This window comes from Populus alba, chromosome 4, assembly GCF_005239225.2.
Source record: "Populus alba chromosome 4, ASM523922v2, whole genome shotgun sequence".
Classification (NCBI taxonomy): Eukaryota; Viridiplantae; Streptophyta; class Magnoliopsida; order Malpighiales; family Salicaceae; genus Populus; species Populus alba.
Window position 1 is genome coordinate 16,246,285 of NC_133287.1, and position 123,698 is coordinate 16,369,982.

Genomic DNA, 123,698 nt, shown 5'->3' on the forward strand with positions numbered 1-123,698 from the left:
ATAGTATCCCATGAAAATGGTCTTACATCACTTGGATTTTGTTTTTATAAATATGCCAGATGATATTGAAAAAACTTAAAAAAAGAAAGAAAGAAAAAGAAGCTAATACTAGCTAAATACAGTAGGTGGTGAGGTTTATGATATTATAGGTTTATTTTCTTGGGATGCCAATAACTGGTATGGATGACTTTTCTCTACTTCTTGATTACTTCACAAATTGTAGTACTCAAGTGTCATGATATACACTTATAAATATTTCATTAATTTTTTTAGGACTTTTTATGGGTCATTAATTCTTTAGATAACTTCTATCTCTAACCTCACACTTTTTTCTCACTACACATCATCTTTTTCTTAGTTAGTGTATTCTCCACACATATTTGAAATATATCTATTTTGGATAATAACAAACAATCCTTATCCTTCTATATTTACACTTTTTTCCTACAACAACATCCTTTCTTGTTGCTTTTACTCCCAAACCTCTCTATATCACATTACAAAAAAATAAAACATGTAGAAAAAGCAATATATATATATATATATATATATATATACCTTAATTTACTATGAATTATAATAATGAGTTGATGGTTTTGCTCTTGACAAAAAAAGAATCAATTAAAATGGTCTTAGGATAAAATGATCTTTTCACACTATTCATTTGTCATTCTATATTTGTTAAGGGACATCTCGGTCTTTTCCTAATTATTTTGCATAGTACAATTACTAGCAAACCCTTAAACACAAAAACTCTTGCTAATGGCCTAGGGGCAATTTTAGTTTTTTACTTTTTAAGTAGTGTAATAACTAAATTGCCCTTATAATAAAAATTTTCAAGGCATGGTTTCAGGGGCTTTTGTGTAATTTTATAAAGGTTTTTTCATAGTAATTATTTGGTCTTAGGAGAAATGTGGTAATTTGATAAATAAAATAATAAAAAAAAAACACAAAAAAGCTACTAACGACTGTGTTACGCACGTCAGTCACTTTGCCACCTTCAAGCAGCATATACGACTGACTTTCTTAGTGAAAAACCTCTTTCCACTATATCTATTATTACCTATTCTAGGGGCCTACATAAAAAAAAGGGCATGACAAGATGATGACTCCATTAAGGACCCTTGGACTAGGTTTTGTTTTGTTTTGTTTGTTTATGTTATGTAAAGATTGATGTTTGTTTATTTTTTTAGCTAAGAATGGTTTAAAAGCTCTATCATGCATCACTTTTTTGTTATTGTAAGGGAACATATTGTGAAACTTCAGGTTAGGCGAGGGACTAGCAGTTTATCTTATGACTTTTAGTCAAGGTTTAAGGTTGTATAAATCTCAACTCTTCGCTAAATGCTTAGATTGATAATGATTGATAAACATGTCATCTTTTTGCTTACTAAGCTCTCATATTATCTTCATAAGGGTGATCATTAAGACAACAAAAGACCCTTTTAGAGACCAAATAATGACCCTACCTCATGTCTCACATAAGAGAATTAGAACCTACCTTTATGTTGTATGCTCCCTATATATATTTTGCATCAAGGCAAACCCTTCATGTAGCATCTTGAGTTTAGGACTTATGGGTGACACAATGGCCATCATTCATGAAATTTTTATTATAGCGTTTGGGTAAGAATCAAGATTCCTATTCATCATGCAAGAGTTATAACTGTATGTCCCCATTTAAAGGGCAAGTTCATCATATGAACAAACGTTCATATATTTAACATGCATGTTCACAAGTTGAAATATAGGTCCCTCGAATATGGTTTTCTTCTGAAGAATCAAGAGTTGTTAAAGTCTGACAGTATTAAGGATTTCAATCTAGAAGGATCATTGTGGTTTTTTTTAATCCAACAACAAAAACCTCTGTTTTACCATAGACTCATTTCATCACCTATGCCCGAATATCATTTATGATATTTTAACGCATTCATCAATGGAGACTATGGGGAAATGTAGGTGTTTTTCAAGGAGTGTAACAAGTTCACTTATGGGTTCATTTCACAAAGCTACACAGCTAAAGAACCAACATTGTCTTTGGTTTCTTTATTCAAAACATGATTAGGAGTGAATATCATGTTTTCTTTGTTTTAATTAACATTCAGAAGCCCCAATATGAAATATCCTTTGATTTTCTACTTGATCATATGAAGTTGTAGCATCAACAAATCGAGTGTTACTCTATCATACATATAATGGACCATGATATTATGTGTGTAAAACTACTATTAAACAATGGTAAAAGATCATGAATCCAAATACATAGTATGATACTATGGAATTTTACACTATAAGATCGTGAGACTCTTGAAGCCCAAGTTTTTTTTGCATGATAAAGAATTGTGTATGTTCCACTATATTAAAACTGAGTTATGTGACTTAAAGAATTAGGATTGGAAGCTATTGGATGAAGTGAAGTTGCTACAAGAGGAGTCCCTTCATCATATGTCAAAAGTATTCGTGAATGGTTCACTTCATTGGCTTACTTGGAAGAGAAATATATTTGTTTTTATATGTGAAAAGGGAGAGCTATTGCTTGTTTCCACTTCCCCTACCAGTCTTTGAGGGCAATGATAACAAATTAACAATGATATCCTACTAAGAATGGACACCTTTTTCTATGAGTCACCCTCACACTCGATGACTCTGTATTGAAAAATGGTGTCTATGCTTGAACTGCATCATCATAGTCGGCACCTAGGTGAAGCTAGCTAAAGGTGCCTTCATCAGGAAAACACATACTCTTAAGCTATTAGTATACAAGTAATTACACATTCTTATCTAAGGTGAAGTTGGCTTTAAGCTTTGCGACCCGTGGCCCATCAGAAACAAACTTCATAATCTTACGATAACAAAACAAATGTATATCCATTCTAGTTTTTATGTTGTCATTTATCTTTCTTTTCACGTGCATCATGTCGCACCCGACATCTCGGCGGCCCTAAAAATAATTCTCTTGAATTATGGAAAAAGAATAGAATTTTGGTATCTTGTTCTTTTAGGGGAAAAGGTCTTGTTTGAGGAGTCGCCACCTAGTATTATGGTCACTAGGAACCCTAACTGGTCAACAGAGATTCTATGGCTCGGGATTGGTTACATAAAAGAGAAGATATTATCACCCCTTAAACGTTCTGCATAAGGCAGACTGCATTGTTGGTTTTGTATTAAATTGCTAAATATTTATTAATTTACGCTATGATGATTTGTTTATAATATTCTTGACTCTGGCATCAGTGAATATTCGAGCTCGAATAATTCCAACTCTGGCGTTGATAAAAATTCGTAGCTAAAAAAACAATTAGATCAATATTCTTTATTTCCTACTCTAGCACCAGTGAACAAATAAAAATAAATTTATTTTTATGCATGCATATTTTTTTTATTTTTCTAGCTAAATAAAATAAAATACAACGAATAAAAATAATATAAATTTAAACCGATATTTTTATTCCTGACTCTGGCGTCAGTGAATAAACCAATAAATTTACATTATTTTTATTCATGATACACATTTTTTATTTTTTTTCTACCTTTTTTATTTTTCTGTTTTTTTTTATTTTTTTATTTTTTGGGAGGCTGGACCCAGCCCAGCCTGGTCACTGGCCCAAACCAGTGACCCGGCTGGGCAAAAAAACAAAGGAAAGCATGCATGAACAGATAGAGGAATTAAGGGAAATGAATTAAAATCCAAAGTAAACAGTAATCGGTGAATTAAAATGAAAAGCGGGAAGGAGAAGCTTACTTACCTGGTAGCTCCGAAAACAACAAAGGCAACAGTAACAATGGTTCTGGTCACAGTGGCTTTCTTTGGCTTATGTTCTTCCCTTCTGCATGTATCCTCTTTTCCTTTTATGCTTCTTCGTTCTGCTGCCTCTGGTTCTGGAGGCTAGTTGCTGAGGACTGTGAAGACGACGGTCAACGCCGGTTCTCGTCCCTGCGCTTTCGTTCGATGGGCTGAGTTTGCGTCTCCTTTGCTCCTGGTTTTAGATTCTGTCACCTTCAGTTCTAAGATGAAGGGAAAAAGGCGATGGCGGGGCTACTCCTCATCTCTGTGTCGTTCCTCTGCTTTTCTCTCCCCTCAGTTTTTCGTTCCCAGTCTCCTGCGTCTTCTGCCTCCTTCTTTCTCCCCAGTTTTTTAGTTTCTTTTCTCTGGTTCTATGATCCCCATGTTCGTGTTCCAGTGTCTTCGTTCTCCTGTTTCTGGGTTTCTTGGTCTGCTGCCTCTGGGTATTTGTTTCAGTTTTCTTCTCGGTTCATTGTTCCAACCCCTCTCTGTCTGTTCTTTTTCTCTGGCTTTTATAAAGCACATAACGTGGTAATCATTTTGGGGGTGAGCCACGTTCATCCATGCGTCCCACGATCTGCAGTTACTCCTGCTGAAACGGTCTTGAGCGACGAAGAAGGTGGAGCGTTTGATTTCAGAAACGGCGCCGTTCACAACTGGAAATGCAACTTTCATTTTGGACTTTGAATTTTGGAAAGTTTTGTAATTAAACCCCTAGTTAAATTGTAATTGGACCCCTATATTTAGGCGCTTTTTACAAATTAATCCTTGGACTTTAATCTTTGCAATTTGGACCCCAATTAAACTCCAAACTTTGATATTTCTTCAATTAAGTCCTTGATTTCATTAATTTAATTAAATCCAAAGTCCAATTAAGTCTAAAACTTATCAATTCTTCATTTAAGCCCCTGATTGGATGAATTAAATTAATTTCAAGCTTAATTAAGTCTCAAAACTTATCAATTCTCCAATTAAACCTTTAATTGGATTAATTAAATTAATTCCAAAGTTTAATTAACCCCAAAACTTCCAATCATATTGCCCTTAACCCAAATTTTAATTCATTCTTCATTTATTTCATTTTACTTGTTTTTCCATCATTATTATTTTGTTTCATCATCATTTTTTTTTTATCCTTTTCAGTAAATAAAATAATAATAATAATTAAAATAAAATGGTCAAAAATTGGGTTATGACAACTGTGTTAAAAATATGTTGAAACACGTTTGTTTTTATATGCATGACATCCAAATTATAGTGGAGAAGATTAGTCTTTCAATAAAAAAGCTCCCCAAAAATACTTTACTTTACCCAATTATAGGTCATATCAAAACCAAGAAATTTCTGCTTACTGGATTGAAAACCAAACACAATGCCCTTATGTTGTAAGACCACGTCATACAATTCTTCATCTAATTGTACTGGCGGTGCAACATCCCTTTCAACTTTACCTATAAAGAAGTCATTTATGTTCTTTCTGTACTTATGATCGGTTGGCATGAACCTCTGATGACAATAAAAAAAATGATTTACCACCATTTGTTAAGGTGAAGGCTTTGTTATTTTTTATACAGTATGGACATGCTAATTTTCTATGAGTGCTGTAACAAAAAATCATCCTATATGTAGAAAAATCATTGATAATCCACATCATACTTTCTTCATCTAAAGATTTTGTTTTTTTATACTTTATATATCAAAGCCCTAAATAACCACAACTGACTCAACTTATCAATCAAAGGTCGAAAACAAACATTTATATTTCGACATAGACTATTAGGACTGAGTATGACCATAGATAAGAACATAAACTTCAATCCCATGTAAATTTTTAATGCCAAGTTGTAAATTATGAGTATCACCAACCAATAAGAATAAGGTGCAACAAATAACCTGAATGGATTGAATCCATCTGTACATAACACAACATGTATATTATGTGGTTATATTAAAAACTAAGGATGCACCCTATTAAACTACTTCTAGGCTTCATCATCAAAAGGGTGAATGATGCCATATTATATGCTTTATAATTTTTGAAGACATGAATAACTTTTGTAGTCTAAGAGTGATTGGAAAGCATCTTAGTTTTCTATGTGCGACAAGAGTCTTTCTCTTACCAGTTTTGGATTTATACTAAGCATGCCCACGAGTTATACACATGATAAGTTTTATATTTTCATGGTGGTACAACATGTAAAAGTTTGGATATATGTCAATTTTTTGGCATCTTAGGTCGAGGGGTTTCATCATGAATTTAACAGCATAAAAGTTTTCTCTTAATCTATTCTCTTGAGGTAAAATTCTTGTCTCTCATTTGACAATTCTATCATAACTAATCTCACACAACCCATTATCTGACTTGATAGTGAACACCTATACAATAATCGATAATTTACTCTGATTTGTGCACCCATCCCATAATGGTTTGTTGGAATATTTTAAAAGTTAAAAATAAAAAAAAAACATAGTTGCATATGTATTTAATTCTTCATCTATAATTAAACATTCACCTGTACAATCTTGATTTATTCTCATTGCATCCATCACCATACTCCTATAATGATCATTATTATTATCTATAAATCCATGCATGTTGCTAGAACTAGAAGTTGAACCAACCATCCTATTTATCATGTTGTCGTAAGAAACATAAGGTTCTCCATGTGTAAACCAACACAAGTATTTTTCCATAAACCTTTTTTTTAGAAGATACATTGTAACAACTTCTGGATCGAGAAACTTTTTATTTTTGTTCCTCTTACATGGACATTTAATACTATCACCATTAATATTCTTAGGATAAGATACTACATAATTAATAAAACCCTTAACTTCATTATAATAATCCATCTTGCGCAACACTTTAAGTGAAAATCAATACATCAAAGAACAATCATCATTTCTTATATGAAACCTATATAAAATATTGATAACAACATGTATTAATTAATAATGTGAACTAAACAAATTATCAGTACACAACTAATTAGCTATCATCGGTTGAATTTAAACTTATTCATATATTTTAATAGTACCCTTTAAACATTATCAATTTTCTCTAAGAAATTTAAACTCTTTCAAATTTACCAAAAAAATTCAACTTAACAATAAAATTGACAAAATATAAAACAAACCCATTGAATAACTCATTATTTATATCATTATATAGAACACCTAATGAAGTTACAAATAAAACTCAATTTCATCAAATAACAAACAAATAAAATTTTTTAAAATATCAAACAAACCCTATCATGTACAAATCATGCATTCATACAATAAATTTGTATAGAAAAAAACTATAAAAACAAGTAAAGACACAAACAACTATATATACTACATAAAAATGCTTTACAATAAAAATGGATAGGTTTGCCTACTTGATGTGGTGAATCTTAAAAAAATTGAACAAGAACAAGGATATTGACAGACTGGGTGTTGGGGTGGTTGGATTTGTGATTATAGAAGCTTGATTTGTGACAAAATAAAAGGGGGAAGGGTGTCGTTTTCTGTATAAAGAAAAAGGAAGAAGAAGAAATGGAGGAGAGGGAGAGAGGGTGTCGTTTTCTGTATAAAGAAAAAGGAAGAAGAAGAAATGGAGGAGAGGGAGAGAGGGTGTCGTTTGGCAAGTTATAACTTAAATATTACTAATTGACATGCTAGATTTGTCGTTTGAAATAATGAGGGAATGCTTGCCCAATGATTTTTATTTCCTTAAATTTCACCTGTAATTCCCTTGGTATTTACTGACACCGATGGAAATAGCGACGTCATGTTTCATCACTAAATGTCACTGTAATTGACCAACGATATTTTTTCCATTGGTATTTCCATTTCTATTTGATAATTTTCTTATAGTGTTTGAACACAAGATGCCTATTCTCTGTAGTTTTTATTACCAAAGGCAACAAGCCAACAAATATTAGATATATTATGTTTGACGCTATTAGGAAATTGTATGGTAGTTAGAGTCATATAGTTCATATACTATTTTGATTAAAATCCACTAGTATATTGCCTCACGCTCCGTCGCAAGTCAAATCAACTTTTTAAAAAAATATTAAAAGCACGAAGATTTTTTTAACTATGTTATTAAATATGATCAAATAGGTTAATTTTAAGACCTCCCGACTCAGCTTTTTACCTAACTCAAGTTTTTAATTAAACTGTGTGGGAGCTAGCTTGACTTAAATCAATCGATTTCATAATCAAAATGCAACCTTGATAATCAATAAAAACATGACTTTGCTTTTAAAAAAAACTTCAAGAAGACTATTTTTAAAAAATATTAAGACAATGACAGATTGGATTGACCTTGGTCTCCCCATGACTCGAGTCATAAACTCTATTGAGTTTAATAACTTTTTTTATTTAATTATATGATAAAATAGATGTTCATAAAATTGAACACCGACCTAAAAATAGACGCTTATTTGAAACAATTATCCCTATAGAAAAAAAAAATCCATAATGCAGTTTATTCCCAACAAATCCAATATTAAAGGATGAAATAAAAAAAGAATAAATTAAAAATAATTCAAAGACAAAGAAAAAAGCATATCCTATCGGTGGGTAAACTCATCAAACCTGTAAACTGTGTTATGGACTCAATTGGGATTATAATTTTTTTTTAGAACTATTTTTTATTTAACTATATGATAACAAAAATAGACAATTGCGAAATCAAACACCAACTCAATATCAAGATGTTTTTTTTAGATCATGATAACCTCATAAAAGGCGAAACAAAACCAATTATAAAACTAAATTCCCAATCAACCCAGTATCTAATGATAAAATAAAATAAAAACTAATTGAAAAAAGTTAACCTTGTCAGACCAGCGAACCAAATCAACTAGCCAATCATGTGAATAGGTCCATGGATTTTATAAAGTTTAATAGCATAATTTTTCTCTGAAACTATTTTTTTAACTATATGAAAAAATAAATGATAAAAAAAGTCAAGTTCAATTAAAAAAAAAAAAAACGCCCTACCAAACTTGTAAATAGGACAACATAGGTTACCTTAACAAACTCGCAAACCATGTTAATTTTCTAGAAAGGTAAAATAAAAATAAACAAATTATGAAGCCAAATTCTCAACTATCCCAATAATAAAAAATGAAATTGATAAAAGTTTTTTTTAAAATCATAAAAAAAAATTAAAAACAAAAACAAAAAATAAAGAGAAAGCAAAACATTGTGGATTACTATTGCCATTCACAATATTAATGCGTATGGGTGATTAGTAGTGGTTTTCTCACCCTTTAATTTTTGTTACTTTGTAAAATTTAATAACATGATTTTTCTCTAAAACTATTTTTTTTAACTATATGAGAACAAATAAACTATAAAAAAGTCAAGTTCAATTAAAAAAAAAGACAAACCACCAAATTTGTAAACCGAGACAACCTGGATTACCTTGGTAAAATCATAAACCACGCTAACATCATATAAAAACTAAATAAAAAGAAGCAAATTACGAAGTTAAATTCTCAACAATCTCAATTTTAAAAGATAAAATTAAAAAAGAATAGATTTGAAAAAAAAATCCTAACAAAAATTCAAAAAGAAAACAAAACATTATGGATTACTATAGTAATCCACAGTGAAATGGGTGTTGGGTGAACATTGTTTCCTCACATTCTTTAATTTTTGTTACTTTATAAAGTTTAATAACATGATTTGTTTTCTAAAACTATTTTTTTTAATTATATGAGAAAAAAAAATTTATAAAAAAGTCAAATTCAATTAAAAAACTAGAGGAAAAAAGAAACCATACCAAACCCATAAACTAGGCAACTTAAAATATATTAACAAACCCGCAAATCATGCTGAACTCATAAAAAGATAAAATAAAAGGAAATTTTTTTGACAAAAACAGTTTTGAATAAAAAAAAAAACATGTATTCAAGAAAAAAAAAAATAACACTGTAAAGAATTAATTGCTACAATGCTTTCATTTAGTTTATGTTAATATTCTAGGATTTTCTAATCATTGCATATATAAATATTCATTTGTTATTCATAAGCGAGCGAGACACATTTTCAGCGGTGCAAAACAAAATCCCCCAAGAGAAGATTAGATTATTACATTTTCTACAGAGAACACCTTTGATTAATCTGCGTATAAATCTTGAAGGTACAGTAACGCACCTAATCCATTCATTTGACTAGTAAGTGATGAATCTTGGCATGCAGCTATATGTTGACTTTATAATTAGAAATGAGTGATTTACAAGCAATGATATTTGATTCTTCAACCTGACGAAAGCAAACGAAATATTCAAATTTCATGTGGACCTCCGTATTCCCCTTGGTTTTTCTTGTTTTCTTAACCACTCCCCCTGGGTTTGCTTGTCGCGGTTGCCCCTTTCCTCTCCTTCAAGAATTACCAGTAATTACAGTGCGGAGAGAGACGTGAAGTTACTTCCATATGCATCACATTATCTTCTTGGCGATCTTTTGCCATCGGCTCGCCTACGAGAGCTGACAAGATTAATCGCACGTCTTCATTTTTCATTTTGCAAAACTAAGATGTTCGTCGGCAACAGTACTGTTGTTCAAAAGTAGCTCAGTGCTGTCCCTCCAAACTCGTTAGTTTTCTATATATGCTAGCAATGAATTCTTAATTAGTTTTCTTTTTAAAGACAAGAGTTGTGTCCCTTGAAATCACAAGTCTGTCTCAAGTTTCCTGCTTAAATTTGTAATTGATCAAGAATATTCAAGATCATATATTATAACAATAATTTGCTGGAGGTGCTCAAGAAACCCTTTGCGCTTTTTCGATACAAACGCATAAACATGGCATTTGCAAAGTTATACTGGTAATATTTACAAGTCACAGTCCTTCCAAAGTACAAAACATCTCCTGTAATTAAACTAAACAAAACAACTAATGGAAGTTCATTTTGAGTATTTCTGCTGTGGTTGTCTAATCGCATGCCACTGTCTCCATCTAAAAACCTGCCAATAATAGACTTCATAGTCGGAGCTATAACATCAACAAAATATTTTGACAAAGAGGGGAACTTTTTTACTTAACACATGAAGACATCGAACCGAAAGCATGGCTGGCATGCACCATCAATTTATCCGTTGTCGGCCTTTTCACTTATTTTCAACACCATATATATCCATGCCTTGAAGCCCGAGCGTCTAGGCAATTTGGCCTCCAAAATCATGTGATCCATGGATCCCATAGCGTCACTGTACCCCGCTTTCCATGGCGTTTATAGCAGGGTCCCCCGCTGCGCGTGACTCACGTACCATTCAACTCGTGTCATGAAGACACTCTACCCGTGATGTTGTCTTTTGTTTTGGGTATGTGAAGAGAAGCCCAACCTAGGTGATGGATACTCCCTACACTTTGGCGCGTTCTCTGTCACGCGCCAAACCTTAACAGACTTGTCTAAACTCCCACTATACACTATCCACCGCTGATCTCCTTCGTCAGATTCTTGATCTCCTTTAACGGCTAGGCATTTCACTGGCCCACCATGACCAGTCAAAACTGCCAAGCAAGTATGGAAGCCGCCACCTTCCCTACGCCACACACAAATACTTTTATCAGCGGACCCACTAAACACCAGATTACCAGCTGACGCCAAGCAAAGGACGGCCAATTTGTGGCCCCTGAGGACCCCGCCATGTGACAAGAACTTTTCACGTTCCCAAAAATTTACCAACCCATCGGATGAACCACAGTAAATTACAGCTGATTCTTGATTTACCGAGAGCGCAGTCACGGCGTTTTCATGTTTTAACAGTGTTTGAACCAAAAAATGCCGAGTTCCTCCCCCTTGAAGCTCCCTTCTCCATGCTTTCACTGTTCCATCAGCTGAGCCGGTAAACACCAAAGAATCGAACCCGGTGACAACTGAATTTATAGCATCGTCGTGGGCGTTGATTGATTCAAGGCATTTATAGTCTGAAACTCGCCAAACTTTTAGGGTTTTGTCCCAGGATCCTGAGTATAATAAACCCTGATCTTGATTCAGGCTTAGGCAAGAAACTGCGTCGAAATGCTTGATACGTAAAACATTGCGATGTCTACGAACTTCTACGTAGTTCTTGGGATTCAAAGAGCCTTTGACGCAATCTTTAAGAGTTGGCAAGGTCCCAACTCGTCTGTAAACACTAGGGTTTCTGGTAGATATCGTCCAGACTCTGATCTTGCCATCTTGATGACAAGTGAAAATCTTTTCACCGCATACAACAATGGCCTTAACCAATCCACTGTTGGATTTAAACCCTGAAAAATCCTTCAAATTCTTCCATACACGTACGTTCTTGCTATCGGAGCCAGTGTATAGAAAATCACCAGAGGCAGCTATAGAATAAACATGACCTTCTTCACGTGAAATTGATCCAATAAGGCCATTTTTAGAGAGCTTATGGCTGATTGGAGATGGTATTATCCAAGGAGATTTAGTGTATGGAGACATTTGGCTCCATGGGGAGAGGTAAGGAGAGAGCTCACCACTTGGTGGGGTGAAACTGCTGTAATATCTAGGACTCATATTGGTTGAAGTTGGGCTGTTTTTGTTGCTTGATTCATCATCATCTTGATTAAAAGTTGCAGGATCGGAATGCAAGAGAGCACCGAAAGTTGGTCGGTGTATTGAGAGTTCTGCAACCATGGTGCTGCCTCTTTCGTGTTTCATGGAAAGCAAATCAGTAGCAGAGGGTTCTATAACAATTCAGGAATCAGGAGTTTTAGCTAGAAAGAAGCTTGAGAGGTTCTTGAAAAAAAGTTTGGGAAGCAGAAGGCTGGAACGGTTTGAGAAGGGCTAAGGTTTCTATATATATTAATGGAGGATTCAGCAGTGGTTAATTGGTGATCTAATGGTGTCATAGGTAGACACGTGGAGATTAACGGCAGCAATCATTACTAACCGGGAAACTGGCTGTGCCGGTAATAAGGAAACTATGAATCTATAGAAAATTTTGCAGTATGAATGAATAAACGGCCGTTTTTATTTTGTTTGTAAAGGCGTTTAGTATTTACAAGCTAGTGTTTGTCTTTATATATTATATTTTGGGAAAATATTTTTAGATTTTCTTTCTAGAACATGGACTCACGGGTAATCAAGAAAGAATCATTACGTGCAAACTGCGTTCATACGGTTAAAAGTGTGATTGTAGTTTTAAATAATTTTTTATGTTAAAATATATGTTAATGATAGTATTTTTAAAAAAATTATTTTTGATATTAGTATATTAAAATAATTTGAAAATACTAAAAATATATTAATTTAAAATTAATAAAAAAAATAAAAAAAATTAAATTTTTTTAAAAATATTTTTAAAATAAAAAAAAAAGTCTTGACATGGCTAGGACTTCGTCAGGATGTTCTGTTTTTATACTAGACCAGCATACGGAATGTCCTTTTTTACATGTTAACGCCATTATGGTTTTGGAAGCGAGGATATTGTTTAATTGTAGCTTAATTCTCAAGACAAATAAGCCAGCTGTTATTTGTTTTATTATTCATATCATGCTTCTCATCAACCTTTACATTATCGGCAAACAAGAAATCATGCGATGAGTTGCGACAACAACGTTAAAGAATGCTGCTCAAGATTATATTTAATAATTTATTTTTGTATGTTAAAAATATTTTTGAAAAAAATTAAAAAAATTTTATTAATTTTAAATTAATATATTTTTAGTGTTTTCAAATCATTTTAATGTGATGATATTAAAATTATTTTTTAAAAAATAAAAAAATATCATTAATATATATTTTAACACGAAAAATTATTTAAAAAACAACCATAACCACCCTAAAAAAAAAAAAAGGTTAATGCATTGTTAACTAGCCATGCTTTCAAATCATTTTGCTTTCTAAATGCTTTTGGGACAGTCTCTCGCCGTTCCAATCCATTCATGTATTGTATTATTAATCACTCTAGCCATGCTAGTTAACTACTTACACGGGATTCTCCCTCTTCCAAAACACTATTATTTCTCTCAACCATTTTAAAGATTAATGAAAACTAATAACAAATTGTAACAAAATCATGACCATTGGATCATGATTCTAAACACTATTATAGCATATCTGTTTTTAAAGTTTGTAATTGTTTTTTTAATATCTGTCAAAAATATTTTTTTACTACGACACAAAAAATTATTACAATATAGACTTGGATAGTAAAATCATAAAATTATAAGTAATTGTTTAAAATAATTATATATTGACAATTCTAGCAAAGAAATTAAATTACATTAAAATCTAATAAAGTGAGTCAACAATATTATAATCAATGAATGATTTAAATAAAACTAGAGAAATAAATAATAAGAATCAATAAATTAATGACATGAAAAAATAAAAAATCTTAGATCAAAACTTGTCAATACAGGGAAATCACTAAATGATAAGAAGTAAACATGAACCTAATAGTTTCCTTTCGGGTTAAAAGCTAATCGGCTTAAAGTAGTAATTAACTAACATAAATTCAATAATGAAATAAAACTCCTAAACAATGTTTAATATGTTAGAAACAATTCAAATTAAAAATAATTAATTAAAATTAATTAATTAAATAAAATATAATAATAAAAAAAGTCTTCATGTTAAAATTCCTTCATGTAACTCGAATCTTCAAATTTTTTATATTCTTGATAGATTTGAATACTGATTTCAAATATATCATTCTCTTTCATCTGGATGAATTACTTAGCTTATAATATATGGTTGAAAAGCTTCAGATGTCTAGTTTCCACCTTAACTTTAGTCTCAGAAAACTTCCATCGGTAGCTTTAGATATGTTCTAAACAGTACACGAAGGTCTAGTTTGACATATTTAAAAAGATTCATCTACTGACTTTTCACCTCTGAAATATTATGTTCCTGAACTCTATTTGACATAACAATTCACCACAATATATTTTCATGTGTTTAATATTTTCTTGTAAAATTTCAGCTCTATCCAATATACAGTTTAAAAGATATATTAAATCTCGTAAAACTGGTCAGCAGATATTTTAATGTTAAATTTGAACTTAACTTGGTTTATATCACAAATTTAGTAAACTCGTAAAATCGGATCAAATTTATCAATTTTACACTATTTAAATCTGATTTTATTAATTTTAAATTCTTAATCTAATTTTATACATTAAATATATATTGACACATAAAATCATATGAGTTAAGTCTTGACTTTAACAGCAATGATTATAGCTAGCTAGCTATATTAATAATTTGTCAACTAAAGTTGCTTCTTTTCCCTCCAATCATCACTTTTATTTCTTTTCTTATTTCTTTTTTTTATTGGAATGTCTCCTATTATCGCATGGGAGAAATAAATAACATTACAGTATAATATTTTCACGTAAGTCATAGGTTGGTGAACCACACGCTATTAAATTCCTCTTCCAAAACTCCTTGTCGACCCGTAGCCGCTTTTGGCTAATTTCATGCCTTTGGGCGCGCACCAAATGTCAAACCCTTCTTTCTTTTTATGGCTGACACCTGCATCTCTCAAATTGGTAAAGGACAGAGACCTCCGTTAAGCCCCTCGCCGTCACAAAGCTAACGCCTAACGCCCACGTAACGGTTTCCCTGGCAACACAGCTTTATCTGCTTTATAGCCACGAAACCTAAGAGTGATTTCTACCACCAGTTATGAACCAACACGTGTGCACTTAGGTCATACTACGTTAGCATGACTGCATGGCCCCGTTGGGTGTCTGTAGTTGCTGGTGGAGGGAGTCCGGTCATTTCTAACTTGCGGCAAAAAGTTGTTTTAAAATATTTTTTTCATTAAAAATATATTAAAAAATTGTTTTTTTTAATATTAAAATATTAAGAAAATATTAATTTAAATTTTTTAAAAAAATATTAAAAACATGTTTGAATTGCAATTATAATCAATGCCTTATTTAGTCAAAAGATCAATAGGATTTGTATTTGTATTTTAATTTGATTGACATTCGGCAATTTTGAGAACGTGATCAATTTTCCTTGCTAGTTTATAAGACAAAATCAATACTTTTTTTCAAAATTGATAAGACAAAAAAAGAAGAAGAAGAAAGATGAGACAGATAATAATGAAATTATATACAGTGTAATCCGTTATTATATACACACACACACATGTTGCTGATTATTTTGGCACGGTTAAACTATGTTCTTGGTTTTAATAATAGTTAATTAATTAATATCTTTTTCAATTCATAAAAAAAATGATATTCGATATCAACAAATCATAGCTTATTTATGTTTTTGCTAGAAATAAATTTGTATGGTTTAAATTTTAGTTTGATTATTTGTATTTATGTTGAGTCCACGTAAGAATGAGGATGGGGTATTTTTTTGTATTCATTTCATAAATTACCAATTTACTGCTAAAAGATAGGAGGAGACCTTTAAATTTAAAGTAGGAGATAAGATATACTTGAAAGTCTCATAATAGAAGTATATGCTATGAAAAAGAAACTAGCACCGAGATACATGGGAGCCCTTAGTAGTTGTTAAGAGAATTGATCAACCTATAACATATCAGTTGACTTTGCCCCTGTATATACATATATGGCTAAGTTCCATGATATATTTCATGTCTTATTGCTATGCAAGGCCAAGATAGATCCTTAATTAGTGTTTTTGCAAGTCCATATAGAAATTGAAGAGGACTTGACCTTGAAAGTAATACTTATAAGAGTGTTGGATCTCGACAAGAAAGAGGTAAGGAATAATAAGATCCATATAATTAAAGTTTTATAGAGAAGTTCTCAAGTGAACAAGGAAACTTGGGAACGAGAGTCAGGAATAAGAACAAAATATTGTGAAGAAAACTTAAGAAAACTCATCATAAAAACACAAAAGAGAGGTAGATTAAGAAATAAAAGTGTGTTAGGGGGAGAATTGAACATGAAATTGGTAGATCCAAGGCCCAAAATCTTAAAAAAAAATATATGGTTAAGGATTTTTGGAGGGAAGAAAGAAGAGTGAAGGAAGAAAGAGGGTATTTTCAAGCTTTCGACCTTTGAGTTTCCAGGTAACAAAACTTTCCAAAAACAATTGATTTAAATGGTTTTTGTGTGTAATGTTTAATGAGAAGTATTAGGGTATAGGGATTCTTGAAATTGAATGTTAGAGTGTTAGATGATGTGTTTTGATTATTAATTAATGTTTAATTATGTGAAAAATAATTGGGTAACAACTAAATTTGAAAGAATTGAAGAGAATTTATTCCTCTTTTTAGGCAAAGCTTTCAGCCACATAAAAAAAAAAAATAATCAGTGTTTGGATTATTTAATGCAAATGATAGATTTATTGCGTAGAATTGTGTGTTTGAATGAAAAATGTAGGGTGAAGTGATTGAAAAAAAAAAAGCCTATGAAGGAGACAATTTCAGCTAAGACAAAATTAATTACGATGATTAATTTACTATGGAGTGTGATTATTAACATGTAAATTAAACTATTGATGGATGAATTAGAGATTTATATTAAGAAAAATTAAAATGGAATATTATTCCATATTTATGCATAATTTTCGGATAGGAAAAGGAAAACAAGAAATTTACGACTTTGATTTTTTTTTTTTTTCAAATTGAAAAATTTGTTGATGATGTTTAAATGAGAATTTGGATTATGTATGGATAAAGATTTGAAATTTATAAAATATATGTATTGGTACATGTGAAATTTTTGGTATTATTACACAACATGAGCGACTAACATAACTCAAATTCTAAGGTTAATGTTAAAAACCATGACTTTTTATTATTTATTTAAAGTTAAGCATGATTTTGAAGTTCCATTTAAGTTATAACTTATAGCATCTTGTATTATGTCGAGTTAATTATCTTGTAATAGAAACTAACACCTAGTTTAAGTATGTCGAGCTAGTTATACTGGAATAGAAACTAACGCTTAGTTTGGGTATTTCAAGCTAGTTATTTAGTAATAGAAACTAATACTTCGTTTAAGTATGTCGAGCTAATTATACTGGAATAGAAACTAACGCCTAATTTGGGTATTTGGAGCTAGTTATCTCGGAATAAGAATTAATGTCTAGTTTGGGCATGTTTGGTTAGTTATTCTAGAATTTGAAATTCATGTTTGAATTTTAAAAATGCGAATAAGTATTTTTGGGATAAGGGTCTATGTATGATCTTAAAAAGAAATCATTATGAAAATGAAATGTTTTACAATAAGATACCAAAATTATTAATGATTTAGATTGTTAATTTTATAAATGATTGACCTATTTAAGTTGAATTAAGGAATATTTAATTTTGTATATATTTTATCTCATGTTATATTTAAGTGTGAATAACTTCATATGAAATAAATTTTCAGGTATATAATAACAACACATTGATCCATAATTTATTTGTAGAAATTCTACTTCTGTGTTAAAAACTCCAATGGAACAAGTTGTTAAATCATTTTGTATGTAAAAAGTCCAAAGATAATATTTTTGGATTGTTTTGAAATGTTAGAAATTATGATGTATGATGTAATTTTAATTGGTTTGAAATGTGAATGATTTAAATTAGGTTTTTATTTTAATTTTACTTTAAATTCTTAGATAAAATATTGTCATAATTCATGCTTAAATTATATATATAGTGATAGTAACCATAACAAGTATCAACAATACACACACTCACCATTTTTCTTTTTCTTTTTCTTCTTTTTCTTCTTCGTTCTCTCCTTAAATTTTGCTAGTAAAATTTAATAACAGCCCTTTATTTTTTTTTTCTTTATATTTGGTCCATATTTTTTTTATTAATATTTATTTATTTTAGAATAAGCTATAAAATTATAAATGCCTTTTAATTTCACTCTCTACTATTTTTAAATCTACATATAATTTATAAAATTATAAATGTTTTTTTTAATCTCACCACCTATAATTTTCAAATATATAAATAATCTATCAAATTATAAATGTTTTTAATTTCACCGCACTATGATTTTTTTAATCTTTCAAATTTTATTATTTTAATTGTTATTTATTTTATTATGGATCATTTTTTTTCTTATTTTTAAATTTTATCATTCTTGAGTTTTTTTTTTCTATCAAATGTTTTTCTTATTCTTTTTGTTGTTATTTTTTTGGCTTTTACTAGTTTTTTTATTAATATTTTTTTTCACAAATTTCATTCTTAAAAATTAAATTGGTTGAAAATTAAGTTTCTTGATTGAATTCATATCCAAGATTTCATGGGTTGTGAATTTTAGAAATTAGATCAAGCTAATAAGTCTTAATCGAAGATGTTTTGTTTTTGTTTTTTTTAATAAGTCTTAACCGAATGTGTTTTGTTTTTGTTTTTTTTTTAAGGTAATGTTTTCTTCTTCTTTTTTTTTTTTGTTGGGTTTTGCTTAGTTAGTTTTTGAGGTTTGCCTTTTATTGGGTTGCCCCTATAATTATTTCCAATTTAACATCTCTACTATTTTTTATTTTTAAGGTGATGTTTTCATATGTTTCATCCTTTTTAGGTTTTGTTTCTATATTCTTTTTTTTTTTTAATTTCACCTCTATTATTTAATCTATAAATAATATATGAGATTATAGATGTTTTTTAATTTCACCCTTATGATTTTTACTCTTTCAAATTTAATTTTTATTTTTTTAATTGCTATTTATTTTATTTGAAATCATTTCTTAAATTGTCTTTATTTTTTTTTCGAATCTCATCATCCATGGGTTTTTTTTTTTGCTATCAAATTTCTTCAAAACTAAACTTGTTGAGAGTTAAGCTTATGGATTAAATCCGAGTCTAGAATTTCATGAGTTGTATGTTTTAGAAATTATAATAGGTTCAGAAGGTTAGCCAAGGTTTTCTTGGGTTTTGTTTTAGATGATGTTTTCTTATATTTTATCCTCTCTTTTTTTAGATTTTGTTTTGTATTTTATTAGGTTATTCTATAATTTTTTTTTAATTTTACTCATATTATTTTTTAATGTATAAATAATCTATAAAATTATAAATATTTTTTAATTTACCTCTGGAGATTGTTTTAATGAGTCCACAAATGTAGTGATCTATGAAATGAAGATGGGGCAACACTTACTATTTTTTTTTTATTAAAAAACTGCAAAAGGTGGATAAACATTTTATTTTCCCAAATGAAAATACATTGCCGGGTTTGAAAAGCAATTTGAGCAGCACTAATGTCAAAATTTGAAAATGGGACTCTGGTTTTTTTTGGTAAATCACGACTTAAAGCTCTAAATTAGATATATGGAGGTAGCATCGATCCAATGAGATCATGATACAGAATAGAATACAAACTCATGAATAGATCATTAATAACACAGTCCTGCCTCACATATGAATTTCTCGTTAAACCGAAATTCACTAGCAAATCTCTTCAGCTGCATTTGCCACTAATGTTGAAATTTGTTAATATTTACCCATGAAATTGGATAACAATATTTTGTTAATCATATTAAAACCATCAAATTGTTAGAAAATAATATAAATTATATCATGAGATCTTATCTAACAACTTAAATATTAGTTAAAATAGTTCTTTGATATGATATTATAACCTAGATGATTAAGTGGTCACGAATTTAAATTTCACAATTCTTATTTATTTGATAAAAATTAAACACAAGTAATATAAACTTTGTGTAAATTTCAAGTTTAAAAGACCTAATAGTTTATCTAATAGTTATAACTTAAGGAAATATGTTAGAGAATAATATAAATCATATGTTATAATTTTATCTAATAATTTAAATTATTAAATTAAAATAATTATTTGATAAAAAAAGTGCTGATACAAGCAAAACATACTTGCTGAGACAGTAACGACTTTTCATCATATTTTGGCGAATGCATGATAGCTGGTGGGACACAGGAAAACAGCCGTTCATTTGTATTCTTGTTGAATTTACAACATGTACAATGTATATATAAATTTGTCGCCGGAGGGTAAGAAATACAGAGTTTTTTTTTATTATTATCTTCTCTTTTGAATTTGGAGGCATGTACAAACAACATTGTCAAAAACTGTTGACTTCATCGATTACAAATACAAACTTCATTCATGGATTAGGTGCTCCTTTTCAAGGGACTCAAATGGGTTAACCTAATTTCAATTGTTTTTTAAATTGGAAGGGAAAATGAAGAAGAAGGGGATCATGTACAAGATCATGATCCTCTTATTTTAATGTATTTCTCATTATGATATTTTGAATTTGCCAAATATCATTATCAATCAAGACACCACCTTAACTAGATTTGTTTGTCCTTGTTTGAAATTGAAACCTCTTATTTTTACTTTCTACCTATTTTGGATAGTGGCTATCAATTTATTAAAAACAATTAGCATGTTTTTCTTTTTTAAAATATTGATGAAATATAACAATTTAAAAAATAATTAATAAAATAACATAGTTTATTCATGTTATGATCGAAGAAATACGGTATTCACTCTTATTTTATTAATTTTTTAAAAACTATATTATTTAATCAATATGTTTTTTTTATATTAAAATGCTAATAAGCAAAGAATAACCCATTATAAGCTAGAAAGTATTCCATCGACACTTGTCTCTAATGCAAAAGTATTGACTACCTCCACAAGCAGCAGCAACTTAAAGTTTGACAAAGGGGAGCAGAATCAAGGCATGTGTCGATGAAGCTCATAATATTAAAATTACGATGATGAATTCTGATATCTTTATGGCATGTTTGTTAACCATCAAACACTCTCATTGCCACTCCACCGGACATGATTTGCGTCTACCATACTTTATTAATCAATCACTCAAACAAGCAAGAAGACTTTTAAATAAACCATCTAGTCTAATGATAAAAATTTAGGATTAAAAAATTTATTTTTTTGTAATCTCAAATTCAAACTCTATGGTTGTTAATATGATGGTTACTAGAAACTTAAATGGTCGTTAATTTCAGGACCCGTGAGATTAATTAAAATACGTACAAACTGACCTGAACATTAAAAAAAAATAATTAAATAATTGGATTCCGTACATGGTATTGTTTCTTGGAACTCTCTCTGCATTTGTCTGCTCCCTTAGGGATGAACAAAGTGCTTAGTCACGCCATAATTGATCTTAGGTTTATGCAACAAGAAAGATTGCACAAGCAACAAGCATACGTGATAAGGGGAAATAGTTTATACAAAAAAAAAAAAAAAAAAAACAAGGTGGAGAGTCGGAGACAGTTGATGATTTCTTGATTTGCTTTTTCTTGATAAATATTATCCAGGAGTGATTGGTAAACACGTTTACAGGGTGAGTATATATAGAACCAAAGCATCAATCCAAAGATTTCCTTGAGATTATATTTGATTACATAAGCAAGGAGGTTAAAGAAATGGTAATTAATAGACAGCAGATTAAATTAACACAGGTGTTCTCCTTTTTGCATCAACAAGTGTTTAAAACTACTGAAGTTTAGGTATACGAAGAAGACCTAGGGTTTATAAAACAACTTCCTTTCCTCATATCATGCCACTTAGCAGAATTTTCACCTAAGATAATAAATCCTTTGTTCTAATCCACTGCACGTTGCTTTACGAAGTAAAAAAGTGTTGGTGCGAGCAACAGGGAAGAGGATTAAGTCAACTATGATAGAGTTAATAAAGAATTAAGTAGAGCATCTGCTTAGCAACCGGCCAAATTAAATGACCTCTACTGACTTTTTAGCTTGTCCCAAGATACGCTCTCTGATCGTTTTCAAAAGATTTATACATAATCTCTTCATTTTAATAATTTGATTTATTTTTTTAGACAAAATGGCTGATGGTTATCACCTTGACTAGAAAGCTAAAGTGATAGGTTATCAATATCTTCAAAAGATTCTTTTTAACAAATGTAGGGACTATGATTAAATAAATATATTTAAATATTTTTCCGATAATATTACGAATGACGAGATTGTGAGTCTAAAGTTTGAAGAATTCATGAGATATTTATACTTTATAAATCTTGTCTTTTTATAAAAAGGATTGAATAAAATGTTATTTTTCCTTGATATTATTTAATAAGGGATAGATATACATTAATGAAGGATAAATATGATAGGCTCTTGAGAGATTCTTATACATTTAGAGGTGTATGGAGATTATGATACAAAATATAGTTGAGCTCATGGGGCAAAACTCTTCCTATAAATTGAATTTGAATATATTGGGTCTACCAACTTGCTAGATCCACGCTATCTTAAGCTTAATAGATAGTTAATCCATGTGTTTTGGGTTTAACAACCTGATAGACCCACATTGTCTTGGGCTTAACACATAACTAAATACAGGTGTATCAGGTATGGTAACTTACTAGATCTTAATGTTTTGGACTTAGCACATGGCTAAATCTAAATGCATAAGAGTTAAGCCTGGTAGGGCGACATGCATATGATGCCAGCACCTAGCCACATAGTCAAAGAGTCATGGGGTCAGGGGGTCATAGGATAGGTTCAAGTTTCTTAATGATTTACTGCTTAATTACATTAATAGTTGCGATGACGAGAAACTTTGAGAAACAAGTTCAGACACTCACATATATTGATTATAATATTGTGACATCAACATTAAAATTTCATGCTGTTCGAATTCAAAAAGGTTTGTGCATCGGCAACTGTCTTGGTTTGGTCATTATATACGACACCTAAACGTATGAAATATAAAGAAGAAAAGAAAATTGCAGGCAAGCAGGGATAGGGAGAGCTGGAAACCCTTTGACAGGAGAACACGGATGAAGGAAAATGCAAGCCGATACTGTACAATTCTTGTCGTTGCCAATGATTTCAGGAGGAGAAAAGCCGAAACCTCGGTATCAGGCCCATCAACTGAAAGGCTTAATGCTGGCAACTTGGGTCATATTTTCCTTCGGCCCATGAAAAACAGATGGACGAAATATTAAAATTATAGCCCAAACACCTATCTTGTTCTTCAAGTCGCAAGAAGAGCACTCTTGGCTACATAAAAGCGGCAAGAACTGGAATCATCATTTGCATTAAAAAGGAAACCCAAATTTAGTTTCTTGAAAGGAAAAGGAAAATGGAATTCATAATCGAAGAAGGAAAATGCCTTAACAAGGAAACCTCAACTCTGATTCTGGTATGTTAAAGTTGCAAGCTTTCTCATAAAGTTTAAGTATTTTCAGGGTTTTGCTATTAATGATGTCATTACATGCTTAATTTTATGTTTTGTCTTGCGATTTTTTGTGGGTTTTTAGCCTGCATTATCAATAGGTAATGTTGGGCAGTTAGCAGTTGATTTGTTAGTATCATCAACAAGAGCTGAAAGAATTGGGTATTTGGATGATCCTTATATCTTGCCTTGTGTTGGTAACGATGCTTATGGTCCCACTCCTTGCGGCGAGCTTGCTCTTCCTCTTGAAGGTTGTTAATTGCCTTTTTTTTTTTGGATTTTTTTATTGTCAGTTTAATTTTTGGTTTTGTGTATGTGCGTGTTGATGTTGTTGGAGGCATTGAATTGAGTTTTTTCTTTTTGGCTTATTGTTTTCCGCAGCTTATGATTCGAGGAATAATGGGGTGGCGCTCGTGCAACAACGATCTCCGGTTGTTAAGGTAGTGGGATTGTTGTCTTTTCCTTTCTTTCTAATAATTACGTAAGTGAATTTGGATGTGGGATTGGATGTCCTTTTGGTGAGCGTAAGAATGTGTTTGTTTGGGTGGATGTTTTTTGTTGATTCCTGGAGTTAGTAAAGTTGATGATATGTAGCAAAAAAGTTGCAAAGCTGGTAAATTTGTGGGAATTGTAATGGATTATGTAATGTTGAGTAAATGAGTTTTATGGTAGGGTGGGCATTTTGACCTTATGTGTCTGAAACCGAAACTCATGTCAAGGGAATTGTGTGTACTTGAACTATGGAAACTACAGTCCCGCAGACGAAATATGAACTGATAATTTAAATGCCATGCCATGCAAGTTAGGTAAAGTAGTTCCATGCTTTAATTTTTATGCTTTTGCAGTTTGCTATACAAAACTGGAAACTACTGATAGCCCAGCTGAAAGGATTTTTCATTCACAATCAGTTTTTATTCCCCTTTTGAACCCTCTCACAAGCCTGATTGGATGTATTGATGAGTCACTGGAACCTAATGGGAATTCTAATCAGAGTTTTCCACGGCTTTCATATCTTCCATGTCTTTGAATCGCCACTGATTTTGGATAACACTTCTAACCATGCATGAGAAGTTGGTTTCATTTGTGTATTTGATGAACTTTCAATATAATAACCATTTGCTTTTTTTGGAAATTAGTAACGGGGACAAATTTCTTTAAACAGGGGATGATGGTCGAATTTGCTAGGAACCTAGCTGATTTTGCTGTTGCTACTGGAATGAATCATGTTTTGGTGCTTTCTAGCTTAGAGTTTATGAGATTGCAAAAGATTGATACATCAAGGTATTCAAATCACTAATCGTGGTTTCTTCAATTGATGCTTAGCTGTTATTTATAAGCTTTAAAGTTGTTTAATTGGTATGACATTTTTAACAGTAAGCCTGTACTCAAAGCATCTAAACATTATTGAATATCTGGCCAAATAACCCCTAAATCTTTGTTTTGCTTGATGAAGGGACCCTTAAGTCTTGTTATTTTCAAGTTCTCCCTATTATTGAAAATTTCTGAAACTTGGTCCTTTTTAGAAATGGATAAAAACTGTTTTAGGCTGGAGAAGTACATAAATGGGAACTTACTGATGGAGAAACTGTTAGTGGAGAAAATATTCAAACTTGCTTACACCAAAGCAATGACCTAGATAGACTCTGCCGTCGTCTAATCATTTAGCTATCTTCAGTGGCATGCAGATATTTTACCTATCTAGCACCAATACTGATGGAACAGATGATTGTTGTGAACGGCTTGGGTGGAAAAAATGGCAGGAATATAATCCTGATCAAAGGTCTTGGAAATATCTTAGCTCTTTAGCTGAAGGAAATGCCAGGCAGGAAGACAACCTACCATTTGAAGACGAACCAGAAGACGAGGATTACTACCCAAGTTTGCCTTTTGCAGCCCTTTTTTCTTGTTTCAAGGTAATAATTTTCAAGAAGCATGATGAACTAGTCCCCCATGTGTCAACACCCTTATGACGCACTCCATGGCATGCTCTATTTAGCTTTCAACTGGATTCATGTTTTAAGAGTAGTTTCCGCTTCAACATTTAAGTTCCTAACCACAATGTTCAATGCACATGGATCAAAAAATAAATCTGACTTGTATAAGCTTTTGGGTTTTTGAACTCAGGCAAAAGGGATAAAAGTTACATGTTTACTGTGTTACTGCTCTGAAGGGGATAACACACCTGAAGCTTTTAGTTTGGCTGAGGCAACAAGCAAACTTTTGGGGCTGAGTATCGATAACTCCCATGGTGAGTTCTTACTATTCACATCAACCTATTAACGTTTTAGAATATTTTGCTTTAGATGGGTGATGTATTTTACAGTTTCATCCAGGCTACATGTTGAAATGATTTTGCATTTCAATGATCGAGCACTATTTTAGCTGGATATTGTTTTCCAGCAATTAATAGCATCAATTCTCACTGTTATATGAGTCTATCCAACATCATTTTTCATTCGTTTCATAATTCCCTCTATATTTTTTCTGTCTTGAAAAAAATAATAATTTATCTAGCAGTTGCAGAACTTCAAGTACAGGCTATATTTTATGACAGCCCTGAGTGTTCTGATTGTTTAAGGCAGCAAGTTGTTTAGGAGGTCAGGCATTTATACTGACTGGTGTAATGTTTTCTTTCAGGAGAAGGTGGTAAATGGCTAACCCCATTTTCTTGGAGGACTGTGTATGGACCACCCCCAGATTTGTCAATGTTTTAGGCTTTGATTAAACCATACAACATGAAGTGATATTGTCAATGATGCTGCACTGGATTTTAGGCACTCTTGTCAGTCTGTTTTCCAGTTTGTTGTTAGTCCTTGAAAATCTGTTTCATATTCCCAAAAGAGGGATCGGGAAAAAAACCTGACTAGGAAAAATGGAGGGCAGAATCTAGAGGGGGTGGCATGGAGTACTTTGAACTCTGGTTCCTTCTGTGTTTGAATGTTAACTTTGTTCAAGAAGGGTGGAAATTTTGGATGTAAAAATTCATTATTTTGAAGAAAATTTTTAAAAGTGGGTGATGGATTTTGGCACTTCCAGTTCAGTCTGACTCCGTTGGTTCACCTAGGCATTCAAAGTGATGAATTTATTTTTTAAAAAATTATTTTTAATATTAATATATCAAAATAATATAAAATATAAAAAAAATTCAAAAATTTTAAGAATGTGGATTAGACTGTATTTCTAAACACATTCCGTTAAACAAGGACACAACTCTTGTCTTTAAAAAAAAACTAAATGCTTGTTCGTTAACATAGTTGCAGGTGAGATTTACCCGTAACCACGTGAATTAACGTTTGGTAACTAAAATAAAATTGTTTTTAGTGGGCAGGATTTACATGGTACCGCAGGTTTGTTGCTTCTCGTCTGAAAATTAAGAGTATGTTTAACAGTGTGGTAGCGATTGCTTTTCAAATAACTTTTCATGCTGAAATGCATGTCAATGATGTTTTTTCATTTTTAAAAAATTATTTTTAACATCAGTATATCAAAACGATCTAAAAAATACAAACCGTATTAAATTTTAGCAAAAAAAAAAAACTTTTGAATTTTTTGGGAATGCAGTTTCAATCGGATTTCCAAACACTACCTAACATCAATAGTGGAGCATGGCTCCACTGTAGCACTGTTCACTAAAGTGAATAGTTTATTTTATTTTATTTTATTAAAGATTTCAAAAAACCAGTGCGAGTGAATTAATTCACTCGCATTGTTCACATGAAAAGTTTAGGGTTTTTTTTTTTTTTGAAAAACCAGTGCAATTAATTGATTTTACTCGCACTATTCATGTGAACGTGAATAATATTTTTTTTTTGTTTGTTAAAAAAAATAGTTTAAGGTGAATTAAATTTACTCATACTGTAATCTCAATTTTATTCCTGATAATATTTTACTTAATTTTATTGCATGCTCAAAAAATCATGAAAATTATAGTTCTTGTCGAATGAATTTTGTACGTAATAAAATTGTAATTTTTTTTTTTTAAAAAAAATTGAGTTTTGCTCAAAAAACTAGTATTTAATATTATTTGATAACACTACATAAATTAGAAGGATATCGCATGATGACGTAGCATTTGTGGAATTTGATAGCAATTTCAATTATGTTCTTGCCGGGTCCGACCTAGTTAAAAAAAATTCAGTTTTTATTTTTATTTGAATTGTGTTTTATTCAAAAAATTAAAAGGATGTTGCTTGATGACGTAACAAAAAAATTCAATTTATGTTGTTGCATGCTTAAAAAACCATGAAAAATATAGTCATTGTTGGATAGATTTTGTATGTGATAACATTGCATATAGTTGAATTGAATAATAAAAAATATTTGATATCAATATTATTTATTTCATGATGTAATAATAGTAGTTAAATCTACAATATTTAAATTAAAAATATTTTTAAATTATTTTATAACCTCAATTTGAAAAGTATTTTTTTAACCAAACATATTAAATTATTTTTTGTTCAACCTCAATTTCAACCATAATTTTAACTAAATATATATTTTTTCAAACCAACCTCAACTAAAAATACATTTTATAAAATAATTTTTTTAAAATCATAACAACAACCGCAATACTAAACACATCCTAATTAAGAATTCATTGCTAGCATGTATAGAAAACTAACGAATTTGGAGGGACAGCACTGAGCTACTTTTAAACAGCAGTACTGTTGCCGACGAACATCTTGTATAGTTTTGCAAAATGACAAATGAAGACGTGCGATTAATCTTGTCAGCTCTCGTAGGCGAGCCGATGGCAAAAGATCGCTATGAAATTGGAATATTTCGTTTGCTTTAGTCAGGTTGAAGAATCAATATCATTGCTTGTAAATCACTAATTTCTATTATAAAGTCAATATATAGCTGCCAAGATTCATCATTTACTAGTCAAATTAATGGATTAGGTGTTCTCTGCAGAAAAATGTAGTAATCTTATCTTATACTGGGGGATTTTGTTCTAGAGAAGGCTCAGAATGTGTTTCCCACTCACAAGAAATACAATTGAATGTGTGTGTGTGTATATATATATATATATATATATATCTGTGTATGCGCGCAATGATTAGAAAACCCTATGATCATACAATTGCCTGACAGCATGCATCTATACAAAATAAATCTAATATTTGCTGGCTTGTTGCCGTTGGTATTAAAACAAAAAGAAACTAGAGAGAATAGGCACGTCTTGTGTTCGAAGATCAAATTATCTTGCATGAAGAGGCTAACCTATAACCGAAGCAAATATGTTAGGCAAGAAAACTAAATGGATCTTTCAAAGTATGTGTGTGGAATGTTGTTAAAAAAAATAATGGGTGACATCATTACAAACATGGATTGTAACACTTACATAAGTCCTTAAATACTGTTGTTATTATTATTATTATTATTATTATTATTATTATTATTAATAATGTGGGTGTCCGGATAGCTTGCACGTACCTCGATTAATTTCACGGATCTTGAAATTAACAACTATGTAAGTCTTCAGTGACCTTAAATTTATAGAACTCAAAATGATTTATAACCATGAAGCTTGGTTATGTCAAGGTCCAGCCAAGTGCGAGCTCCATTTTGATCGAGCTAATTTTAGCTCACCTCATATTACTATTCATGAATAGTAATCATCCTAGTGATGTCGTACTCCAAATAAGATAAATCTCAAAAATTATATCTATGTTATCTTATATATGTGTGTGTGTAAACATGAAGGGTCTCCATGAAATCTCTGTGGAGAAGTCTATATTAGATCACTAGGTTCCTGTGACCGATTTTCTCCCCCATGACCATTTGTTTCTAGGTTTCATTGACCACTTTCTCTAGGTCTCCACGACCACTTGTCTCCAAGTTTTAGTGATCATTGTCTCTAGGTCTCCGTGACTACTTGTCTCCAAGTCTCAGTTACCATTGCCTCTATATCCCCGTAACAACATTTCTCTAGGTCTTAGAGACCATTGTTTTTAAGTACCTATGACCAACTTTTTCCAAGTCCTACAACTATTATCTCCAAAAAGATAATGGATATTTCTCTATAAAACATTAACAAGATCTCTCACAATTTTTTTTTTTAAAAAAAAAAACATGAAAAACATTCAAAGACATGCCCATGAGGTAACATTTTAATGCTTATAAGTATTTTATCCCACTTTCTAACTCGTTAAAGTCATCAAAACAATACGTTTACAAAACTTTAAGGGGAAAATTATAATACAAAAAAAAAAACAAGAAGAACAAGGATGTTTCAGTTGGGAGCATAGGTTGAGCTTCATCTCAAGCTTGGTTGGGCAGCCCAACCGAGCCTCACCTCAAGCTTGATTGGGCCATGACTCATCAAAGCTTTTTTGTTAGTTGGGCCACAACCTAACCAAACTACCCTCCTCCTCCTCATCTTCTCCATGTGCTCTCTTTCTCTCTCTCTTTCCTTGGTCAGGCTCAACCAAGCTCCACGAAGCTTGGTTAGGTCAAGGCCTAGCCAAGTGCGAGCTCCATTCTGATCGAGCTAATTTTAGCTCACCTCATATTACTATTCATGAATAGTAATATGCATGGTAAAATTCATGAATAGTATTTTCTCCTATATTTCTCTGTATATTTTTTTACTTATTTTTCTAGATATTTTCCAAATACTTTACAAGCTATATGTTCTCAGATTTTAAGAAAGATATGGGAAGGATCCATCTAAACAACACTACACAGAGAATACTCTTAACGAGACAAAAAAAAAAAAAAAAAAAACCACCTCTTCTCTACACGTAAAAAATACCATTTTCATCTTCTTAAATTTTTACCTGCTTGTCACTTTATAAAACAAAATTAAATATATTAATTTAAACATCGGAGTGTTCCTTGTTTCATGAGAAACTTGTTTTACAAATACAACTTAAATTCAGATCTCATTAGCCGCTGGAAAAAAAACATTTTTTTTGCAAAGTCTTTCCACGGCTTCATCAAATATCACATTGCACGAGTTTGGCACTAATTTTTAGGGGGGAGCACGACTCGATTGATTCATATTTGAAATTTTGAACATTCAAATTCAAAAAGAAGAAATGTCCATGTTGTTTGTTCACAAGTGGTTGTGTTCTATTTGCCAGCTTGTGCTTTGAAGCATTTATTGCTCCATCCGAGCCATACATTGGGCGTTCTATGACAAGAGATTCAGAGATTCAGGAAACACTGCCTCTCGTTGCGTAATTAACCCAGCTTCAAAACCCGTTGAATGCTTATCTTGGAAAAGTTGAAGGATTAAATTGCTTTAGTCCAACGTAACAGCTAATTGATTTAATCGCTAGATAATTAAATACCACACAAGCTTTAGTCCAACAAAAGAATCCACAGAAGCTTCTTTGGGTTGAAAAGTTCGACATTTATATGATATGATGTTTCATTTCGAGCACGTTTTTAATTTGTTCTTGCACACTGATTGATTGAATTGTCAGCAAAAGTTTACAGAGGTTTGGCGGCAAATTGTTTACTGGGTTAGGCTGCGAAGAGAAAAGGTAGAACTCATGTGAATTGTTGGCAGACTTTCATTAGGGCTTGATTGTTAAGTACTTAATTTCTGGTTTTTGTGTTTTTTTTTTAGGGTAATCATAAAATAGTTTAAAGTGTTTTTTATTTGAAAATATATTAAAATAATATATTTTTTATTTTTTAAAAAATATTTTTGATATTAATACATTAAAGTAATTTAAAAATATAAAGAAATTATTTTTAAATAAAAAATTTAAATTTTTAAAAAACACAATTTAAACCCATTACCGAAAAACACAAGATGAAAAATTAGGAATGCGAAAGGCACGCATATCTTATTTGCTATTATAAATTTATAGCCACCGGCCCTCCAAAAGAGAGAATGCAATGCCCGTGGGTAATTTTTTTTAACATTTATTTTTAAAAAAAAAAAAATAAAAAATAAAAAAATTTTATTTTTTTATTTAAATTAATATTTTTTAATATTTTTAGATTATTTTGATGTGCTGATATAAAAAATAATTTTTAAAAATAAAAAAATATATTATTTTAATATATTTCTAAATAAAAAATATTTTAAAAAAAAATACTGAAACTATATTTTTAAATATACTTATGGTTGCTAACTATGGTAGCCACTCGCCTATGCGCATTCATATATATTCATTTTTTGGGGATCATTTATAAATTAGCATCGAAGTTCATACCCATAACATAGCTCTTTTAAAGGAGGTTTGGAGATGTAACAAAATAGAGGCCTACATAAGATGAAAGGTGCTGAAGTCGTTAATTGTAAAGCTTAGTACGAAGTTCCTGTTTCTTGTTGTGCTAGACCCAATATTTTTAGGATAAGCTACGCGCTAAATCCAAACAAATATGGGTCTAGAAAACTATCAGAACCAATATTCTTAGACTTAACCACGTGTTAAGCCTAAATACATATAGGTATGGTGAATTTCTCAGACTCAATATCCTTGGGTTCAGTTACACGCTAAGCCCAAGCACATGTGGATCTGGCAAGCTGCCGGATCCAGCATCCTTGGGTTCAGCCACGAGCTGAGCTCGAGTACATATGGATTTGACGAGTTGTCAGACCCAACATCCTTTAGTTTAGCTACTTGTATAGCCCAAGTACATGAGGGGACGAGCTACCAAACTCAACATCCTTGGATTCAACTACGTGCTGAGCCCAAGTACATATAGGTCTGGCAAAGTGTTAGACCTAACATCTTTGGGTTTTAAATATGTGTTAAGTCTAAGTACATATATTTTTGGGGAGTTGTCAGACCTAACATTCTTGTGTTCAGCTATGCATTGAGCTCAAGTACATATAGGTCTGGCGCGTGGTTGTCAAACTCGCAAGTTAACTCGTAAAATTGTCTGATTTTACGAGTCAATACAAATAGATCATGTGAAATCGGGTAAAAAACTCGAAAACCAGCAAAATCGGTTAAAATCAGTCAAACTCGATGAAATCAGACCGATTTTACCAAGTATGACAAAATTAACAAAGACTACTGACTCTTTTCAGTCCTCTCCTCTCCATCCCGTTTGTCTCACAAAAATTCCCCTTTCCTCAAATCTCACATTCTCTTATTTTCAAATCTCAACCCTAGCACAACCAGACTAACAAGTAACACCAGCAACGCCTTCCACTCTCTTTCTTTCTCTCAAAACACCCATTTTTCTCTCTCTACGCTCAAGTCTTCACCACTGCGATGAAGGCACAGCCATCAAAACCAAGTTCTTGCAATTTAGAGATATAACAATGGAGACATCTCTAAGATATGGAGTAGATTCCAAAGCCCTCAAAATTCATGCCAAAGAGAGGTTTGCCATTGATTTCATCACCCACTTGCAGGTAACTCTAATTGATTTCTTGATATTAATTATGGGAATTCTTTAAAATGTAAATTTAGGGCTTTAATTTTTTATTTTTGTTTTTGTTTAGGTTTATGGGGAGCTAGATACAAGAATTGGAGCTCCTAGTTATGTCAGTGCAATGATAAGACACTTTTATCCATATGTATGTTTCTTATAATCCTTAATATAAGGAGATAATTCTTGTTCTTTTATGAATACGGGCTGACATTGTATTGATTTAACTGTAGTTGTTTGCTAGTCTTAGAGTGGGATTGCAATATGATAAGCATGAAAAAGTCAGGTATTTTGTTCGAGGAAAAAAGGGTTTTCCTGTGACAAATGATGGTTTGATAAATGATAAGCTTCAATGTTAAGGGACAATGTGATGTTGACAAAGAATTTAAACAGGTTGGTGTTTTCTTTGCATTTGGTATATGAGAATTGGTATTTTTTTTAAAAAAAAAATTGTAATGTAAGTTTTTGATACTGTGTAGTTTATTTGGAGATGTTGTTCATTTAAGTAGATTGTAAGTTTTTGTCCTAGCTACCATATGCAACTAATATCTTCCTTCCCTTACCATGATAGAGGAATTCAAAAGTAGCTGTGGAAGTATCTTGGAGCATCTATAATTTCCATAGAGAAGAAGTTGTTAGATTCAGAATTGGGTATGAAGTGATTACCAAAGTACATTTCCCATAACTTTATAGTTAAAACATCTGAAAGCCTGTGCATTGTGTTATACATAGTCAAAAGCAATTGCTTCCGACTTGAGTTGTCTTTTTTTTTTTCACTTTTTATTTATTTATTTTTCCTATTTAAGTGCCTTGTTTGCAGATTAGGGAAAATAATTGGACCCTCAATGCTGACATGAATGGTAAATAGAATGTCAAATTTGATTTGTGAGCAAAGAAAAAGCATGATATATTCTCTTAGAGGTGAGATGCATGATTGTAGAATGTCTGTTGATATATTTCTTTGTTTTAGGTTCTGACCTGACTGAATAATAAACTACAATATGCTAATATGTATAGGGCCATCAATTAGATTTTTTACAAATTTTCATCCATCAAGAATTCTTACCTTTCATGCTGATTTTAGGTGATCTCTTTTTGTGTATCTTGTTTGTTACAATTTGTCCCTCTTGTGGGATTCTGTAGAATGCTTAACTATTGTTCTCCATTGCTGATTATGGAACTTGTCGAACTAGCGTTTGTGACTTGCATAAGGTATCCAACTAAGTGCATGTTGTATAACAAGTTAAGATAGGAAATCAACATATACTAATACCCCCACCCATTTATCTTCTAACACTTTACTGCCAACATGTATTTAAATGAAGAAACTAAGAATGTCATTTGAGCTGATGAGCAAAAACTGGTATTTTTTTTTTTACAATAAACTCTTCTATTAATTTATGTTTCTATTTGTTGATAAATTTGATTTTTTAAAAACTTTTTGGATGGATAGCTTGATTTCAGTTGGACATATCCAATCTTGTGTCTTTTTTTCCAGATGAAAGTGTCATGGTTTGTTTTATTTCACTTTTATTTTAATTATGTTATATTATTATTTACTACTTGACTATAATTGTCAATATATAATTAGTTAAATTATTTTACTTGTCGATTTTATGATTTTACGATTCGAGTTTACGATTCGAGTTTATATTATATATTATGTGTCTTGTCAAAAAAGCGTTTTTGACAACCTTGGTATGGCGAGATACGAGACCTATCACCTTTAGGTTTAGCATCATTCCAAGTCCAAAAAGGTATGGAACTGATGATCGTTAGAGGCCTTATATTGGGAAACAATGTGATATGGTTCAGTCATTGATTTCTTATGAAGGGTTTTTAATTTTGTGCTTGGGTTTGATAAGGATGCCATTTGACCAAGATTGTGTTTTTTTTTTGGAATTTAGCTTGTGTTCCATTTAACCATGATGAGTTTTTGGGATGGGATAGTTTTAGCTAACCTTGGTTTATGTATGATGATGGGTTCGGTCCAATCTCTTTGATGGTTCTTTTGGCCAAATTAGGTCAACCCATGTATGGGTTTGATATAGACAACAAAATAGGCTTGTTGAGAACATGTATCAGGTCTAATTTGGGTTATATTAATACGTATAGGATGCAACAAATGACCTCAATGAATTGAATTTATTTGTACATAACCCAAGATATATGTTTTGTGGTTCTATTAAAAACTGAGGATGAATCCTATTAAACTATTTATGAGCCTCACTGTTGGAAGGGTGTACTATGACTTCATCCATGGTATCATGTGAATGATATCATGTCATGTGCGTAGTAGTCTTAAGAGACATAAATAACTTTTGCAACATAGAAGTGAGAAGGATCTCAGTTTTCTATATATGATAAGAGTTATTTTCTTAATAGTTTTGTTTTTATACCAAGCATAGCTAGATGTTTTGCACTTGATATAATCTGCATTTTCACGATAGTACAACATGCACTAGTTTGGACACATATTAGTTTTCTAGTATCCTAGACCAAGAGGATTCATAATGGATTTAGTTGCATATAAGTTTTCTTTCAACCTATTCCTTTTAAGTAAAATATTTCTTATCCATTTTATGATTTTGTCATTTTTAATATCACTCACCCCATGATTTGACTTAATGATGAACACATGTGCAACAACCAATAATTTACTGTGATTTGTTATCATCCTATAATGGTTCGTTGGAATTTTTCAAAAGTTCAAAAAACCTAGTTGCGTTTACATTTAGTTCTTCATCTATATTTGAATATTTACTTGCATAACCATGATTCATTCTCATTGCATTCATCGCCATAATCCTATAAGGATTATTATCATCTACAACTCCATGCACGTTGCTAGAATTAGAAGTTGAGCTAACCATCCTTTCTATCATGATATCATAAGGAATATAGGGTTCTTCATGTGCAAACCAGCACAAGTATTTTTCCATGAGCCTTTTTTTATAAAAGATGCATCGCACCAATATCTGGATTGAGAAACTTTTTATTCTTACATTTCTTACATGGATATCTAACACTACCTCCACTAATATTCTTCAAATTAGATATTGTATAATTAATAAAACTCTTTACCCCACTATAATAATTCATCACGCACTAGCCTTCAAATAAAACTTGATACATCCAAGAAAGATGATCCATTACTTGTATAAAACTTATATAAAATATTGATGACACCGTGTATTAATTAATAATGTGAACTAAACAAATTATCGATACCCAACTAATTAGCTATCATTTCTTCAAATCAAACTTATTCAATCTATTTTAATAGTATCCTTTAGTCATTAATTATCAATTTTCTCCAAAAAAAATAAGTTTCTCCAAGTTTATAGAAATTTTAAAATTTAAAATAAAATTGACAAAATATGAAACATAATCATTAAATAACCCATTATTTTTTTTCATTATAACACACCTAAGTTACAAAATAAACTCAATTTCATCAAATGACAAACAAATATAATTTTTCAAAATCTCAAACAAACCCTAACATGTACAATTTATACATTCGTAAAATAAATTTCTTTAGAAAAAAACTATAAAATAAGTAAACACGCAAACAAACTACATATACTGTAAGGGAAAAAAAAATACCAAAAAATAACATAAGAAAAATGAGTTACAAAATAAAAATGTAGGTTTGCTTACTTGATGAGGCGAATCATCAAAAAAAAAATTATGAACCAAGACAGGGATACTAACAGACTGAGTGTTATGGAGTGGCTAAATATCTGTCTAATTTTTTTTATTTTTTAAATTTCATCAGTTATTCTCTTAGCATTCATCGATGAAAATAGTAACATGATTTTTTGTCAATAAATATCACTATAATTTACTAACAATTTTTTTTTTTTGTTCGGTAATGTTATTTATATTTGATAATTTTACGATCAGCTAGAGGCAAAGTCTAACTTCACTTTTTTAAAAGCTTGATCAAGTCAACCTACGAGAGGCAAAATTTAACTTCACGACGTAAAAGTCTCGCATTTGAACTCGAAATCTCATGTTTCTATCATGAAAAACTGGTCATTATATTGGGACACCAAATGATAAATATTCGCGTGAATTTTCGATAAGGTACGTAGAAATTTATATAGGCCTGAAGAAATCATGTCTCAATTACTAGTCAAGAACCGTGCACATAAAGAGTATCGAATGTAAACTCAAGGACAAGTAAACGTTGTAGATAGTATAAATAGACATGCATGGATCAATGGTGAAATCAGCTAATATTCCTCACTAAACTGCCAAACAAAGAGCACAATAAACTCAAGCTGAAAATGTTTCCTCCTCGATCAGCAGTCCCATTGAAACCAATACCTGGTAGCTATGGCCTCCCTTTCTTTGGTGCCATCAAAGATCGTCTAGATTATTTCTATAACCAAGGGAAAGACGAGTTCTTCAGCTCCCGTGTTGAGAAATACAAGTCCACAGTTTTCAAAACCAATATGCCTCCTGGCCCTTTTATTGCTCAAAATCCGAGAGTCATTGCTGTTCTTGATGCAATATCATTCCCGATCCTCTTTGACACTTCCAAAATTGAAAAATTTAACGTTCTTGATGGCACTTACTTGCCCTCCTTGTCTTTCACTGGAGGATACCGAGTTTGTGCGTATCTTGATCCTTCTGAACCTAATCACACCTCTCTCAAATCCCTTTTCATGTCTGTCCTCGCATCCAAGCACAAGGACTTCGTCCCCCTTTTTAGGACTTGCTTGTCTCAAATGTTCATCGACATTGAAGATGAAGTGGGTTCTAAAAGGACAGCAAATTTCAATGACCCCAGTGATGCAATGTCTTTCAACTTTGTCTTTCGGCTATTCTGCGAAAAAGATCCCTCTGAAACAAAGCTTGGATCGGAAGGACCTGCCATGGTAGATAAATGGGTCGGCTTACAACTTGTTCCACTTGCAACCATAGGATTACCAAAGTTTTTGAAATATTTTGAAGATCTTTTGATACACACATTTCCAATACCATTTTTCTTAGTAAAGTCTGATTATAAGAAGCTTTATGATGCATTTTATGCGTCTTCGAGTTCGTTTCTAGACAAAGCTGAGAGTTTTGGAATTGACAGAGATGAAGCTTGCCATAACCTAGTGTTTGTTGCTGGTTTTAACGCTTATGGGGGCATGAAAGCTTGGTTTCCTACTTTGATCAAGTGGGTTGGCAAGGCAGGAGAGAAGTTACACAGCCAACTTGCGAATGAAATCAGGACCGTTGTTAAAGAGGAAGGTGGGGTCACCTTCCAGGCCCTGGAAAAGATGACTTTGACCAAATCAGTAGTTTTTGAAGCCTTAAGGATTGAACCCGGGGTCCCATTCCAATACGGGAAGGCTAAGGAGGACATTGTGATCAACAGTCATGATGCAGCTTATGAGATCAAGAAAGGTGAGATGATCTTTGGATATCAGCCGTTCGCTACAAAGGATCCTAAGATTTTCGATCATCCTGAGGAGTTTGTGGGGCATAGGTTTGTGGGAGAAGGAGAGAATCTATTGAAGTATGTTTACTGGTCAAACGGGCGGGAGACGGAGGATCCAACTGTGGGGAATAAGCAATGTCCTGGGAAGGATCTAATGGTGCTCTTGTCTAGGCTATTGGTGGTGGAGCTTTTCCTCCGATATGACACGTTCACGGTGGAGACGGCTGTGTTACCGTTTGGATCATCAGTGACATTTACTTCATTGATCAAGGCCACAAGCACTTGAACTTGCGAAGCTAAGTCTTGAAATATTTGCCTCTTCTCACAATATCCGAAATAGTTAAATATATATATATATATATAATATTATATATAGTTTTTTTTTTAAAAAAAATACCCAGTGCTTGTCATGCACGATTGCTTTCTAGGAAATATAATTTGTTGGTTTGTTAATTTATTTTAATTTTAGTTTCAGTTTCAGTTTCTTAAAATAAAAAGAGAAGGCATGAATCCACCAATTAAGTTCCAGTTCCATTTCTGAATCTTAGAGCGTGTTTGACAGTGTGGTAGTGATTGCTTTTTAAATAGTTTTTTCGTGTCGAAATACATGTAAATGATGTTTTTTTTATTTTTTAAAAATTATTTTTGACATCAGCACATCAAAACGAGATAAAAAGTACAAACCATAGTTAATTTTAGCAAAAAAAAAAATTAAAATTTGCCAAAACGCACATTGCAACACATAAACAAACGGTTCCTTAATCTCTTTTGCGTAGTGAAGTGTTCGTGATGTAGCCTCCGTTTCTTTGCATGTAACCTAATTCTTGCCTATTTTTTCTTGTAGCCTCTTTGTGATGTTATTCCATGCATGTTTAATGTTGAAATTTGTAATTTTAAAATAAAAAGTTTTTAAATTATTTTGAAAAGTATATATTTTCTTAATAATATAAATTTGATAATTTTTTAAAATACTTTTTACTTGGAAATATATTAAAATAATATTTTTTTATTTTTAAAAATTATTTTTGATATCAACATATTAAAATAATTTTAAAATATCAAAAAAATATTAATTTAAAATAAAAATAAATAAAAAATTTAAATTTTTTTAAAAATATTTTTTTAAAAAACCAGATATAAATCCTAAAATAAAAAGTTATAGCTATAGGCAAACTAGTCTAAAAGTTGTCTGAAAGTTTGGCTTACATTCAAACTTCACGATTTTATCATGCAACTTCCAGAAGGTATGCTTTGGATTTAGCCTGTCTATTAACAACGCTGAGAGACACAACGTATCATAGACTAGGGGTGGGCTCCACAGGCTCATAATTTAGCAGTGCACTGGTCGGGTTGGACTGAAATATATATCCGACCCGACATCACAGTTTTTTCAACATGAAAAACCGACCCGGCCTGCAAATGTCAAATATCCGCGTGGGTTGGACATAGCGGGTCAATGCTAATCCTAGTTTTTTTTTTTTTTTTTTTTCAGTTTTAATAAATCCTCTTGTTCTGCCAAAGAAAAATAAAACCAACATGAGAAATCGTATTTGCATTCATTTATTAAATATTTAGATCTATTTATTTTTATATTTAAAAAAAATTAAAATTTTTTCTTCAAATTAAAATTTTTTTATGTTTTTAAATTATTTTGATGCGCTGATATCAAAAATAATTATTAAAAAATAAAAAAATATATTATTTTAATATATTTTTAAATTAAAAATATTTTAAAAAATAATCACAACCACACTTTTAAATTGATAAAATTATATTAAATTAAAACACGGAATATTAGAGACGGTCATACAAAGAATACAAGGAGAAGGAGAGAATAAAATCTTTACTGTAGCTAACAAGCTCAGATTTTTAAAAAAGAAGAAAAACAACATTTCATCATAGTGAAGAATGATCTGAGAGGTAGGGAGCTCTTCATATTTCTAACAAAATTAATAAAATATAAAAGAGTAACCACACCCATAAATTAAACACTTGTTTTGAGTTTTATCTTTTCTTTTTTGTTTTTACTTTTTACACTTATTTTTTTTATCTCATCATTCTATATTAATTAAATTATTTTAAAAATTATATTTCATAGCTTTTTTTATATTAAAGATTTAATCTTTTTATTTTCAATTTCAACTTTCAATATTAAATTAATTAGAAGTGAATCTTTCTTATTCTTTTTATGTTTTTTTATAAACTTATCTTGATCTCTTGACCTAAGTTAAAAGTCATGTTAACCCAAGTTGCCTTGAATTATTATTTTTGCTGCCTTTTCTAATAATTTTTATAATTTTATCTTTGAATATTGAATTGGTTAGAAATTAGACTTTGTAATTTTATATATATATTTCATGGGTTTATTCTAAACCCTGAATCACGAGTTTAACAAGTTTACATTATGTATTTTTTATCCTTTTCTAATTGGACTTCATATTTTTTCTAAGGAGTTATTATAATTTCATATCCTAGATTGTAAATTTAACAGGTTGACTCAATTTATTTTTTTCAAGTTTTTTTTTTATTAATTTTTTTTTCAATTTCACCCTCTAACTAGACAATTGTTTTTTAATTATTTTTTTCAATTTTATCCTTCCATATGAAGTTGTTTAGGAATCGAGTTTCGTAATTTTTTTAATTTGCTTTTTATGAAATTATCTGTGTCTCATAAATTTAGTTTTTTTTCTTGATTTTAACTTTTAACATTGGGTCTAGTGAAAATAGATATTCATAACTTTTTTTTTATTTTTTTTTTATGAAGTTATTATGGGTTTATTACTTAGGTCAAGAATTTAATAGGATTGTGTGAGTTGACTTGGGTTATTTTCGTTTGATCCTTTTTTTAATTAGTATTTTTTCAATTTTACGTGTCAATATTTGGTTAATTGAAAATCAAGCTTCATAATTATTTTTTAATTTTTTTTTTATGGGGTTATCTCGATCTCATAACCTGGGTTGCAGATTTCACAGATTAACTCTGGTTGATTCAGATAGTTTTTTTTTTTTGTTTTTTATTTTTTTTTTTAATTTTATCTTTTAACATTCGATTGATTAAAAATTAAGCTTTAATTTTTTTTATTTGTTTTCTATGAAATTATTATGATTTTATTACACAAATTGTAAATTTGATTGATGAGCCTAGGTCGATTCAATATATAAAATTTATATTAGTTAATATATCATTGTATCAATATTTAAAAAAATATATTATTGAGTATATATTATATTTTAAGAAAAAATCCGTAAATCTAAAAGATTGTGGCCCCAGGCAACTGTACAGGATTGAATATGTTTTATTATTTTTCCTCATGTAAATCCGTTACTACCTTACGTGACATGTTTTGTGACCCACACACACCCATCATCGCCACCGTGAATTATTAGTTGAATAATGAGAGTGCGCTTTAAATTTTTTAAGCATTTAGTAAGCATATTGAATCAAATCGTGTTGAAAAGCAAGAACATTTTTAATTCAACAACTATACAACTAGCATTAATTAATGAATTTGCTTGAGAACAATAATAACAAGAATGTTTTTAAGCTATTATATATTGATACATGGCAATCCCTTGATTCACCACGAAGCAAGAAGAAAATCCAAACGCAAATAGTAATTGAAGATGTCTCCTTCTTCCTCCTCCTCTTCTGAATCAAAACTCCCGATGAAGCCGATCCCTGGTGATTATGGCATCCCTTTCTTCGGTGCAATCAGAGATCGTCTAGACTATTTCTATAACCAAGGTAAAGATGAGTTCTTTAAAACACGCATCCAAAAGCACAGCTCCACCGTCATCAAAACCAACATGCCTCCCGGCCCTTTCATCGCCAAGAACCCCAAAGTCATTGCTGTCCTTGATGCAATTTCATTTCCGATCCTCTTTGACACTTCTAAAGTTGAAAAGTACAACGTTCTTGATGGCACTTTCTTGCCTTCTTTGTCCTTCTCTGGAGGATACCGTGTTTGTGCCTATCTTGACCCTTCCGAGACCAAACATACCGCTCTCAAATCCTACTTTATGTCTGTGCTTGCGTCCAAGCACAGTGAGTTTATTCCTCTCTTTAGAGCCTGCTTGTCACAACTGTTCATCAGCATTGAGGATGGCATAGCGTCTCAAAAGAAAGCAAATTTCAACAACCCTTGTCAGGTCATGTCTTTCAACTACATTTTTCGTCTCTTTTGCGGTAAAGACCCGTCTGAGACCTCGATTGGGTCGAAGGGACCGGCCATTGCTGATAAATGGCTGGCTCTACAACTCGGACCACTTTTTACCCTAGGATTACCTAAGTTCTTGAAATATGTTGATGATCTATTGCTGCATACATTTAAATTACCATTCTTCTTAGTAAAATCTGATTACTATAAGCTTTACGATGTGTTTTATGCGTCTTCGGGTCCGATTTTGGACAAATCTGAGAGTTTCGGGGTTACAAGAGAGGAAGCTTGCCATAATCTTGTGTTTCTCGCTTGTTTTAGTACTTATGGAGGCTTAAAAGTCTGGTTTCCTGCTTTGATCAAATGGGTTGGCCTGGCGGGAGAAAAGCTGCACCGTCAGCTCGCAGATGAAATCAGGACCGTTGTTAAAGAAGAAGGTGGGGTCACTATCCAAGCGATGGATAAGATGGTTTTTGACAAAAATCTGTTGTTTATGAAGCTTTCAGGATTGAACCTCCGGTTCCATTCCAGTACGCCAAGGCCAAGGAAGATATTGTGGTCGAAAGTCATCACGCGGCCTATAAGATCAAGAAAGGTGAAATGATCTTTGGATATCAGCCGTTCGCCACGAAGGATCCTGAGGTTTTTGATGATGCTGAGGAGTTTGTGGGGCATAGGTTTGTGGGGGAGGGAGAGAAGCTATTAAAGTATGTTTATTGGTCAAACGGGCGTGAGACTGTGGATCCAACGGTGGAGGATAAGCAATGTCCAGGGAAGGATATGGTAGTGCTTCTGTCTAGGCTAATGTTGGTGGAGTTCTTCCTCCGTTATGACACGTTTACCGTGGAGACGGCAGTTTTGCCGATTGGATCATCCGTGACTTTCACCTCGCTGGGTAAAGCCACCAGCATTTGACGATGGTCACCCAGCTGCCTCCGGTCATGTTCTATTTTGCGGGCTGCTTTGATAGCTGCCCTTCCTTTTTGGTGGCTAATACCCATGCACTACATTGGCTTTGAGCGAATTATCAAAGTATTTCAAATAAACTAGTCCTCCTCTCGCCTGAAAGCATCATCGTTATGTATAATAATCATTTTCATGTCACAGTTTCATACAAGTTGGAGTGTATCATTTTCTAATAGCTCTTCCTTTTGTGCACAAATCTGACGTTGGTTTGGAGTGTATCGTCGTCGTTCAAAGTTTGTATAATGCCCTTTCTTAATGCTATTTGAATTACCATTTTCTCGTGTGTTCTTGAATCTTTTAGTTGTTCTTGTGTGACAGTGGCATCTCTCTTAATAGGCAAATAGGTACTGGCTTTCCATACATAGATTCTGGACCAGGAAACCTCTGAATTGCATGTTCGATCGAGTAAATAAATCCTTCATGAAGTCTGATAGAACTCTGCGACTAGTGGAAGTCTCGCTTTCGCCACCATTAATATCTAAAAAATCTTGTCAAAACAATGAGCCAGTCGTCGTTTCTTCTTTATGAAGTTGATGAACGTTGCTGGCGCTGGCAGTCTGATACCTAACAAAGCCTGGGTTTTTCCAACAACATGGAGGAATTATCTTCCATCAAACGTCATCTTGTTGATTTAAAATGCATTTTTTAAAATCAACAAGGGAAGACTCTGAGGCGGCTTTGACTTCAAATGCTGAGCTCGTGTTGATAAAGCTACAGAATATTTCTTCCAGATAATTGGACCCTCAATGCTGACATGAATGGTAAATAGAATGTCAAATTTGATTTGTGAGCAAAGAAAAAGCATTATATATTCTCTTAGAGGTGAGATGCGTGTGATTCTAGAATGCCTGATGATATATTTTTTTGTTTTAGGTTCTGACCTAACTGAGATACAAGAATTGGAGCTCCTAGTTATGTCAGTGCAATGATAAGACACTTTTATCCATATGTATGTTTCTTATAATCCTTAATATAAGGAGATAATTCTTGTTCTTTTATGAATACGGGCTGACGTTGTATTGATTTAACTGTAGTTGTCTGCTAGTCTTAGAGTGGGATTGCAATATGATAAGCATGAAAAAGTCAGGTATTTTGTTCGAGGAAAAAAGGGTTTTCCTGTGACAAATGATGGTTTGATAAATGATAAGCTTCAATGTTAAAGGACAGTGTGATGTTGACAAAGAATTTAAACAGGTTGGTGTTTTCTTTGTATTTTGTATATGAGAATTGGTATTTTAAAAAAAAAAAAATTTGTAATGTAAGTTTTTGATACCGTGTAGTTTATTTGGAGATGTTGTTCATTGAAGTAGATTGTAAGTTTTTGTCCTAGCTACCATATGCAACTAATATCTTCCTTCCCTTACCATGACAGAGGAATTCAAAAGTAGTTGTGGAAGTATCTTGGAGCATCTATAATTTCCATAGAGAAGAAGTTGTTAGATTCAGAATTGGGTATGAAGTGATTACCAAAGTACATTTCTCATAACTTTATAGTTAAAACATCGGAAAGCCTGTGCATTGTGTTATACATAGTCAAAAGCAACTGCTTCCGACTTGAGTTGTCTTTCTTTTTTCACTTTTTATTTATTTATTTTTCCTATTTAAGTGCCTTGTTTGCAGATTAGGGAAAATAATTGGACCCTCAATGCTGACATGAATGGTAAATAGAATGTCAAATTTGATTTGTGAGCAAAGAAAAAGCATGATATATTCTCTTAGAGGTGAGATGCATGATTGTAGAATGCCTGTTGATATATTTCTTTGTTTTAGGTTCTGACCTGACTGAATAATAAACTACAATATGCTAATATGTATAGGGCCATCAATTAGATTTTTCACAAATTTTCATCCATCAAGAATTCTTACCTTTCATGCTGATTTTAGGTGATCTCTTTTTGTGTATCTTGTTTGTTACAATTTGTCCCTCTTGTGGGATTCTGTAGAATGCTTAATTAATGTTCTCCATTGCTGATTATGGAACTTGTCGAACTAGTGTTTGTGACTTGCATAAAGTATCCAACTAAGTGCATGTTGTATAAGAAGTTAAGATAGGAAATCAACATATACTAATACCCCCACCCATTTATCTTCTAACACTTTACTGCCAACATGTATTTAAATGAAGAAACTAAGAATGTCATTTGAGCTAATGAGCAAAAACATGTATTTTTTTTTTTTACAATAAACTCTTCTATTAATTTATGTTTCTATTTGTTGATAAATTTGATTTTTTAAAAACTTTTTGGATGGATAGCTTGATTTCAGTTGGATATATCCAATCTTGTGTCTTTTTTCCAGATGAAAGTGCCATGGTTTGTTTTATTTCACTTTTATTTTAATTATGTTATATTATTATTTACTACTTGACTATAATTGTTAATATATAATTAGTTAAATTATTTTACTTGTCGATTTTATGATTTTACGATTCGAGTTTACGATTCGAGTTATATTATATATTATGTGTCTTGTCAAAAAAAACGTTTTTGACAACCTTGGTATGGCGAGATACGAGACCTATCACCTTTAGGTTTAGCATCATTCCAAGTCCAAAAAGGTATGGAACTGATGATCGTTAGAGGCCTTATATTGGGAAACAATGTAATATGGTTCAGTCATTGATTTCTTATGAAGGGTTTTTAATTTTGTGCTTGGGTTTGATAAGGATGCCATTCGACCAAGATTGTGTTTTTTTTTTTTTGGAATTTAGCTTGTGTTCCATTTAACCATGATGAGTTTTTGGGATGGGATAGTTTTAGCTAACCTTGGTTTATGTATGATGATGGGTTTGGTCCAATCTCTTTGATGGTTCTTTCGGCCAAATTAGGTCAACCCATGTATGGGTTTGATATAGACAACAAAATAGGCTTGTTGAGAGCATGTATCAGGTCTAATTTGGGTTATATTAATAAGTATAGGATCCAACAAATGACCTTAATGAATTGAATTTATTTGTACATAACCCAAGATGTATGTTTTGTGGTTCCATTAAAAACTAAGGATGCACCCTATTAAACTACTTCTAAGCCTCACTGTTAGAAGGGTGTACTATGACTTCATCCATCGTATCATGTGAATGATATCATGTCATATGCTTAGTAGTCTTTAGAGACATAAATAACTTTTGCAACATAGAAGTGAGAAGGATCTCAGTTTTCTATGTATGACAAGAGTTATTTCCTTAATAGTTTTGTTTTTATACCGAGCATAGCTACATGTTTTGCACTTGATAAAATCTGTATTTTCACGATAGTACAACATGCACTAGTTTGGACACATATTAGTTTTCTAGTATCCTAGACCAAGAGGATTCATAATGGATTTAGCTGCATATAAGTTCTCTTTCAACCTATTCCTTTTAAGTAAAATATTTCTTATCCATTTGATGATTTTGTCATTTTTAATATCACTCACCCCATGATTTGACTTAATGATGAACACATGTGCAACAACCAATAATTTACTGTGATTTGTTATCATCCCATAATGGTTCGTTGGAATTTTTCAAAAGTTCAAAAAACCTAGTTGCGTCTACATTTAGTTCTTCATCTATACTTGAATATTTACTTGCATAACCATGATTCATTCTCATTGCATTCATCGCCATAATCCTAGAAGGATTATTATCATCTACAACTCCATGCACGTTGCTAGAATTAGAAGTTGAGCTAACCATCCTTTTTATCATGATATCATAAAGAATATAGGGTTCTTCATGTGCAAACCAGCACAAGTATTTTTCCATGAGCCTTTTTTTATAGAAGATGCATCGCACCAATATTTGGATTGAGAAACTTTTTATTCTTACATCTCTTACATGGATATCTAACACTACCTCCACTAATATTCTTCAAATTAGATATTGTATAATTAATAAAACTCTTTACCCCACTATAATAATTCATCACGCACTAGCCTTCAAATAAAACTTGATACATCCAAGAAAGATGATCCATTACTTGTATAAAACTTATATAAAATATTGATGACACCGTGTATTAATTAATAATGTGAACTAAACAAATTATCGATACCCAACTAATTAGCTATCATTTCTTCAAATCAAACTTATTCAATCTATTTTAATAGTATCCTTTAGTCATTAATTATCAATTTTCTCCAAAAAAGTAAGTTTCTCCAAGTTTATAGAAATTTTAAAATTTAAAATAAAATTGACAAAATATGAAACATAATCATTAAATAACCCATTATTTTTTTCATTATAACACACCTAAGTTACAAAATCAAACTCAATTTCATCAAATGACAAACAAATATAATTTTTCAAAATCTCAAACAAACCCTAACATGTACAATTTATACATTTGTAAAATAAATTTCTTTAGAAAAAAAACTATAAAATAAGTAAACACGCAAACAAACTACATATACTGTAAGAAAAAAAAAACCAAAAAATAACATAAGAAAAACGAGTTACAAAATAAAAATGTAGGTTTGCTTACTTGATGTGGTGAATCTTCAGAAAAAAAAATTATAAACCAAGACAGGGATATTAACAGACTGAGTGTTATGGAGTGGCTAAATATCTATCTAATTTTTTTTATTTTTTAAATTTCATCAGTTATTCTCTTATCATTCATCGATGAAAACAGTAACATGATTTTTTGTCAATAAATATCACTATAATTTACTAACAATATTGTTTTTTTGTTCGGTAATTTTATTTATATTTGATAATTTTACGATCAGCTAGAGGCAAAGTCTAACTTCACTTTTTTAAAAGCTTGATCAAGTCAACCTACGAGAGGCAAAATTTAACTTCACGACGTAAAAGTCTCGCATTTGAACTCGAAATCTCATGTTTCTATCATGAAAAACTGGTCATTATATTGGGACACCAAATGATAAATATTCGCGTGAATTTTCGATAAGGTACGTAGAAATTTATATAGGCCTGAAGAAATCATGTCTCAATTACTAGTCAAGAACCGTGCACATAAAGAGTATCGAATGTAAACTCAAGGACAAGTAAACGTTGTAGATAGTATAAATAGACATGCATGGATCAATGGTGAAATCAGCTAATATTCCTCACTAAACTGCCAAACAAAGAGCACAATAAACTCAAGCTGAAAATGTTTCCTCCTCGATCAGCAGTCCCATTGAAACCAATACCTGGTAGCTATGGCCTCCCTTTCTTTGGTGCCATCAAAGATCGTCTAGATTATTTCTATAACCAAGGGAAAGACGAGTTCTTCAGCTCCCGTGTTGAGAAATACAAGTCCACAGTTTTCAAAACCAATATGCCTCCTGGCCCTTTTATTGCTCAAAATCCGAGAGTCATTGCTGTTCTTGATGCAATATCATTCCCGATCCTCTTTGACACTTCCAAAATTGAAAAATTTAACGTTCTTGATGGCACTTACTTGCCCTCCTTGTCTTTCACTGGAGGATACCGAGTTTGTGCGTATCTTGATCCTTCTGAGCCTAATCACACCTCTCTCAAATCCCTTTTCATGTCTGTCCTCGCATCCAAGCACAAGGACTTCGTCCCCCTTTTTAGGACTTGCTTGTCTCAAATGTTCATCGACATTGAAGATGAAATGGGTTCTAAAAGGACAGCAAATTTCAATGACCCCAGTGATGCAATGTCTTTCAACTTCGTCTTTCGTCTATTCTGCGAAAAAGATCCCTCTGAAACAAAGCTTGGATCGGAAGGACCTGCCATGGTAGATAAATGGGTCGGCTTACAGCTTGTTCCACTTGCAACCATAGGATTACCAAAGTTTTTGAAATATTTTGAAGATCTTTTGATACACACATTTCCAATACCATTTTTCTTAGTAAAGTCTGATTATAAGAAGCTTTATGATGCATTTTATGCGTCTTCGAGTTCGTTTCTAGACAAAGCTGAGAGTTTTGGAATTGACAGAGATGAAGCTTGCCATAACCTAGTGTTTGTTGCTGGTTTTAACGCTTATGGGGGCATGAAAGCTTGGTTTCCTACTTTGATCAAGTGGGTTGGCAAGGCAGGAGAGAAGTTACACAGCCAACTTGCGAATGAAATCAGGACCGTTGTTAAAGAGGAAGGTGGGGTCACCTTCCAGGCCCTGGAAAAGATGACTTTGACCAAATCAGTAGTTTTTGAAGCCTTAAGGATTGAACCCGGGGTCCCATTCCAATACGGGAAGGCTAAGGAGGACATTGTGATCAACAGTCATGATGCAGCTTATGAGATCAAGAAAGGTGAGATGATCTTTGGATATCAGCCGTTCGCTACAAAGGATCCTAAGATTTTCGATCATCCTGAGGAGTTTGTGGGGCATAGGTTTGTGGGAGAAGGAGAGAATCTATTGAAGTATGTTTACTGGTCAAACGGGCGGGAGACGGAGGATCCAACTGTGGGGAATAAGCAATGTCCTGGGAAGGATCTAGTGGTGCTCTTGTCTAGGCTATTGGTGGTGGAGCTTTTCCTCCGATATGACACGTTCACGGTGGAGACGGCTGTGTTACCGTTTGGATCATCAGTGACATTTACTTCATTGATCAAGGCCACAAGCACTTGAACTTGCGAAGCTAAGTCTTGAAATATTTGCCTCTTCTCACAATATCCGAAATAGTTAAATATATATATATAGTTTTTTTTAAATGAATACAAGGAGAAGGAGAGAATAAAATCTTTACTGTAGCTAACAAGCTCAGATTTTTAAAAAAGAAGAAAAACAACATTTCATTCATAGTGAAGAATGATTTGAGAGGTAGGGAGCTCTTCATATTTCTAACAAAATAGTTTCTTGTAAACCTTTTTTTTTATTATTTGTTTGATCTAGTCTTGAAATTTTTATCAAGTGTTGGGCGGCTAGTGAAGAGGAAGGAAGGAGGACTTCTTGGGCGGCTGCCGACATGGAGGAACGCAGGAGTCAGGTCTTGGTGGGAAGCCTATATTTTATATTGGAGTTGGATAGGGCAAGGCTTGGATTTTTAAAAATAATATATTATAATAAATTAAAAGATTTGATAAAATAAAAACATTTTAAAAAAATTAATCACGTTTCTATAACATTATTTTACTAAATATTTTTATTTTAAAACATTAGTGCTTCAATAAAATCATGCATGAACTTTCGAAGCAGCATTCGATCACTCTTGCAAGCAAGGTTGGCTCTTTAATTACTCTCTTAGATCTCTAAATAACTAAGAATCAGGTCGGAATTACTTTTAAAAAAAATTGATATAGATGTCATGCAAACTATAATTTTTTTTATTTTATTAGTTTTGTGGGTTTTGATGAAATACAGGATGAAGATGACGATCATTGCTTTAACTTATTTGCTAAAAAAACAGAACTTTTCAATTTATCCAAAGATTTTTAAGCTCATCTTAATTATAAGAAATTAAATACCAGGAATAAGACATGTTGTCACTTTGACGATTTAGGTATTTGGATAAACATATCTAATTCTGATTAATTAGCGACTTGGATGGCTAAATAACCAAGCAAAATTAATAAAATATAAAAGAGTAACCACACCCATAAATTAAACACTTGTTTTGAGTTTTATCTTTTCTTTTTTCTTTTTTCTTTTTACTTTTTACTTTTATTTTTTTTATCTCATCATTCTATATTAATTAAATTATTTTAAAAAATTATATTTCATAACTTTTTTTATTTTATTTTTATTTTAAAGATTTAGTCCTTTTGTTTTCAATTTCAACCTTCAATATTAAATTAATTAGAAGTGAATCTTTGTTATTTTTTTATTTTTTTTATAAACTTATCTTGATCTCTTAACCTAAGTCACAAGTCATGTTAACCCAAGTTGCCTTGAATTATTATTTTTACTGCCTTTTCTAATTAATTTTTATAATTTTATCCTTGAATATTGAATTGGTTAAAAATTAGACTTTATATATATATATATATTTCATGGGTTTATTATAAACCCAAAACCTGAATCACGAGTTTAACAAGTTTACATTATGTATTTTTTATCCTTTTCTAATTGGACTTCATATTTTTTCTAAGGAGTTATTATATTTTCATATCCTAGATTGTAAATTTAACAGGTTGACTCAATTTATTTTTTCAAGTTTTTTTTATTGATTTTTTTTTTCAATTTCACCCTCTAACTAGATAATTTTTTTATTATTTTTTTTTTTCAATTTTATCCTTCAATATCAAGTTATTTAGGAATCGAGTTTCGTAATTTTTTTTATTTTATTTTTTATGAAATTATCTCAGTCTCGTAAATTTAGTTTTTTTTCTTGATTTTAACTTTTAATATTGGGTCTAGTGAAAATAGATATTCATAACTTTATTTTATTTTCTTGTTATGAAGTTATTATGGGTTTATTACTTAGGTCAAGAATTTATTAGGATTGTGTGACTTGACTTGGGTTATTTTCGTTTGATCCTTTTTTTAATTGGTATTTTTTCGATTCTACCTATCAATATTTGGTTAATTGAAAATCAAGCTTCATAATTATTTTTTAATTTGTTTTTTATGGGGTTATCTCGATCTCATGACCCGGGTTGTAGATTTGACAGATTAACTCTGGTTGATTCAGATAGTTTTTTATTTTTTTTATTTTTTTTCCAATTTTATCTTTTAACATTCAATTAATTAAAAATTGAACTTTAATTTTTTTTATTTGTTTTCTATGAAATTATTATGATTTTATTACACAAATTATAAATTTGATTGGTGAGCCTAGATCGATTCAATATATTATTTGAAAATTTATATTATTTAATATATCATTGTATCAATATTTTAAAAAAATATTATTAAGTATATATTATATTTTAAGAAAAAATCCGTAAATCTAAAGATTGTGGCCCCACGCAACTGTACAGGATTGAATATGTTTTATTATTTTTCCTAATGTAAATCCGTTACTACCTTACGTGATATGTTTGGTGACCCACACACACCCATCATCGCCACCATGAATTATTAGTTGAATAATGAGAGTGCGCTTTAAATTTTTTAAGCATTTAGTAAGCATATGAATCAAATCGTGTTGAAAAGCAAGAGCATTGTTAATTCAACAACTATACAACTAGCATTAATTAATGAATTTGCTTGAGAACAATAATAACAAGAACGTTTTTAAGCTATTATATATTGATACATGGCAATCCCTTGATTCACCACGAAGCAAGAAGAAAATCCAAACGAAAAAAGTAATTGAAGATGTCTCCTTCTTCCTCCTCCTCTTCTGAATCAAAACTCCCGATGAAGCCGATCCCTGGTGATTATGGCATCCCTTTCTTCGGTGCAATCAGAGATCGTCTAGACTATTTCTATAACCAAGGTAAAGATGAGTTCTTTAAAACACGCATCCAAAAGCACAACTCCACGGTCATCAAAACCAACATGCCTCCCGGCCCTTTCATCGCCAAGAACCCCAAAGTCATTGCTGTCCTTGATGCAATTTCATTTCCGATCCTCTTTGACACTTCTAAAGTTGAAAAGTACAACGTTCTTGATGGCACTTTCTTGCCTTCTTTGTCCTTCTCTGGAGGATACCGTGTCTGTGCCTATCTTGACCCTTCTGAGACCAAACATACCGCTCTCAAATCCTACTTTATGTCTGTGCTTGCGTCCAAGCACAGTGAGTTTATTCCTCTCTTTAGAACCTGCTTGTCACAACTGTTCATCAGCATTGAGGATGGCATAGCGTCTCAAAAGAAAGCAAATTTCAACAGCCCTTGTCAGGTCATGTCTTTCGACTACATTTTTCGTCTCTTTTGCGGTAAAGACCCGTCTGAGACCGCGATTGGGTCGAAGGGACCGGCCATTGCTGATAAATGGCTGGCTCTACAACTCGGACCACTTTTTACCCTAGGATTACCTAAGTTCTTGAAATATGTTGATGATCTATTGCTGCATACATTTAAATTACCATTCTTCTTAGTAAAATCTGATTACTATAAGCTTTACGATGTGTTTTATGCGTCTTCGGGTCCGATTTTGGACAAATCTGAGAGTTTCGGGGTTACAAGAGAGGAAGCTTGCCATAATCTTGTGTTTCTCGCTTGTTTTAGTACTTATGGAGGCTTAAAAGTCTGGTTTCCTGCTTTGATCAAATGGGTTGGCCTGGCGGGAGAAAAGCTGCACCGTCAGCTCGCAGATGAAATCAGGACCGTTGTTAAAGAAGAAGGTGGGGTCACTATCCAAGCGATGGATAAGATGGTTTTGACAAAATCTGTTGTTTATGAAGCTTTCAGGATTGAACCTCCGGTTCCATTCCAGTACGCTAAGGCCAAGGAAGATATTGTGGTCGAAAGTCATCACGCGGCCTATAAGATCAAGAAAGGTGAAATGATCTTTGGATATCAGCCGTTCGCCACGAAGGATCCTGAGGTTTTTGATGATGCTGAGGAGTTTGTGGGGCATAGGTTTGTGGGGGAGGGAGAGAAGCTATTAAAGTATGTTTATTGGTCAAACGGGCGTGAGACTGTGGATCCAACGGTGGAGGATAAGCAATGTCCAGGGAAGGATATGGTAGTGCTTCTGTCTAGGCTAATGTTGGTGGAGTTCTTCCTCCGTTACGACACGTTTACCGTGGAGACGGCAGTTTTGCCGATTGGATCATCCGTGACTTTCACCTCGCTGGGTAAAGCCACCAGCATTTGACGATGGTCACCCAGCTGCCTCCGGTCATGTTCTATTTTGCGGGCTGCTTTGATAGCTGCCCTTCCTTTTTGGTGGCTAATACCCATGCACTACATTGGCTTTGAGCGAATTATCAAAGTATTTCAAATAAACTAGTCCTCCTCTCGCCTGAAAGCATCATCGTTATGTATAATAATCATTTTCATGTCACAGTTTCATACAAGTTGGAGTGTATCATTTCCTAATAGCTCTTCCTTTTGTGCACAAATCTGACGTTGGTTTGGAGTGTATCGTCGTCGTTCAAAGTTTGTATAATGCCCTTTCTTAATGCTATTTGAATTACCATTTTCTCGTGTGTTCTTGAATCTTTTAGTTGTTCTTGTGTGACAGTGGCATCTCTCTTAATAGGCAAATAAGTACTGGCTTTCCATACACAGATTCTGGACCAGGAAACCTCTGAATTGCATGTTCGAGTAAATAAATCCTTCATGAAGTCTGATAGAACTCTGCGACTAATGGAAGTCTCGCTTTCGCCACCATTAATATCTAAAAAATCTTGTCAAAACGATGAACCAGTCGTTTCTTCTTTATGAAGTTGAAGAACGTGGCTGGCAGTCTGATACCTAACAAAACCTGGTTTTTTCCAAAAAAAGAAATTAATTAGCGGAACGCATATGCCAAAGCGCAGACCATGGAGGAATTATCTTCCATCAAAAGTCATCTTGTTGATTTAAAAGGCATTTTTTAAATCAACGAGGGAAGACTCTGAGGCGGCTTTGACTTCAAAAGCAACAGAATATTTCTTCCAGAGCACAAACAGGAGCCACTGCCAATATTAAAATGGAACTATAGCTAGGATTGTAGGGTGTAGGAACATTGCTTTCACGTCTTTTGCATCCAAAAAGTGATATATATATTTAAAAAAAAAAAAAAGAGGTTAAAATATTTCATGTAAAGTCGCAAAGCTGAATTAGAGCCGGGAAATCCGATAAAATGGGAAATTATCACTAACACTTTTTACTTTTAAGTTATTTCACCATTTATTTTAATTTTATGTGTTAAACCTAACTTATTCTCAGAAATCATTAAAAGCTAAACCAACATTGACGATAAAAATATTGAAAATTAGCACATGAAACTAATATAAATGGTGAAATGATACAAAAGCAAATAAAATTTAACTAAATAGTGCACTTTTGGATATCATAGTTCCGAACTGTGATATTTATTAATTCTCCATGAGAAACATAGAATTATATTATGAGATGACGGATAATTACTTAATTTTCAGCTCCATTGATTCCAAGATTCTAGCTTTCAAGCTAAAGTTTTTTTTTTTTATCTATATGCTATCAAGGTACAAAGAGAAGCGTATCATCTGAAATGAAAACATACATCATGCAAAGTTAATTATTTATGCTCCTCTTTAATCATTGGGAAAAGAACATAAAAAAAAAATGAAGTCTCTCATAGAAAATTAATAAATGTCGTGATTGGAAACTGTGACATTTAATTAAATGTCACGGTTCTCAATCACGACATCCAAAAACATGTTATTTTGGTAAAAAAATTTGCTTTCATGTTATTTCACCATTTATTTTAATTGTATGTGCTAATTTCTCAATTTATCCTGAGAAATCAAGTTTTTTTCTATTATACACCATCATAGGTTGAACACATAATGACGACAACAATTAATAAAGGAATAAATATTTGACTCATGCTTTATTGCGAGTTGTATTTTTTTTTTTTAATTTGGATAGATAGAATATTTTGATATTTTTACATAAAAAAATTCAAACGGTAAATCGAAAAGCATATCCAAGCATTTAATCAAATCAATCGATAATTATCAATGTAAATAAACAAAAAAACAATCATTAAAAATAACTAAAAGAGAAACTTGACAAATTGAGAGATAGATATAGATCAAGATATTTAATCTCGTAAAATGCAATATTTACCCGTTTTTGCCTACCAAATTTATTTATTAAAACCAATAAAAGATAATAGAAATAGAAACATATATGAAACTGAGTGAATAAAATAAAGGAAAAAAAATATTATACAAGGTTACATATATCATAAATATTATTTCAAAAGAAATATCTTTTTATATAAAATAAATATTATTTGTACAAAAAAATTCTTCAAAAATTAAGAACGAAAAAAATAAAAATAAAAACCTCTATTTAAAAACACTCTAGAAAACCTGTGGTCTAGACCATGACACCGAGATAAACTAATAGAAAAGAAATCGAAGATAACAACAAAACCAATCCTTTTTTTTTAATAATACATAATGAAAAAAACCATAAACTTAAATGAGAAGAAGAAAAAAACGCAATCCCTATCTGTATCAATTCTTAAAACTCGTGACTTGTGCCATTAGATCAGTGGCACAAGAAATGAAAAAAATATGATGCCTAATCCCCGAGAAATTAAACGTTGAATGATAAAACCGGAAAAAACTTCATAGCACAAAAAATTGCAATTAAAATAATGAGTGTGAAAATTAAAATAAAAAATATATTATAGGGCACAAAAAAAACTAACATTGGAGGGTTAAATTGAAAAAAAAAAATCTTAAACAAAAGAAAAAAGAAATATCAAAAGAATGAGGGTTGAGTTGAAAAAAAAAACAACATAAACTTGGATTAAAGGATGAAATTGAAAATAAAAAACTTTAACAAAAAAAGCCAAGTAAAAAAATCAGAGATCAAAAGAATAAGGACCGAATTGAAAACGATAATATATGACAAGTTGTAATTTAAAGACTAAGATGAAAACATCAAAAACTTTCCCAAAAAGGCCAAGGACTAAAATAAGCAATAAAAAACATGAGGACTAAAATTGAAAATAAAAGTAAAAGAGAAAAAATGTGCACTCTTGGTGAAAGAGAGAAAAGAAAGAAGAAAGAAAAAAATATGACTATCGGCGACAAACCATCCATCAACCACCATCACACGTTGTGCTAGAAGGAAGAGGGTGAGATGTCGTTTCTAATGACACGACAAATAGTAGATTTGACCACTAGGATGCTTCGCACGCATTATACAAATGGTGTGGACTCCTAAAGCGTGCCAATGCTTGATGGGCATGTGCCTCTTGCTTTTTTATTTAAGAATTACTTATTTAAAAAGTCTAAAACACCCTTCATGATTGTGGTATTAACAAAAAAATCCATGTGAAAAGACAAAATCACCCCTGAACTCTTCCTTTATTTTTTTCCGATTCCAAGGGCAGAAAGGTCCTTTCATGATTTTTCAAAAAACATAAAGGCATAAATACCCTTAGTTAGCAATTCAATTTTTTTAGTGCATAGGTAAATAAGTAATTGTACTGTTAAAAAAAAGTTGCAAAGACAAATAACCCGAACAATCTTTTAATGATCAATTGGTCTTTGAAAAAGACAAAATCACACTTAAAACCAAGGATCCCCACTCTTTCTTCAAATGACAAAACCATAAGTTAATTGTCGTAATGAACAGTTCTATGAGTTCATGTGCACAATATTCCTTATAATGTTGAGGCTGCGTGTTTTATTGTTTATGTTAATATGATTTTTTAGAATATAACTTTTTGTTTCATTAAAAAAATATATAACAAGCTTATTCAATTATCTGCACATAAATTATTATTTATAAAATAACTATATTATCCAGTATAAGCAAATTAAGGACATATCTACGTAGGGGTCACTTTCTCTGTCGTTTCCTCACTCCTTCAAAAATCAGAATATTTTATTTTTGTTATATGATAAAAACATTATCGAAGCCCATACACCTTTTGCTTTCTACCGTGCTTTTTCAAAAAGGTATAGGCTTTTTCTCTCACTTTCTCATAGACTTCTCTCGAGAACCAAATAGAATCACCACCATTAGCACTTCCTTATCTCCCTTACTCACTATCTTCCTATCTTTCTACATGATCGTATCGCATTTTTAAGAACATAAATCAAACACTAATAATTTTTTATTTCTCTTTCGATAAATAGATTAGAGAGAATGACTGAAAATGTGGAGGTTAAAGATGGAGGAAGGAAGAAATCCTTATAATGTATTAATTCATTGAACCAAATCTTCTTCATCTTTAGAAAAAAAATATCACCGCGAGGATTTGGGCAAGTAAGAATTCTAATTCAAAAGCTTTTCGTCTCATAAAATTAATTATGATATTAACTTAATTGTAGACATATTCTTATTCTTAACTTAATACTATACATAGTGGGTTTACTTCAAATATATAATTGCAATATGTCATGTTCAAAGTTTGGGATTTTATATTTTCCTTAAAAAATACATAAAATAAAGATGAGACATTTATTCAAAGCATCATTAAATATAAAGATGACATTGTTTTCTCCAAAGATACATGAAGAAGACATAATGCCCAGTTTCTCACCTATGTTGTCACATCATATCTAGGTGAAATATTGCACTTGTATTGAAGCATCTTTATGGTTTTGCGGGCTAATTCATGTTATTTGCATTTATCTTGGAGCATTTATTTGTATAGTTACATCTTGGTGGAGCATTTATTTGTATAATATTTATTTGCCTAGTTTCCATCTTTTTTTTTGCAATAGAGACAAAAATATAGTTTACACCTTGGTTGGGATTATTTTGTTAGCTAGGTGGATTTATTTGTATTTGAACTTATATAGGTGTAAAAGCCTGAACCTAAGCCTCTGCAATTATATCTTTTTAGCTTAAACTCTAACATTGTTGTTGGGAAAAATATTAAGAATAAACTCAGTAGATCAAGTAATACATGATAAAAAGGAGAGAATCATTTAAAATTTTATGACAAAACACCAAAGAATTGGAACACCATATTTGAGTTGATTAATGCTCGTTTCATAATATGGTGGAAAGTGACCTTAATACCAAAAATGTGATCATCCCAGCACATTTATAAACAAGCCAACCAATCTACTAATATTGATAGTACATCTTAATAATATATCAAAGAATATTTTCTAGTTATTATAAATCTCCTAAAATTTAGGAGATTTTATGTAAATCCCTGTAAATCATAAGGGTTTTTATTATATATGCATGTTCACTCATAATATCAATAAAAATTATTAGAGATATTCATTACAAAACCTTTGTTTTTTACATGGTATCAATGTCGTCTCTAATTTCCTTTCTATTTAAATGGAAATGATATCCAATATATTAGTATTTTCATAATAAAAACTTGATGGCTTTTCAACCTAACAAATTCAACTCATGTTCAAGGAACCAATTTCATTTTAATATCACAAATTCTCATATGATAGTTTCTTTTTATATTGTATACAAATAAGAGGACCATGACCATGCCTAAGCAGTCCAAGGACTATAGAGATAAGTTGTGGTCATCTATATTTGGTGTAAAAAATCCAACTGCTTAGTAAAACCTTAATCCAATATTTCTATTTTCTACTCTAGTTGAGTATTTTGTTTTTGGGGTTAGGTGATGAAGTCATGGAAAAACTTCATTAAAAAACATTGACTTTCCTTGTCTGATGAGATCTGAACACAAGTTATACTTATAAAACAAATCAATCCTAAAACAAGAGATACTCTGATGTTTAAGTTAGTATTTAAGTTTTTTTTCCCAAGAAACAAGTGGCTACAATTGAAGAAGATGAAAATGATGTTTTTATATAGAGAAGAGATATGTGTGTTCTTTGTCTTGTTGAATGTTCTTTGTGCAATTAAGAGATGGTAAGTATAGTGTTCTTGGATAAATAATCCTCTAGGACTTTGTATCTCTCTCTCTCTCTCTCAAAATGAGAGAATATATAGCTTTAAAAATATTTAGAAAATTTCTAAGAAAAAATATTATTCTTGAATAGTATGATGTAAATAATATTATTCATGAATAGTAAAATAAGGTGAGACAAGGTAGCCCGATCAGGCCAAACCAAGGGAAGATAAGGGGAGGACTAAGAGAGAAAGGAGGGGTTGAAGCTTGGTCAAACCGAATATAGGGGCTCGGGACTCAATCTGAATGAGCTTTGCATAGTAAACATTATTCATATATAGTAAATATTATTCATGAATAGTAAACAATACTTTACTAAGTTAAAGGATGAGAGAGAAATGTAGAAGAGAGAGAGGAAGGGATGGAGATTTGTTTGATCGAGTATGGAGACTTAGGACTCGTTCTAAATGAGCTTTGCATAGTAAACGAGACTATATTGAGCTAAAGGATGAGAAAGAAATGTAGGATAACAAGAGAGAGAGAGAGGGGATGGGGTAGAGCTCAATTTGACCAAGTTTAGGGACTCAAGACTCATTCTGAACGAGTTTTGCATAGTAAGTTTTGTACCTAACATCACGACGACCTTTAAAAATTTCGATGCGAACAAAATAGATTTCTAGCATCTTGTTCTTAGATGGAAAAGGTCTTGTTTGAGTTCTCACCTAATAATATGGTTACTAAAAACCCTGATCAACAGAGATTATATGGTATGAGATAGGTTATGCAAAAGGAAAGATATTGTCACCCTTTAAGCGTCATACCTAAGGTAAGCTGTATTGTTGGTTCTGTCTTAAATTGTTAAGATTTTGTTGGTTTATGTTATAATGGTATGCTTATAATATTCCTAACTCTAGCGTTAATGAATATTTAATTACAAATATTTTCAACTCTAGTATTAGTAAGTAATATATAGCAAAAAAAAAAAAATATTATTCATGTCTTTAACGTTAATAAATAAATAAATAAAAAGAATTGAAATCAAAGAATTATATATAAAATTTGAGCTAGGTCTAGCCTCCAAGCTGAGTTGGATTCAGTTGGATCCAGCTCATCCAGCTTGCTACAAGAACGATTTAATTATAATTGGATTCAGTTGGATCCAGCTCATCAGCTTGATCACTAGCACAAGCTAGAACGTGATGGCTGCAAGCGTGCGTGAAATGTTCACCAGCTCATCAGCTTGATCACTAGCACAAGCTAGAACCGGATGGCTGCAAGCGTGCGTGAAATGTTCACGCAATCTTGCTACAAGAACGATTTAATTATAATTCACCTCAACAGTACCAAGTGAATTATATTGCAAAGGAAGAGGAGCAGAGACTTAGCTCGTAGCTGTAGGAGACGGAGACGAAGTGAGAGTGACCGTTTCTGGCTGATCTGATGACACTTCTATGATGAATGCAAAAGCCTTCTCCTCTGTTATTGCTTGTCTGGGTCTCTTCGTCCCTCTGAACAATGCTGAGAGCTTCACTTGAGATGCTCTGTCTCCAGTGTAGTCGCTGATGTAGACTGAAATTATTGTGCCTGACCAATGCTTCTTCTTCCTTTTCTCGTTTTTTTCGTTCTTTTTCTCTGCTTTTCTTTTTTCTGTTGGTTTCTTTTTCTGCTTTTATCTTATTTTCCCTGTCTCTCTCTTTCTTTCTGGTGCTCTCTGTTTCTGTCTATCTTCTGTGTTTTTCTCCTTCTCTCTGTGGTTTCTCCTTTTCTTCTAGTCTTCCCCCTGTGTTGTTCCTGTTATTTCGTTCGTTGCCCCCCTGTTCTCCCCTGTTCTTTCCTTTTCGTCTTCGCTCTGACCTGTGCGTCCTGTGTTGTTCCTGGTCCTTCTGTTCTTGTTTTTGTTCATCCAATGGTATTCTCTCCTCGTCCCTGTCTTTTTCCCCTTTTCTGTTTCCCATGGTTGTGGTCTTTATAGGGGAAGAGAATGCCCTTGCATGTGGTGATCGTGGAGACGATCACGGTTCAGCCGCGCTTGGTGCCCACTACTGGATTGTTGGTGGCACATCGTGGAGGAGAAATACTGGCTTAAGACGTGACCATGATTTGCTACAGTTTTCTTGCGGTTTTCCTGCTGAATCGGTTTTCTCCGGGATGAAAGACAGAGATGATGAACAGTTATTCAAAACGGCCCCGTTTTCAACCGAAATGGACATTTTCAATTTGGCCCCTGAACGTCTAACATTTAACAATTGGGTCCCTAATCAAGGAAAATCTCCTTTCTTTTAATTTTAGCCCTTCTTTTAATTTTAGCCCTGGATCAAATTGCAATAGAACCCCTAGATATTGGCACCATTTACAAAACAGTCATTAGTTTTTAATTTAATCAATTCAGTTCTTAATTGACTCTTCAACTTTTAGTTCTTCAAAATTATCCCTATAAAAATCAATTAACCCCCTATAGTATCACTGCATATTCAATTTGGTCCTTGGACTTTAATTTCTTGTAATTTTGACCCAAATTAACCCCAAGCTTTGGTATTTCTACAATTAAGCCCTTGATTGCATTCATTAATTAAATCAAAGTTTAATTAAATCCCAAAACTTATCAATTCTTTTAATTTTTTACCAAATCAACTCCTAAATTTATAATTACATCCTTATTAGTCTTCAAACTTTTAATATGTGGTGTCTTAACCCAATTCTCAAATTATTATTTTTTTCATTCATTTTTTTGTTATTTATTTATTTATTATTATTATTATTCAAAAATTAGATTATAACAATAAACATTACCCATGAATAGTAAATGAAATTATACTAACATGTTTGGGAGTATAGTTGCGTTTGCTTTTCAAAGTGCTTTTCACTCAGAAAAAGTATGTCAATAATATATTTTTTATTTTTAAAAATTATTTTTGAGATCAGTAAATCAAAATGATTTGAAAAATATAACAAAACATACTAATTCAAAGCAAAAAGAAAAAATTTTAAATTTTTTTAAAAACACTTTTGAAACATAGTGCCAAACACACCCTAAGAAATGGAAGGAGATGGAGCTCAATCAAGCAACAACCCAATTGAATGTGTTGGACTTGGTTGGGCCGTGACCCAACCAAGTCCTGTGGGACTTGATTGGGCCTTGGCCCAATCAAGCTTCTTGTTTTATTTTATTTTTTTGCTTCTTGTATTATCACTAGGTTTCTTCTTTCTCGATAAATTTAGGATTATAAGGGTATTTATTCCAGTAACTAGGTACAATGACTACAGTTTCTTGTTTATAATGATATAATGCAAGAGGTTTAAATTATCCTACTTGTATAGTTGAAAGCAAATACAATATTTTAACTCAAACTCGATGAATAACGAATAGAACCTACCTAAGGTTTTTATTAATACACCAGTATACATAACATTTATAATTTAAATATTTAATATTTAATGTGTGTGTGTGTCTCGAATATGTATATATCTTTTTATTTTTTTTATTAATTAATAAATACTTCTTAAGTAATGAATATCTAAATGTTTCATAATATATCAGTGATTTGCCTATTTGGGAGTGTGGTTGCGATTGCTTTTCAAAGTGTTTTTCGTGCAGAAATACATCAAGATGATGTCTTTTTTATTTTTTTAAAAAATTATTTTTGAGATCAACACATCAAAACAATCCAAAACATATAAAGAAATTGAATTTTTATAAAACATGATTCGCACCGCGTTCTCAAATGTAAGTAAAAACAAACTAAGAGAGCTAGTTCATAAAGGTTTGGTTGCTATATGGGTCATGGGCTCAATAATTTTTTTATTGTAAAACCATTTTGTTATATTTTATAGAAAGTTATTAGCCTTAGTCTTTACGCTTTGCCGCGTGTTAAATATTTTTATTTTATTTTTGTAAAAGATAATGTTCAAATGCCAGAATAGAGTAAAGAAATGACATAAAAAAATTGGTCATGACAAACTTATAACAATGGTAATTAAAGTCGAGCCAACCTGAGATATCAAATCAAATCCACGATCTAGATCATGAGATTAAAATAACTCGATAAGAAAATAAAGAGAATTATAATTTTTTTTTTAAAAAAAATCATATTAACTTTTCAAACTTGTGACCCTGATCATTAGATTCGAAGTATCTAATTTTGATAAATCATAAAGTCTAATTGACAATCAATCAAATATTGAAGGGTAAAATTAAAAAAAGAATTTTAATTATATAAAAAGATTAAAAAATAGCAATTAAAAAAATAAGAATCAAAATTAAAATAAAAAAATAATTTTTTATATTTGATTAAATGGTGAAATTTAAAAGAGAAATCATTTTAGTAAAAGGAAAAAAAAATAATAAAAGAATGACGGTTATAATTGACTTAAAAATAAAATCAATATTTTGATTGGAGAGTAAAATTGAAAAGAATAATAATTTTTAAAAAAAAACCAAGAAAAAACAATAAAAATCAAAAACAATAAGGACCAAATCAAAAAACATAATATTATTAATTTGAATTGAATGATGAAGTTGAAAACCAAAAAATTTTTTACAAAAAAGCCAAGGCAAAAAATTAGAAATCCAAAGAATAAGGACCAAATCGAAGAATATAATATTTGATAAGTTGGGATTGATTGATGAAATTAAAAACAAATAAAATTTTTACAAAAGGACTAGGACCTAACTTAAAAATCAAAAGAAAATGAACTAAAGTTGAAACATCAACAACCATGCAAGAGGGCCAAGTTGTAATTTTCAAATGAGAAGAGAGAAAATAAAAAGGTCTACCGGTGACAAATCAGACCACCACCAGAAACACATGTCACACTAGAAGAAAAAAGACACGGTAATACTTCCAACCACAAAATAGAAGGGCATTGTTGGATGCTAGGAGGCATTATACGAGCCGCCCAAAGCATGCTAGCAGCTCTAGATGCACCACACACGCACATTCTTTTTTTATTTTTTATTTAGTCAAATACCAAAATGTTCCTAAGCTAACTTTATAATTACAAAAAAAAAACCATTGTGAAAAGGCCAAGAAGCCGCTTGACTCTAGGTTTATTTTTTTTTCTTTTAAAGGTGCTTTCATTGTTTTATTGTGCATTTTAATTTTTAATTATTTTTTATATTTGGTCAAATATCAAATTACCCCTTAGTTGATATTATAATAACAAAAAAAATTATTGTGAAAAAACTCCCCTGTCAAGTTTAATTTTTTTAGCTTTCAATAATATTTTGATTATTTCATAATGTAATTGAGATGAAAAATAACTCATTTCCCATCTTTGAATTTTATAATAATTAATGACTCATGTAAAAATAATCATTCAAGTTAACAATGCAAAAAAACTGGAATGGAGCACTTGAGGTCTTGACCCAGCGGTTGAAGGGACTTGTTTCCTTTCTCTGCATCCTGGGTTCAAATCTCATCGTGCACGCCTGTCACCTCTGCGGTGTCTTACATGCTCACTGGGTTTGCAGGATGTTCGGTGAGCCGTGGGATTAGTCGTGGTGCGCATAATCTAGCCCGGACACCCACATAAATAAATAAAAAAAAAAAACTGGAATGGAACAATATAATAGTGTTTGGTTAACATGTGTCAGATTTTTTTTTTTGAGAAATGACACGGTTAGAAGAAAATTTTTAGAAAAATAACATATATTTAAAAAATATATAAAAATAACATAGTTTGAAAAGAATCGCTATTCAAAAACGCGTTTAATGGCAATTGAAAATTACAGTTTTAATAATTGTGATATCTTATAAAAAAAATTATTCAGAATCACAATTTTAATATATGGCTTTCTATTATTATGAATGAGGGTGTGGGAGACAAGTACTCCTGCATGTTTTTAAAGGGAGCGGTACATATATAGCATCTCATATTTCCATGTGTCATCATTTTTTTCTTTACTCGAGTCTGATTTTTTTTATATATATATATTTAAAAAACATTATGCATGTGCATGGATAAAAAAAAAAAAACATGTTTTATTACTGTTATTATTTGAAAGTGTATTTATGTTTGTTTTTTAAAGTGTATTTTATATTGAAATATATTTAAATAATATATTTTTTGAATTTTTTTTAAATTAATATATCAAAATAATTTAAAACATATAAAAAAATTAAATTGGTTAGAAAACGCAATTTCTCCAACCAATGTATCAAAGTAAAAATCATCATTAGGTAGAGCATGAGTGTCTCCTCTCTCTTCTCACATAAAGTTCACGAGACCCATCAAAGTCATTGATACGAATCCTATTTATGAAACAAATTGTGATGATAATATTCTATTTTCCTCTTTTCCCCCCCTTAGAACTTCAATTGAATTTTTAAACAATATTTTTAATTATTGTGAAACAAACAAGAGTTACCATACTTCAATAATATATATATATATATATATATATATATAAACAATAATATTAATAATAAATATAAAAAAACTATGAATAATATAAATAATCCCTGCTGCATGCTCGAATGGGAATGTTTTAGGCTTGCAATGTGTATAAACACACTTTCACCTCATGTTTATCCAGAAAAAAACAGCAAAGTAATTGGATTCGATTTACTACAAACGTAATAATAAAATAAAATAAATTCAAAGACAAATGATGATAGCAAGTCTAAATCACCTAATAATTTGAAAAGATACATGAAAAAAAAGAGGAAGGGTGCTAAAAACACAAATTATCATAAATAAATAAAAGATTTGAAATAATAACAATCAAACTCAAATATAGGATTTAATAAAAAAATAACCTTAAAACAAAGTTAGGCTATATTTATCGTAGTATAGCCTTGGTAAACAATTTCAGGATATAACATATGATAAAAAAAATATTAAAAAAATAACACATTTTCACTCAACCACACTAATAAGAATCATGATTTTATTAAAAAACCACTAATAGTGAAAATCACGGTTTTATCGTTAAGCCAAGAAATAAGGGCAAAAGGGGATTCTTCGTTACAAAAGCTCCCTGCAAACCCTTTCACATTAATATTGAAAAGGAACACGTCACTCTCAGTCAGACAATCCATAGTGGATTTCTTAAAGCAAGTGTACAGCTGTTAAAGATAAATTGCTAAATGCTGTCGGTATATTAATTCTGAATGATTAAAAACATAATTTTGATATTTTTCAAACTATATATATATATAAACTCCAAACTATCCTAGTTTTATAAAAGATACAAATGCCATCAAGTTATTTGTATCATTTCCATAATATTGACACTTTGTCGACCTAGAACCCAGCCGACCTAAAATTGAAATAGAACTTGGTTAAAAAAAAATAGAAGAAGAAAAAACCCGGTGTAACCCGACAAGACTCGATCAAAAAACCGGTTATAACCCATTGATAAAATAATGTCGTTTTGATTAAAAAAAAAATTATTCAGTGATCCAATCAAAACTTGAAATCTAGATGTTGAACCAGGCCAATCATCGAATCGGGTTCAAAAACTATGATCATTTCTTTTTATCTCCTGAGGTGATAAATGCAATGAACAGTCAAAGTTTTTTTATACTGTTTTTATTTTTTTTGTTAAAATTTAATATGATCTATATGTTTTGGATCGTTTTGATATGCTGATATCAAAAATAATTTTTTTAAAAAATAAAAAAAATATCATTGAGATGCATTTCGGTAAGAAAAATTATTTGAAAAGCAACTATTATTATACTGCCAAACAAAAAGCAAATTAGTTTTTTTTCAATGTTTTAGAAGAGTGTGATTAGAAATGTAGTTGTAATTATTTTTTTAAGTTTTTTTTATTTAAAAATGTATTAAAATAATATTATTTTATTTTTAAAAAATTATTTTTAATATTAATGTATTAAAATAATATAAAAATATAAAAATAATATTAATTTAAAATTTAAAAATTTAAAATTTTAAAAAACACGAATTAGACCGATTTCTCAAACATTTTTTTAAAAAGAACAGAGTTTGGAAAATCTAAACGAGAGGCGTCGGCAGTGGTAAATAATAACTATGCTGGTTTTCTTGATATTGATTTGATTTTGAATAGTGTTAGACGTGGCAAGACGACATATAGCTTTGATTATAATAAACAATAGATTCGTAGATGTCATCAAGAAGATATTTGCATCATTTCTCTCTGTCTCTTGAGGTGACACGTGCATTGAACGATCAACGAAAAGACTCTTATGTCCAGCATATGGATTTATGCATCCTAATCGGATAGGATTGGCAGAGCACGTCTGAGGTATTGACTTCTGGGGTTGTTCATGACAGCGACAGAATATATATATATATATATATATATATATATATATATATATATTTTTTTTTTTTTTTTAATTTTTAATTTTTTAAATTTATTTTTAATACTATCAAAATAATTTTAAAATTTTAAAAAATAATTTAAAATAAAAAAATCGATTTATTTAAAAGGAATTCTAAACACCATTTTTAGCAGGTTTGTGAGAAAAAAAATAAATTGTGGTACATACAATAGTTAAAGATACAAGTTAATTAATTTGAATCAATTTTAACAGTTGTAACTTGTTTAATTAATTTGAATCATGTTTTTTTTTTTTTTAAAAACATTTTTTTCAAAAAAATAATTTTTTAATTTTCTTTTTTTTCTAAAAAATAAGTTTTTTAGTATTTTTAGATTTTTTTGGATATATAATGAAGTTAAAAATAAAATTTAAAAAATAAAAAATATTATTTTAATATATTTTAAAATAAAAAATAATATTTTAAAAATCATCTGCATGCCAGCCGACGCGAAAAGAAATACCAAACCGCTGTAGTGATTGGTTGCCATCATGATGTCAATGAATAGTGATGACAGCAGCCGACATGCCAGCCGACGTAAAAAGAAATACCAAACCGCTGTAGTGATTGGTTGCCCACAATACCCTTTTGTTTTGTCATCTTTTGTTTTTTTTTTTTTTGTTTTTTTTTTCTAATTTATACCATGAAAAAAATAAATCAGATAAAGCAAGATGTGGAGCCCAAAAGGGCATAAGCCACAAGAATAGGGTTTCTTTATTTGTCCACTCTTTGAGTATATTAGTCATAATTGAAAAATAAAAATAAAAAATAAAACATGACACTGACACACACTTGTTCTTTTGTATAATGAAATTATTGTTGGAAGGATAATTTTGCTTTTCTTCTATTTTTTCTCGAAAAACCCTAAATTATGTTCTTTCTCTCTCACACGCTTCGAAAGAATTCCAAATTAAGTTTCTTTCTCTTGCAACTAGCAAGCTTAAAAAAACTCTTACTTCTTGAGTAAAGATAAATAAAATTAAATGGTTTATAAATAATTATTTCATACTTAGTTTGTGAAAATTCTCAGGAACAAAATTTATTGATATTATTTTAAAAAATATTTTTAGTTGGGCAAGTACATTTTTACAACTTAATTCCTAAATGAGTTTTGGAAACATAATTTAAACTTAAATTATAATCATTTTCTAGTTATGAGCTCATACCCAACATTTTTATTGGCTCGGACATGGTGCTTGAACCTAAATACTGAATTTCTCATAGGCTCAATATGGTACTCCAACCCCGACATAGTGTTGTAGTTTGAGCCTAGACATCGGGTGTGCTTAACGCCTTGTGGGCTCGAGTGTGTAGCTTCGGCTCACGTGCCATTCCCGGGCCTAGATGTGGACAATATTTTTTGTTTTTATTTTTATTTTTTTTTGTAATTTTTTCTTAATATTTTTTTGTTGAAGATCTATTATACAAAACTAAAAATAAAAAGGTGTTTAACTGTAACAATTACAACATTGTCCTATTTTTTCATTATGTTAAAAATTATTTCGAGATTTTACATTTTTTTTATTAATACTTATAATCTTTACTTTTATTTTATTACATGTAACTAACTTTTCATAATTATATTTTTTATTTGATATGTTAATAAAACCTAAACATTCATTCATTTGTGTTAAAAAAAAAATTATTCAACCCGCAGCAAGGCGAGTCGAATAGAAGTGTTAACATTTCTTTTTAATTATTTACATATATAATTTTTTATTTATTTAATTAAATACATGTATAATTTTTTTAATTTATAATTATAGTTTTATTAAGAAAAAATAACGTTTAAATAGCCTGTATATTTATTATCTAACTCACGATAAAGCACCAGTCAAATAGCTAGATATATTTATTTGTTGTTTACATTCCATATTTTATTTATTATAAACAACTGTCGGTGTAATAAAAAAAATAAATTTCATCTTTGAGATTTGGATAGTAATCAAGCCGACAATCACGATGTTAAGTAAATGCCTTATCTAAACCAAATCTAGGTTAGCATGCACACGTACACATGGATATTTTCAATTAATAATTAATTCTATCTCCATCCATATTACATCTTAGCATGAATTTAAATGTTTTTTTAAGCAGTTCATTATATGTTTTGTTTTCTAGTTACTTTGTACTTTGTAGATGAGATAAAATAATTTTTTAATATAAAATATCATTTATTTACATTCATCCAAAATTAACGTTTTATTTCAACCGAACACCAGACCATCAGTTGAAGGACAACTGGCATCAGAGCACCTGTTGTGTAGTTAAAGACCCTAGAAATATCTGGATATCCACTTGCCATAAAAAAGGCGACGTTTTCTGGCCACAAACAGACAATCAAATGATTTGTCTTTTGCCAGTTCTTACATGAAGAAATAGATAGCCAAGAGATATAAGAAGAGGAGAAGGGAAAAGAGAGAGAGCATCGGAGGGAAAAGAAAGGTTACTTGGCGATGAGGAGGGATCAAGAAATGGCAAGTGGATTGATTACTTCTGATTTTCAAGACTTTGCTAATGCTGCTAAGAAGCTAGCTAATCATGCTATCAAGCTTGGCGGGTTAGGATTTGGTACCACTTTTCTTGAATGGATCGCTTCTTTTGCTGCAATGTAAGCGTGCTTTGAAGTTTGATCCTTCTTTCTCTTCTTTATTTAACATTGCTGTTGTTGCATCGATCTTACTGATTTAGTGGCAAATTAAGACTTTTGTTGTTTCAAATTTAAAGGTGAACATGTTAGCTTGAATTTGATTGCTTAGGCTCGAGAATTATTGTTGATATCTGTGTGAATCAGCCTATCTTAAGCCTTACAATGAAGTAGGTGCTGCTTCTTAACCCATCATGTATAGGTGGGTATGGTGTCAATTTGCTTGTGTCTAAAAACAATTCTTGATAATTGGAAACTGCAAAGATCAAGTTATTGTGCGATAGCTACCTGGGTTTCTAGCAGTTGCTCTGTCAAAATCTTTGAAGAACATGATCAGTTCAGCAATGACTGCTATGTAGATGATTAGTTTTTCTTCAATCTTGCTGCTAGTTAACCATCTTATACTTCGTTTTTCTAGCCCACTTCGTCTCTTTTACTTTGCTACTGGATTAATATAACTTGAATTGTGCTCGCTGCAGTTATCTATTGATCTTGGATCGAACGAACTGGAAAACGAACATTCTTACTGGACTCTTAATCCCCTACATTTTCTTTACTCTTCCTTCAATATTGTTCAACGTGCTCAGGTCAGTTTACACTCTTCGACCAGCATTTTATAGCTTACCCACCCCATTTTTGTCATTATTGATTTGTTTCTGTGCAGGGGAGAGGTTGGAAAATGGATTGCTTTCGTTGCTCTTATATTGCGTCTTTTCTTCCCAAAACATTTCCCAGGTATGAAGCTGCTTTCTTCATTAATTTTCCTGGCCATTACGATTTGCCGTTGCCATTTTATATGCGTTTAGACTAAAGGATCATCAACTTTCTCGGCAATCTATGCAAGACAACTAATTATGTCTCTTATTGCAGATTGGCTTGAATTGCCTAGTGCTCTGATTCTTCTAATAGCGGTGGCTCCCAGTTTGTTTGCGAACACGGTAAGGAATGATTGGATTGGTTTGGTCATATGTTTAGCCATTGGATGTTATTTGCTCCAAGAACACATCCGGGCATGTGGCGGGTTTAGAAACTCCTTCACAAAAGCAAATGGCATATCCAACATTGTTGGCATAATACTTCTGTTTGTTTATCCTGCCTGGGCAATTGTGCTTGATATCCTTTGAGCACAGAGTACCTCAGCAGATGCTCATTGTATCCATGCCAGCAGCTTTCTTGATTTATGGTTGTTTTGTTGTATTATCAGTTTGTTGAGACGTTAAAATTCGCTGTGTTTGATGTATTATCTGTTTGATGGACAAGCACTCTGTTCAATGGACAAACTTTGAAGGATTCTTGTGTTGTGTTCTAACCTGTAATAAAACAAATTATATGTTGTGTCCCCCACATTCGGAGCTGTTGTTAATGTAATATGGGCCATGTTATGATGATCATGTTCTTCTAAATAGCCTCCGGAGATGGTTTTATAAGAACGAAAACATGTTCACCCCCATCTTCCCAACCTTCATTAGAGGGTTGGGGTACCGAGACCTTTCCTATGAATGGAGATCACAGTTTTGAACAGAGGTTCAATGGATAACAACAAAATCAAAGGTTACTGATGTTGTAAGTGTTTTCATTTCCAGCGGGGATCACGAAGCTACAGAGGTAGAATCTGCAATGCAGTCTTCAAGTTCAGACACCTGCGTGATGAGCTGAGTTCAATCTTTTTTAGATCAGTTTGTGTTTTCTGATTCTTAATTATTCTGACATCCATTAAGATTCACCGATTGACTAATGAATGCTTTACCAAGATTCTGTGGTAAAGATATTCACCACATTGTCCCTCGAAAAATTAAACGACCCCAAGAGAATGAAAATGAAATAAATGTGCTGTTTTGAAAAAATTAAAAGAGAAATAATTAACAGGAAAAGATTGGAGGCTTAGACCAATAAGGAGAATCAGATAATTAAACAAATAGCTTGATAAGTATAATAAGAAAATACAAACACAAAAATTCTTTTGATAATTATAACATTTAATTTTTAATTTGTTAAACTTGGATTTTAGATGGTCACTGTTAGTATAACCGGTTGATCTGTTTGCTTCATGTGGTCAATCAGTTGATCTGTTGAGGCTGCCTCAACCTCTTCTTTTAAATCTATCTCTTCCTTCTTTTCCTTTGCTTTATCCATGTCATCTCTTGGAAATATTCAGACCTATCTCATTTTGAAAAGAATTTGTGTGCACACAAATCCTCTTGAATTTCATGAACTCTTTACTCCTGAACTTGTAATTTTCCCATGAGATCTTGGATTGAAAGAACATTTATATTTTGCGATTCCTCTATTGCGACCACCATATAATAGAATTTTTTCTTGTAAAATATTCTGAAATATCTTCCAATTCAAGTATATATAAACTTTTTCAAAGTCACCATGTAGCTTTTATAGATGTATTTTTTTCTCACATTGTTAGTTTCTTGGTTTGATTCTTGTAAAATTTCTCATAATTGCTTGGCGGTGGTTGCATTGGCTGCTATCTTTCTCACATTGTTATAATAAGGATACCAGTATATATACTATTGTAAACTATAGGAACCCCACAAAATATGCTTTGCTTCAATTCTTGATTAACGTCCTCCATCAAGTTTCTTACATCCTATAAGCAGAATGCAAGGAAAACCTCAGTACATACAATTCAAAGGTGATTAGGTTAAAGAGCAAACGGAAACATAAATAACAACAGAAGGCAAGCAAACATTGCAAAATTTCATTATTGATCTTACCCCTCTCCAAAATCCTATGGAAGCACCTTTGTAGATGCAACAGGTCTCAATTATTTGACCATATACATGGGCCAGGGGTAGGAAAGAGAAGTATGAATCTTCTTCCGCTGCCTATAAACACAGAAAACTCAAACTTAGATCATTTCTAAACTATAAACACACAAAATCAAGGCATTTTGCCCGAAGATGAAAACTAGTCTGTTTCCTAGGAGAGAATTGGAGAAATATCAAATTCCTAACTTGAGGGGGGAAGTCAGAAATGATTTGAAAACATAATTTGTGTTTAGTTGTTCACCGCTCTGTCTGTCAGAAAAAAGTTATCTGGTCCACGGACAATACTTCTGCCATGAGAGCCCCGTTGGCTACGATAACACCCTTTGGCTCTCCTGTTGTTCCACTACTGTACATTATTGTGCAGACATCAGTCTTCTTTTTTGGAGGTAATTCACAATCCAAACTCCCCTGTGAAAATTTGGGCAGTGGTGCAAAACTCTTAAGAACGCAACTTGAATGACTACCAAAACATGAAGGATTAATTTAACGTAAAGAGTAAAATGATCAATTATGAAAGAGGAGAAGCCCATGTAAACATCATAACAACTGAGGAAATTCTTTCCATGAAAAGCAAGATACTCCCAGTTCTTCAGCTTCCTTCTTTTACATGTCAGAAATGTTTCCAAAGTTGACAATAGCTGACAATCGTCACTCTGGAGTATCCTCTCAAAACTTTTCAAAAAGAGGAGCTTTTAGGAGTCTATGGACCTACTTTTTAAATGTGAAGAGCGCCATGGAAGGCAAGATAAAATCTGCAAAAAGAGCAGCCATTGTGTGAATCAAATTAACAACACATTATATGTAATTTACTAAAATTCTGAAGACGATCAATATTCCGCTGTGAGATATAAGAACATTAATTCTCAGTTCGGATAGAATGAGAACTTACTGAAGAGTGCTTGCTCTCTTGGACACAGGCTAAAGAAACTTCAGCATGGTTGATCAACTTCATAGCATCAGGCCCTTTATTTGGCAAAAAACGTTTATAAGTGAGATTTCAACAGGTCATTCTAGAATTGAATAGAGGCTCAGAGCCAAGAACTCAAATTCAAAATGTTTGCCTATTTATATTCTTGGAATTTAGAAGGATGGAGTCTTTTAAGACAATTTCAGTTTCATATTATTAATAATATGAAACATAACACTAATCAACAAACGGCCTATTAGCTCAGTTGGTTAGAGCGTCGTGCTAATAACGCGAAGGTCGCAGGTTCGAAACCTGCATGGGCCAATTTATATTTTATAATCACTTTTGTCCCTCTACTTTTCAAATTTATTCAAACTAAGCCCTTTACTTGAAGTCAAAGGCGACTCGTAAGGGGATATTCAATTTTTGTCACTATTTCGAGCCTCTTACGATTTCGAGCGTTGTCTCTGTGAAATTATAACATCACAGTTCTAAACACCCAACGACGCAAATGTGAATTATAAAGCTAATTCGTTGCCTAAAAATGATCACTTCGAGCTCGCAAGGTGTGCGCCTGAGAAACGCCAGCAAAACATTCGATCTGAGCCTGAGAATGCAAAGCATGAAAAACATTTCAACCTGTACTTTTAACGAGACAGCACCTCTCTTTGCACAAGGGATCAATTTTATACCCGAAGAACTACTGCCAAGGAGACTCTAATCCAGCAGGCAAATCCATGACGCCATCTTTGGCATAAATGGTTTTATAAACAGGCTCTGCTGATGGTTTTCCATCATTTTCCGGTCTTGATTCTTCAACCTTTACTATGAACTCCGTTGACATTGTGTGACAAAATGAAAGGACTGCGGCGCCCCGCGCGTGGGGTGGAGCTAAAATTATTTGATAGGAGAGCCAAAATAATATAAAAAAATATAATTTTTTTTTTAATTTACTATACATGAATTGTAAAAATAAAAACTGTATGATTTAGTTTTATTCAAAGAAGTAATTACAAACATATGACAATCTTTGTATAAGATAAGAGGTTTAAAACAATACCAAATTGAGTCAAAGCTATGAAGTTAATTTCATCTTCATAATGTATTCATCACTTTAATTTTGTTGGTCTTCGTACCTATCAAATATAAACATACAAAATATATAAGACACATTAGCTAAAGCGATGCATTATTTATGTTTGATAAAACTTTAAAATAAAGTAAAAAATCATAAAGAATGATTCTTACATATTTATTTTAATTGCGCTCGTCGTTCTTTCATAGAGTAGAAATCATCGATTATCATATCACTTGTGAATCTTTCAGCACTTTCTTTTTCTATATAGACAATCAAATAATTTGCAAGAAAATCATCCTCCATCCGATTGCGAAGTCTTGTTTCAACAATCTTCATCGCTGAAAAAGCTCGTTTAGTAGTTGCTGTCGAAACAGGAAGAGTCAAAATAAACCGATCAACCTGTCAACGAGTGGATAAATTGTTGATTTTTCTGTTTCAACCAATCCTTGACATAATTCAGCAATCGATGACATAATCTTTAACTTTGGATGATTGGGTACATCAAGCTCATAATGCTGCAACTGAAATCTCAAATGAGTTTTTCTTGGTCAGAAAAGTCTTCATGATAGATCTTGTCAACAAGCAAGCATATATCTTCAACACTGAATAATTTATAGTTATTTTTAAAATTTAAAGTTGTGCTCAACTTAAGAAGCTCGATCGCCTGCTCATTGAATTTATTATTTAGCTCTTGCAATTGTTGATCAATGATAGTTGTAAATATATCAACTCGATAGTGATGCTCAACTGTTATTGATTTTGTTTTACGGCGAGATTGTCCCACATTAGAAAAACAAGCATTCATATCAGGAACTTCAAAGTCTTGATGTTTACAAAATGATGTCACTTCTTCTAAAAGAGTTTTCCAACCATCATCTCTTAACTTTTGAATTAAAATCTTTGTGGTAGTCACCAAATGCATAGTATTTAAAATGTCTTGAGATTTCTGTTGCAAAGCTTGGTAAAGCACATCAGTAATTCCCATAACATTCTTCATTATATGCAAGATGAATGCAAAATCAAATGACATTAGCAACTTAAATGAAAAAGCCGCATCACCACGTTGAGAATAAGGAGATCCATCTAAAGCGATGTTTTCAAGAACCAAGCAAGTTGCCCCATATATTTTTATCAAACTGCAAATTGATTTGAAATGCGAACTCCATCTGCTATGTCCAGGTCGTTGCAAACCACCTACTTGATTAACTCCTTTACCCGTTTCAATCTCACCAATAACAACTAAATGTTCAATTGTAGCTGCTTGAAAAGCCTGTAATTCATCATTACCCTTGTAAGAAGCACTAACAATGTTAATAATAAAAATCAAGTTCTGAAAGAAAGTATGAACATCAAATATTTCTCTAGCTGCAGCAATAAGAGCCAATTATAATTGATGAGCTAAGCAATGTACATAATATGCATAAGGGCAATCATTAATAAATAAAGCTTGCAATCCATTCCACTCTCCACGCATATTACTAGCACCATCATACCTTTGGGCCCTAATATTTTGAACATCAAGATTGTGATGAGATAAAACAAAGGAAATCTCTTTCTTAAAAGTTGAAGCAGTTGTATCTTTGACATGAACTATATCCAAAACGCATTCTCGTATAAATCCACCTCTATCAACAAACCTTATAACAAGGGTCATTTGCTCTCTTCTAGATTTATCTCGAGCTTCATCAACAATTAAGCAAAATCTTGCATCACCAATCTCATGATGAATTGAAGACTGAACATTTCTAGCAAAGACATGTAAAATTTCTTTTGAATTTGATGCGAGGTGTATTTAGCATTTTGTGGAGCATTATCCAAAATAAGAGCACCTACTTGTTCATTGTATGATGTTAAAAGTTCCAACATTTCAAGAAAATTACCTTGGTTTTTTTATTCTAGACGTTCATCATGTTCTCTAAAAGCACATGCTTGAAATGTAAGCCAACGAACAATATCTATTGAAGCTTTAATACGCAATCGATTATTTAGAATTTCTTGAGTAGTTTGCCTCTTAACTACTTTCTCAATATGACATGACTGATTTTTCAAATTTTCTAAGCACCTGGTAGCAAATCTATGAGCTGAATTCAAACTTTTTCCCATATGAGTTAAAAAAGCACATCGTTCCCCATCATTAACTTTCTTCCAACAATTGAATCCTTTAATAGTAAATGTGTCTGATCCTGGTTTTCCAGATGACTTACTTGAAAATAGATAGTAAGGGAAACAAAATGCAGTATTTTTCTCTGAATATTCAAGCCATGGATAACTTTTGAACCAATGAGACTGAAATCGACGAGGATGTTTTTTACCAGTCAACGGATATTAAGACATCAAAGATTGATATGGCCCCAAATTAATGTATGCCCTTCTAATTTTATCTTGTTGATTAACTGGGTATTTCCAAATTTAAGGACGATTGCTTGGATCTCTAATTAGATGAGCAGTGTCGATTCTAGTTGGAGGCTGCTCATTAATCAATGCAGGTTCTTCATAAATTGTAGCACATTGGGGTTGTTCAACCATAACTTCAACATTACACGTTGGAGTTGATTCACTAGGCTATGAGTTATCAATATTTTTTCTCTTTTTCTAAAAAAAAAAATCAATTCTTCTTATTTTATTCATGGTTCAACCTAAAATCAAAACATCATAAATTTTTATTGTTTCCTATTTAAAAAATAAATGCAAATAACGATGTGTTGAAGCAATAGTCAGAACCAAAAATAAATTTTTACATGTAAACAACATTGACATATGAAAGTAAAATTAACATATTAAAAAAAAATTGATATATAAAATCATATCTAACATAAAAAATGGGATTACTGGTTCCTAAATAAAAAACTTACATTGAATCCTAAAAAAAAAACTTACATTGAATCAAAGTTGGGTATACGCTCTTCAAAGAACTCAATTTGGCTAGAAAGATTGTGTTTAATTGTATATTGGATCTGGTGATAGTAAGGTACATGTGAAAATTTTTTTGATAATTTTTGGTGGCTCTGCTAAAAACAAATGTAAAAAAATCCAAGCATAATCGAAACAAACAAACCCATAAAATATATCCAATTAATTAGAAAAAAAATATTCACTATAATAAGAAATAAAAAAATGATAAAACTAGTAGATCTGAAAAAAAAAAAGCAGAATTATATATAAATATATATATATATATATATATATATATATATAATTCTTAACAAACATAAAAAAAAATTAAATTACTAATTACCTTGATGAAGAATTAATTGATAGGCAGTAGTAGCTTTGCTTTACCTTTATGTTTTGTATTATTAATATTTTTGGTTAGGGTTGCAAACTTGTAGAGAAAAAAGAGAGAAAGACAGTAAAACCGTAAAGGAAAAAAATAAAATTAAAAAGCTTATTTAGCCGTTTACATAGAGATATGGATATAGCTTTAAAATCAAACATAATTAATAAAATAATAATTTAGTATTAAAAAATCTATTATTTATTATATTAAAAAAAGAAAGTTTTGTAAGGGCCTGGGTCCTTGCTGGTTTCCCCTTGGTTCTGCCGCTGGGTGTGGGGTGCAACTGGTTATTTCAAGAGGATGGACAGCAAGAGATGGGGTTGTTGTTGTATATATATAATATATATATATATATATATATATATATATATATTGTTCCACCGATATATACATAGACTGCTAAATCGGTGGAACAATAAATTAATTACTAATAAAAGTTAATTTGTAGGTGGTGCTCGAAAAAAAAAACTCAAATTTTTACATACATGATTGGAAGCCATATGCATTAGAAGGCGTTACAAATTCTTGATTGAAATCGATTTTAATTATAAAAATAAATAATTTTAATGTTAATAATTTTTTTAATAAGAGTTTATTTAAGATGTTTTTTTTTTCTTAAATTTACTTAAAAAGATAGATTTAAAACTAAAATTATTTTTGGTTTTGGATTGATTGTGGGTTTTAGATTCAATATTTAGATTGTTAAAAGTTATAAATATGTTTTATGAGTGTTTTTTGTTTTGTTTTGTTTTTACAAGTTAAAATATGGTTAAAAAATAAGTTTTTCTTAGTTTAAAACAATTTAGCTTAATTTTTTAATGATCAAAGATTGCTGGATTCTGGACAGGATAGGTGACTTTTTTTTTTTTTTCCAAATAATTAAAGGATAGATTATCTTACCCTTAAAAAACTTAAAAAAATAAGGCATGCTCTAGCCTCCATGCTTGGGTTTTTCTCTAGAGGTCCAGGAGGTCCTTTTTTTTTTTTTTTTTTTATCCATTATAATTTAGATTTTTAAAATTTTTTTTGTTTATTTTATTTTTATTTTTATCACTTTATATTTAATTAATTATGAATTGAGAAACAAAATTTATTTTGATTTGATTTTTTTTTTCCAATCACCTTGATATTTTATTAGTTTTTAATTTTATAAACAACTATTTTATATAAAATTTATAAAGAAATTACTTAATTCAATTGAGTCCATAAAACAGGTCACAAGATTAGTAGATTAACTTCGACTAGATAGGTATCGAACTTCATAATTCTTTTTGTTGCATAAATAATTTTTGATTTATTTAATTAGATATATAAATAAATTTTTGAATTATAGTATTTTAAATTTTATTATGTATAAATATACATAATAAAAATCTGCAAATATATTTTTTCAAAGAAAAAATATTTGACCCGCTTTAAAGCGTGGGTCAAATAGTTACATTCAGAAAAAAACTGGAGGATCAAAACTATAAACCAAAAGATCTCGAATTGACTGCACATGTGTTAAGTCAACCGCACGTGCGTGAAAATACCCTAAAACCCAAAATCCCCAATCCCTCAAGGAAAATAAAAACTGCAGCATCTAGGGTTTTAGACCAAGCGAAAACAAAAACACATATCAAAACCAAAAGGAAAATAGAAAGAGACAATGTTTCCAGGAATGTTTATGAGAAAACCAGACAAAGCAGAGGCTTTGAAGCAGTTGAAATCACACGTGACCATGTTTGGTGCCTGGGTTGTTGTGCTCCGTGTCACTCCTTATGTTCTTCATTACCTCTCTGATGAAAAAGATGAGCTCAAGCTCGAGTTCTAGATCCCTTCTTTCTTTCTTTCTAAAGGTATTTAAATTTTCTAACTTTCTTCTTCTTTTCGTGGCTTATTTTACTGTTCTGGGAGGTTTTTTTTTTTTTTTTTTTTTTGTAGATTTTAAGGACTACCGGAAATCGATTTTTGTTTAGTTTTTGGGTTCTTGGACAGTTTTGGGGGATGGTTATCTTTTTCATTTTCTGTTTCCCGGTAGGAGTTTAAATTGTCATACAGAATAAAACCCTTTTGACTTTAAAAGATGGATCAGTTTATGAAGGGGTTTTTCTCTATCCGTGATCTTGAGAAATTGTTGCTCTGTAAATAAAGGTGTAGACCAATAACATGGAATGCGTAGAGCCTGAAATTGTGAGTTTTCTTGTTTAGGGAAGTGAAACTGGTACTTTATTTTGAGTTGGTATGTAACTCTGCTGCAAATGTGGTGTGATGGATGATGGAAATAATTTGAGTTGAAGTTTTTAAATGCACGGATGCTTAGAATCCGTAAATGTCAAATTAAGGGCCAATGTGAGTTTGGAACAAGGAAGGGAAACGTCTTCCTTTTCTTCCTTGGGTTTGGTTTAAGAAGCTTATGGTGACGAGTGGGTGAAGCAGATAGTAGAGAAAGATGGAGTTGAGGGTATCAACTGTGTTATTCCCCAGGTATTTACAGGAAGAAACAGTGAATTGTGAGTCATTAGAAAATTAGACATTTTTTATAATAAAAAAAGGTGTTCAAAGTGAAATGATGGAATGTTTGTAGTGGGGGGCTTGGTTCCATTTCAAATTCAATATGATGGTTAAGCTGAATGAGGAGGATTTCATTGGGTTTTGATGTTAGATAAATTCTTCATGTGAAAAAAACGAAGTTTATGAAGTTTACTGGCTTGGGTTATCTTTTTTAATTGTCAAATTGTTGCACACACCAATGTGGTGTTATTATCCTGGACCTCCTGGGTCCTAGTTCATTCTGGTCATTTAGAAGTATTTGCGTTTTTATTCTTGAATATTAAAGACCTGATACTTTTGTGTCTTGAGGATTGTGGATTTGTTATGTGCAAATGTTTCAAGTTGTATGGTGCTGACAATCAATCTCAGAGCTGGCTTGCTCAATAGACCTTTTTTCCTTGACAAGTAAATGTTAGGGACAATTTCCAGCACTGATTGCACATTGTGTTCGCTATAAATTGCCCTCGCATCAGAGTTATTTATACTAATTTGGTGGGTTGCAGAATTAACTTTTAGTGTATTGCCTGGTTAGCATGTAAAGTGCTGTAAGAATTGATCAATTACTTACTAACTAGTTGTCCAGAATACCAGGAAGCTTCAGGTTGTTTTTAGGCATCCAATTTGGTGGGGTTGTAAATTAACTTTTAGTAAATTTCTGTTCTTTCTGCTGTTTTATTTTGTCCATTTTTTTTACTTGCATTTGCTCAAGTTCCTTCTTATTTGTTTCTTCAGTTTTTTGAACTGTCCAGGAAATGTTTTTGTTGTGTTGTTGCCATCTTTCATTTTTGTTTTTGTGCTAGAGTGTTGCATGTGCTTGTGCATGCGCGCACATGCATCAGGTTCTTTGAGATTTCTTGTCTATTTAGCAATGATGATCTTTGCTCATTAGTGTTAATTTAATTTGATGGCTATTACTGTGCATCCGAAGATCAGAGAATATGTTTCAATGAAGCACTCTGAGAAGCATTTTTTGTTGTTTGAAACCCATTTTTCATCTATGAGAGTGTCATATATATTTTTTGTTCACTGGCTTGTTTTAAGTTGCTAATTCGTCACCATTGCTTGATGCACAACATTTGGCAAGCTTTTATTCTCATTATTTTTGGAGTTTTCTTTTAAAGACTGTTTTTTTCAAAGTTGTTAGATCGTGCATCATTAGATGAGCTTTAAATTGCTAGAAACCATTAATATAACTTGAGCTCTTATTTGTATGATACCAGTGTAAGAACTGTATTTTTTTTTTTTTAATTTCTTGTCTCTGATTTTATTTACAGCTCTTAAATATATTTATTTAATCTACTTTCTGCTACTGCAGTGGTCCTGGAGGAGACGAATTCTTTTGAGATGAAGATGAGTGTCTGACCTTCTATCTATTTGCATTCTTTTTCTTTCAGATGAAAGTATGTGAGGTTAGCTTGTCCTTACATTAGATCATCATTTCTAGCTTCTTGTGACTTTGGAGATTCAATACTTTGATACTAAATAATGGCTGATTAAGGATTTAATCCATGGAATGTACTTTTGGTTTCATTTTAGTAGCATAGAAAGAATTTATTTCTGTATTATTTCTGAATGGTGTTTTCTGTGGTACCACTCTGGGTACGGTAGTTATTTCCTCCTGGCAATGCAGATGATTTTTCTTTTACTGAAGGGGGAAGAAGGGATTGGAGCCTGGCAGGGTGGGAGGAGGGAGGTGATTTTGCGGGTTTAACCTTCATGTATGTTTCTATTCAGTCGCCGACCCGTCGACAAGGGTCGGCGACGCCTTTGTTGCATTTTGATGATCTTTGAAATAAAAGTTTGAAAGCAAGAGGAATTGGAAACTGCGAAGGAGTGATAAATTTCTCTAGTGCAACTAGAAAGTTTACAGAAACATTTCATTTCTCCCCAGCGAGACAGGCAGCAACCGCTGGCTCATAAGCAATTTTGCATGGATAATTGGTTTCAACGTTAAGAAGGTATCTGATTTGGTGTTAGAGGCTATTTGGAATGAATTTTAAATCGAGTTATTTAATTGAATTTTTTTTGTTTAAAATTAATTTTTTTTATTATTATTTTGATATATTAATATAAAAAACAATTTTTTAAAAATAAAATAATTATTTTAATATAACAAATAAAAAATATTTTGAAAAATAATGATGATGCCGGCCAGTGTATAACGACAACATGGAAACAACCTTATAACTGGTTGCCGACAGGCGATGCCAAGTCAGTAGGGCAAGCTTTATCCACAATTGCGTTGAGCCAACGTGATTTGAGCTGTTTTACCTTTTAACTTTAAACCCTTTTGCTTTGCAATGCAAAAAGAGAAAATACCAAACTCTCAAAAGCACGCTTCCATGGTATCTCACTGTTTCCTATTTTTGTCTACGAGTACGGTTCACCTGCAATGTTTCATCTGTAGATCTTTCATTTCATTGCAGTTGAAATATAGTTTTATTATTTTTATAAATTTTTTTTTAATTAATTTTTTTTAAATATTTTTAGATTATTTTAATATGTTCTATCAAAAATAAAATTTGATATGAATAAAGATGGCATAAAAATCATGCCAAAAAAATCATATGAAGAATTTAGAGCCATCAAGTGTCATACTTGTTCTTCTTCTTTCTTTGATTATTTATGGGCTTGAAAATTCAAATTCTCTTCTTAACCATTCAAAAAATGTCATGAATTTTTTTGGAATATAATTATAATTATTTTTTAAAATATTTTTTTTACTTAAAAATATATTAAAATGATATATTTTTTTTAAAAAACCAATTTTATAATCAGCACATCAAAATATTTGAAAACACTAAAAAATATTAATTTAAAATAAAAAAATAAAAAAATTCAAATTTTCTTAAAACCATTTTTAAAATATAAAAACAAAAACAGTATATAAGACTCCACCCACAAGAATCTTTTCCAATGACTTTTGTGGTGGCATTTTCATGGACAAGGAAAAATGGACTTGATCTGTCGGTTCATTTGAGGAAATTCTATGTATTATCAACTCCGGTTCAAATTATAATAGAGAATTAGTAAAAAAAAAAAAAAAGTTAGTTGCCGTATAGCGTTTCCTTGCACAATCGTCATCTCCTTTACACTATCCCGTCTTTTCTTCCTAAGTAACTATAATAAAAGAAAATAAAATAATTGCCGTATCACGTTTCCTTGCAAACAAATTCTTCCATCTCTCCGCCGCTGGCAATTTCCTTAGCTAAGCAAGAAAAGGCCAAGGATGATGATCAATTCTTGGCATAACACACACAAATATTAGAGACATTTGGATTGATTTATATGGAAAGTATACTGGAATGGAGGTGGCTATGGTTGAGAATTGAAGGGATAATAACAAGATAGGACTTCAAAAGAAGGCAATCCAAGAAGAAGATCCCATGCAACAAAGCCATGGATGCTGTACCTGGTTCAGTAGGGACGAGTGCCAGCTTCTCTTTGAGACTGGGCCAGACCATCTTCTCTTCCGCTTCTCTTCTTTTCATGTCTCTGGGTGTTGAGTTCTACACCTACACTGCTTTCTGGTAATCTTGCTTCTTTATTTTCATCTCGTTCGTGAAAGTTGATCTAGCGTGTTCAGTTTTTATTTTGTTCTATTGCAATACAAAGGTTACATTTCCAGTTTCAATGGCACAATCAAAAACCAAATTCGAGGAGACAGATTACAGTAATTCCTAAATTAATTCATTTGTCAGTTTGGATCGATCGCGAGCCAAAGCAGCATCCTTAGACCAATAATGAAAATATCCTTGCCTCAGATTTTACACGACCTCTTAGGTTTTGGTTGCTGATTTGTTTGTTGGTAGAAAGAAGAGAATAATTGGTTCCATTGTAATTGTCGAGAAAGTAGACCAGGAAAATCTTTTGTTTTAGTGCTGTCGGATTTTCAAAATAATCCTGAAAATAGAATTTATCCACTCAACAAATCGAAGTTACTTGAATTCCCCTTCTTCTTAGTTTGTATCAAATGGTGCTGTTCAACATTGGCCATTCAAGGATCAATATGTTGGAAATTTAGAAGCTAATGAAATTTTCAGATTTGGGTTTTATGGAGATTTTCTCAGCTGGTATCAAGATTCTGTAGCGTGAGGTCTACAATCTTGGTATCCTTATCACTCTTTGTTTTCCTGAACCCAATCAAGAGCTTTGAGAAATTTAATTCGATGAACTAAAATGGATTGCTTATTCCCTCAAAATTTTAATTTCTGCTCTTAGCTTTCCTAGGATGGAAGTAAATCTTCTTCCGTTAGGTGTGCTCTTGGTGATGAATCTTCTGTTTGCACAACCAACTTCCTGGGACTGCATTCTTGCTGGTATCGTTGACAATATTTCATCCGACTTGAATTTAATTTTAAATTAGTTTATCACTGTCAGAGTCTGTGTACTCCCCCTGTTAGATCTCTTGCATTTCCTTGTCCAAATTGTTTCAGTTTTATTGCTCATTCACCTTCTTTTTTCAAAGGTTCACCTTCTCCCTCTACACGTCATGTTCTTCCCGTCCCCCTTAAATGAAATGCAGTACAATGTGTGTGATGACACATAATACAGCAATGTGATCCATTCCGTCTATAAGAGCTAGTTTAGCCTGCTGGTTGTTGGCTCCATGTGGTATGTTTCCTCCATTCTAAACCATTGGAAACCATGTGCTAGTTTGGCCCAGCTTTTTGTCCAAAACTTGGAAGACTTTAACCATCACCTTCTTAAGAAAGGAGTAAATATTTTGATCAAACAACGGATGCTTTTACTTGCAACAATGCCATTTGATCAGCATATTGAGTCATCAGAAGCCCTTCATGGTTTTTTCTGCTTTTAGCAAACACTGCTTCAATGTTTTCAATTTTTTAGCATGCTTGTTTTTCAGCTACTTGGTTACAATCATGGGTTTGACTATTCCATGGAGTTTCACACTGGCAATAGTTGATGGATACTCTGTTCTGGTCAAATGCCCTGTTCGAGAACCGGGAATACTTCTGATTATTGTCCTTGGAGATTGGGTATGTTCCATCTGCGATTTGTCCAAAACTAATTGATGCATTTATTGGAACTCCTTGTAACAAATTCCATCATGATACACGGCAGGTCTTATCAACTCTAACATTAGCTGCAGCATGCTCAACAGCTAGTGTTGTGGATCTCCTGCTCCACTCTGATGGATCCTTTTGCCCTCCAAAGTTCTGCAGCAGGTATCAAATATCGGCTGCCATGGCTTTCTTGTCTTGGTTTCTGTCTATGGCTTCATCTCTTTTCAATCTTTGGTTACTCCCGTCTTTGTGATTTTTCACTCACTGTTCAAAAGAAATTTTTTGTGATTGGTGCAAGATTGTTAATGATATATATATAAAATCCAAGTTCTGTACGTTTACATGCTCAAAGTTGTGAAAAAGGTGGATCTAAAACCACACGGTTACAAATTTGTTGATTTATTTGCGAAACAGTACATAACAAGGTTTAATGTAACTTGATAAAAGATCAAGAATGTTTTGTACTTTACATGCATAAACATAGAAAAATCGTACTCTGGCCTTTATGTCCAAAGCTTTCAATGTGGGTCTCCTCCAGAATTACTCCTGTTTCCTGATTTAAAACCAAAGGGCCCCTGTAATCAATTCTGAACTTCCACAAACTCAACACTCACTTCACTCAAATCTCTGTTGTGGTACTTGCTAGGAGTAACTGAAGTTACCGTGGCCTGCCTGCTGGTAAAATATATCTCGCTCATATAACATCCACTTCCAATGTAATTGGAAGAATTAACCTGAAATTCTATATTTACATGATCAGGCATCAGCTTATTATTCTAACTAGTACATTCACGGGAGGAAAAACCATTTTTTCTTTCTCGGAAAAATCTGGTGATTTTATTGCTGCTGGAGACAAAAAATAAGTACAATAATTTGTCGAGGAAGCTAGCTTAAGCGTGCTATGCTTATGTGCAGCTAGGCTAGCACCAATCTGAACATAAAATCTCAAAAGTTATATGCGGCAAACATATCATCTCCAGCAAAATGATTCAGGCCGCTGAAGAATATGGATTGATAATCTTTACAGCCAGCATAAAATAAATTCTATCAATTCTCAAGTGCCACTTTCTGGTAGTTCATATCCATCACAAATGGACAGAGGACGTTGCGTCAACAGAAAGAAGTCACCAAGTAGGTAGACAAACCCTCGGTTGTTCTTTCTTTATCCAGTATTTGCTTTAACAAGGAGCAGAACTAATGGATTTCCTAGGTTGCAGCACACAATAATCTGCTCATCTTGATGCCATTTTAACTGTCTTGCTCCCATCATCAGAAAACAAACTCAATTCCTACAAGACGACATTTTATTCGATGGGGGAAGGGAGGCAGCGCATCCACAGTGCTCAAAGCTTTCAAGGATCCGAACACCTGTCTTGTCCAGTAAAGGAAAGAAATTGAGGAAAAATGATTAAACTAATCGATCCTGCAGTAAAAGCTGATTACAAACATTTGTTTTTTAACAAAAACATACCACATTTCTCAAGCTTTTGAAGGTGAACACAAAAACCAAGGGGTAGGCTCGCAACTAATCAATCGGTAACATTATCCTCTTGCTGCTGCTTTTGAGCTACAGACATTTCCTTCCTCAACATAGCTGCCATTTCCTCATTTCCCATCTTCACATACCCTTCAATAAAAGCACCATAAATTGCTGAATTTGGGTCAAACCCTTTCCCCACCATCTCTGATTGAAGCTTCAACGCTTCTTCCATTTTCCCATCCTCACACAATCCGTTAATCAATAACTCATAACTCTTCCCACTCGGATGAAAACTAACATCTCTCATTGCACTCCTCATAATCTTCAAAGCTTCAAAAACTCTTTTCTGCTCACAAAGGCCTCCAATCAACACCTCCATTGTCAAAGCTTCAAGCCTAAAGTCTCTCCTACGCATATCCTTGTACACAAGAATAGCCGAATCAACATCCCCAATTCTACAATACCCCTCAACAAGATGCTCAAAAGTAACACAACTACTCTCGATTCCACTCAATCCCATTTCCCTAAAAAGACCCTCAGCTTTCTCAACCTCTCCAGCCTTACAAAACCCACCAATGACAGTATTATAAGCAACAACATCAGGCATTATTCCTTTCACTCTCATTTCCTCCCATAACCTCTCTGCTTCACTTAACCTCCCTCCCTCACAAAAAACAGCCATTAAAACACCATAGCTAAACCCATTTGCAACGCAGCCAAACCTCTCCATTTCACTCCAAATCTCCTCAACCATCTCCACTTCACCATTTCTATAAAACCCCACCATTAATTCATTAAAACTATGCACATTAGGCCTAACTCTAAAACCCCTTCTCATTTTCTCCCCAAGTTCACAACTTTCCAATCCAAAAACCTCCTTAAAAACCCCATAACCAACAAACGACCCTTTACACCTTGAAACCTCACTAATCAAAGCATTACAAGTACTAATTGATGGACTAATCCCTTTAGACCTTAACATCTTCACAATCTCAATAGACCCATCAATCTTTTTCAATTCTAAACAAGATTTTATCAACAAATCAAACACAAATGGAGCTGAATCACACTCTCTATAACTTTTCACTAAAACTTCAAAAAACCTCACTTCTTTTAGCAGGTGGTACCTGGGGCACCTGTATCCTTCACAATCCTGTTCCACCCTGCCTAGTCCTGTCTGCTCAGCAAAGGCATCCTCATCATTATTAAACAAAATCGGCGACCGGAGTCCGGTCCGAATAATTTCCTGGGCATGGGCCTTCAAGCGGGCCCGGGCGAGGACATGAATGATGGTGGCATAGGAGCGGAGATTGTGAGAGCAAAGAGAGGAGTTGTTGAGGGTGAAGTGAAAGAAGCTGAGGGCAAGATGGGGATTTGATTTTAATTTGAGGGTGATTAGGGAAAAGTGACCAGGGGTGAGGGGGGTGCTGGTGGTGGTGGTAAGGAGAGAGCGGAGGTGGGACCAGCGGGATTTGGAGCGGTGGTGGGTGAGGAGGGAAATGATAGCAGTGGTTAGAGGGGAGTGATGGTTGGGTGGTTGAGACGTGGTGGTGGAGAAGGGGAGAGAGTGGAGTGGTGATGGTCGAGGTGGATGGTGGAGGAAGCGTTTGAGGAGTGGTGGCATTGCAGGGAAAGCATCGACTACCGTAGGCTGTGTTGAAAGCCGGATTTATTTTTTATTTTTTAAAAAAACTTTATAGTGTTATAAGTAGGGATGTTAATTAATACTCACTAGTTAATTTTTTTTTTTCTATATCCATAACATATTTAGATATCTATATTTACATTATTTATTATCTTAATATTACATATTATTAAAAAATATAAAATATGCATTAGCCCTTTTAATTCTGTTAAATAAATTAAATAATTTCTCTAATTTAAAAAATAATTAATAATTCTCTTGATCAATGTTGATAATTCTCACTTCTTCTCTTATCAATCTCTCTATGTTGTCAATTTTTTTAAAAAAAAATTAGAGAGATTACTTAATTCATTTCACAGAACTATAAAAAGCAATATATAATTTACTCTGAAAATAAAAATAATAGCAGACCGCGTAATTAATAAATTCACTCGATAAATATCTCAAATAACTCAAGGTTAAAGGATTATAGGTTTCGGGGCTGATCCTAGCTGTTCTAGTTGTGGTTTTCTAGTTTCTGTGTGTGTTTGTTTTAGAGGTTGAGGTTGAGGTTAGGGTTGAGTTTGGGTGTGGGACCCACTAAAAAAGCTATAAAAAGTAAGAAAAAATAGTTTTTGTGGTTGAGTTTTATGCATAATTGGGTTGTACCTCAACCACAACCTCAACCACAAAAGCTAAAACAAATACACCTAGAATCAACGCTGCATGTGCCTAGGGGACTGCAGTTTTGCTATGATGCTTTGGCAGCTCAGCGGAGCAAGTCAGTTTGTTCCGAGCCCTAATCTGAGCTGCAGTATGTGTTTTGGAGCTTGCTGCTGGTTTCTGCGGACACATGGCGTATACAAAGTCTCTTTGAAGCTGCTTTTGCGTGGCTAGTGTCAAATAACCATCTCAATTTAATAGTTTAAATTGTTAGGTAAGGTTATAGTATATGATTTATATTATTCTCTAATACACCCCCTCAAGTGAAAGTTTTTTGGACTTGAAACTTGAACATGTTTACATTATCTTGTGTTTAATTTTTTTTTTTATTAAATAAATAAGAATAATGAGATTCGAACTCGTAATAATAGGTCATCAAAGCTTTGATACTATATTAAAGAACTATCTCAATTTAATGACTTAAACTGTTAGGTGAAGTTCTATAATATGATTTATATTATTCTCTAACAGCTAGAACCACCGTTTCAGCACATTCTTCGTTATCCTTTCTGAGATCACTGATGCGACTCCAAAATGGGAAATGCAAGAAGTTCAACAATCAATGGCTTCTCTAAATTTGACCAGAACAAGGACTGTGAATTCTTTACCATCAGCAACACCATTTCAGACACTCAAAGACGACGACCGCTCAAGAGAAAAACTCGGAGCAATTATGGATAATAGAAAGGGATCAACACAGGTAAGTATATACGATACCCATCACTGTACTAACAAAAACTGAAAGAAAAATGCTTTTGGATGATGGAAGAATCATATTCATTATTGTCCGCTCTCAGTTCTTGCAAGTACAATCACACAAAGCAACTGGCTCTGAGCAATTACCTCCCAGACACGATCACTTGCATTTATTCTCATATTCCACTTGTTTCTCTGTGCTAAGCCAACGAAAGAAATACAAAAGAAGGGAACTAAGAGAATCCTGACACTATCTGGAACACAATTATTTCATTCTTCTAGTGACTGATCATCTGAGACTCAGCAGTGCTGTTGACTGATCCCCTAGCTAGTTGTATTTTTGATGATGGTTTCCCAAGTTTATTGAACCACAAACTCCATGATTTATATTCATTCTTAGCTGAAATTTATCAAAGAACCATCTCAATTCAATAATTTAAATTGTTAGGTGAGATTCTAGAATATGATTTATATTATTCTCTAACACACTCTTTCAAGTGAAAGTCTTTTGGATTTGAAACTTGCACAGACTCACATTACTTCATGCTTATTTTTTTTTTTTTTTTATCAAATAAATATGAATGTTGAGATTCGAACTTGTGACCGCTTGGTCATCAAAGCTCTGATACCATGTCAAAAAATCATTTCAACCCAATAACTTAAACTATTAGATAAAATTTTAAAATATAATTTATATTATTTTCTATCACAATTTAATTCATGTAATTTCCAAGCAAGCATTATACGTAATCAAATGATCAGGAATGAAGATGACAAAGTGTATACTGTTTCCTAGGTACTGTTTATAGTCGAAGAGACAGTCATATATATATATATATATATGGATAAAATACATTATCAATATGCATGTATTGCCACCAAATTTATGAACAACTTCGACGTTATAAGACAATAAACAAAAGGATAGGGAATCTGTTCTCCCTTGTCAACATTTCTATCAATATATAGAGTGATAAATGCAGATGAAATTCATGATCTCAGCCATCTTCTCTTTATGAAATCAAGAATTGTGCTAAGGCCACACCCTCTTGCTTCTATTCTTCCATGTGTTTGATTAGCATGAACATGCTTATCATCTGTTTAGAAGAAAAGGTCATAATCATAAATAATTTAAATTAATGCTACACTTTGGATGCTTTGCTTGTGATTAAAAAGTTAAATCTTTGCTGATTGATTATTTTGGTAATCTCATCCAATCAACTTTTTAAGATGCCAAATCCTTATTCTTCTGGAATCCCGAGGTTTCTTAGTGTGTGCATCTAATAATTAATCCCTTCATAATTATATACCTAATATTGCAGCAAATTCAAAGTTCCAAGTTCGTCAAGTATTCCTCAGAAGTTTAGTTTGGACACAGATTTATCCATTGGAACACATCATTCAATATGTTTTCTCAAATCATATTCTTAAGACGTCTGATCTTTGTCAAGTTTCAGCATTAGTGGATTGGAACCATATGCGGAAAGTGAAAACTCGTATATATTCTTAAGTGGGACACAATCCAAATATATGCCTAAATGCTCAAATATATGCCTTATGTCTGCCCTTTCCCTTCTGAAATGGTAATTCTTTTGTATACTCGTATTCATGTACCATCATCACCATATCACTAAGAATAATTCCTTCCTGCGTCAATTACAAGCCAAAACCCACACAACTCCATATAATTAGAAACCCTTAACCACAGTCTCCATGGAATCTAATCTCTCAAACAGAAACCCATAATTCTTAGCTCTATATAATGGTTGCTTAGGTACCTTGTTCGAGGCAGCAAAGAAAAAAAAACATGAAATATACTGAGATATCTCACTTTAGCCACCCACAACACAAGCTGAAGTTTGAGAACTCGGAATTTCCATTCAAGTGTGATGGCTGCAAGGAAGTAGGAATTGGATCGCGCTACAAATGCACCATGTGTGATTTTGATCTCCATATGCATTGTGCCATCCCTGCTCCCAAAATCTTTCACTCTTTCTACACCAAATGTTCCTTCCAATTCTTCTCGAGGCCTCCCGGTGACAAGCCTCGCTTTTGTAATGCATGCGAAAGGGATGTCACGGGCTTCGTTTACCATTGCAAAGATTGTGGATTTGATCTTCATCCTTGTTGTGCAAAATTGCCCATGGTTCTTAATGACGGGGAGATTAAGCTGTATTTGTACAGGAAGGTGAGTGCATCTTGTCTCAAATGTGGACGTAAAGGCAGGAGTTGGACTTACAGGTCTTCGTGCAAGAAATATAATCTGCACGTGGCATGTGTTAAGGACATGCTCATGGAGAATTGGCAAGGGTACATAGGTGAAAAGAGTGCTAGGAAATTTCATACGAGGATTCCTAGCTTGAAAAACACACTCCTTATTCATAACGGGAGAAAAAGTAAGTCCAAGATAGGTTGGGAAATGGCTGGACTAGCCCTGCAGTTTGTTATATCGGCTGTGCTCGGTGATCCAACAACTCTTATAGCAGGGGTGATTGGTTCTATGATTTCAAAAGCTTGGTAGAGCATGCTGCGTGCTTAGATTATGATGTTTTTCCTTCTATCTTTGTAAAGAATGTTGAAGTTTGGTAATATGGATAAAAGTGTTGAAGTGATGACACCAAAGCTGGAGTTTATTCTGCAATATTTCTTTTATTATTTATTTATCAGCAAATGTCATTTGAATTTTTATTTTTAAACTATATATATATATATATATATAGGAGATGATGGTTAATTTTTATTCTTATCTTCTATAGTGTTTGATTTCTTCTATAAGTAAAACTAGAAGGATTACAACACCCTTGGACTGTTATGTTCATGCTTCTTGTTCTTTATTTTTCCACCTCTATTCTTTCGTTCCCTGTTCTCTATTCTTTGTTGGTTAAATTAAAGTTCTACATATATCATTTACTAACATTTGGTATCAAAGCGTTTTCTTGATCTTAGAAGGGTTGTGAGTCAAACATGAGAGATTAGTTGTGAGTGAATCAAAGCATTTTTCTTTAAAGGGATTATGAGTGAAACACTAGAGATTAAGTGAGTTTTTTAAAAAAATGAATTTTGCAAATTTTTTAGCAAAAATAGTACTGTTCATAAGGCAGAATTATGGTGTGTGGGCTGTTAAAATAGAAACTTATCTTAAAGCTTTTGACTTGTGGGAGATATTGGAGAGTGATAAGTAACCAACTCCACTATGAAATAATCCTATGATCACACAAATAAAGTTTTTTTTTTTTTTTAATTAAGAAAAGGCAAAGCAATTCAATGCTCTTACCTGTCTTTATAATGATGCGAGTGAAGAAATTTTCACTAGAATTATGGCTTGTAAATTTGTCAAAGAAACATGCGATAAACTAAAACCAAAATTTCATGGAGATGAGAAGTCAAAAAAGATACAAGTCTTGAATCTCAGAGGATAATTTGAAGGACTAAAGATGAATGAAACTCATACTATCGAAGACTTCTCTTCTCAAATTTCAAAACTTATAAATCAAATGAGACTTTTGGGGGAAGACATTCCAGATTCAAGAGTAGTGGAGAAGGTTTTAGTAAGTCTAACAGAGAAATTTGAGCATAAGATTTGCTTTCTAGAAGATTTAAAAGATTTTTCAAAAATGAATCTTTAAAAATTGGTTAATGCATTACAAGAAATAGAGTAGAGGCAAGCCTACAAAAAAGAAGGAACAAGTGAAGGAGCTCTTGTTATAGTTTTCAAAGAGAAGAGTCGGGCTAATAATTTTTACAAGAACAATCAAGAAGGAAAAAGAAAAAAAAAGAAAAAAGAAAAGTGGCAATCAAATAACTAGCATCAGAACAACATTACTAGAGGGGAAAAAAGAAGAGAGCATTTCCCTCCCAGCAAATTTTGTCAAAAAAAAAATAATCTAGAAGCTTGGTGTTGTCTTAAGAATGCACAATGAAAAAGTTGCAAGCAATTTGGTCACATCCAAAGGTTTTGTAGAAACAAAGCAGAAGCAGTGAAATAAACTTATATTATAGAAAATTCAAAAGCCAAGGAAGATCATTTATCCATGGCTAAATTAGAACAAATATGCAACACAATAAAGGTAAATAATTTGTCATGACTTATTGATAGTGGCTGTACTAATCACATGACTATAGATTTAAGATTATTCAAGGATTTGAACACAAACTTCTTGTCCAAAGTCAGAGTTGGCAATGGAGAATATGTGAAGGTTGAAGGAAAAGGTGCGATTGAAGTTGAATCAATATCATGTACAAAAACTCTAAAAAACATGCTTTATGTACCTAAGATTAATAAGAATTTAGTGAGTGTGGGACAATTACTTGAATCTGGCTGCTTATTATCTTTTAATGTGATGAACTATATTAGAAAAAAAAAAAATTTTTACTGCTCTCAGCTAAAATGGTGAATAAAAGTTTTAATATTGATTGGAAAGAAGTTTGTTTGAGTACCTATACGGATTCTATTCTTTGACACAAATGATTAGGGCATTTCAATTATGCAACTTTAAAAAGGATGGTTGATCTACAGATGACCTATGGTTTACTAGATATATAAGAATAAGATGATATTTGTGAAGCCTGTTAATTAGAAAAGCATACTAGAGTTATTTTTCCTCACAATGCATTTAAAGCGTCATCAAAGCTCTAGCTGATACACACAGACATGTGTGGCCCGATACATAATGAATCTTTAAATGGTTCAAAGTATTTTCTTCTATTTGTTGATGACTATAGTAAGTTCTGCTGGGTTTATTTTCTTAAATCTAAGACCGATGTGTTTATTGAGTTTATAAAGTTTAAAGTAACAGTTGAACTAGAAACATGAAACAAACTAAAGATATTGAGTTTTGAAAATGGAGATGAGTATACCTCTTGATAATTTGAGGGATACTTGGCAAAAAAGGGGATCAAACATCAGCTAATAGTACCCTACACTCCACAACAGAATGGAGTCGGTGAGAGGAGAAACCGAACATTGATAGAAATGGCAAGATGTTTGCTATATGAGAAGAAAATGCCATTAAAATTCTGGGCAAGGGCAGTAAACATAGCATCCTACCTACTAAATCGTATGGCCACAAGAGTTTTGGGAGACAATACTCCTTATGAAATCTGGTATGGTTTTAAACCCATCATTGATCATTTAAAAGTGTTTGACAACCCTTATTATGTCTTGAAACCTGAAGCTAAAAGGAGAAAACTTGATCAAAAGACTGATAAGAGAATTCTTATAGGCTATAACACTAAATCTAAGGCCTATAAAATCTATGATATGAAATTTAATAAAGTTATGATTGCTAGAGATGTAAAAGTTGCATAAAATATTACATGGAACTAAGAAACTACATCAATTGAAAAGACAAAACAAGAGCAGCAAATTAAACTAGATGCTGCAGAAAATGATGATGTTATTGATGACAAACCAATAAGGGAGACAAGGACCTTAATTGATATTTACAGCAGGTAGCAATGTTGCTAAAGAGAAAAAATTAACTAATAAACCGATTTTTGAAAAACAAGCAATTAACTTAAAAGTATTCCCGTAACTTTTCCAGCCCTTTTCCCCATACCTCAAACAATGAATGAAGAGCTCACAATGATAGAAAATAATAAAACAAAGTTTGGATTCAAAGTTTTCTGGTTTTGACAGACCAAGTTCAATTAGAAGTTCGGTTGAATTTTTATGTTAAGAGTGAAATGGATATTCAAATACTACAAAATTTAATACAGATGGGAATATCAAAAGTTCACAAAGCAAGGCTTTGTAGTATCCAAGAACCAGGTTTGACTCCACTGACACATTTGCTCCACAATACAATACACTCTTACTTGCTTTAGTAACATAAAATAGTTGGTATATTTTTCAATTGGATGTCAAGTTTGCCTTTTTAAATGGTATTCTAAATGAATAAATATATGTTGAACAACCCGATGGCTTTGAAAAAGAGATTACATCAAATAAAATATATCTGCTAAAGAAGGCTTTGTATGGACTTAAACAGGCTCCTAGAGCCTGGTATAGCAGATTGGATAGTTATCTATTGAGTTTAGGCTTTGAAAGAAGCATGAATAAAGTAACTTTATATATAGAGAATGTTGATAAACATACTCTGATTGTGTCAGTATATACAGATGATTTATTGATTGGAGGAGATAAGGAGTAGCTAGTAGAGGAGTTTAAAACCAACATAAAGGATAAGTTTGATATGAATGAACTTTGTTTGTTGTTATACTTTTTAGGCATATAAGTAACTCAGTATGAACTAGGTTATTTTCTATATCAAAAGAGGTTTACTATAAAGCTACTAAATAAATTTGCTATGTAAAATTGCAAACTAGTAAATACACCTATGGTGTTGGGACGAAAGCTAATGAAGGAAGATAGAGCACTCAAAACTAATGGTAAAGCCTATAGAAGTCTGGTTGGCAGCTTGTTGTATTTAACTGCTACATGTCCAAATATTGTGTTTGCTGTCAATTACCTTTCTAGGTTCATGCAAGTTCCACGTCAAATCTAATTTGTTATAGCCAAGAGAGTTATGAGATATTTGAATGGGGCCTTAGAGTTTGGCATGTATTTTGTCAAATCTAATTCCATTAAACTTGTTGGTTTTCCTGACAGTGATTGAGATGGAAATGATGAGCACCTTAGGCTATTGCTTTGCTATAGGAGAAATCATTTTATGTTGGAACTTAAAAAGCAATTAATGGTTGCATATTTCACTGTAGACACAGAATATAAAGCAGTATGTGTGGCAACAAAGCAATTAATATGGCTAAAAAAAATGCTAAATGATATGGACTTTGATTAACAATGTCCCATATAATTATGCTATGATAACACATCAGCAATAGCTATTTCAAAAAATTCTATTTTTCATGACAAGACCAAACATATGAAGATCAAGTTCCATGTTATTAGACAGTTCCGGCAAGAAAGGGAATTAGAGTTGATCTACTGCACTACAAAAGAACAATTAACAAACTTGTTTCCTAAGCCTTTAGCTAAAGACAGGCTTGAACCTCTAAGTGAGAGGATAAAAACATGTAGCTTTGGAACAAAAGGAGAAGTGTTGAAGTGATGACACCAAAGCTAAAGTTTATTATACAATGTTTCATTTATTATTTATGATCACGTGTCATTTGAATCCTTAGATTTAAACTTATTTAGGATAAATCTAGATAGTTATATATATTTCCTTAGATAAAGGAGATGATGGTCGTTTTGTTTTTTTTTTTGTTTTTATCTTCTGTAATGTTTGAATATTTCTTTTATAAATAAAACTAAAAGGATGACAATAATCTTAGACCGTTTTGTTTCTGCTCATTGTTCTTTATTTTTTTCACCTCTGTCTTTATTTCTTGTTTTTTAAATTAAAGCTATACATATATCATTTACTAACAAAAGGTTCCATGTGTCTCTCATCATGTGATCAAATTCTGTCTCATCTTTATATATCTTTTTAAAAAGTTATTTCTTCAACTTATTTTTATAGATTTAACATTGAGAAATTTAAAAACACTTGACAAAAATACTAAGGCAATCAAGCTTAGTGAATCCTCAAGTTGTCAACCAAATAGAAAATAATTAGAGGTTCGCCAATGAAGATTTTACTTACATGTCTTGTTTGAATAACAAGAAAAAAACCATGCTTCAGATTGAGGTAATCAATTAACTTGTTTTAAGAATGCTCCTAGATTCTAGGTATCAGTCAGCCTGATTTCAACGTTGGACCTCTAAACAGGCCTGGAACAAGACAAAACTAAGCTTAAAGTTGTAAGCTAAATCAGTGTAAGAGTAAGACATTGTCTGTAAGCTCGGCCAACCGCAAATATTTTTTAATTTAAAATATATTAAATTAATATATATTTTTTATATTAAATACATCAAAATTATTATATAAAAAAATATATTTTGAAAAGTGTATTTTAACTGCAAAAATTAACACGCCCTAAGAGTGTAGTCAAAAGCCTTTTTATCTATGAGAGAACTGGTGCATGGATAACAAACTCAAGAACTAAAATCTGAGGCTAAAGATAGAAGCCCGTCATCTCGATAGAGGAAGGCTGAACCCAACTTTTACCTTAATTGTTGAATTCACCCTGCATATTTCTCGAAGAGGTTTTATATAAATCATGTAGAACGAGCTTACAACTTTAATGCTTTATTGCTTAGCAAATCTCATTAATTCTAGTTTACAGAAAAGTATGCATCGAATTCTTTAATTATTTTGTTAGGTTTAGGGAAATCAAACGGGCCTGGTTTTGTCTCAAACAAACGGAAGTTTTAGTCTAAATTGTAGGAGCATACGTACCATAAATAGAGAGTTTTTTTTTTTTTTATTTTTTTTAAAAAAAAAAAAAAAAAAACAGTAAGAGGAATTGTATCTCGTTTCTGTGTATTTTAGAGAATAATCTTTCTAAAATATTAAATTTAAGGTTAAGACGGTGGTGTTACTTTCACAAAAAGTTCAACACATGCCTAGTGATCGGATCAAAGCAATAATTAGGAGGAAATATCCAAATTAATGGAAAGTTACCAAAGGTAAGAATAAATAAAAGATACCAAATGATATCCGCTTAAAATAATTAACAAATGGATTACTTTGTCAGCCACCCTTTTTGGATTCATAACCACTCGCTATGATTACGATTATATTTATTTCTTAAATATTCCCCAGATAAACTCGGTCGTCTCCTAATCGTTTACTTATAGCTTTGACCCTCACGCCTAGAAACAACTTCCATGAATTGAACTCAATACAAGAAAGAAAAAAAAACTCATGGGAAATACTTGTAATTCATGTGAGTCCACCTCAGTCGTCACAGCAAAGCTGGTCTTTGAAGATGGCAAACTCCAAGAATTTTCATACTCAATTAGGGTTTCGCAGATAATACAGAGAAACCCCAAGTGTTTTGTATGCAAAGCAGATGACATGGAATTTGATGAATATGTTTCAGCGATCAATGAAAATGAACATCTTCAGTTAGGTCGTCTTTACTTCGCGTTGCCATCAAGTTGGTTAAACAATCCTCTTAGCACTGAGCAGATGGCTGCCTTGGCAGTGAAGGCAAATTCGGCCCTGAAGATGGGTGCCAGGGCCGGATTTTGTTGGTGTGGGATGAAGAAAGTCGATCCCGCGATTGAGTGGAGAAGCAAGAGCCCTAGTGATGAGACTATTCCGATGGTGGCTACAGGCACCCACAGTGATGGCGGAGGATTTGTTGCGGAGAGAAGAGGGAAGAGTGGTGGCAGAGAAAGGAAATCAACGACTAGATTGACTCCGAGATTGAGTGCTATCTTGGAGGAGTAAGGTGAGGGGTGAATTTTACTCATACCATTGGTATGCATGTTAAGTTTCTTGAATTAGCGTAATTATTTTCTCTCCTCTTAATTTAAAATCGGAGCAACAACATTTGATAATGATTTTAATCATGTTATATATATATATATATATATCGATTTTAGCATCTAGTTAAAATGGAATGCATATAGTTAACACATACGTGTAAGATTTAATATATATTAAATTCGATCTAGTAAGTTAATCTAGATTTTGACCAATCTATCTTTAACCTGAGCTTAATATCATTAAAAAAAATAAATCCATGATAACGTTTTTTAATTTAATATTGAAAGGTTAAGAAGCATTCATGAATGCTAGTAGTCGCTTATATTTTGTTGGGCACATATAATATTTGTTCTGATCTCGCTTGGAAGCCTATGAATTAATTAATGTTAATTGTATTAAAACAGGCACGGGGGCCCTGTCCTCATCCAAACAAGTTTCCATTCCCACATAATTAGCATCAAGAAAAAACTAGGCAAATGGTGGGTGGAAAATTTATAGATAGGTTAGAGTAGGAACAATTAAGGATATTGTTAAATAAACAGTTCCATTTCAATGTTATTATCCATTAATTTGAGGCAGCCGAACTAAATTTTGTCTGCAGAGCATATGCCATTGTTTTTTTCGTGGGAATTAAATGCTTGTCAGATAAGGTTTTAAGATATAATTTATATTATTATGTAACATACTTTCTTAAATAAAAATTTGCTGGCTTGAAACTTGCACAAACTCATATTACCTTGTGTTTAATTTTTATTAAATAAATGAAGATGATGAGATTCGAACTCGTGATCGCCTGATCATTAAAGTTCTGATACCATGTTAAAGAACCATCTCAATCCAATAACTTAAATTATTAGATAATATCATAAAATGATATGATTTATATTATTTTATAACATATAATTATAAAACAATCCAAGAAAACAAAGTACATGCTTCGCCCTTTCACTAATTTCTAATTAATAACTAATGTGAGACTAAACTCATATATGCACTTAGTACATATAAAAATTTTTCTCTCTCTCTCTATATATATATATATATATTGCCCTAATGGAATTGGTTATTATTTATTAATTTAGAAGTTTTAATATTGTATGATTATTTTATATTTTATTATTTAGAATATTAGAACTTATTGCTTATTCTATTTTATTTGACTTGGTATATTAATTAAATAAGCATCAAGACATATAATTAATTAGTTATTTTTATCTTTAAATTATTATTGAAATTAAAACTTTGAGTGTGTCTCTCTCTTGTTTTGCTTTTAAGATTGAGCCTGTATTTTTTAATTTAGTCCCCTTCAATTACTATCCAACTTTAATTAGATCTTTTATTTTGATGATTTTCCCCATTTATCCTACATTATTAATCCTGCATGTTACTCAAAACAATTAGCCAGAAACGAGTTTCACGAGACGTGATATTAATATTCTACAAAGCAACATCCAAAACGACACCATCTATAACATATATAATAAAGTAAAAGATCGAATTGCGACATATATATATATATATATATATATATATATATATATATATATATATATATATATATATAAAGTAAGAAATAAGTAACCTCAGATGTTGTGACCTAGTGATGTTTAACTAATTAATAGGTTCATCCTAGATAAATAAATACTTTTTGACAGATATTTGGGGTAGAATATTTATTTTGGATGCAAAGACACTACCAGATTTTACAGGTTTATCAATGAGATCATGAACAAAAATAGTTCATTGAAAAAACCCTAGTTGATAATTTATGATATATTGGCGAGTTTGTTAGTAATAAATTTACTAATGGATTAAAAAATATTTTAATTTTTTGTATACGACAAGAGTCATTTCTTTATTAGTTTTGAGTTTAAATATTAAAATGTTAGAAAATATTTGTTTTTTTTTTAATTTCACTGTAAAACCGTCTATAATTTCTTATTTTTCTATATATCAATAAAAAAAAATCTGTTTGTATTTACCAATAAATGTATAAATAAAAAATTATATCAGTAAAATTCATTGTAATATATCAATACAAAACTTTTATTGTTATTTATTTTTGTATTTATTAATTTGTTGATAATGAAAAAATTATCCGGATGGATAAGGGCAAAGCTTGATGGATCTTTTAATCTGCCAACTTCGATGCCTTTTCTCTCTAGTAGAGTGCCTATTACAACTAGATAGAAAGAGCTACTTGTATCCATAATCATATTGCACACCATTTCATCAATTATTCGTATAGTTTTGATCCATATAAATTCGGTCCATGGAATAAATTTTTTGTTGCAACCGCTTTAGAAAGTATTTGAAAAGTGTTTTTGAATAAATTTAATTTTTTTAAAAATTAATATGTTTTTAATGTTTTCAAATCATTTTGATGTATTAATTTTAAAAAATAATTTTTAAAAAATAAAATAATATTATTAATATATTTTTCTAAATAAAAAATATTTTAAAAAACAATAACAACCATAATTCCAAACACATTTAATTATGAAATTGACCTTTCCCGATCAGAAACACACTTAGAGTTTATTTTCCCAGGAGTGCTTTCATAATTAGATGTATAGACAACGCATCTCGTTTCCTTGAGGGAGGAGGAGGACTCAATTTTATCCAAACAAGCTATAACCATTGTACTTGTGTGTTTGGGAATGTAATTATTGTTGTTTTTTAAAGTAATTTTACTTAGAAAAGCATATCAATATTATTTTTTTATTTTTAAAAAATTAATTTTGACATCAGCGCATCAAAACAATATAAAAAATAACAAAAACATATTAATTCAAAATAAAAAAAATAAAATAAAAAACTTTCAAATTTTTTTAGAAATATTTTTAAAAAACACTCCCAAACACCGCTTCTGAATCGGCACAGTACGGGACAGATCCCTTTGAAGTGTAGAAACGTGATGTAGACAAGGTACCGGAGGACTAGCGGCTTTCTGCCGGTACGGGATCGAAGGGATGGGCACGGCATGCTAGGAAATTACGGGACAGTTTCCTCTGAAACAGCCAAGGTACGGTGGGGCTAGCTGCTTCTGCCGGGACAAGATCGAAGTGATCGGCACAGCATGCTAGGAAATTACGGGACAGTTTCCTTTGAAGTTTAGATACCCAATTGGAGGAATTTATGTGAAATGGTTGAAAAACAATTGAAGATTCCATGCTCCGAGCATATGGGGACAATGAATGAAATTTCCTCGTATCAACAGGCAGACGAGGACAGGCATTACCGAGCAGATAGATGCAAGGAAGATATGATGAAGTGAAGACAAAAGATTTTGCTTAGCTTCATCATGCTTATAATAATCCAAATTTAGTGGGATACACCACACTTGTTTTATGTCACTTCAAACTCGAAGGGCATCATCCTGAACTAGATTTAGACAGCAATAGCATATTGACGCAAGAGCTTTTTAAATCTTGAAGTTAAGCCAGATCCAAACGAATTATATCTGATGGCTGTACTAAAAGCTTTGAGAAAAAAACTATATTTAAACTATTATTAAAATATTTTAAATAAAAATTTTAATTAATTTTATTTTTTAAGTTTTTGTATTTTTATATAAATATTTCAACTTCTAAAAGTATCTTAAACAAAAATCCTAATTAATTTTTTTTTATATAATTTTTATTTTATTTTTTATAAGCTCTTGGGTCTAGTGGTCCAACCAGATCCAAGAGCCTTGGGTCTGGCGGCCAAGTCTAATTAATTTTTTTTCATAATTTTTATTTTATTTTTTATAAGCTCTTGAGTCTGGTGGCCTAACCAAATCCAAGAGCCTTGAGTCTGGTAGCCAAGTCTAATTAATTTCTGGTGGCCAAGTCTAATTAATGTTTTTTTATAAATTATTTTTACCTTGTTATAAAAATAATATTTAAACTAATCTTGAAATATTCTAAATAAAAATTCTAATTAATTATTTTATAATATGGTTTTAGTTTTTATATATATAAAAATTAAATTGTTCTTGAAGTATTATAAACATAAATCCTAATTAATGTTTTTTTATAAATTGGTTTTAGTTTTTATATATAAAAAATTAAATTGTTCTTGAAGTATCCTAAACATAAATTGTTTTTATTTTTTATAGTCTCTTGGGTCTGGCGGCCAATGAAGTTAAGGTGCTCGGTTACTTTTCAAATGCTTTGCTCAGAAATACATCAAAAATATTATTATTTTAAAAAAATTAATTTTAACATCAATACATCAAAACAATTCAAAAATAATAAAAAAGTCAAATTTTAAAAAATATAGATATAACCACGTTCTCAAATGTAATCAGTCATCCTTTGATAGGTACTTTAAAGTCCTCCGTTACTTATTCATTCGTGCGAGTGCATGCGAGTGTATAATTCAATAAATACAAAATTTTCTCTCAATAAGCTTAATTAAACTAATGTGAGTATATCTAAACTATTTGACAAACCCAAATTTAAAGGACTCAAAACCTTATAAAACCCTTAAATTTAACAGGTCCAAAAAACTTTGCAAAATGAAACGAATCTAGGCTATTGCCTAAGCCCAATTGCCCTTGGGTCCAGGTGCTATCTGAGCTCATATACAATAAGGTGTTAGGCACAAGTCCACCACCCATTATTAGGTCCAAGTGTAACTCCTAGACCCAATTAATTTTTGGTGTTGGGTGTGCGCCCAACACCTATTATTGGGTCCCAAAGTAATAGCTAGACCTAATTGAATTTGGATATTGGGTGCATGCCCAACACCTATTGGGTCCAGGCGTAGCGCATGGATGCAATTAATTTTTGGGTGTTAGGTACACACCTAATGCGTTGTTGGGCATGTGCAGAATATACATTGTAGTTTAGAATTGATCATCCAAGACAATGACTCAATATGCAAAATCCTTACCACAAACTTTTGAGGTTTGTGCATGCTTAGTATAATAATTTGGAGCCAAACTCCATTGAAAGGTTCAGTGACCTCTGCGTCAAACTAGTTTCATGTTTTTACACCAACATACCCGTCAAAAAAAGCTCAATAGAGCTATTTGGTGTTGCCTAGTAAAAGAGCGAGCCTACACAAGCATATTTGAAGAGGTTCAATGGGAGGATGCTCAAGGTGGAAGAGCTTCTTAAGCTAATAGCCTTATAGGCCTTGATAAGATGGGTAAAGGAACATGCCCTCTAGAGAAAACTATATGTCTTACCAGACAAAAGCTTGCTCAAAGTGAAGCAAGTCATGAAAAATCACATATGAGTGGAAGAGGCTGGTATGCTACGACATGGGCCTCCTTGTTTTTACAAGGACAACTAGCATAACATACCTTCCAAGCAAAATCATTCACCTCATAGAAATGAAAGCTCAAGGAAAAACCAAAAGGGACCAACCTATAGGCACTTGGTGTATTACTCTCTTTAATCAAAACGAGATCTCCCATTCAAAGCTATTAGAGTAGTTAAGGAAAACACCTATCACTTTCAAGACATGTTTCTCCTAAGAACCTCTGTCATACTTGTCACTCAGATCACCTCAAGATGTACAATCCTCAATGGTAATGTAAGTATATTTTTTAAATAAAAATAATGTATCTCTAACATACATTTCCTATCTATAGATCTTCAAGTGATGCCTAAGAGTCTCTCACCAATATACCATGAGTTAATCTCGGATCTCATACTCTTTAGTGTAGTCTAGGACTAACATGTCTCTTTAATGGGGCTCTAGGGCCTTATATTATCTCTAAGTATAATCTTGGATCTTCTACTCTCTCAGGGTTAATATCGGATCCCCTACTCTTCAGTACTGCTTTCCATCTATTCCTTGCACTTGATTTCGTTAATGTCTTCCTTACTAGGGATGTATCTGCCCAACATGGAGAATACCTTATTGAGGAGTCTGACCTTAATATTTAAGCCTTAGCCTTCCAATTCCTATTGGCTTTGTAAACAGCCCTGGTCCTGTGGGGTTTTGTATTATGTAGTGAATATTGAAATTTTATAAAAAATTTTATTTTATTCATTTACATAATATTTTCTTTGAGAAGAATATTTTGTTAAGCTTGTTTAATCTAGATGGGTCCAATAACTAATGTAAAATTTTCGTACTAGGTTTCAAAAGGAAATCTAGGTTCAAGGTATACCCTTATTTAGGAGTTCTTGTTCCTTTAATATGAGTGTCTAATGAGAATATTCCTGATGAATTGGTCAGAGGCCCTTGGACATCGCTAAAAGAATGCATCAGTTTAAAACTACATTGGAGATTAGAGGATCCTAGATCAACCCTTGGATAATTAGTGCGAGGCTCTTAGGGATCACTTTGAGATTATACCAATTCGATACTGCAATAAAAAGCGAGGGATCCCAAAACAACCCCTAGAGAATTGATGAGATGCCTTTATGCATCACCTGGAGATTGTGTCAGTCCAATATTGTACTGAATAATTGGGGATTCTAGATCAACCCCTAAAAAATTAGGGAGAGACTCTTAGGCATCAGTTGAAGATTATATCAGTTAGAGACTGCTTTAAAGAGTAAGGGATCCGAGATTAACCCCTGAAGAATTGGTGAGAAGTCTTTAGGCATCATTTCTAGATTGTGCAAATTCAAGATTTCACTTAAGAGTGTGGGATCTTAGATCAACCCTTGAAGAATTGGTGAAAGACCCTTAAAGATCACATAGAGATTGTGTTGGCCTAAGACTACACTAGAGAGCAAGGGATCTAAGATCAAACCATAATGATTTTGTGAGAGGCTTTTAGGAATCACCTAGAGATTATGCCAATTCAAGATTGCACTAAAGAGTAGGTGATTCAAGATCCACCTCTTGAAAATTGATGAGAGGCATTTAGGTATCACCTAAAAAAATAAAAATATATTGTTATTTTAAATAAGTCATTCATGTATTAGAAACATATATTCTTATTCTCATTGACTATGGTATATTTTTTAATGATCATAGTGTCCGGCATAAGAGACAACGTTCCCTTGCATATCTTGTAGATGATAAGTGTTTGCCTTTACCACCCTTGTGATTTTGACAAGACCATCTCATTTTAAGGCTAGTTTGCCCTTACTTTCTCTATTGCCAAATATCCAAACTTATATTATTGACTTATAATAATATAAGTCACCAAATATCCAAACTTAAATCTTATATTATTGACTTTAGCATTATAGTACTAGGTAGTTCTACATCAACAAACTTAATTTCTTAATGTCATAGTCAAGTGAGATTTTTCTAAGAAATCTAAATTAGCTCTAATGCCTTGTTGATTTTATTTTGAGTTATAATAAACAACTCAATGACTTGAACAACCAACCTCATTCAGGATCACAACTTTAATTCCATAGCTGAGAAGAAATGGAGTTTCTTAAGTAGATGTCTTCTGGGTAGTTGACTCTTACTTTCATTTAGATAGTTGTTAAAGATACTTCTATTTTATAGCTTGAACCTACATTCCACTTGTATTTGTTGAAAGAATTTTAAATCTCAAGGCTTTAATTATATTCGTGAAGTTAGCAAATACATAGCCTAGATTTGCTTGTCTCTTTAAACTTATGTGCAAGTAAAAGAAAGTCATACTATGACTTAGAGTTATCAAATTGCTACATAGCCTTTTGATTCTCTCCTAAATAGTACACATCTAGTATCTGTAGAAATCATGTCTTCCAAGCTAACTTGGAACATTCTTGATCATTAAAGTAGTATTCATTACTAAAGAAACTTTATTGGTACCATTAACAATAGCACACGAAAGTACATCATCATCCTAATTAAGTAATTCCTAAGAGTTTTTTGGAGTTCCTCTTGGCTAGTATATTGATGCTAAAACATGATATAGGTTTAGCACAAAGATCACCAAAAACTTTGATAGATCTCGACTCTAGGTTGTTGTATTAGGCTTGTACTGACCCCCTGAAAGTTGTAGGGAGGATTTTGCATATAATATCATAGTCTCTTCTGGGTAATGTAATTGTCTCCTAGCCAAGGGGACAACTTATGGTTAAGAAACTGGGACTATAGGTGCTACCTCATGATGAGACTTGTTTGGGTTGATAGGCCTGACTTTGCCCTTTAGTGGCTAGCATTGCCTCAGTGAGGAGTTGGACCTAATTGAAGAGTTTTAGAAGCTTTAAGGGAGTATATATACCAATAATTATAGAGAGGTCTGTCACACGTCTCATTCTAGAATTAATTGTTTTTAGTATTTTTCATATTATTTTGATATGCTGATGTCAAAAATAATTTTTTAAAAATAAAAAATATATCATTTTGATGCATTTCCGAGTGAAAAAAACTTTGAAAAGCAACCACAATTACACTCCCACACACCTAGAGGAATATTTACGAAACTCGGTTAAAAAAGTATGTAAAAATTATTGTACAAAACCTGCATTTCAAACTTAATTTTTTAATGAATCCCGCAGTATAAAACATAATTTTCTTTGTTACTAAACATATTGTTGCATGAAAGCTAGATAAAAACAAACGCACTTTTAATGGTCTAGACTGGCTGCCATAAATTGTTTATATAATTGGCACATGCTATAATAACTAATAAAGGTCTTCAATTTGATCTGTTTGTCATTAACAATACATGTAATTTCATATGCATAATAAAAAAAAGGGCACAGATAGAGCTTAAGCAAAAGAAAACAATGGGATGATATTGCCAACACTAGAAAACAATGGGATGATAAAAAATTGTAAAGTGAGTGATGGGAAAACGACATTTTGCGAAAGATTGCTAATAAATTGAGACAGAAAACACCACGCCTCCGGTCCCCCCCTCCCAAAAAGCAATGAAATGTGAAAGGACGAAAAACAGAGCAAGCGTTTCCACGATAGGCCTCGCTCGTTAGCGATTGTGGTCTAAATAAATTTAATTTTTTTAAAAAAAAAATAAATATTTTATGTGTATGAATTGTTTTGATTTGTTATATCATAAAAAAAATTTAAAAATATATTTTTTAATATATTAATAAATAAAAATAATTTTAAAAAAACCTTACCACAACTCCAAACATATTTATTTAAAAGCAAACATTCCATGCGCTTCCCTACCATATGATAATTTCAGCCGAGTCACCTCAATGCGAGTGAGTGTGACAAGCCGTCATTATTGGACGACTCGGTGCGGCAAAATTAAAGGTCCATAAGCATGCCTTATTAACTTTTTATTGTGATTGCAATAACTGGTTGTATTTCTCGCATTATAATTTTAGTTTTGAATTCAAGAGAACACATTGTAAGTTTGTAATTAATTTAACTAGCATTTTTTGGAAAATTTCAGAGAATGGACTTTTCAGATAATACATAAATAAAAATCAAGTCTGAAAGTATTTACTGGCCTTCAAAAACTATATGATTCACACAGAGAATTTGGTTGTGTTTTGAGGGTTGCTTGAATTATATATATATATATTATATATATATATATATATATATATATATATATATTAAATTAACTGATCTATTTCTAACTAGTGAAAACTTTTATTGGATTTAATTTGGTTAGTTGATTTTATTTTATTTTTAGTGTTTTAGGTAATATATTTAATGGAGTATAAAATTAGAACAAAATATTTCGGTGATTTAGGTAATCATCCAAAATAACAATTTTTCATACAATCACCAATTTAGATGTAATGAACTTGTTTGAAAGAGATCTAAGTTTTGTCCCAAACAGCCTTGACTGTGTAAAACAGAAAAAATTAAAATAAAACTAAGCCAATTAGACACCATTTGGCATTGCGTTCCAAACGGTGTTTTACCTAAATTCAAATTTATTATTTTTTTTGACTTTTTGGATCGTTTTGATGTGCTGATGTCAAAAATGATTTTTAAAAAATGAAAAAACATCATTGGCATGTATTTCGGCACGAAAAGCTATTTGAAAAGCAACCGCTACCACACTGTCAAACACGCTCTTACACAGAGTTATGACCCCGGGTAGGACTATGGGCAAGAACTGGGTTTTGGGTAAGAAGTGTTAACTAGAATTAATTTATTTTTTAAAATAAAAATATCAAAATATTATTATTTAAATAAAAAATTTAAAACAAAATCAACAAGTTTTTTTGACCAGATAAAGAGTCAATTTAGATCTTTAACTAAATTAAATTGAATTAATTTTTTTTTCCTTTTCTACTCAAAATTAGTCCAGACCCAGATCATACGAATCATGAGTCGAATTTGCAAGAAAAAGGGAGAGCACTTGTCGAAAATTTGCAAAGCTCTTCCTAGCAAAGCCGTCTCATAATTGTTACATATGCTCAACAATTATTCTATGCAAACAATAGGAAGAATAATGATATTTTTTTAAGTTTAAATTTTTTAAATTAAAAACTTATAATTATAAAGATAATTTAAAAATATTTAATTTTATTTTGCCTATGTTTTTATTCATTAGAACTTTATTATAACTCTTCATATGAAAAACTAAAAAACCATAATAATATTATTTTCCTAATAACAGCAGGGGAAATATTATATTACTCTCATTCTTATTTTTTTTATATTCCTTTCAAGGTATCTTAAAAAACACGAGTAGATAAATGTTTTTAAAAAACTACTTTTAACATTAATCTCTTTTATTCAGTATAGTAAATCGGAGTGGTTGATATCTTATTTATTTTAATACTATTTTTAGAAATTAAATTGTACATAAATTTTAATTCTTGACTTTTAATATAATTTAAAATATAATATTTTATTAAAAATTTTAAATTCAATTCAATTTCACGTTCCAAGCATGCTATGACAAAAAAAATACTATTAAAGAGTCGATCTTGACCTTATAGTATTCTTGTCCGTGATTTTTCTGTCCCTATATAAATCACTTTAGTCCCTCCAAGAACAACAACCCATTTCATCATTCTACTCTCGTCAGTTCTTCTGCTAACCCATTTCATCGTTCTAAAAAACCTAAAATAATCTTTCTCCTCTCTCGTTCTCCTCCTCTCTCAAAAGATATATGGGCAATTGTGCATCGCCTCAGTACAAGGAAAAGGTTGCCGGCGGTGGTCTAAACCGGACATCTCCGGCCAAAATAGTTCACATAGATGGAAGGCTACAGGAATTCAGAGAGCCAATCAAAGCCAGCAACGTACTCTCCCTGAACCCCAACAGCTTCCTCTGCAGTTCGGAATCCATGTACATTGATCGTCGGCTGCCCCAAGTGCCGGATGACGAGGAGCTTCAAGTGGGTCAACTTTATTTCCTCATGCCACTATCCAAGTCAAAAACCCCATTATCCCTGCAAGAATTATGCGTCCTTGCTAGTAAAGCTAACGCCTCTCTTGCTCAATCGGACATGGGGTCTTCGCAGAAAAAACATTACCGTGTTTGGATAGATGTGGCACTAAAATTCTGGCCGGTGATCAACGGTGCTGTAAGATTCCGATTCGCAGCGACATAATTGGTCCAAAGTTTCTGCTAAGACGGACCAATCCGCGAACTTGGTACTAAAATCCCAGAATTAACGGAACAATGTATTTTTTTAAGGACTATTGCTTTCTTTGATCAATTTTAGTGTGTAAGAGAGAGTAGTTACGGTGTTTTTCATCTTCTACTATTAGACTGTAATGCTAGGTCAGACCACCTTTCGATATCGAAATAGTTGTTGAAGTTGTATGCAGGAATAAAATATAACATCAGCCTTATCTTTAGGCCTTTTTGCACTTCGTACAGACAGATGCACTACGGAGATTTTACGTGTTTTTTTTATATAAAAATCTAAAATGATTTATTAAAAGATAATATAAATTATATTTTAAAATTTTATTAAAAATATTAAATTATTAGGTTAAGATGATTTTTTAATATGATATTATTATTTTAATGACTAAGCGGTTACAAGTTTAAATCTCATTATCTTATTTATTTGATAAAAATTAAGTACAAGATAATATGAGTATATGTAAATTTCATGCACAAAATGTTTTTTTCATTTGAGAGGGTGTGTTAAAAAATAATATAAATTATATTTTAAAATCTCATCTAATATTTTAAGCCATTGAATTAAAATTATTCTTCAACACTATCGGATTCCAAATTTATTCATGGGATTTCTTGGTGTGATGCATGTTGTTCGATTAAGGTTTGTTTATATCAAATATCATATATTCTTAATATTTAGGGTTTGTTTATTTTTGTTTTTAAAAAAACTTGAGAATTTTTTATTTTTTTGCTTCTAACTAATTTTTTTTTTATATATTTTTAGATCATTTTAATGTGTTGATGTCAAAAATAATTTGTTAAAAATTAAAAAATATATATTATTTTAATATATTTTCAAGTAAAACACATTTTAAAAATACAACTATTATCATACTTTTAAATATCTTCTAAACCTACTTGTAAATTAATTATACAGCCCATGAGCATTGGCCAAACCTTTATCCCCGTTCAATAATAATAATAATAATAATAAAATGATTATTTGTTTTTTAATTTATTATTGATAATTATATTATGGTGTTTTAGAATAAGTATAGATTTTTAAAATATTTTTTATGTATAAATATATTAAAATGATATTTTTCTATTTAAAAAATATTTTTAACATTACCCGATTTAAATATATTTTAAAAAATTAATTTTAAATATAAAAAATTCAAAGTTTAAAAAAACACCGTTTATAATACAGTTACAAACTGCTCTGCCGGACGGAGGATGTTGTCTGAAAATAATGATTATCATGTGTAGGGTCTCTAATAAGCAACTGGCAAGAAAGAGCACGACACATACCTCCAACGTCCAGACGTCCCATCAAGTCGCTGATTTATGTCTATATTATCAATGGACGCCACTGGCATCCATTCATCAAAGAATGCAAGGCTAAGTTCTATTTTAGTCCTTACACTTCAGGAGTGTCCCATTTCAGCTCCTATGGTTTCGATTTTCTCTGCATCATCCCTAAAAAGTATTTGAAAAAATTTTATTCGCGGGCCCACCTCTTAAAAAAAGAATATTTTCCAAGATTATAATTCTTATGAGAGAGCTTGGAAGGGTAGGATTAAGAGAAAACGTTGGCATTTGCTAGCTATTTGAAGGTAATTAACACTTGTATGGACTATGGAGTGATAAAACGGTCTTCCAGCAGTATTTGGGTTTTATTTTATTATAATTGTTTTTTGAGAAAGGATTTTATAACTTTATGGATTCCTCGCACCGTTAAGAAAATAAGATCTTAAATTATTCAACCATGCCCCCGCGGCCGAGTGTGGGCAAAAACCTAATAATCGTAGGGGAAATATTATATGCAGACAAGGATGAAGAATAACGATATTTATTATAAGTTAAAATTTTTTAAAACTAAAAATATTATAATTATAAAAAGAATTTTAAAATATTTAATTTTATTTTGTCTTTATTTTCATGTCCTAAAAGATTATCACAACTCTTCACACGAGAAACTAGAAAATTATAATATTACTAAATCAAAAAATAAATATAAAATTTATTCTCTTTAAATAGAAAAAAAATTAATTAAAAAAATATTTATTTTCCTCAAAAAACTCATTCATCACTCTTCTTAAGTTAAAAAGAACTCGCCCTTGAGTTCAAACCTCAGCCAGAAACCTTCATCCACCACGAAAATCCTTTTGTATTTGGATCACGTTGTCATGGTTCCTAATATAACATTTTTGTGGGGGTCCCACCACCATGAATCCCACCATCATAATTTCTAATAATAGCAATTGACACAAACGAGAATAACATGCTAGTTTTTGGATTTTTTTTTATCTATTAGGAACCTCTTCACCCCTTTCTATACAAATACATAATGTGCTGGGACCTATTTCATCCATTAATTTTCAACAACATAGATTAACTAACTACTAAGAATAGTTGCACTTTGATACACATTCTTAATGACCTCCATCCAAAACCACCATAATAATTGAGCTTTAATACCAACTGATACAGACTAGAGCAAATAATAACATAGTTTTTTCTGTCCTTCAAGGACCAAGAACTCTATAATTATAGGAAAATTTTTAAAATATTTAATTTTATATCATCCATGCCTTCACTTGTGAAAAAGTTATTACAACCCTTTATATTGAAAAAACTAGAAAACCCTAACAATACTGAATATAAAAAATAAAATAGAAAAAACCTATTCTCTTTAAATAAGGGAGAAAATTAGAAAAATATAACAATAGAAAATAGAAAAATAAAATAAAATAAAATTTATTTTCCTAGAAAAAGCTCTTAGATCATATTCCTAAACACATGAATTGGTAAACAAAAGTTAGCATAAGCATACATGCTTAATATGCTAATTAATTATATACATTATTGCAAAGTTCTCTTTAGTGAAGAAATCTAGGAAGAGGGCTTCATTTCTATTTTAATAGCAGCAACTAGCTAATCATATGCTTCTCCTCATGCATTCTTCATTTCTGGTACAACTTCCTTAATTGTTTTTAGTAAGGCAAACTTTGTTACCTATTTGTTTTTTAATAAATAACCCTAGTTTTGCACTATTTGCCACTTTATCTTCTTTTGTTATTCCTACTAGTTATTTATATGTGCTCTTTAGGCTAATATGACATGGGAAGGTGGAGGATTGTCCTGCAGGTGTGCCTCCACTTGGATGTAAGTGGATCTATTCTATTAAGGTTAAGTTTAATAGTAATTTGAATAAGTATAAAGCTCGCTCAGTAACACTTAGAAATAATCAAGAATATAAAGTAAATTACGAGGGAACTTTTGCTCTTGTGTTCAAAATGACCACCATTTGCACAATGTTGGCTATTGCCACTTCTTGAAATTAGGGTTTACACCAAATGAATATGAAGAACACCTTTCTTCACGGGAATCTCAAGGAAGATGTTTATATGCGTCCTCTTGCAAATTTACTTTCCACCCTTACTTTAATAGTGTGCAAGTTATGTTGCTCCTTGTATGGTCTCAAACAAGCTCCTCGTGCATGGTATGAGAAATTTACTTCTACCTTACTCAAGTTTGCTTTTCTTAAAAGCAAGTATGATGCATCATTGTTTCTTCGCAAACTAAGATTGGGTTGTCATTATTTTGGTTTATGTTGATGACATAATCATCACGGGTACTGGTTCGGTTCTGATCTCTCAATTTAAACAGTATTTACAAGACTCTTTTCACATGAAAGATCTGGGATTTCTTACATATTTTCTTGGTATGGAAATTACTACTAGTTCACATGGTATTTTTCTATCACAACACAAGTATGCCAAAGATTTTGTGGTTTCTGCTAATCTCTAGGACTCTTATCCTTTTGATACTTCTATAAAACTAAATCTCAAGCTATGCAAGTAAGAATGTGACTTGTTATTAGAACCCATAGCCTATTGAATACTGGTTAGAAGCTTGGTTTATCTTACATTTACTAGACCTGATATTTCTTATACAGTCCAACAAATTAGTTAGTTCATGACTTCTCCTCAGCACCTTTATACGACTGTAGTTCGTTAAATCATTTGATATTTTCACTGTACAGCTTTACAAGGACTTTTATATCCTACTGGTATTTTACTTAATCTTGTAGCAGATAGTGATGCAAATTATGCTGGCTATAGTGACATTTGATGTTCTACTTCAGGTTGGTGTATGTTTCTTGTTCCAACTCTTATTTATTGGAAAAGCAAGAAACAATACCGTGTTTCCAAGTCCTCTACTAAATTTAAATATAGGGCCATGTCCCAAGCTTGTGCTAAGATACATTGGCTTCAAAGGTTGCTAGTTGAACCTGGCTTCTCTCCATATGGCCCTACTTCTCTGCATATGGATAATACTAATGCCATTCACTTTTTAATTAATCTCACCTTCCATGAATGCACTAAACATATTGAGGTTGATTGTTATTTCATTTGTGAGGCATTTGAAGGTCGGGCTTTCTCTTTTCCTCATGTATCTAGGAATATTCAAGTAGTGGATATTTTTATCAAGGCTCTCACACGACAACGACATAATTTTCTTTCAGACAAATTGATGTTTATAGATAGCCCGCATCAATTTGAAGTGGTATGTCAATAGAAAACCATAAATTATACCAAAATTGATGCCAATAGAAAACCATAAATTATACCTTGTTAATAGCTATTAATACAAAATGTATATACTCTCGTAACTAAGAAAGGAGATTTTGCTTACAATATATAGCTTCCTAAATCACTCTAGATAATTAGTATATATAGATTTAAGTTTCCTTGTATAATTAGCAGTCTGCCCTTTATATAATGCAGACCTTCTAAAAAGAAAGGTATTTGGGATTCTAACCATTTTGTCAACATTTACATAGGTAAAGTTAAATGAAATATGACTTATAAATACTATTTTAATTCTTGAATTATATATATTGCTAAACAAAAAATCTTGAATTAGATATAATAATTTTTTAAGCAGGTATATTTATTATCATACCAAAAAGAACTATGATTGTTGCCAATTTATTTTAATTTGATAACTGGTTGATGATTAAACAATTATACCTTAAAGTGTTCCTCAACTACACCATATTAAAAGTGGATGGCTCCTATTTTTCAAGTTGGACTCTCTTATTGTTACTTTCCTAGGTTTTTTTAGTTGGACTGCTGATTCACAAATTTACAATATCACACAGTACAAAACATTTTAGTGCATATTTTTGCCAGTAATGCATGAATTTGAGACCTGGCGAAGGAAAAGAGTAACAATATGGTACAAAACATGGATTTATCATTACCATGGTAAAGACTGACATGGCATGGGATTATGCGTTTTGGATTATGCTCAATAGGAACATTTGAGTCTCTCAAGAATGACAACAATTTTTGTGTTAATGGTGCGATCTCAAATATCCTGCAAATTACCAATCAATGCTACAGTAAGCAACTCATACTATAAGCTGCTACATAAATAGTTTAAGATGAAAATAAATAAGGAGTTGGCTTACATGTATGAAAATACTGTTTTTAAGGTGTTTATTTGTCCCACACAAAGATAATACCTTCATAATACAACTAAGCCCTCTAAACCTTTATAAGAATGAGAAGATTAGACAAAGAAAAGAAAATTCATTTTTTTATTGTTAATTGTTTTCTTTGTCGTAAAAAGTTTTAATAAACTTGAAAACATTATATCTTTTAATATTATGATTGTAAATGAAACTATATGGATGCTAATGAAACAATTATATTTTAAATTAAACTGAATAGCTGATATTCATTTTTATCTCACCAGTCACAAATGTCAAAGCTAACTATGAAAATTAAAGAAATTAATTCAAAAATAAATTGATCTCATTGACATATTAAGTGTCAAGTTCCAAGTGCCGAAGTGTCGTCTTTTGATATTATAAATATCCATATAATAACATTACAAAGCTCACTAGGAGAGTCCTTCCACCATGGCTTTCACTTAATTTACTATACAATAGAAATCTACACTTATAAACATTTAGGAGAGAGTGTTTATTACCAATGTGGAATAGATATTTTTTTTCATTCTTTATTCATTTACAAACTACACCAACAATCCCCCACTAATTTGTAATGAATGTCTTTTCACTTGATAAAATTATGCTTACAAGAGGTATTTTACAATTTAAACCTTCAATTAGTGTTAGAACTTGAATCCTACTGAAGTTATTGGTGTCCGTAGTTTAAACCAAAACCTTTGTTATAAATAAAAGATACTACAGACATAAAACTATCCAAACTCTTAAAGAGGTTTACAACTGTTTAGCACTGTTATAGGCATGTGCTAAAATCTTATTTTCATGAATATTTATAAGAGAAAACCCTAACTTTTGTCAAAAGCAGCACCCCTTCTATATTCATGTAGGTGGAATTATACATGTCTCTATTAAATTAAACATGAATTTTAAATTCCATTAGAAGCCTACACTCATCCTCCTTTACGTAATAGAACACACTAAATACTATCAAAATAGGATCTAAAATTAATTATCAGTGTCCAACATATACTAAATAGTAACTTGTTATTACCCATTAAACTTAGAGATAAGCTTCTTGCTTATCCGAAGTTGTGTTTCTATTATCAATATCTTTAATAATGGGTATCAACCCCATTCCGTTACTTGTTTTTCATACCATGTCTCTAAATAGTCTTTTTTTGAGCGGATCCGCTAAATTATTCACATACTTCACATTGATAATGGTCATTGTCCCATTTGTAATCAACTCTCGAATATATCCATATTGAATGCTTATATGTCTTGATTTACCATTATAAATGTTATTATAAGCTCGAGACATAGCTACTTCACTATCGCAGTATAAAGAAATAGTTAACATAGGTTGTGGCCACAACTTAATATCTAACAACATATTTCTTAGTCATTCTACTTCTTTACCTGCAGCAGTCATTGTAATAAATTCTGATTGTAGAATGAGAGTTGCACGTTTGTTTCTTAGATGCCCAAGATATTGCACCTTTTATAAGTGAGAAAATCCATCCTGATGTGGATTTATTATCACTCAAACTAGTTATTCAACTTGTATAATAATATCCTTCCATCATAGTTGGAAAATTAGAATAAAACAAGCCTAAATCGATTATTCTTTTTAGATAACCAAAAACTCTTGCAATAGCCTTTTAATAATTTGTATTCGGCTTGCTTGTATATATTAATAACTTGCATATAGCAAAATTTATATTTGATCTTGTACAATGCATAGCATACATAAAACTTTTAATGGCACCAGCATATTCTAGTCGTGCTACCATTTTATAACAATAATAATTTAACCTCATACTGGAGTTAAATGGGGTATTAGCCTTTTTTATATTGAAGGCTTAAACTTATTAAACATTTTCTTAATATAATATGATTGATTAAGTGCATAGCCACTACTATGTTTTTTTAACTTTGAAACCTAAAATTGTATCTAGTTCACTAAGATCTTTCATTTTAAAAATAGAAGAGAAATATTTTTTTTGTTTCAACCATTCCAATCATGTTGTGCTAAATATTAACATGTTATCTACATCAAGATAAATAATCACATTAATATCTTTTGATATTATAAGTGTTAAGTGCCTTTCTTTTGATATTATAAATGTCCACATGATAGCATTAGAAAACTTATGAAAAGAGTCCTTCTATCATAGCTTTCACTTAATATACTACATAATAAAAATTCACACTTATAAACACTTAAAAAGACTATTTCTTTGCAATATAAAATACATATGTTTTTTATTCATTTGCAAACTACACCAACATTAACATCAAGCTACATGACTTGAACTTGTCAGTGCAAAGGAAATATAAAAGGGACAGGACCGGCTTGCTTTAAGAAGAATTGAGGACCCAATTCTGAAGCATTCTTCTTCATTACACTCCATGACTTCACAACTTCTTGCTCTTCTGTGAAAGCCTTGAACTCCAAGGTACTCATAGTGGCCATCTGATTTAGAATGTGACTGGTTTTTGATTTGATAGTTGTTCATCTATATAGCCAAAACCAGAGAAGATGATATTTACCCTTCGTGGCTTTTGAAAGCCATTCTTGTTAGTTTATATTAATAATTTGCAGCAGTGACCAGCAACCATACGTCCAAAAACCAGGGACTAGGCTAGGCTGTTAGTCTCTATTAATAAGAACAGCTTCTTTGCAGATGGTGCAATCTCAAAGATTATGCAAAATCAAAACAATGGCATTCAACGTTCACTCAAGATCAGATCTCAAACCCACTTGGAATTAAAGTTACCAGAAGAACTTCATCAAAATTTTAAGAATATAATTAGTTCTATTATCAAGATTAATGATCACTTAAAAAAAAAAAAAAAGAATCAGGCCCAATTCTCCAGTATTCTTCTTCATGGAATTCCATTATTTGACCACCAGAGCTTCCTGCTCTTCACTAAATGCACTTCTAATCTCCTGCTCCTCTCCACACCTTTGCATGTTGGCATATAATTAAATGAATACCACAGAGACAGAGTATTAAAAAAGGGTAAAAGAAAGCTACTTCTAGAATATCTTGGAGTTCTGCATACAAACCCATGTAGTGATCCCTCCCTCCTGACCCATGATAACTCCATGGATTGCTGATGCAAAAATCTTGGACCAGATTTTGCATTACATAATGCTTAGAGACATCTCTGATGTTACATCTCTTGATGCCTGTAGCTGTAAGTTTTAGTTTTTTACAAAACAAATCAACTTAAGAAGTCAAGAAAATGTGATGGAAAGCAAAAGATACAAACCATTAGAGAGGATCATAGTAGCCCTTGAAGTAGTGCTGATGTTATAAAGACTCGTCGTCTGGTGAATTTGTAACAGTGACAAAGAAGAACAAAGGAAGAAATACTTTGTAACAGTGAAAATAAACAGTTGAAAATTTGAAGCACTGGCATAGATCTATGGAAAGCAGCTTCACCAGTTAGGCTCTGTTATTAATAGAAAAACTTTGGCTTTTCCAGATGGCTGGAACCAAAGAAATTTATATATGAACCTTTCAGGTTGTGGTGGGTCCAACTTCATTTTTTATATCTGGTGGTGTCATTCCAGTAGAATGCATAACCTGGGACAAAGGATTTGTTGAAAGAAGGCAAACATTGTCATCGCGTTTTGACTCGTACTCGTACGATTTTACGAGTCAAACATGAGTTGAATCGATTCGGAAAAATCGCGCAAAATCGATTTTACGATTTCAATTTTAAAAGAATATTTAATATTAATTCCTCCCCCCAATCTCCCCCCGTTCTATTATAATTGCTGCCCAATATAATTGCCGGACAATATTATAATTGCTCATTAATCGTTCCTCCCAATCTGCACAAGCCCCCCATTAGCCTTCACTGACGTCCACAAGAGGTTTTTTTTCTTGGTTAGAAATGTTTTTATAAAAGATATTACATAAGCACTGGAACCCTTGAAGAAAGGATTCTCGCTGAGAGATCTTGTGTAGCTGAACCTGGATTCAGAGATAGAATGTGAGGAAAGAGTTATAGACTGAAACTAATCTCAGTATCGCAAGCTAGAGTTGTAGAACCAATTCAAGTATGGCCCCATGTTAATGGTATTCAAAGAAAAAACCATAGTCCATCCAGGGGTCAAGATTTTCTGCAGTTCATGCTTCCAAGGCTCGATCAGGAGACCATGGCATTCAGAGAGAAACCACATTCGATACACTGTTAGCTGATGCTAGCAAGCCCTCAGGATAAACGCAATAAATTTGAATATTTTTTTAAAAAAAAAGACGAAGGACTGAAACGAACAGAGTTTTTGTATAATTTTTTAAGCAAACAATTTCAATTAGGATCTAATAACGTAGCTTCTCTGATCTGGAATCCCGGATTTCCAATTATTGTTGAATGCAATAAGGATCATTAACACTGTAGACCAGTGACGCAAACTCTTTCTTCACTTTATAATGAAAAAGGGTTACTGTACAAACGCTAGACAATTAATCTACCAAAACTTTCAAAAAGAGAGAAATAAAGATAGACACCAGATGAAACTAACCACTCCCATAATTTACATCAGGCTTTCCGACCAATGAATTAAAAGGAACTGCCACCCTTCCTTTCACAACACACCGGGCTTCACCACCTTCCAGCACAAGAATTCTCCCAGGTGGGCATTGAACAGCTTGTTTCTCTCTTCAAGTGCTGGTTGCTGAAACAAGCCCAAAACCTTAAGAGGAGCACCTTTTTTCCCAATGCCGGCTCCAAAACCAGCCAAGTTTAACACTGAAATTACTCCAACAAGGGTAATCACGGTCTTGGCTGTTGCACTTATGAAATGTCCCAACCCTTTTCTTGAGTTTTTGGATGCAGTTTGTGCTTGATTGCTTTCTGGCTCATCCAGATGCCTCTTCGCTTCACCAGCGATTATTCCATTGGAATTGCGTGTGGAATGAAAGTGATACAGATATCGATTGTTTAAAACCAGGGACTGTGGATGGCGGCTGGATAAGGAGGAAGCAAGAGGTCATTGCTGTGCTCCACTGTTTCCCCAGCAAATGCAGAGGCTTCCTTTATTACTTCCAAGTCTTCCCCTCTGTACTCCTTAAGCTTATCCAATAATATTTTGCGGCTATGTTCAATCTCACCAAGGGCAACTTCCTTTTCATAATGCTGCTGCTGCTGCAGAGCCTGGCCACCAGAGGAAAACAAGGTAAAGAGTTCTTAACCATTGTGTATTCCATCTCATAGAAGTTTGTCTCTATACATGTCCTTCTATTAGATAAAGAAGTATTACATATTGATTTTGTACAACCACCCCATATGTAGGAATAATATACAAGAAACTATGGACTCAAAAAGCCCCACTATCTAATTCTCTTTACTGTTTATCACAAGTTATTTATACAAGCAGTTAACCTCATGCCAACCCATTATCTGCACACACACTTGCACACAAGAGGAAGGAAATTACATTAAAGAAAAAAGAAAAGGATGCATGCATACTGAAAAGTCAAAGGGTGCAACAATGATTGGAATATCGCACTTCAAAGCATGATGAAGTGAACCCGAATAGGATGTCGTGATCAGTTCATGAAACGAAGGATTGTTTAAGGTTCACAGAACAGAAAAACAACAAAACTGATTTATCATATAGTACAAGTACTCTCCAACATCACTGTCCATGTGAGCCTGACACCCACTTCAACATGGACAAGGGTCTCAATGATCAAAGTTTTAGTAGCGTGCCCTTTTACTAGTTCTTAATATGCACAGGAAAACCCTGTGGAGATGGAGCACATTCTGATGAAGGACAAACATACTTCCATAATTGACACCCCTGTACATGTTTACAAGTTACTACATCAAATGAGATAGCATCCATGATTTAGCAGATGCGAAACTGAATTCTTTCCAAGATCAGGCAGCAATTATTAAGTAGTAGCCAAAAACAATTTCTACCAACAAAATCAGTCTTAAACCAGTTCACCTCATTGTCATTGTTATGGGCATCCACTACAAACATACAGGAACACTGAAATCATTGCAGTTAGAGCTCGATAAATAACAACCATAGCAACTTAAAAACACGCTAAGCTTTCAGACAGTAATCTTTTTGCTTGCCACAATCTTGAATAATAGGTGCTTGCCAAATGATTTAAGGACAAGATCAAGTGAACTCAGCATGGATTCAAGAGAACAAGGCCACCCAAACAATTAGTTGCATTACATTGCATAGTCTAAGGGTGTGTTGGGAGAGTTTCTCTTCTACTTTTGGATGCTTTTCAAAAGTGCTTTTGGCTTAAAAAAGTATTAAATTGATTT

The 123,698-nt window shown here is 31.9% G+C and overlaps 13 protein-coding genes, 1 non-coding gene and 2 pseudogenes across 15 annotated transcripts; 13 read left to right on the plus strand and 3 right to left on the minus strand.

The window, feature by feature from the left end:
- Window positions 1-10,547: 10,547 nt before the first annotated feature.
- On the minus strand, window positions 10,548-12,570 carry LOC118050732 (protein JINGUBANG). Its single transcript, XM_035061177.2, has one exon. The coding sequence runs from the start codon at window positions 12,451-12,453 to the stop codon at window positions 11,083-11,085; it is 1,371 nt and encodes a 456-aa protein (XP_034917068.1). The 5' UTR covers window positions 12,454-12,570; the 3' UTR covers window positions 10,548-11,082.
- An 11,128-nt stretch (window positions 12,571-23,698) lies between these two features.
- On the plus strand, window positions 23,699-26,929 carry LOC118050734 (uncharacterized). The gene is made up of 7 exons (XM_035061178.2): window positions 23,699-23,852; window positions 23,971-24,136; window positions 24,267-24,325; window positions 25,048-25,166; window positions 25,561-25,798; window positions 26,010-26,133; window positions 26,523-26,929. The coding sequence occupies exons 1-7, from the start codon at window positions 23,793-23,795 to the stop codon at window positions 26,597-26,599; spliced, it is 843 nt and encodes a 280-aa protein (XP_034917069.1). The 5' UTR covers window positions 23,699-23,792; the 3' UTR covers window positions 26,600-26,929.
- Window positions 26,930-33,123: 6,194 nt separating this feature from the next.
- LOC118050836 (outer envelope pore protein 21, chloroplastic) lies at window positions 33,124-33,592 on the plus strand. Its single transcript, XM_035061313.1, has 3 exons — window positions 33,124-33,216; window positions 33,307-33,381; window positions 33,467-33,592. Exons 1-3 carry the CDS (start codon window positions 33,124-33,126, stop codon window positions 33,590-33,592), a joined length of 294 nt encoding a protein of 97 aa, XP_034917204.1.
- Window positions 33,593-37,457: 3,865 nt separating this feature from the next.
- Window positions 37,458-39,207, plus strand: LOC118050735 (allene oxide synthase 3). The gene has a single exon (XM_035061179.2). It carries the CDS (start codon window positions 37,529-37,531, stop codon window positions 38,957-38,959), a length of 1,431 nt encoding a protein of 476 aa, XP_034917070.1. The 5' UTR covers window positions 37,458-37,528; the 3' UTR covers window positions 38,960-39,207.
- Window positions 39,208-42,184: 2,977 nt separating this feature from the next.
- On the plus strand, window positions 42,185-44,072 carry LOC118050737 (allene oxide synthase 3-like; annotated as a pseudogene).
- Window positions 44,073-48,821: 4,749 nt separating this feature from the next.
- LOC118050738 (allene oxide synthase 3) lies at window positions 48,822-50,382 on the plus strand. The gene has a single exon (XM_035061182.2). It carries the CDS (start codon window positions 48,893-48,895, stop codon window positions 50,321-50,323), a length of 1,431 nt encoding a protein of 476 aa, XP_034917073.1. The 5' UTR covers window positions 48,822-48,892; the 3' UTR covers window positions 50,324-50,382.
- Window positions 50,383-52,885: 2,503 nt separating this feature from the next.
- On the plus strand, window positions 52,886-54,727 carry LOC118050736 (allene oxide synthase 3). Its single transcript, XM_035061180.1, has one exon. It carries the CDS (start codon window positions 52,955-52,957, stop codon window positions 54,398-54,400), a length of 1,446 nt encoding a protein of 481 aa, XP_034917071.1. The 5' UTR covers window positions 52,886-52,954; the 3' UTR covers window positions 54,401-54,727.
- A 16,023-nt stretch (window positions 54,728-70,750) lies between these two features.
- Window positions 70,751-72,332, plus strand: LOC118050739 (cold-regulated 413 plasma membrane protein 1). The gene is made up of 4 exons (XM_035061183.2): window positions 70,751-70,994; window positions 71,510-71,617; window positions 71,695-71,765; window positions 71,901-72,332. The coding sequence occupies exons 1-4, from the start codon at window positions 70,840-70,842 to the stop codon at window positions 72,152-72,154; spliced, it is 588 nt and encodes a 195-aa protein (XP_034917074.1). The 5' UTR covers window positions 70,751-70,839; the 3' UTR covers window positions 72,155-72,332.
- Window positions 72,333-74,967: 2,635 nt separating this feature from the next.
- TRNAI-AAU (transfer RNA isoleucine (anticodon AAU)) lies at window positions 74,968-75,041 on the plus strand. Its single transcript has one exon. It is a non-coding gene; the product is annotated as a tRNA-Ile (tRNA).
- Window positions 75,042-80,615: 5,574 nt separating this feature from the next.
- Window positions 80,616-83,169, plus strand: LOC118050740 (mitochondrial import receptor subunit TOM6 homolog). The gene is made up of 2 exons (XM_035061184.2): window positions 80,616-80,910; window positions 82,920-83,169. The coding sequence occupies exon 1, from the start codon at window positions 80,721-80,723 to the stop codon at window positions 80,883-80,885; it is 165 nt and encodes a 54-aa protein (XP_034917075.1). The 5' UTR covers window positions 80,616-80,720; the 3' UTR covers window positions 80,886-80,910; window positions 82,920-83,169.
- Window positions 83,170-84,652: 1,483 nt separating this feature from the next.
- On the plus strand, window positions 84,653-86,966 carry LOC118050742 (CASP-like protein 5C1). The gene is made up of 3 exons (XM_035061187.2): window positions 84,653-85,134; window positions 86,472-86,604; window positions 86,690-86,966. Exons 1-3 carry the CDS (start codon window positions 85,004-85,006, stop codon window positions 86,882-86,884), a joined length of 459 nt encoding a protein of 152 aa, XP_034917078.1. The 5' UTR covers window positions 84,653-85,003; the 3' UTR covers window positions 86,885-86,966.
- Window positions 86,967-87,563: 597 nt separating this feature from the next.
- LOC118050741 (pentatricopeptide repeat-containing protein At2g15980) lies at window positions 87,564-89,797 on the minus strand. 2 transcript variants are annotated; one of them, XM_035061185.2, is made up of 2 exons: window positions 88,103-89,797; window positions 87,564-87,999 (listed from the first exon to the last, which is right to left on the minus strand). In XM_035061185.2, the coding sequence occupies exon 1, from the start codon at window positions 89,733-89,735 to the stop codon at window positions 88,161-88,163; it is 1,575 nt and encodes a 524-aa protein (XP_034917076.1). In that variant the 5' UTR covers window positions 89,736-89,797; the 3' UTR covers window positions 87,564-87,999; window positions 88,103-88,160. The 2 variants fall into 2 exon arrangements, with proteins under 2 accessions (XP_034917076.1, XP_034917077.1); XM_035061186.2 differs by having other exon boundaries at window positions 87,564-88,003.
- A 3,056-nt stretch (window positions 89,798-92,853) lies between these two features.
- LOC118050744 (uncharacterized) lies at window positions 92,854-93,764 on the plus strand. The gene has a single exon (XM_035061188.2). The coding sequence runs from the start codon at window positions 92,962-92,964 to the stop codon at window positions 93,673-93,675; it is 714 nt and encodes a 237-aa protein (XP_034917079.1). The 5' UTR covers window positions 92,854-92,961; the 3' UTR covers window positions 93,676-93,764.
- Window positions 93,765-99,925: 6,161 nt separating this feature from the next.
- LOC118050745 (uncharacterized) lies at window positions 99,926-100,456 on the plus strand. The gene has a single exon (XM_035061189.2). It carries the CDS (start codon window positions 99,926-99,928, stop codon window positions 100,454-100,456), a length of 531 nt encoding a protein of 176 aa, XP_034917080.1.
- Window positions 100,457-111,443: 10,987 nt separating this feature from the next.
- On the plus strand, window positions 111,444-111,887 carry LOC118050838 (uncharacterized). Its single transcript, XM_035061314.1, has one exon. It carries the CDS (start codon window positions 111,444-111,446, stop codon window positions 111,885-111,887), a length of 444 nt encoding a protein of 147 aa, XP_034917205.1.
- Window positions 111,888-114,802: 2,915 nt separating this feature from the next.
- Window positions 114,803-122,807, minus strand: LOC118050839 (uncharacterized; annotated as a pseudogene).
- Window positions 122,808-123,698: the final 891 nt, after the last annotated feature.

Bases quoted from the DNA above. Each gene is read 5' to 3' on its own strand.
- LOC118050732 (XM_035061177.2), bottom strand. From the start codon at position 12,453: ATGAAACACGAAAGAGGCAGCACCATGGTTGCAGAACTCTCAATACAC.
- LOC118050734 (XM_035061178.2), top strand. From the start codon at position 23,793: ATGGAATTCATAATCGAAGAAGGAAAATGCCTTAACAAGGAAACCTCA. The intron at 24,137-24,266 runs GTTGTTAATTGC...TGTTTTCCGCAG, and splicing joins GCTTGCTCTTCCTCTTGAAG to CTTATGATTCGAGGAATAAT. The intron at 25,167-25,560 runs GTATTCAAATCA...AGCTATCTTCAG, and splicing joins CAAAAGATTGATACATCAAG to TGGCATGCAGATATTTTACC.
- LOC118050836 (XM_035061313.1), top strand. From the start codon at position 33,124: ATGGAGACATCTCTAAGATATGGAGTAGATTCCAAAGCCCTCAAAATT. The intron at 33,217-33,306 runs GTAACTCTAATT...GTTTTTGTTTAG, and splicing joins ATTTCATCACCCACTTGCAG to GTTTATGGGGAGCTAGATAC. The intron at 33,382-33,466 runs GTATGTTTCTTA...ATTTAACTGTAG, and splicing joins TAAGACACTTTTATCCATAT to TTGTTTGCTAGTCTTAGAGT.
- LOC118050735 (XM_035061179.2), top strand. From the start codon at position 37,529: ATGTTTCCTCCTCGATCAGCAGTCCCATTGAAACCAATACCTGGTAGC.
- LOC118050738 (XM_035061182.2), top strand. From the start codon at position 48,893: ATGTTTCCTCCTCGATCAGCAGTCCCATTGAAACCAATACCTGGTAGC.
- LOC118050736 (XM_035061180.1), top strand. From the start codon at position 52,955: ATGTCTCCTTCTTCCTCCTCCTCTTCTGAATCAAAACTCCCGATGAAG.
- LOC118050739 (XM_035061183.2), top strand. From the start codon at position 70,840: ATGAGGAGGGATCAAGAAATGGCAAGTGGATTGATTACTTCTGATTTT. The intron at 70,995-71,509 runs GTAAGCGTGCTT...TGCTCGCTGCAG, and splicing joins ATCGCTTCTTTTGCTGCAAT to TTATCTATTGATCTTGGATC. The intron at 71,618-71,694 runs GTCAGTTTACAC...GTTTCTGTGCAG, and splicing joins ATATTGTTCAACGTGCTCAG to GGGAGAGGTTGGAAAATGGA.
- LOC118050740 (XM_035061184.2), top strand. From the start codon at position 80,721: ATGTTTCCAGGAATGTTTATGAGAAAACCAGACAAAGCAGAGGCTTTG.
- LOC118050742 (XM_035061187.2), top strand. From the start codon at position 85,004: ATGGATGCTGTACCTGGTTCAGTAGGGACGAGTGCCAGCTTCTCTTTG. The intron at 85,135-86,471 runs GTAATCTTGCTT...CTTGTTTTTCAG, and splicing joins TACACCTACACTGCTTTCTG to CTACTTGGTTACAATCATGG. The intron at 86,605-86,689 runs GTATGTTCCATC...GATACACGGCAG, and splicing joins TTATTGTCCTTGGAGATTGG to GTCTTATCAACTCTAACATT.
- LOC118050741 (XM_035061185.2), bottom strand. From the start codon at position 89,735: ATGCCACCACTCCTCAAACGCTTCCTCCACCATCCACCTCGACCATCA.
- LOC118050744 (XM_035061188.2), top strand. From the start codon at position 92,962: ATGAAATATACTGAGATATCTCACTTTAGCCACCCACAACACAAGCTG.
- LOC118050745 (XM_035061189.2), top strand. From the start codon at position 99,926: ATGGGAAATACTTGTAATTCATGTGAGTCCACCTCAGTCGTCACAGCA.
- LOC118050838 (XM_035061314.1), top strand. From the start codon at position 111,444: ATGGGCAATTGTGCATCGCCTCAGTACAAGGAAAAGGTTGCCGGCGGT.